Consider the following 144,179-nt stretch of genomic DNA (forward strand, 5'->3'; position numbering starts at 1 on the left):
GTGTGATCTTTGTTGGTCGACCACTCCAGGAGGGTAATAATGGTTGGTCAACCACTCCAGGTTCTGGAATGTCCTCCATTTGTACACAATCTGTCTGACTGTGATTTGGTGTCCAAACTCTTTATTTTTGTAACCCTTTTACAGCGTAATGAGCATCAACAGCTCTTCTGAGGTCCTCAGAAATCGCTTTTGTTTGCGGCATTATACATTTCCACCAACGTGTTGTGAACATCAGACTGATAGATCCATGTTCTTTTAAAAAGATAGGATGTCCACTCACACCTGATTATCATCCCATAGATTGAAATGCCTGACTAAATTTCACCTTCAAAACATCTGCTAAGCCTAAAAGGTTCACATAGTATTGACACTCACTGATATTGGATAATTTTCCTAAAAAAAAAAAAATTTAAAGAAAATAATGAACACTTTTTTTGTCTTTTATTTGATTTGGTTCTCTTTACATACTTTTAGAATTTGTGTGAAAATCTGAGGAAGTTTTAGGCCAAATTTCAGCAGAAATATAGAAAATTCTTAAGGGTTCACAAACGTCCAGGCACTACTGTATATGTAATGTCTTTGCCACAGCATAAAAATTCCAAAAAAAGCATACAATGTTGCATGGCTATATTTATTAAGCTTGGTATACATTAGACGATGTGCAAACGATGCGATATAGTCAAATATTTCCCTTGAACTCTCGGACAAACTATATACTGCATACACACTGTGCAATCTTACAAACAACGGAAAGTTTTATCGTGCATCGTTTAGTGCTTAGATAATTACCTATACAACATATCGCCTGGTCGTTCAACATACACACTGCATGATGTGGTAAAAATCGTTAATGGCATCCTCAGACTGGGCAGTATGTAGGACCAACCAAAAGACATCCCGGTCAACTCATGTGAGCGATAGTGTGTCCACACTGGACGATTTGTCGTTCTGACCATCGGAAATAGCCAAATCATCCAAAATATCGTCTAGTGTGTACCCGGGTTTACATTTTTTAAACATGATGAAACATTCAAGCTCCTCTTCCACTTTATGACAACATATATTAACCTAAATAGAATACCAGAAACTAAAGAATTATTAAATGTTAACATGCAAACAAGACAAGTCCTGCTTTATCAGACCTTAAAATAAAAAGTCCTATGTTCAGTTAAATAAGATACCAGGGTTGTTGAAAAAGTAATGCCTAAATGTTCACAGCTCAAATTGTATTATAGATACAGATTGAACATTTTAAGTAAAATACTTTGAAGTCTTAGTAACAGAATGACTCTACTCAAAAAATTCACAATCTGCCCTCAAACACTTTTTCCACCTCTCAACCCAAGCTGTGAATCCACTTTGGTGTTTGACCCAGGTGTTTTTAACAACCTCTATGTCTTCAAAATGTTGAGCACGGAGACAGTATTTGACAGGGCCAAACAGATGAAAGTCAGAAGGGGCCAAATCAGGACTGTATGGTGGATGTGGCATTATTGCCCACCCCATTTTGGCAATGGCCGCAAATGTTGCCATAGAAGTGTGAGGTCTGGCATTGTTGTGGTGTAAGATTACATTTGACAGTCCGAATTGTTGTCTTTTTTTGCAGATGGCTTCTTTCAACTTCTTAAGTGTAATAATGTATCGATCACTGTTGATTGATTGGTTTTGTTCCAAGTAATCGATGAGAATAACACCTCGGCAATCCCAGAAGAATGTGGCCATGACTGTTTACGGATCGCTGTGATTTAAACTTTTTTGGCCTAGGTGAACTTAGGTGTTTCCATTGCTTTGATTGGGCCTTTGTTTCTGGGTCATAAAGGAATACCCAGGTCTCATCTCCTGTAATGACATTTTCCGAAACATCTCAGGGTTGGCTTCAAAGTTGGTCTAAAGGTCATTGCACACTTCCACCCTCTGGGCCTTATTATCCCTGGTTAATTGCTTTGGAACCCATTTAGCACACACTTTACGATATCCCAAATCATTGATTAGTGTTTCTACAGTGCCATGGCTCCATTCAAGTTCATCATCGATATCTGTGATGGTCACATAATGGTCTTTCCGAATCATGGCATCGACTTTGTGTCGGTTCTCTGCCTGTCACTGCAGTTGGTCTGCCACCACGAGGTTTGTAGCACACGGACGATTCTCCCAATTGAAAACGCTTCATCCACATACTGACATTGCTATAGTCAATTGTACACTCACCATACACTTTTTTCAGTCTTCTGTGGATTTCAGTAGCACTGACGCCTTCTTTTTCCAGAAATTCAATGACGGCTCTTTGCTTCATCTTGGATTCCATGGTATTTATTGGACTACCTATATAGTTAGCAGATATATTAAACTACAAACTGACAAAGAGTTATGAGCATTTAGGCATTACTTTTTGAACAATCCTCATAAAATGTACAATATAAAGCAAAAAAATAAAAACAAAAACTCAAAAACAGAATATTTATCCTGGAAAGGTATTACAAAACAAATTTGTGAATGAATGTACAGCCGTGGCCAAAAGTTTTGAGAATTGCACAAGTATTGGTTTTCACAAAAGTTTGCTGCTTCAGTGTTTTTAGACCTTTTTGTCAGATGTTACTAAGGTATACTAAAGTAAAATTACAAGCATTTCATAAGTGTCAATGGCTTTTATTGACAATTACATTAAGTTTATGCAAAGAGTCAATATTTGCATTGATGATTTTCAAGACCTCTGCAATTCGCCCTGGCATGCTGTCAATCAACTTCTGGGCCTATTCTTGCCTAATCAATGCTTGGAGTTTGTAAGAATATGTGGGTTTCTGTTTGTCCACCCGCCTCTTGAGGATTGACCACAAGTTCTGAATGGGCTTAAGGTCTGGGGAGATTCCTGGCCATGGACAATTTCGATGTTTTGTTCCCCGAGCCACTTGGTTATCACTTTTGCCTTATGGCAAGGTGCTCCATCATGCTGGAAAAGGCATTGTTCGTCCACGAACTGTTTTTGGATGGTTGGGAGAAGTTGTTCTTGGAGGATGTTTTGATACGAATCTTTATTCATAGCTGTGTTCTTAGGCAAAATTGTGAGTGATCCCACTCCATTGGCCTTTCAAAATCATGTCCAAACAACTGAATTTACCACAAGTAGACTCCAATTAAGCTTTAGGAACATCAAGGATGATCAGTGGAAACAGGATGCACCTGAGCTCAATTTTGTACATGTGATTTCTTAGGGTTTTTTAAAATAAAATTAGCAAAAAACTCAAAACTTTTTACATGTTGTCATTATGGGGTATTGTGTGTAGAATTTTGAGGACAAAAATGAATTTATTCCATTTTGGAATAAGGCTGTAACATAACAAATTGTGGAAAAAGTGAAGCGCTGTGAATACCTTCCGGTTGCACTGTAGAAGCTGATTGGTTAGTACTTTAGCTCTCGCAATTTTCTCTCTCTCCAAGCTTTAATAAGCACCCCCTTTAATCTTTACTAAATCAACTCCATTACAGTCTTAGTTGATGGGGATCCTCCAACATTTGTTGTGCTGAGGGGGATCGTTGTGCTCACACACAGTCAGAATGTATGTAACTCAAATGTAAAAGATCTTTAAGAGTGTCCAGATCAGGAGAGCGCCGATGCAGTGGCTGCAAACAGGTCAGTTGTTGACTGGAGTGCCTATAACAGCAGCCCACTTTCACTTAAAGCCACTGTATAGGCCCTCTCCAGCTCTACAGAGATCCAATTAAGATGGTCAACAAACAAACAACTTCATAAAAAAAGACCGAAAAAAAAAAATAAAACTTTAAAATTGCGGTAGTGGTATTTGTTTGAAAGACAACACTGGAACTGAGTGAGTGTCCCATAAATCTAAGTACATTTTTCCCTATTACAATGTTGAACAAAGGTTTGTCATTTTTATATTAAATATGTTTTCAGTCTGCTTGCTATACAGTCCACTGCTTTCCTGTAACAAGAGATAGTTGAATCTGGTACTCTGGCTAATGTTCGTGGTTAGGTCATTATTGCGGCTAGCAAACAAGGACTAGTACAGTGGTTCTCAAACTCTGTCCTCATGACCCCACACAGTTCACATTTACCAGGTCACCCAGCAGGTGCACAGGTGTGTTCATTACTGGCTGACACATTTTAAAAGATCTATAGGTGAAGCTTATTATTTCCCTTATGATTCTGGAAAATAAGCACTGTTTGGGGTTCTTTGGACAGAGTTTGAGAACCTGTGGACTAGTAGATAGAAGCTAAGTCCTCTTTCATGCCTCTCAGTGTAATTAAAGGAGAGTGTATGCTGTGGACTGCTTTGCAAACATGATTAGCTTACTGTGCACAGCATAGATGTGAACAGACATGGACTCTACATACACATACGTTGTCCTCATCAGCCTTTATCAGGGTGACGCTTACTTGTGCTGTGGATCTCAACCCCTGAGCTCAATACTGCTGCATCAGTAATCACTAAAGTAAGCACATTCAGCATTCAGATCACCTCTTGTCACGGACTATTAGGAGCTCTGGTATTCTCTCAAGTAAGCAGTTAGAAGTCAGAGGAATGGACATACCAACTACAATGGGCCTGTAATGGTTTGCAGCAATTACATCAGGCAGAATTTTGTACACTTAGCAATTGCCACCATGCAAAATGGACAATAAGAGCCAACTAGGGGGGTCAATCAAATTGTTTGCCAAGGGTGCCATGTACCGTTGCCACCGCGAAAACACCGGCAACAGCACCGCATCTTGCACCCCTCGTGGCCCACTCAGCCAAAATTCGCATAATTTTGCTTAGAGCCCTACGGGGCTGCGAGCACTTTTATGCAAATTCAGAAGTGCGGCTGTTGTCACGATGATTCGCACCCATGAGATCATCGCAGACAATTGGATTGATCCCTAGGAATTAAACTATTAGTTACTGAAGGTTCTGATAGCAAAAAAAAAAAATCTATAAATATAATTAGAGAGAGAGAGAATGCTCTGTGTAGTGTAGGTATATTATCTGTATGACAATCTAAGTAACCGCTATGTGATATTGTACAGTGATAATTCCAAAATTATTTGTATAATGTTTTAATTTAAAAATAATATGCAAGTCTTAATCTCATATGTTTTTTTTCCAGTATATTAAAACCAGTATAAAAGATAGGTCCTAAATGGTAAGAACTGGCTTCCGCTTATAAAACGTCAGGTGGGAGTAGACTTTGGCGAAATACTGTAACTTACAAGTGTAACATTTACATACTTCCTCTATATAGCATTACAAACATCATTTCATTGGTTTAGTTCTCCTTTAGTTGAACAATATATAATCTCTAAATATAATTTAAAATAACTAGTAACCAAGATGACATGTAGAAGAGAAGTAAAATGAAAACCTATATTGAGGGACATTTATCTTAAAACAAAAGGATTGTTTCCAGTGCCATGAGTAAAAAGGAAATTGGTACAATTCTAATCACATTATTTTGACAAAGAACCAAAAATATTTTTTTTAATAAATACTTCCTAACTTTAAACAAAACCACAAAAAAACCCCACAATGGTCTGTACCCAAATATGTTTTGCTGGTTGGTATTGACGTTTGTCTTTATGATGATTTATAAATACTTGCAATTACATAAATAAGATTGATATATATAACTGGTTTAAGACTTTAATGCTACCTTTTAAAATAAATGTCCCTCATTGTCTTGCAAAAATTGTACCTTTATAGTTTAAAATTAAAATCCCCAGTCCATTCATAAGAACTAGATTATGTGCCCAAAAAACTTATAACAACAAAAAGTTTAAAAAAAAGAAAAAAAGGTGCTGCTGTAAGAGAAATGTCCTTTTCTATTTTAAAGTCAGTTGGGTGCATTCCAGCATAGTTCTAGAACATTTATCAGTGACCACTGCTGCGTAAAATTAACTCTCTCATTAAGATTTATCTTTACCAATAGTGCAGAAGCGATAGCGGCTGCACATAAAAAGGACTAATTTCTGTTTGTTTTCAGGTTTCCTATGTAGCAGAAACAAACTTTCACTTCAATCATTCTGCAATGATTTCATGAATCCATGCGTATGCCTTCTTTTATACATAAACTAAATCCCTGTTTGGAGGTCTCTTTCCAACATGATCACACTCTTCTAGATTAGGCGGTTGGTGACCAGTGTCCTGTCTTTCATCATAGTCATATTCAATGGGTTTGGGGTGATTGTATGGGTGCCCATTATCATCAAAGAACCTCCTGAAAGTGAACTCATAGAATGCATGCTCAGGGTGTTTGCCATTCTTGTACCACCCATTCAGGGTGTCATTTTTATTTCCATCCTTGTCTTCATCATTCCAGAGTTTGTCTGGATCTACTGGGTCAAAGTTGGAAGTGTCTGTAGAGTGAGTGATGGTGGGAATATAAAGGGCAGGTTGCTGTCGCAAGTCACTAGAAAAGTCGATATTTTTCAAAAAAGGGTGAGCTTTAATCTCATCAACGCCATTCTTGCCTAAACGATCTTCAGGGCCCCGACACAGCTTCACAATTAGATCAGAAGCTCCTGGGGAAAGATTGGCTTGGGGAGGGATGTGGAGCGTTGTTTGCCATTTGATCACCTAAAGAAAAAAGAAAAGTAAAACAAAAACATACCTGAAGACTCCGTATGGAAACATTATGTCAGGCATATATTAAATTCAGAGACTTGAGAGGTTTTCAAAATTATGTAACTTTTTTTTTTTTAAATTTGAATAAATTATTCCAGCAAGGTGCCTATACCATTTAACACAGAAAAAAGAAAATTGCCCTCCAGCACACTGCAGATAAATCAAATATACTTGAATCCTACATGATAATAGAAATTCAGAGGTATTGGTTTACATACATTTGCAAATATATGAATAAGCGCTGGGCCGTCGTCAAGGCTCCTCTATACCAGCGTCCCTAAAATTAAGGGGCTCACGTCCGAGAAGCAAGGCACCCCAAAAAATTCCAGCCAAGGACCACCCCCCAGGGCATCTCACGAAAAGGGGAAAAAAGGTGATAGTGAAGTGTTAAAGGATAGGTGTGTAAAGATAAATCAATGTGTTAATGAGATGTAAAAGAATTAAAATGACAAATAATACACAAACTCATAGAAAAGTGAAAAAATATTCTATGTGAATTAAGTGGTGATGCCATGAGCAAGGTCCAGCCAGAACAATCCCGGGGGCCCCACTCCCAAACGCTCACCCCAAAATAATTATTGCTACATAATAATAATTTTTTTGCCTATACCATTTATTCAAGACATAAAACAAGTTTGTACCTCAAAAGATACTAAACAACTTTAGTATGAAGCACTGGAGGGAGGGGGAGAATACAAAATAGCAGAGATGTGTTTAATTATCTTAATAGAACTTATTTTCCAACACTACATTTAGGTTAAAAATGTGCACTGGACCACAGGAACTAGCTTTGTAGAAGTCTATTGCAATCTAGACAATGAAAGAAAGCGTCCAATTAATAGATTAAGTTTAGTGCACATTTTCCTAATACATGCAATGTCTGGAGCGTTAAACACAGACTTAGCTGGACGTATCTGTTTTCTGGAATACAAAAAACATTACATAAATGTCTCACATTTAAATAAATCTAAATAAGATTTAGAAAATGATTAGACTTAATACTTGGACAAACAAATGAAGCACTCTAGACTTACTTTCATTTGTGTTTCCATTGGTGACCCTGCATGGAAAGGAGCCTTTCCAACAAGCATTTCATAAAGAATGACTCCAACACTCCACCAGTCACAAAGCTGCGTATATCCTACAATGTGGATGGAAAGATTTGTTAGACTCATGTTTTAGCAAAAATAAAAACCCCAACACTTATTTTCATAAAGGGGAGAAAGCATGTGTGGAGGAGGGGGGGCGATTGGCTTCCACAATGTGAGGTGTTAGGTGTAGATAGTGTCACACATGCTAACACTGATTACACCAGAAAAGCAAACAATCAGCTACATGAAAAAATGAATAGGGAGAGAGGAACATGATGTGCTGGAGACACCCAGAAATTGAAATATATGCATGTTGAGAGATGTTACAAAATGGCTGTGGATATAAGAACTAAAATGGCATATGGATTTAATGACTCATTCATACAGCATTTGATACATCTATACATATTACATACCTGTACGCAATAGGACCTCTGGTGCAATGTAGTTGGGGGTGCCAACCAGAGAATGCGCCAAGCACCGCTGATGCTGTCTTGCTGCTCGCCACTCAAGAGGTTTAAGTCGGTCAGCACAGTGGCAATTTGCTGGATCACTCCATTCATTGCTAAAATCCATGCTGTCTTGTCGCAGGTGCTCGCCTATGTCAGAACAAAGGGTACAAGTAGTCATTTACCTATATTAGATTTACTTAAACCAACGGACACATATTACATTTATTTACCCAATGTACATGTAATAACTGCATAAGCATGAAATTGCTACATTTTAACCAATGCTAGAATTCATACTGGTTCACTGAGGGTATGTTCAAGATGCATTGGTGACGGTTCTAATTTGTACAAATAAGGTACACTAATCTAATTATTATTATTAACAAACAAGCAGTTCAAAAAAAAAAAAAAAGGATTTCTGGGTGTCAAGGCAGGCAATTGCATCATTGTCAGCAATCTTTGTGAACATTTCACAAGTTTAGTGGCACCATACTTTACCTTTGGAAGGACAATAAAAGTAAAAATACTACATGTCTTATGATAGAAAATTAGGATGTAATGTTATAATTTGTATTTCCTAAGAGTGGGAATGGCTCCTTTAATTCTTATTTGCCCTTTGTTAATATACTTTTATTGCTATAACTTGTGAAACACGCATACAAAGTAGATGGGTATGACCAAACTCCTCAGTCACAATACTCATAATTACCAGACCTCCATTTATCTGCTAGATGCATGTTAAACAGACACAAGGTAAGCTGTAGGCTATATACATAATGGAACAGTGTAAAAAACCAGCACCTAGTAATCACACACTGCAGTAGAAGCCACTATGTTGGAGTCAACAACATGATTACACATAGCATGAGTAAATTAAAGGCCCCTGCACAGGAATCAGTATGTATTACCGCTGGCCGCACGGCATTTCGACCGTCGGCTTCCTGACTGCATTCCCCTGCACATGGTACAATGTGCTCAATGATGCAATATCATGAGCAATTCTCCCCGGCAATCCAAGATACAATGTGACACTATCTATCGTGCACAATCTAATGATTTGCATATAATTAGATTGTGCACGACAGTAGACAAATGCTTGCACGGATCAAAGAGATCCGTGATGCAAACATGTCACAGATGCACGCACGGATCAGTGCGATCCGTGCTACAAGCATTTTTGTAAAAAAAATTAATAATCAATAAGACACCGATGCAGGGATGGATCAGTGAAATGTAAAGCAGTATATAAAACAAGAGATATGGTAAGAACTTACCTTTGTTATCTCTGTTTCTACGAAGTCCATAGGGTCCACAGGGTTGACCTTGGGGTATAGGTTGGGAACCAAATCCGGGCACCACGCAGTTAAAGCTTTTAGCTCCCAGGATGCACTGGGTCCACTCTCCCTATAACCCCACCCCCAAGCCAGAGGCACCTCAGTTTGTAAGTAGCCAAAGGCCGGAGGAGGAGAGAAAAAGAGAGAGAAAACTGGAACACTCAATAACCATACTCACCGAAATGGGAGACGGAAAACCGGTGACCAGCCACACAGCCCATATGAAGCCAGGTGCGTCAGGGCGGGCGCCCTGTGGACCCTATGGACTTCGTAGAAACAGAGATAACAAAGGTAAGTTCTTACCATATCTCTTGTTTTCTACTTCAGGGTCCATAGGGGGTCCACAGGGTTGACCTTGGGGATGTCCCAAAGCAGTTCAACCAAGGGTGGGGACGCTCCTGTGCTGAGAGGAGAATCCGTCGCCAAAAAGGAAGCATCCTGAGAGGCAAAGGAAACCAATGCCTAGAACCTTAAAAAGGTGTGGACAGAAGACCACGTGGCCACCTAGTAAGGTAAAACAGCCGAGGCGCCACAGCGAGCCGCACACATGGCCCGAGAAAAAACAAGCATCAACAACAGGAAGGCCTACCCATGGGTAGGCCCCTGAGGAAGACCTACGAGGCCATCCAGCCAACATTTGGTTATAGGCCGGCCATCCTTTCCTGTGAAAACCAGAAATCTCAGACCACCAATAAGGAGTCCGATTTCCGTAAGGAACCTGAACGGATCACAAAAATCCAAAGAGGCCAGACCACAGTCAATGAGGCCACACCAGCCGAGAGGACTGGGGACAGAATGGCCGTACCATAAGTTCCAGAATAATATGGAACCTGAAAACCACTAAGAAGCAACACAGGGCGAGAGCAACTCCCACCCTGACATGATGCCCTCCAGAAGAGGGAGCCACATGAGAACGCTCCCAATTCAGACACTCTCCTGGTTGATATAAACACCCTGAGAGAAAGAGAGAGCCTAAGCAATAGACCATGTAATGGCTATCACAACCAGCGGTTCCATTGACTGTCCCCGGAGGTAACGAAGAACCACTACTTACTCCCCAGGAGTCCCTAGGGAGGACAAATGGAGGCATAATCAAGAAAACACTCCAAAGGATGAACTGGATACCAGAGTGGAGCAATTCCATATCTTAACCATACTGACAGTGTAGAGATCCGCACTGTCAGGAAGACCAGGCCAAGTGTGAAACCCAAGCCAGCCGGAAGGAATGCCAGAATATCTGGAAATCCTGGACACCGGAGGATTGTATCGACAGGTACAATACCATAAGATTTATGGCTGCCACAGTTTGTGGTAGGTCCCAGCAAAAGCTGATCCATGTGCTCTAATCATTCCAACGATGACAAAGCCAGGGAAGCCGTAAGACCACTGTAAGGACACAGTCAAAGACAAACGACCCAGGTCCAAGGCAAAACCAAAGACCCTGAGACAACAGGTCCGGGCAGTGAAGCATCAGGGATGGAGTATCGATGTAGAGACTCCGAAGATCCAAGTACCCCTGACATCTGGGGCAATCAGGAGCCACCAGCAGGAAAGCATCTCCGTCTCGATTGAAAACACTTCCAAAGACCTTGAGGAAGAAGGGAGACCGGAGAACACAGGTACACAAAGTGGAAGGACCACTTCACCGACAAAGAGTCGCTGAAGGTTGCTTCAGAATCCCCAAAGCTGAACTGTAACACCATAGTGTGATAAAGTCAGAAGGCCATGAGGGTCACCTCAGGGGGGCCCCCCCTGCTCACCAGGAGATGAAACCTCTCTTGGGGAAGAGACTAGTCCCCGGGATGCACGTCGTGACGGCTGAGGACTCCCGCTTCCCAATGGAGAGCTCCTGAAATGAACGCTGCCGAGATGGTCGGGAGGAGACCCTCGGACTATGTCCGAATATGTGACATACCTGTCATTGCCACCCAACGAACAGTGTTGCTAAAAAGGAAGCCACTGTCCTGACCCTGTCGGACTGAACCTTTTCAGGTTCACCGGGAAACAAGAGTTATGCCAGAGTAAGTTAATTGACAGGGTGGAATCGACAGACGTCCAACTGCACTGAAAAGGATTCGATCCAGACACTGTCCATAGCAAAGAAAACCCTGGACGAGATGGCCATAGCCACCCGGACAGGGACCGACTTGCCTCCGGAGAGAGCATCATCGTTTGAACAGTTATCCGACAGAAAAAACTCATTCCATCTGGAGATGAGCCAATTATGGAAAGGCCTGGAATGGAACTGAGCCCATTCCACCATGCATCCCAGAGTGTAAAGACATCTGTCGACTGCGCAGACAACCATGTACTCCTAATGGAAGAGAGGAGATTCCGTCTTACGCCAGAAGAATTCTCAGATTCTGAGAATCCAGCAGGGATCCTAGATGAAGAATACCCAGAGAGGGATGCAGGGAGGACTTTTTCCCCGTTGATTAAACGTCTGCACCCTGAAGAAGCCACAGTCATCCTGACCTGGCCGTAAAGTACCCCGGTGATCCCGCTAAGAGCAGGAGGCCGTCCAGGTACAGGAGCATTGGGATATACTGAACAGAAGAACTGTCAGAAAATCCAGAACGCTGGTAAACCCCTGTGGGGCTGAGGACAGTCCCAACAGGCAGAGCCCGAAAAATTGTAAGTGTTGCTGTGATACAGCAAACCTCAGCCCATGCTGAGGAAAGGTCTCTGTAAGTACCCGTAGGCACGCGTCCTGTATATCCAGTGATACCATAAAGTCCCCAGGTTCCAAACATCGTATGATGGAGCATAGGGATTTCCTCCTGAGCCCAGGTAGCTTTAGGAACTGGTTCAGGGAATTGAGACAGAGAATAGGCCAAAGAGGACCATTCAGCCACCGCACCAGAAAGAAAGCAGAACAACCAGTCCCTCACTGAGATAGTGGGGATGGCCTAATTAGCTCCGCTTACCGCAACAACTGCATAGCTTTCTGGATCTGTAAGGCCCTTGTAAAGAGGGCGTACCCTCCTACCCACGTAGCCGCGGCAACTTGACACTAATACCGGGCGAACTGAGAAAATCGGTATCTCCCAGTTGTAGGCCTGTCCCGTCAGGCTGAAGAGATATCCGTAGGTTCAGAAGCAGGATCGGCTGGCAGTCCAGGCCTGCTCGGTACTGGATATGTCGGCCCTTGTAGATGCCGACAGTCTACGAAGAAACAGACCTTTAGGCTGACCCAGAGGACAAAAAAGACTTAACAGACTTAGTCTGAGGCCTTGTAGTGGGCATAGCTGAAAGCGGTAAACTTGTCGTTAGTAATACTGCCAATGTTACTACAATCTTGTCAAGGTCAGGACCAAACAATATCAACCCTAAAGATGGTATCTGCACCTCTGCATTCCCAGAGCGCAGCCATAGGGTATTACGGAGGATACAGTCGCAGCCGGAACTCTGAAAGTTAGGAGACTGGTATCCAATATAGGCATTTCCACCTATGACAACAGCATATATTACGTGAGCGACCAAATACATTTGAACCCCCGACGTGTTGGAGGGGAAAAAACGTTACAAATGCATCAACCCAATATGCAATAGTATTAACCAACCATGCTATAGCCATGGTAGGATGGATAACAACTCCTGAAAGCAAGTATACTGATTTCAGGCAGAGTTACCACCTACGGATCCGAAGAATCCGACCACGCAGGAATGGGAGGCGTAGTAACGTCTGTAATCAGACGAGTAACACGCCCATCCCCCCCAGGAGGGGCTCGTGATGACCCTCAGGGAATTTGGGACAGGAGGCCAAACACTGTTGTAACACCTCCTATCTGGCAACAGCCAGAGTCCCGCTATGCGATCCACCCGCTAGTCAGCAACAGGGAACCCGAAGGCACGCAATACTGAGGGTGTATGATACAGGTGCAGGTCAACATTCACTCTAACCAGAATGGACCTGTTACCAGCCCTAAAGCAGGGATAATAATACCTGAAATAGGCTTCCCCCCGTGTAAGAGGGAAAGAGCCCCGAACAGTACCCAGTTCACGGCAGAGCCAACTGGGAAGTAACCACAGGGCGTCAACCACGCCAATTAGCGTTTCGTAGAAAACGACATCCACCCAGGGTGGCTGTTGTGGTAATCCCTGCAAGGGGAATGACAGACTATTGTGGCACCAGGGGGAATTCATATACTGCGAAAAAACCCTGCAGGGAGCGGTAGTCTGTGTCACAGGGGAAGAGAGCAAGAAGCTGCGAGATACCCTGAGATGAAAAGGGCAGTATGGTGAAGTAACCCCAAGTGAGGTACAACAATGGGGCCCGCCCGGCGATCCGCAATTGAGAGGATCCCGAGAAAACAAACCGCCCAAGGGGGTCGTGAAAGAGGCCGGCACCAGATGACGCCACATACAGAACCCTTTATGAGTCAAATCCTCCGCACTAACACCTGCAGCACATGACTTGCAGGATAGTAAAAATGGGTGCAGTATAACGCTCTATCTCCTGGTCAGACATATCTGACCAATCTTGGCGGAAATATTAAGCAGCGCTATACTGGTCCTGACTGATGCCAAAAATTAGCTGCAGGGACCCATTTTCAGCGTATGCAACACACAGTTCCATCTAAAATATGGCAACGTGCAGCACGCAACAGTATGTGACAAACCACACAAATATTAACAAGTATATAAATGTGAGGTCTCAGAACCACCCTAAGTACAGCTGTATTAGGGCAGATAAAGAAAAGGGATAGATATACACTGACAGGTGAGAGAATAAAGTACAGTCAGCACTAGCATAAGTCACATACAATGCAGATATATACATATATACATAAACATGACATATAATATACTGCACTATTACACTGCATTCAACTGCCCAGATTCAGTGTCTGGGAAGGCTACAGTGCTGTGTACACTGACCTGATGGTGAGGTACGCAGGGGGACTGGACTCACTGCCATCTCCAGAGATTTCTGCTGCACCACAGAGATAAAATGGCCGCTGGAGACCTCAGAAGAAGCGTGGCCCGCGGAGGAAGCAGCTCAGCGACGCCAGACTATGGATACTGAAAGGCGCGCTGAGCTGAGGGGAGGAGCCGCTGTAACAGGGAAGGCTGCCTCCCCTGGCCGGCTATTAACCCCCGGGACGCCGGCTCCCTGCACCGATCGTTAAGTCCCTGGTGGTCTAGTGGACACACGGGGTATGGGGGGCCCGCCGCCACTGCCGGCGCCTCCGGTCTGTCCCCTGAGACCGGAGGCACAGGACTGCATTTGAAATGCGCGGATCACCGCAAGCGGTGATCCGCGACCTTACCTGCTCCCCGTGGATCCGGCAGCAGTCCTGGGCGCCCACAGAGTCCGGCTAGTACAGACTCTGGGGTCCCGCTGAGATCCCCAGATCTGTACTGGCGTCTCAGCGCCAGCGGGGTGACGGAGCGGCAGCTTAGACGTCCTATGGACAGTCCGACGCTGCCGCTCTGAAGAGTCCAAAGTCCATGGAAAAAACTTTGTCCCTAAAAAAATAAAATAAGCTTAGGGGCTGCTAATCAGCTCCCCCTGCGCTAACGGTGACCCGACTCCGGCCGGGCACCAACTTAAACTGAGGTGCCTCTGGCTTGGGGGTGGGGTTATAGGGAGAGTGGACCCAGTGCATCCTGGGAGCTAAAAGCTTTAACTGCGTGGTGCCCGGATTTGGTTCCCAACCTATACCCCAAGGTCAACCCTGTGGACCCCCTATGGACCCTGAAGTAGAAATAAAAATAAATAAAAAAAAAACAGCACCCCCCCCACCCCAAAGCACAACCAACCCCAGGCTTTTCACAGCCGTCCCTGGTTGTGCTGAATACAGAGGACAAAAAAATGTAGGGGTCCCCTGTATTTAGCACCACCAGCATTGGGCTCTGTGCCGGTCCTGGTTTTGGAAATACAAAAAGCATATTATCCATAACCAGCATTGAAAGTTTTCTAGCGGGGGTGTAATGCTACAGCTATGGTAACCCTTTCACTGGGATCCCCAACCAAAGCATTACCCCTGACAGTTAGTTGGCCCAGACCGGGGATCCCTGAGGAGTTAGGAACCCTCCCCCAATAAAGGGGTCCTCCTCTCCAGGGCACCCCAGACTGATAGCCCGGGGCACCGTGGGTGCCGGGTTGATAGTGTAGTGTATAGTGTGGTGCAATTGACTGTATGCTGGTACTTGGAGACCCACAAGTATCAGAATGCTGGACATTACGGGACCGCAGGTACCTGTAGTTCCACTGCAATATAAATATTTAAAAAAATGAGAGTTCTGGTAAAACTTACCTTTGTTAACTCTCTTTCTTCGACGCCCATAGGGTCTACAGGGAGATCTTGGGGTGTAGGTGGTGGATAAGGACCGGACACCAAATAGTTAAGCTTTTAACTGCCAGGATGCAACGGTCCTTTCCCCCTATACCCCGCCCTGATCCAAATCAGCTTGCTTGGTGTCAGACAGGAAATAAAGCCCAAAGGTTTATTTTTAGGCGTTACTTTATTTCTCTTTTTTTTTTTACTACCAAGTGCGCAGCATCAGACTGTCAGCGGGACGTCTGAGCTGCTGCTCCATCACCACTCCTGGCGCCGCAAAACACCAGCTGCGACTGGTGCTCTCTGCAGGGACCTTGCTAGCCGGCCCCGCGGGAAGACCCAGACTGCAACCCGGACTCCAGGGGAAGGTAACGCGGGTCACCGCTCGCAGTGGCCCACGGCTGGGCAGTCTTACCTCTGGTCTCAGGTGGCAGACCGGAGGTGCTGAGTGTGAACGACAGCTCCATCTGCGTGACGAGGTCAGCTTTCCCTATTACAGCAGCCAGTCAGCTCAGGGAGCCATTCCTCTGAGGTCTAGCTTCTCTAAGTTGCTCTCCTCCTCCGCCCCCTCAGAGGTCTCCAGCGACCATCTTTTACAGGCCCAGCTACAGCTCTCTCTGGGAAACGCTGGGTCTGGTCCCCCTACATACCTCTCCTTGGTGCCAGGTTAGGTAACACTATAGCCTACCAGACACGGAGTATAAGTAATTGATTGTAGTGCCCTTTGTAGTTGCACTGTTTTCTGCACTGTATGTGACGTCTGCTAGTGCCGTCTGTCTATAATTTTTCTATACTGTTAGCTTATGCCTCTCCCTTTTCTCTCTCTTACCCTTATTATACAGGTGTATTTAGAGTTTTCTGTACCTCACATTTCTTGTATTTGTGAAGGTTGTCACATACTGTTGGTCACTGCACTGTGCCATACTCGGTGTTGTGCTCTCCTGCAGCTTATCCAAGTATAGACAGGATCACTACACTGCATACATACTTGTATTTAGAACACTTTCCTATATTTTGTGGTTGCATACTGCTCAGTGCCATATTGTGAGCCATGTCTAGCAAAGGCAAGAGTAGCAAGCAAGCAGTTGCTCCCATACCGCTCTCATGCAAAGTATGTGCTGCAGGCTTAAATGAGGAGGATTTAATGCAGGATGGACTATGTGCAAGGTGTTATTCCTAATCAGGCCAATTAGACCCTCCAGCCCCTGCCCTGGAGCTTCCTTTTCTCAGGTGTTTGTTACTACTGCGGACCGCCAAGCAGTTCCGGCAGTAATTCCCCCTATGGGGTTGCCACAACAGGTACAAGCAATATCTGTTGTTGCAAGGTGAGAAGCCACTACCCAGTAAGATTACTAAGCATCCTGTGCTATCTTCACAGTCTATGCAGCTCTCAGATTCTGGAGGTGTCATCTGGGGAGGCAGATGAGGCTGGTCTCTAACACAGAGTCCCCCTTGGGGGAGGAAGAGATTCAGTCTAAGATTAATATACCTGCTTTGGTCAGATCTATCCTACAGATAGAAGACAACGAGCCTGCCCCCAAATCAAAGTACCCACTGTTTAAACGTCAAAAAGTGGCCTTGGCAGAGTTTCCGCTCTCGGATCAACTAGCTGAACACATGGCCACAGCTTAGCAAGAGGTTTCAGCTTAAAAAATTCCTGACCTCTTGTTATCCCTTTCCTACAGCTTATTGTGCAGAGGTTCTTCAACACCATCTTCAGGTAACCATTGCCTTCCTACAAAGGCACAGTTGCTTAATCAACTGGAAAAAGTCCTCCCTGAACCCTTCACAAAAGGATGGTCCATCTGGGAGCTCCATTAGATTCTCAGGATCAGGGAATCCTCCTGACAGCAGACAAGATCACCGCACTTCAATTACGTGTGCGCCGATTCGGGGCTGGGGTGCAGTGACTGGTCAACGCTCCTTCCAGGGCCGTTGGTCGTGTCGACCCTGCCAATCAAAGTATTGGAACTCTGAGTTATCTACAGGGCCCTTACTCTGGCTCAGGACATCCTTCAGGCAAAACCTCTGCAAGTGCAGTCCGACAACGCAACAGCAGTGGCCTTCATAAATCACCAAGGCGGCACTCGAAGTCCGTCAGCAACGGCAGAAGTGTCATGTATTTACACATGGGCCGAAGGCCACCTCCAAGCCATCTCAGCAGTATTCATTCTTGGAGTTCTCAATTCGAAAGCGGACTTCATCAGTCGTCACAATGTGTATTCCGGGGAATGGTCTCTCCACCCAGAAGTCTTTCAACTCCTAGTGAGCAAATGGACCTTATCAGAGGTGGACCTCATGGCCTCCAGACACAATCCCAAGCTGCCGCTAAACGGGTCCAGAAAAAGGGATACTGAAGCAGCCTTCGTAGACGCCTGTAGAGCAGGGCTTGACAAATTTTTCTAAAATCAGGATGAAAGTGTAGGAGCCAGACCCCCATCCTCCCAAAAAATTACAGGAGTGAGGAGCACAGCTCGTGTGTTATGCAACTGTTATACACACTATACTTAGTCCACAAAATGGTCACAGTTGAATGGATACAGTAAATGGAGGCCCCCTCACTGCTCTGCACAGCTCCCTTGCTCCATCCCCCACCCTCCAGTAATAAAGGACCACATTTCACATAAAATAATGGTGCCAGAAAGTACAACAAAACCACCCTCCTCCCCTCCTGATCACACCCACAGACCATACTACCGGAGAGCTCTATGCAGCCGGAGATAGGAGACCGTAGGCAGCCGGGATGTACAGGAGGATCAGTATAGATTGGGACAGACAGCAGGGATCAGAGCAGGCCAGGATGCAGAGGAGTAGTCAGCGCAGGCCGGGAAGGACAGAGGCACAGCAGTCACCGCAGGCGACACTCAGCACATGCACTCCTGTGTATGATAGGAACACCGCAATACTATAGGCACAAATGTCCGCCAGAGCCAATGAGGATCTGCTTCCTCCCTCACTACAAAATCTAGTAGCCAGGCAGCAAAATCTGGTAGCCATGGCAACCTGGCCCCCAGAATTTGTCGAGCCCTGCTGTAGAGTGTGGCATACATACTTCCAATGGTGTTATACCAAGAGCTATGACCCTCAGGTATTTCAGGTTGCTAGAGTCCTGGTTTCCCTCCAAGCTGGATTGGACCTCGGACTCCGCCTTACCTCGCTGAAAGTGTATGTCTCACCTCTGTCCATCTGGTTCCAGCGTAGATTTGCTTCACTGCCGGATGTCCACACCTTCCTTCAGGGTGTCCTCTGTATACAACCCCCCTTTGTCCCTCCTGTGGCTCCGTGAGATTTGTCAGTGGTTCTCCAGGCCATGCTAAGCACTCCGTTTGAACTCTTGGAATCTGTGGAGCTCAAGTGACTCACAGCAAAGACTCTTTTCCGCCTAGCTATGGCATCCGCCTGTAGGGTGCCAGAGTTAGGGGCGCTTTCCGGTCGCTCACCATTTCTGATCTTTCACCAGGACAGGGCTGTTCTTTGGACTCACCCTGGTTTCCTTGCCAAAGTTGTTACTCGCTTCCATATTAAATGAGGAAATTGTAGTCTCAGCCTTCAAATCACCAGACCTCGCGGCTAGTAAGGCCTCCTTAGATGTGGTCAGTGCTCTAAGGATCTACGTGGATCGTACCAGTTCTCTTCTGAAAACAGACTCCCTATTTGTGCTATATGGATTTCACAAGAAGGGATGGCCAGTCAATAAACAGCCATGCAAAGCCATCTGGCCAATGTCTATCTCAAAGGCTTACACACAGGCAAACATTCTTGTACCACCGGCTACTGTCACTGTTCATTCCACTCGCTCTGTGGGTCCCTCGTGGGCAGCCCGCTGTGGCGCCTCAGCTAAACAGCTTTGTAAGGCGGCCATGTGGTCTTTGGTCCACAACTATCGTAGGTTCTATTCCTTCGATACATTTGCCTCTCAGAGATTCTTCGTTTAGATGCAGGATTCTCCTCTCAGCTCAGGAGCGTCCCCACCCTTGAATAACTGCTTTGGGATGTCCCCAAGGTCCCTGTGGAGCCCTATGGACTCTGAAGAAGAAAATGAGAGATGGTAAAATTTACCTTTGTTAACATTCTGTCTTCAAAGTCCATAGGGTGAACAGGGCACCCGTCCTGACACACCTGGCTTCACATGGGCTAACTTTCCTGGTCATCGGTTTCTGTCCTTGTAAGAGAGATTCTTGTGTGTACCAGTCTTCCTTCTCTCCTTTGCTCCTCCTTCGGTGGGCTTGTTAACAAACTGACACACACACTGCGAAAGTACAAGTTTATTAACACATACATGCACACACACATTCACAATCACTCATACTCACCTAGTATCCCTGTAGCCATTCACGTCCGCGTGTACCTGTAAAAAAAAAAATAGAAAAAATTTCCACACTCACCTCCTCCTATGCGTGGATCACGTCCTCTTCTTTCCATGTAGGTATACACAGGCTTGGCCAAACAAACCAAAAACAACCCGGACCAGCAGACATTAGTACCGTCTTCTAAGGATAGTACTACCCGAATGACGGCTCAGCGGAGGGATTTCACTATAGAATTCCCGATGCAGAGTGCTCATTGGCTGAGAGAGGCGAGCCTTCGGCCTCTCAGCCAATGAGCGGTACCCACCATTGACTTCAATGGGTAGTACTGTCCTTATAGCGTGATACTAATGTCCGCTGGTCCAGGTTTATTCGTTATTTTGTTTTGCCAAGCCCGTGGATGCCTAGAAGGAACAAAAATGGATGTGATCCACGTGTATAGGAGTAGAGTATGGAAATTTTTTTTTTTTTTTTTTTTTACAGTACACGTGGATTATCTACTTGGAGAAGTGGGCGTGAATGGAAATAGGGATACTAAGAGTATGAATTATTGTGAATGTGTGTGCGCATGTGTGTGTGTTAATAAACTTGTACTTTCACGTTGTGTGTGTGTAATGTCATTTTTTTTTAAATATTTCTTTTGCAGTGGAACTACAGGTACTAGCAGGCCTGTAATGCCCCTCATGCTAGTACTTGTGACTAGCGATCAGGGGTAAAACTTTGGCCAGGGGACCTGCTGAAAGGGTTCCCCTGTCTGTGGTAATACTCCCCCGCTAGAAAAAGTTCAGTGCTGGTTATGGATAATACAAGGGACCCGCTACGCTTTTGTCCCCTGTATTTCCAAAACCAGAACCCGGAGCCCAGTGCTGGTTGTGCTAAATACAGGGGACCCTTACATCGTTTGTTCCTGTATTTTGCACAACCAGTACTGGGTCTCCAAAGTCAGGGGCTGGTTGAGCTTTGTGAGGGGGAAGGGGCGTCTTTTTTTTTTTTTACACAGATGCACGGACGGATCACACTGATCCGTCCAGCATCCGTGTCTTTTATCACAGGTGCTTGCCGCACAGATCGCACTGCATCTGTGTCTTCCATGACATTCTTAATTGTGCGTACACACGAAACGATGTGTGACAAAATGTGAAAGACAGGTCATGATCTTTCTGCATGTTGAAGAGATCACCGACCACGACCAGCAAACAGCGGCAGAGCGCATCGGCATCATGCCTACACATGGCACTTTTTAAACGATTTGTCGTTCCTATCGGTCGAAAAACGGCAATATCATTTAAAAAAATCGTACAGTGTGTAGGCACGTTAACAGACTACATCCAAAACAATGTGGCAAGAACTGCATATTAAGTAATTGTCCAATCAAACTAACAATCTATATAACTAGTTTGCTCAGTCGTGGGAGAAAATTAAATTTACCCAGGAGGGTATGATCTAAAACCAGGTAGATTTTCTTACATTGTGCACAGCCACACATCGCATGAGGGTACAATGTAACATCGCACTGAATTGAATCTGTCCCTTAATATGCATTTCTTATGTATACCTTGCTATAGTATATTGATGTTCAGATTTCTTTTAAAATAGGATTTTGGTACTTACCAATAAATCCTTTTCTCCGATTACACAGGGGACACTGGAGGCTTAAAAACAGTGGGGTATAGACGGTGTAAAGTGGAGCTGGCACTTTAAATTTTTAAGAAGTGTGACTAGCTCCTCTCCCTCTATACCCCCCTCCAGCCCGTGTCTTAGCAAACTGTGCCCGAGGGGAGCTGAGAAAAAACAATCAGAAGAGGAGGAGGCGAAGCAAGAACACAGAACATATGAAAAGGTTGAAAAACAGTAACACAACCAGAGATATCAAACCATTCTCTAACAGTTATAACATAAAATTACCCCAACCCTGGCAGGAAGGAACAGAGCAGGGCAAGCGTCCAGTGTCCCCTGTGGAATCGGAGAAAGGGATTTATCCGTAAGTACCAAAATCCTATTTTCTCTTTCATCCACTAGAGGACACTGGAGGCTTCAAGACAGTGGGGACGTCCCAGAGCTCCCATCACGGGCGGGTGAGCGCTGAGAAGCCTGCAAGACAAACCGGCCATACTGCACTGCAAAGGCCGCAAACGTGTCAAATCTTTAAAAAACGTACAAAAGTATGCCAGCCAGACAAAGTGGACAGAGACCAACGATGTCGAAGGACCATCCTCACCATCTCCTGAATGGATTTTACCTTTTCCAGAGGGAGGAACACTCGCTGACATAAGGTGTCCCTGATCATTCCCAGAAACTCCATCTTGAAAATCCTTAGGTAAGGATTGAGATCCTTCAAGTTCAGAATAGGTCTGACCGAACAGTCTGGCTTCGGAACCACGGAGAGACTGGAGTAAAAAACTTTTCCGGTCTGATGTCCGGGAACGTTGACCACCACTCTGGTGTATAGAAGCTTGTCTATATTTTGCTGTAAAACGACACTCCTGTAGTTGGAAACTGGCAAACCTGTGGTAAAAAACCGAGGTGGGGGTTGAAACTGAAAGTTGAGCTTGTATCTCTGAGTGATGTGATCCCGGACCCAAGCATCCATACAAGATTCCATCCATACTTCTCTGAAGTCCCGAAGACGCACTCCCACTCTGGGGTCCCCCGGGAGAGAGGGAAGCCAGTAATGCACTAGACTTGGTAGTGGATTTAATCTCAGATTGATGAGATGTAGATGTGGCTCTGCCCCGTCCTCTGGAACCACGGGAAGTAGATGGTCCTCCTCTGAAACGACCACGTGAATGTCCCGGAGTACGAAAGGACCGAGATGATGGTCCCGAGTAAGATCTTCTAAGGGGGGAGGAGCCGCAGATGGAATATAAGTGGATTTACCTCCAGTAGCTTGAGAAATCCATTTATCTAGTTCCTCTCCAAACAATACACTTCCCCGAATGGAAGTGCTTCCACAGCTTTTAGATTCTGCATCTGCCTGCCATTGTTTAAGCCACAGCACCCTATGTGCTGAAAATCGCCAGAGCTGAAGTCCTAGATGCGATATTGCAAAGGTCTTTGTACGCCTCTCCCAAGTAAGTTGCAGCTTCACCTATATGCTCTGCTAACGGAATAAGCTCCTCCACCGGCAGCTGTTCTCTCATTCCATCAGCCAATTGTTTTGCCCAAAGCTCAGAAGCTTTGTTAGACCAGCAGCTTACAATCGCAGAGCGTAGTGTCACCCCTGCAGCTGTGTAAATGGATTTGAGAGTATTCTCCAATCTCTTGTCCGATGTGCCTTTCAGAGACGTGGCCCCAGGAACTGGCAGCGTAGTCTTCTTAGACAGTCGCAATACTGATGGATCTACGGTAGAGGGAGTCCCACAAGATTTCCTGCTGCTATCTGCTGGAAAAGGGTAAAAGGATAATAACCACCTGGACATCTGAATTTTTTATCTGGATGTTCCCAAGCTGACACCAGAAGAGAATCCAGCTCTTCCGATACCAGAAAAGCAACAGTCTGTCTTTGTTTCTTTAGAAAGTAAGACTGTCGTGCAGGAGTTGAGTGCTCCTCCTGAATCTGCATTACCTGGCGGATTGCAAAAATTAAAGCCTCTATACCCTAGGACACCGGCCAAGACTCCTCCTGGAGTTTTTTAGGCATATCTGGAGCATATTCTCCTTCTTATAAAACTGGCATACCCTCATCCTCCGAATTGTCCGACTGAGGGCAACAGTCTTTTTTGAGACCTGATGATCCCGTAGTGGTACAGGAAATAACCATGGCTTTGGAAATACCCTCCATGTATTTCACTAAGGTCCTCGCCCATGATGCCTATTCCAGCACTGCTGATCTGGAAGCCTCTCTTTCTTTCCGAGAAGCCTCCAGCTCAGCAGAGAGAGATAAAGGATGTAACCTGCGCCATCCATGGCGGTGGTTCGGACATCCCTGCAGAGTAAGATGACTGCCCCTGTGTAAATTAAACCGCACATTTTTTTGCAAGTAAATAGTTTCTGAGATGCCTTCAGAGCCTCTGCCAGTCATGCTACATACAGACCCCACACAAGCAACATAAAAGTTTAGTGAAAAAGGTCAAAAGAAGAAACAGAGTCAGGAGAGAGTCACACTTGCCCAAATAGCGCTCCTAGCAGTGCCAGAAACCACTAGGCATAGGAGGAAATAATCAATGATATATGAGTAGTTACTGACCTGCCTTAAATGCTCTCCGGACCTGCCTAAATACCACTGTCTTACTTTCAGTCCAGGTAGGCTATCAGTTTCCTGTAGCACCCATGGAGCAAATAGGCAGTGGCAGATGCTTCCTGTTTGTCCACAACTTCAGCGCAGCAGCGCTATGATAAAATCCTAACACCCATAGGAGAACCTAGTATACACAACCAGCTCCACTTGGGCACAAGCTAAAACTGGGGCTTGGAGGTGGGTATAGATGGGGAGGAGCTAGTCTCACTTATTAAAAATTTGAAGTGCCATCTCCACTTCGCACAGTCTATACCCTACTGCTTGAAGCCTCCAGTGTTCCCTAGTGGATGAAGGAGAAATATGTAATGTTTTACTGATCATGGTCCAACAACTTGTCTGAACAATCAAGGCAATTGCCTTATTTTAGTCAAACACTGCTTGGCCTTCTCTAGAAATGTGTATTTTCATATATCTTGATGTTACTACATTATCTTAAAATGTATTAATACTTGCCACTCTGATAATATTTTGAGTCATGTGTCCACCGAAAACCAGTGCACAGCCCGAAATCTGTGAGCTTTATGTGGCCATCACGGTCAATAAGGATATTGTCAGGCTTGATGTCACGGTGAATGAAGCCCATTTTATGAACACTCTCAACAGCACAGGTAAGCTCTCCTATATAGAATTGGGCCAAGTCCTCAGGGAAAACTTCCTTGCGAATCAGGAGGCTCATCATATCACCACCTGGAATGTAATCCATGACAAAGTATAGGTTGTCCTTGTCCTGGAAAGAATAGTACAGTCGTACTACCCATTCATTGTCTGCCTCAGCCAAGATGTCTCGTTCAGCCTTGACATGGGCTACTTGGTTGCGTAATAAAACATCCTTCTTCCGTAAAGTTTTCATTGCATACAAAGCATTGGTATCAGTCTTTCTGGCTAAACACACTTCTCCAAAAGCACCGATTCCAAGAGTCTTGATTTTAACAAACATGGATTTATCCATTTTGGCTCTCTTAAGCCGGATGTAGTTCGATTCCTTCTGACACAGCATTCTCCTCATTTGGTCTTGGGCATTTGCTGACAGTCCAACCTAGTAAATAAAAAAGTCAATTATTACATGAAAACATGTTTGATAAAGAGCCTATCTACATAATTTGTTTAGGTCTGGATATCTTTTTTAATTTATTGTGTGGCCAATGCCAGTACAGAAAGGTCAGTTTATTTTAGTATTGTAACGCTCTTTAATGCTTTTAATTAAAGAGCACAGTCTATGATGATGTAGAATGACTATCTTAACAGCTTTATTAAAGGCTAATTAAATTTAAACTAAGTTTACTAATTTTCTAATCAGTTAAAATACAGATGTTAAGGCCATGGGTTAAGAATTGACCAAAATAATTATCCATTCAACAATACCCAATAGCATTAAAAGTTATTTTGAAGAGGAGAGCATAAAATATTTCAAATTTGCTGTCCTATAGGAAAATATGGGAAGAGCATCAGCCCTCAAAAGAAGACGGACTTTCAGGCTGATGTACCAGTCATGCATGGCATCACAATAGATTATAGCTTTCCCAGCATCGCAAAAATCTCAAGCACTGTGGCCCGTTCATATAATGCAAATTCAAAAATAAAATTATTAAAATGGGGATAAGTGGAAAACAACATAAAATAACCATTTCAAATAGTTTAGACATGTACGGCATACAGAATGAGTAGTTGTTACATGGTTGTGCACAATAAATGTGGAACTGCAAGCTTAGACATATTGAGTCTTATTATTTGTGAAAGTTAATTGTGCAGGACTTTGTGGGACAGTCAACCCCATGCTTACGCTCATCACGTAGGATACACATGCAGCGGCCAAGAAAGATCATGCCATTGTTAACACAGCACCACGGCGCTGAGATTTACTTGCCTACCCAGTAATGGAGGCTTGAAGAGCTCAGCCAAGCTCCAACCTTAACTGTTTAAACCATCTGTTAGTGAGTGGGGAAAAAGGGAGAGAGATAGAAAAGCTAAGAGAAGACACAGATTGAGGAGAAAACGTGGTGAAATCAGCAAATAAAGAGAATGATTTTTTTATAAAAAATTTTTACTAACTTTTCTCAAGGCCTTTGTTTAAAACACAATCTGTTACTTAATGGGGTATTCATGAAAGCTTGGAGAAGATAGAATTGTGAGAGATGCTGGGGTCTATGTACTAAGGGGGTACCCAATTAGCCCTGAACATTGTTATTTATTATAATTTATTGTTCAAAAACGAATAGATAGCCGGGATCAGTGAAAAACGGGGATTTTTCACCTATTATCCCCAGTTGTTGCCAATTATTTTTTTCACCCTATCCTATTATTTTGGTCAAAATAATAGGATAGTTCTCCCGAAAACACATAGTACCCGCGATAAGTTTGCAAACCTGTGTGTTTTTTTTCATTTAGATGGTGAAAAATACGATTTTTACTCACCGTAAAAGCTCTTCCTTGTAGTCCGTCTAGGGTATGCCAGTACTTTTGGGCTAAGCGTAGTTAGGTGTGTAGTCGGACACTAGCTGATTGAAAACTGGCTCCCACCCCCTATATAACCCCTCCTCTTCCATCCTAAGCTCAGTCTATGCTTAAAGTGGGAGAAAGATCCGCAGAAGAACTGAGAAACCAGAGACCAAACAGGTATCTAGTATGAAACCAAACAAGAAAGGGATCCCGGCATCCCCCAGATGGACTCCAAAGAAGAGATTTTACGGGGAGTAAAAATTGTATATCCTTTATCATCCATCTGGGGGATGCCATTACTTCTGGGATATAACAAAGCAAGCCACTTTAGGGTAGGGAGCGTTGGAAACGACTGCTCTAAGAATTCCCCCCCCCCCCAACACTGGCATTCCTTGCGCCAAATGTGTGGAAGCGGTAAAATTTTGTAAAAGTGTGTACGGATGACCAGGTAGCTGCTTTGCACAGCTGCTCAACTGAGGCACCATGCCATACAGCCCAAGAAGCCCCGACAGCACAAGTAGAGTGTGCCCGAATTGAGGCCGGAACAGTCACATTCAAGGACAAATATGCCTGCTGAATGGCAGAAGTGACGCATCTAGCGATGGATCCTTTTGAGACAGGCCAGCCTCTTTTTGGTGCATCAATCAACACCAACAGGGAATCCGTACACCTCAAAGACGCAGTAAGGTCCAAGTAAATCCGTAACGTACGTAACATATCCAACAGTGCTAAGGGAGAAGCTTCACTAGTCACTGAATACTGGCAAAAAGCTGGAAGGACAATATCCTAGTTAATGTGGAAAGCTGATACTACCTTCTGCAGAAAGGAAGGTTTAGTGTGTAACACTACCCTATCTTCATGAAAAATGAGAAGCAGAGATTTACAATAAAGAGACGCTAACTGAGATACTCCTCTGGCCGAGGCAACGGACAAAAGGAGAACCTTCAAAGTGAGATATTGCTACGGATTCCAAAGGCTCAAACAGTGCCTTTTGAAGTGCCTCCAAAACTAAATTCAAGTCCCAAGGAGGAACCGGTGGGACATAAGGTGGCTGTATGCGAAGAACCCCCCTGCAAGAAGGTCTGAACTTCAGGAATGGAGGCCAATTTTCTTTGAAACAGGATCGATAGGGCCAAAATGTGTCCCTTAAGAGGAGGATAATCTAAAGGCAGGGCTTGACAAATTTTTCTAAAATCTAGGAGCCAGGATGAAAGTGTAGGAGCCATACCACCGCCCCCCCCCAAAAAATTACAGGAGTGAATGAAGAGCACAGCTCTGTGTGTTATGCAACTGTTATACACACTATACTTTTCCACAAAATGGTCACAGTTGAATGGATACAGTAAAATGGAGGCCCCCTCAATGCTCTGCATAGCTCCCCTGCTTCACACCCCACCAATGGCGACGCGGCCAGTCTGGAGCCATCATAATGACCGCCCACACCACTGATCGAATTCGCCGAATTACCTTTGGTAACATTACCAGAGGAGGAAAGATGTATGCCAGCTGGAACACCCAAAGGTGCTGTCATGGAATCCACCAGCGATGCCCATGAGATCCCAAGACCGAGATCCGTATCTTGGAAGCTTCTTGTTGAGTAGAGAAGCCATTAGATCTATATCCGGAGATCCCCATCTGGAAACTATTTCCGCAAACACCACCTGATGCAATTCCCATTCCCCTGGATGCACACTGCGGCGACTTAAGAAGTCCGCCTCCCAGTTGTCCACCCCTGGAATGTAAATTGGCGAAATAGCTGGAACCCAATATTCTGCCCACTGAAGGAACCCAATATTCTGCCCAATGAAGGATGTAAGAAACCTTCCTCACTGCTTGCCACCCTGCTTGTTTATGTAAGCAACTGCTGTGGCAATGTCTGATTGGATTCGCACTGGTAAATTCCTTAGATGGCATGGAGCCTGAATGAATGCACATCGAATTGCCCTTAATTCCAGTATATTGATGGAAAGAGAGGCTTCCCATACAGACCAAAGACCCTGTAAGTGCCTGTCTAGAATCACCGCCCCCAGCCTGTTAGGCTGGCATTTGTGGTGACAACAGTCCAATTTATTACTGACAATTGGCAAGCCCTGTTCAGATTTGCATCCTGATTGCCACCATCTGAGAGACTGCCGGGTCTGCAGAGATAATCTCAACATCTGCCAGTTTAATCGAGGGTTTTACTTTACCCATCGATGAAGCAATTTTTTGTAGTGGATGGGCATGCAATCTGGCGAAAGGAACAGCTTCGAATTACGCCACCATTTTTCCCTGTATCTGCATAGCCCTGAGAACTGAGATATGAGACATCTGTAAAATTGTCCTTATTCTAGATTGCAGATCCTGATTTTTTGCCTGTGGAAGAAACAAACACTCTGTGACACGGTGTTGGAGAAGACCCAAAAATATCATCCTCTGAGATGGAAATAAATTTGATTTGGGAAAATTGATGATCCAGCCGAATCTCTGGAGCATGCCTAAGGTAATCTGAAGATGATGTTGTAATATGGCTATTGAAAGTGCCCTTAGCAACAAATCTTCCAGATAAGCCAACACATTTATCCTTAGAAGGGAGATCGTGTGTGCCATAACCTTTGTAAAGACTCTGGGCGCGGTGGCCAAACCGAATGGCAAAGCCTGAAACTGAAAATGCTGATGTCCCACTACAAACCGCAGATGTTGATGACCCCTCCATACAGGAATATGGAGGTAGGCATCCTTGATAGCTATGGAGGCCAGAAATTCCTGTTCCTCCATGGAACAAATGACTGACCTTATCGACTCTATCTTGAAATTTTCCAAATGGAGGTAAGTATTTAACCCCCTGAGGTTGAGAATGGGACGAAACGACCAGTCTTGTTTGTCTACCGAGAAAAGACTGGAGTAGGACCCCAGGCCTTGCTGTAGTACCAAAACCGGAATAACTCAGAAATCGGAAAGCACAGAAATTTGCCCGTATGAGAGCCGCCTTTCTGCAACCATCCACAGGGAGAGGGGTGGAAAAGAATCTTTTTGGAACAGGACCCTCCAAATAAAATATGTAAACCCTGGTTACTATTTGGCTTACCCAAAAATCCGGATTGGATTGAATCAAAGTTTCCCGGAATTTGAGTAAGCGGTCTCCCACCAGAGGACGGGTCCCAGTCCCGTGACAGTCATGTGGACTGACCTGCTGGCTTAGCTGCAGGGTGACCGGTGTAGGCGACAGCACATCCCCTAAAAGTCCCTCTTTGGTGACCCCTAGGTACACCATGGAAGGCCTGAAAGCTTCCCCTGTTTTGAGTCAAAAAGGAACGAAACCTAGGCGATTTTGTTTTTGGTGTTGTTTTCACCTGTGACCTGAGAAATAATTTTAGTTAGTTTTGGACTAAACAAAGATCCTCCTTCAAAAGGCAACGTCTCAAAAGCATGCTTGGATTCTATGTCTGCCTTCCATATTTGAAGCCATAGCGAACGCCTGGGGGAAATTACCAAAGCCAAAATATGAGACTGTATCTGAGTAGTATCTATTAAAGCATCATATATATAGAGCCTCCAAAATCTGATCAGCTACAGAGCTAGCTTCAGACAAATCCCGATTGAAAAACAGTAATTATCTGGTTCATCCAGGGACTGATCGCCTTTATCACCAAGATGCTTGCCAGAATTGGGCGCAGCGAGACTCCTGACAAAGTACAGTCTCATTCTTCCTATCCATAGGATCTTTAGGAGTTACATACTGTGTTGTGGGAATAACAGTATTCTTGACCAACCTAGCAATAGGAGCATCCACCGTGGGTGGAATTTCCCAAAGCTTGGTATCCTCTTCCGAAAAAGGATAAAGATACTTACATTTTTTCGAATAAGAAATTTGTAATCAGGTTTTAATCAGGCTTTTTTTTATTATTTTTTTTTATATAGTTCCTAAAAATTTGAAAACTCTGGAAAAAGGATACATGTTTCTTCTTAAGTTTAAAGAAAGAAACTGAACTAGTCACTGGAAGTCTAACCAAAAGAGACAGCTACCTAAATTCCCATGGAAAAAGTGTAGCACTGATTGACTAGCAAAAACTAAGGAGAGGCTAATTAACTCTAATTCACCCATCTGCTAAATTAAAAAAAACACCTTGACTCCTAAAAGTCAAAATTCTTTGCAAAAACCAAAAAGTAAACAAATCTTATATACCCCTGTATGTTACTGCCTAAATTTCTGAGAAAAAGTGCAGTAAAAAAGGTGCTTATATATACTTCACAATACTATAAGCTCAGAAATCACCAAGTTATCACTCATAAGTAATAAACATATTAACTGCTTATCTTGTTAGCACACAGCCATCCCCCTGTATTTGCTGCGAGCTCCTCCAAACAGAACTTCAGCCACTCTCATCAGCTATGTTGCGAGGCTTTGAAGCCGCGTGAGCAACTGCCATTGAAATACCTGGGATAGGCCTGGTTGGGTGCAGCTACACCCATGGCCCAGAATGATGACGTCACCCACGGCGCGCCCACATGTGCAGCGGGACCGCATCCTTGAACCAATCAAGCCTCTCTTTCCCCAAAAGCCAGCAGCATGTTGCTGCTCTAAATTCCCTCCGGCGGTCCAGTAAGGAAACAGTCGGGGACCTGAAAGTGGCGGGTGCTGTGGAAAAGTCAGGGAGGTGTGAGACATGCTGGCTCTACAGTGCAGTCATGTGAGTAATAACATACCTGGCCGATCTGCTCAAAAGCAGCGTGCCGGGAAGCAGTACATAAAGGCAACAAGGTATTTTACACATCTGTAAAAAGCTTAGCTTCTCTTTGCTAGCGGCCCCCTCAGATGTGTGTCTGACATGGAGAGAGACCCAGGCACTATGTAGTTTGGTGAATCTCTCAGGGGCAGTCTTTAGAGTGGGATACAGAGTTCACACAAACTATTCCATCTACTCCCACTCTGATGGTATAGTGCTGGTCACCTGTTGCCAGGAATGAAGCACCCAAATAAAACAATAAAATAAAGAAATTAAACCTAACTAAAAGCTAGAATCTAGCCAGTGCCTTACTCATAGGCACTAAAAACAAGACTGAGTTTAGGATGGAAGGGGAGGGGTTATATAGGGGGTGTGGGACAGTTTTCCATTAGCTAGTGTCCGACTCCACACCTCAATATGCATGTACCATATGGATACCCCCATAAGCCTTGGAAAGATAAAGTAGAGAGATATAAAGTAGCAATCAGCTCCTGTCATTTTTCAAACACAGCCTGTAAAGTGAAAGTTAGGAGCCAATTTTGGTACCATATCCCCCGTCCACTTTATCTCTCTCCAAGTCTTAGAACATAGACCAAAAAGTACCAACCACTCTCCAAGCTTTTATGAATATCCTCCTAAATCATAAAAGATCTAACAATACAAGTTGTATAAAAATCATCAAATACTGGTTATTTTTGCCAAAATGACAAATTTAAATATATTTTAAACAGGTGCCATAAAAATGGACTTTTAAATGAAATGGAATGCAAATGTATAGGGCAGCAATTCCCAATGTTGGCCCTCAAGGCACACTAACTGTCCTGGTTTTAGTGATATCCATGACACTGCACAGATGGTTATATCAAAATAACAGGTACTAATTAAGTCACTTGTGCTCAAGTTTGGCTATACCTAAACCTGGACTGTTAGTGTGCCATAAGGACCGTGGTTGGGAACCCCTGGTATAGGGCATGTGTGTCCCTTAAGAGGACACACTATAGTGCTATATACTGTATATTACATATTTATTTTTGCAAAACTTTGCTATTACAGTATAAGTATATCCACGAACGAGTCATTTCTGTAAGTGCACAATGCACCGGACTATATTTGGGCAAGACTATATTAATATAAAGTCAGACTTAACCTTATTGATAGTAAGACACTGCCTACAACACTTCAGTGAAATCTTCTTGATAGTAAAGCAAAGTAAACCTTAATAAAATACGGTCGAGTACCAGTTAGGGTTAACGATTTGCAGGGGGGCTAGATCAGAGGTTCCCAAACTAGGTTCTCAAGGCATCATAACGGTCCAGGTTTTAAGGATGACCATGTTTGAGCACAGGTGACTTAATTAGTAACTCTGACTTTTGGTACCTCAGACTTTTGATTTAACCATCTGTGCTCAACAATGGATATCCCCAGAACCTGGAAAGTTAATGGTGCCTTGAAGACAGAGTTTTGGAACCTCTGGGCTAAATATTAAAAGCCTATTTATAATTTAAATTACGCATGTTGTCATAGTATTAGAACGTGTGATAAGTTTACTGTCAGTTGCTTCATAGGAAAGGCACACCTATAGCCGTGGTGTACATCATTTCAATGTGTTGGTGCTGGGATAACGGTCAAATTTGACCATTTATAACTTACACACTAAAACCATTTCTTAATTTCGGTCATTAACCTACATTTAAATCTAAGGCCTTTTTATAGCACAGAAAAAAAAATAAAACGAGTAGAGAAAGTAGCATTCTTACTCGCATCATCTCGTTTTCCAGCTGCTTCTTGCGGTGTAGTCTTTGATGGTGAGATTTTAGTATATTTTCCACATGCTGTTCCATGAAGAACTTAAAAGCCTGAGGTGAGTAGCTCTGGATACGAGACTCCCTTCTCTCTTCATCTCGCTTATTCTTTCTGACTGGCACAGGTGATGTAGTGATCTGTTTCTTTTCTTTCTCTGTAGTTTCCACAGTGGTCTCATTGTTCTTATCGCAGTCTTCCTGGGTACTGGAAGACAAAGGTGTATCTTCTTTGCTAGATTTTAGACCTGCCTCATACCCAGGAGTGTTTTGCTGTATTAAGTGCTTTGGATAAGGTGGTGGTGGACCTTGGTAATTTGGTGCTTCTGTTTGTGCGGGCAGCAAGCCATTGATAGGAACTCCTTCGGAGTAAAGTCCTGGCTGTATACTCTGAGTCATCCAAGAGGGATGTGCTGGGGCCAGTGCGGTTTGAAGCTCTGGCTTCAACACCCTCATGCTCTTTACTGGCTGCTGTATATGAGCAGGAGTGATTGCAGTCACAGTTGTGGCAGAAGGCTGGGAGTTAGCAGGATGCACCTGACGAACTGCCATTGGGTTATTGAAAGAATTGGACCTTACAGGGATATTATTTTGCCAAGGTGGCATCTCATGACTTCCTGGAGGCGATTGTGTTGACGAGGACTGAGGCCATGAAGTTGGGTGACTCGGCATGCCCAAGTTGTATAGCTCCATATTGTGGCTATTTCGATTTGGTGCTAGCACAGATGACGGCAAATTACCATTACTATAAGCAGAAGGTGACATGGGTCCATTACCCCCTTGCATCTGCAATGATGCATTGTTTGGACCATTTGAAATAGTATATGATGGAGGTTGGGACCTAACCATACCACTTCCCCCTTGGTGTGTTATGAATTCAGTTTGTCCATTACCATTCTGGATGCCAGGCCTCACCGAGTAACCGAACTTGCTGTTGCCAGAGGTTTGCATGATGATGGGCTGCCTTCCCACTGGAACAGAATTTATAGATCTCTGTCCTTGGGTTTGTGGGTTAAGCATCTGCACAGAGTTAATATTTGGAGGAGGATATCCCTCTTGCCAACCTCCAGATGGAACTGGGGAAATACGGGAAATAAGGAATTCCATGTTGCCAGAGTAACGCTTTGTCTGTGAGTTGGGTTCCCAGGATTGTGGCGACTGAGGTGTACCTCTAGGAGGCGGCTGTGGTGGTGGTGTAACACTTCTTACTTGTGGCGGGGGTGGAGGATTCACTCTCTGGCCATTTACTGGAATTTGTTGGGCAAAGGTGGGGAGGCCTGATCCAGACAACGGTCTTCCCATCTCCGATTGGGAACCGGGCATTTCTGATCCACCATATACAACGCTGTCAGACAATGGTGATATGTGTCTCTGTGGGACTAGAGACTCCTTTGAACCTTTCCAGCTCTGTCTGCGATTCACAGAATGTTGGATGCTACCTGCAAAAGGGAAATGCCAAATAAATTAAAGTTTAAAAGAATAAAAAATAAAATACAATGCCTTACCATTATCATTAGTAGTACATAAGTAAACTGAACAGTTTACAACTGAACAGAACAGGGATGAAACTGAGCGATTTTAAGCAACAAATAGCGGGGTATTCAATTAGTGGCAATGGGCAGCTGTGCACATCACTGCTACTTACAGTAGCACGATATAGCAGATTTCCTGCACATTGCTTCATGGTAGAAACAAAAAAGGCATCCCCCAGCACTCAGAATGATATCAGCAATAAGACTTGAAAAACTACATGGTGGTAGATAAATCAGAGATCTTAGTTGTGTATATTTGCAAAGATATGTGTAAGCCTTCAGGCCACGTCACGGCGCCTCTGATACTGGAGGTTTCTACTTCTAGGTAGAAGCCTGGGGCGCAGAACCCCAAAAAGCCAGCAAAGGCCAGCCACCCCAGGGCAGCACACTAGAGTTAAACTAAACTAAAGGTGGTAGTAAGTTTTAATAATATTATTAATAAATCAAAAGCGATGTGTTAGGGGATGATACACAGGTGAAGTGTGTAATTAAAATGCTAAATAACGTAGTATTAGTAGAAAACACATAATATTATTAATAAATCAAAAGCTAACACTTACTATATGTTTTCTACTAATACTACTTTATTTAGCATTTTAAATATACCCTTCACCTGTGTATTACCCCCTAACACATCGCTTTTGATTTATTAATAATATTAACACTTACTAACACCTTTAGTTTAGTTTTGCCCAAGCTGCAATAGAAGTGTAGGTGAAGTATTCAGATTGTGCCAACTAGATTCTACTTTGGCAGCTTCATTGCACGCACTAGTCTCCTTAAATGAGGTTAGGAAAGCGATTAAAAATTTGAAACAATCTAAATCCCCTTGACCCAGATGGACTCACTGGGGAGTATTATAAAATCTTCTCAGACAGAATTTTAAATACTCTCAAGGGAGATAAAATAATTTTGCCAGATTATTTTACTTCTGCTATACTTACAGGGAATTACAACTACCTGGGCTCATATATCTTTTCTAGATGTGGCCCAGAAAATTCACCGATTACCCGGGTACGTCTCTAAACTTATCGTTAGATGAAGTAAAATCTTTTGAGAGTTTCCTGGGAACATTTACAGGAGTCCTTGACATGTGTTGGGTTCTCAGAGGGTTTATAACCATTTTACAGGCCGGGCCCTCTACACATATCCTACAACTGAGGTTGCATGCAATTGTTTTCTCTCATTCATTTTTGATTAACTGATGGACTCTATCTCCATTTCTCTATTGCAGTAGCACTGGAAGAATTGGCTATTGTTCAACCAATCTTATTTACTGGGATTACGTTAGGTTCCATTGCACTAAAAAAAAGGGTTATATATAATGAATTGGCTACATTAGAAATGAAAGCAAATTACGATCTGAAAACATTATCTCCATGGGGTTTGAACAATGATTTTGAAATCAAATGGCTTTTATACATTTTTACTTTTTAGCCACTGTCCATTTAATGATGGATTTGCTTTTTAAAACAAAAACCTCTGGATATTTTTTTTTTTTTTTAATATATTATATTATATATATATATATATATATATATATATATATATATATATATATATATAAATATATATTACTGTTCTAGATATTGAGGATACTGGGGATCTCTGTAGAATATGGTATGAATTAATATGTTTTTTCAGATCAATATGGTGATTATATTCTAGTTTGTATGTACACTATGTGCACACAATTTTTTTTATAAGCACTTTATCAAATTATTCTTTCCTATAAATTGGATCAAATTATGAATATTAGTTTTGACCATCATTCATCATGGCAATTACGGTGGGTTCCAAAAGGAGGAACGCATACTTCCGGGATAGAACCCGAAGACAGAAGTGGGCGGACCAGTTACACACGTGGGTTTGCGTTCCATGGTATGGAACGCATGAACCCAGGAGAGGTCCCGACACATCAACGGGAGCCAGCGAGACGAGACCGCCCACTTAGTGACTTTACTAGATAGGACGTAGCCATCAGCAAGGGGGACGCTCCAGGAACGATTTACCCCGATCATGTGAGCGACCACAGAGAATTAGATAGGACAGATACATCCATAAGATTCAGGGTGCGTTCCAGAACGCCAATACTGGAAGTAAATACAGACTTCCATGATCAGTAGGATTCAGAGACTTTTAAAAGGTATTTATACCATATGGATTACAATCAAATGTGCTCATAATTAAAGTTTATGTGCTGAGGGAAGTATGAACAATGTCTGTAATTGTTATCCCCACCCCCTGACAATTGACCAATGAGAGGAAGGGTAGCGGGATAAATAGGTTTGAAATTCACCTAATGTTCACACCTTGAGAAAGACAGAGTAAAAACGCGTTGGTGGATGGTGGGAGCTGACTGTATCCAGATAGGAACATCTGAAGGGATTATCTGCACTTGTGTTAGTGTACTGATTACACCCTTGTTTTTGGTACGCAGGATAGCCCCACTCATGGTGGACATATGCTTTTTTTCAATTATTCTCTATTTGGAATAAAAATTGTACTTCACTATTGGTGATCTCATTCTTTTCCCCTATGTGCTGAAAACGAGGATCGTTGAGAGGAACTGCATAGGATGACTATGACTGATGAAGATCTTGCTGAGAATTGAAGTTTCACAAGTAGATGGATAAATGAGACAGAATTGGATAAAGTGAATAATTGAACTTTATTGACTTATGTGATCAAGAGGAGACCCATTTGAAAGCGCCTGACCCAGTGTTTTTTTGTGTATATCTGTATTTTAGGAGATAGTGATCTCCTTTGAAGTTAACTGGCAGCATTCACTATGAAGTGCAATTGTTTTCCTGTTTGAGTTGTATATCCATTGCACTAAAGTTGGCACTTTTCACAGATAATATGCTGTTTGTTTTGAACATTATTTCTGGATTTGAATGCATTGCAGGTGTAACCAGTACTGGCTAATGAGAGTGGTTTCATACCCTTGCCCCACATTCATCAGCTGTGCAAGCTTTATACATGTCATTGTCTGTAGAACAAAACATTCTGTTTGTAGAACAGAAGTGGCAAATATGTTCAGGTCAAGCATTTAATGTGTGCAGAAAGAGGTTATTGGGGGTAAGAATGCTTAGTGTGTAGAAAACTGAGTTATTAACAGTATCTACTAAAGGAAATAAATGGTGAAAAAATTAAACACATTAGCATCGTATTCCTGGAACTTCCTGCTGACGTCTCTAGACATAGACAAAAGAAATCATTTAATGATGCCCATGACAATTACTACTTACATTTGTTTTGGCTACTTTTCATTATGCCCACAGTTTACAAGAGTGGATTAGGATATACCAAAATTTACCAAAAGCTTAACCGGTGTAGCAGCAAACTGTATCCTCGGAAGCAAGAGGAAAAAAAAAAAGTCGTGGGTTGTTTTGTGTTAGACTGTAACCTCCAATTCGGCATGGATGGATGTGAATGATTACATATTGTCTGTACAGTGCTGCATTGCAAAAATGATTGGTGCTATACAAGTAATAATTCACCACCTACCTGGAGGCTTCATTGCAGCGTTGAGAGGCCTTGATGCAGGAGAGACTTGTGGTTCCCGATAGGACTCTTGGTAACTCATTCGGCTAATATACGCAATTGCTGCTTCTATGCTGCGACTGTTTGTCTGTTGTAAAGCTTGGACCACCATGTCCTACGTTTCATAGAGAAGATGGGGGAAAAGAATATATAGTAATTGAAATAATACATACGGTAGTCTCTCAGAAGGTGTCAGTTACGTCACAGTCAGCTATAGGCACCATAAGGAACAACTTGTATAACATGAACACTGGTGGTGTAAATGACCAATGTTCACATGTGAAGTATGTTTCATAGAGGATCAAGTTGCTATGAAGAAAAAATAATAAATTGCATAAGGCAATGGTTATAATGTCAATATGTAACATGTCAACACTAAAATGTCCACAATTTTTTTGGGTTAGACTAAAACAAGAAAAAAAAACTATGTCGACATTCCAGTGTTGTAGTGTTGAAGTGTTAAATGTCGACATTATGAGCATGTGAACGTTTCTGACCTAAAGTCCATACATTCTGAACCTATCTACTTTTCATACCGCACCCATTTTCTCTACGTTATCTGCATTCATATTCATACATACAGGTGATCGATGCTAGTGTCAAATAGCGCATTTCACAATTACATCTCCCCCTATATCATCTAGATTTAAGTTTTTAATAATCAAGTATTTATTAACAAATTCTCATCAATATTTGGGAAGTCTTGTGGACCACATTATTTTACTAACATTTGAAGGTTTCAAATATATATTTGAAGCAAAGTATTAGTTGTTGTAATAATTAAAAAAAGTACTGTCCAAGATCTACAAACTAAATAGTTTAAAACCCACAAACAATACAATGAGTTTGCAACAAAATGTAGGACCATCAGTGTGACACACCTTGGCTCACGTGTAAATAATAGTATATTTACCTATTTAAATACAAACCAATTTACTGGAAAATTTGTATTTAAAAGAAAAAATGTTTTTTTTGCAGTAAACAGTATGTAAAAAGGATAGTACAAAAGAACTTCACATCACAGACCGCAACAGTGTACACAGATAGGCTGATGGTGCGTACTACGCATGCATCGCAGTGTGAATGTGCCGTCCAGTTCTGCAATCGACAAAGCCATCGCAAAGGGAGTGACGGGATGTCAGTGTTTGGGGGTGGTGATGGGAGTGGTTGGATAAATGCAGCCGTGCCTGTCCATAAGAACGCTGCTTCCTGGTGGTGCATAAATTAGCCACTGCCACGGCATTTGCAGCTTGAGAACTCACTGCGTGCGATGAGAGTTGCAATTTCCGAGACAGGTCAGACCTGCCATAATTTTGCGTAGTGGTCCGATGTTACCGGTGTATGCGCAGGATTGCGAGGTCTTACGGATGTGCGATAGTGGGCGTCTCTATGCCAAGTAAGCAGTTGCAGACATTAGCAGCAGATCTGCGTGCTTAATAGTAGCTGCGATCCATAGTGAATCAGGACCAGTGTCTATATATACTGCCATATGAAACAACACCTTTTCCAATTATAATAAAGTTATCGCATTCAAATAACTGAAAAACAGCAGAATAAGCTTCATATTGTTAGTTTCTTAAACAGCACAGAATAATTTAGAACTATTAAAACAGAAATTGAAATATTTATTAGTAAATAATTGCGATACAGGTTAAGTCTCCCATATACAAATATTCCGAAATACGGAATATTTTTAGCATGACTGTGAAACCTTTGCTGTTTGATGGTTCAATGTGCACAAACTTTGTTTAAGGCACAAAATTATTGAAAGTGTTGTAAAAAATTTCCTGAAAGCTGTGTGTATAAGATATATAAAACATAAATGCATTCCGTGTATAGGTTTGGGTCCCTTTCCCAATATCTCATTATGGTATGCAAATATTCCAAATGACGGAATATTCCGATATCCAAAATACAACAAAACAGCACAACCAGGCGCTCCAGAATGAAAAATAAGTAAGAACAATAAATGTATGTAATTTATCTCACAGCTGCTACCCAATATTAGCCTCTAATTAAGACAATGAGTTATATAGAAATGGAAAAAGGTGAATCAATATATGGTTCACCTCTAAGGAGCGCTAAATGTGGACTACAAAATCAGGTATATTCAATATCACAATTTATTAAAATAAAATTAAGATACATATAAAAACAATTATGAGGCTAAATAAATTGTCTCACACAATACATTACACTTATGACATATAAACATAATAATAAATCACTTCATTTGGATGTCAGCTCAGAGAGATATTGTATCCAGAAAGGGGGTTAAAAACCTCAGAATCAGTATACCAACACTGGCATAAATGAAGTCATAATAGCTCCTCCTGAGAAAATACTAAATCAATGTTCCACTCCAGTGGTAGTAATTCATACGAGCCACAGTCTATGCTGAAGCAGCAATCAGTAGCAGCAAATAGGAAAGATGATATTTATGCAGACAATAGATCCCGATGTAATTACCTATCTCACTCTTGATTTAAAAGATGTTTAAGAGAAAAGTGCCGGTCCGGAGATAGCGTGGGTCCAGCTTGTGGGATGTTATCTTATGAGCGTATATCTTTCCAACCAGACCAGTAATGTTCAGTGCAGTCTCACTGCGCGCTGAAGAAGCTCTTGGACAAAAGCCGGAAAGGTCTCACTGTCTGCTGCAGCGGCTTGACTTCAAAGCAGGAGGTGTAGCAAAGGAACACTGATACTTTGAATCCAGTCCATGCAACTACCTTACTGATTGCTAAACCTTACTGATTGCTACACAAGAAAAGAGACCCGCTGCACAGTGGATAAAAGACTGACTGTGAGGAGGTGACAGTACAGTGTGTGACCAGCTGGACGTGTGGTATGAGCACATATATCCGGGCCTGTTGGGACATATTTTAATATGTCATGTTTAAACCCAGAAAACACTAAAGCAGACCTGGAGACTATGGATATTTTCTGGAAAGTAGACAGAGGGGTTCTGACAACACAGGATGAGGCCTTCAAAACTATAAAGCCCAAGAGTTACATGATGGAGTTTACAAACATACAGGAGAAAAACGCTGGGACATACAGATGCGATGAGCATAGTAAACAAGACCGCAGGTTAGAAAAATAGGAGTTATGGTATGACATACCTTTGTTAACTCCTTTCTTCGAGGTCCATGGGGTCCACAGCCATCACATTGGGGTTTATGGATTCATCCAGGCACCAAACAGCTAATCCAAGCTCTCAGCTCCCAGGATGCACTAGGTCCTCCCCCATATACCCCGCCCCTGGTCACAGGGTGTCAGTCTGTCACAAAGCCCAACAAGATAAGGCAAAAAGAGGTAAGCAGGAAGGACATATGTTCTCTAGACATTCTCTCCATGAGGGAAACACTCAAGAGATACAACAAAACTACCCATTAACACTGGGTGCGTTAGGGTGGGTGTCCTGTGGACCCCATGGACCTCAAAGAAAAGGAGTTAACAAAGGTATGTAATACCATAAATCCTATTTTCTTCTTCGGGGTACCTGGGGTCCACAGCCATCACATTGGGGATATATCCAAGCAGTAACCCCTAAGGGCGGGAACGCTCCTGTGTCTCGGAAGAAAGGAGGATCCTGCGCCCAAAGGAGGCATCCTGAGAGGCAAAGGTGTCAAATGCATAATGTTTTATAAAGGTGTGGACAGACGACCACGTGGCTGCCTTACACAATTGTTCCGCAGACGCGCCCCAGCGGGCTGACCACGAAGGACCCACAGACCGCGTAGAGTGTGCCCTGATCGAGTCTGGCACCCTACGAACCACCTGAGTATATGCCTGTGATATGGTCATACGAAGCCATCTTGCTAAAGTCTGAGTCTGCTTATTGGCTGGCCATCCCCGCTTATGGCAGCCATAAAGAACAAAAAGAGAATCAGACTTCCTCAACTTGCTGGTGCGCTCCACGTAAATATGTAAAACACGTACAACATCCAGGGAAGCCTCACCTAAGGACAGACCTGACTCATGAAAAGCTGGGACCACAATTTCTTCGTTTATATGAAATCGTGATACCACCTTAGGGAGATATCCTGCTTGGGTCCGCAGCACCGCTCTATCCTAGTGGAAAACCAGAAAAGGAGAGCGAACTGACAAGGCCGCCAAGTCGGACACTCTAAGAGCAGAAGCAATGGCCAAAAGAAAAACTGTTTTTGCTGTTAACCATTTGAGATCTACCGACTCTAATGGCTCAAAGGGGGAAGCCTGTAAAGCCTTAAGAACTAAAGACAGGTCCCATGGTGCTACCGGAGGAACAAATGGAGGCTGCACCCTCAAAACTCCCTGAAAAAAGGTTTTAACATCAGGCAACGAAGCAACGCTACGCTGGAACCAAACTCCAAGCGCAGAAGCCTGCACTCTTAGGGAGGTTAGACGAAGACCCTGCTCTAACCCTGACTGGAAAACAGCGAGTACACGGGAGATCCTAAACACACTAGGATCATATTTTCTCAGTTTACACCACTGAAAAAAAGCACGCCAAACCCTATAGTAAACCTGGGCCGAAGAAGGCTTTCGTGCCCTCATCATGGTCTTTATTACTGGCTCTGACAACCCTTTGGCTCTTAACATGGAGGCCTCAAGAGCCATGCCGTCAAAGCTAACCGAGGGAGATCCCGCCTGAGAGGAAGCGGCCAAGGCGTGTCCACTGAGAGGTTTTGTAGATCGGTAAACCAATGGCGCCTGGTCCAAGCAGGGGCTATCAATATCACCATGGTGTCTTCTTGTTTGAGTTTTCTGACCACCCTGGGAAGAAGAGCTAGAGGCGGAAAAAGATATGCCAGCCCGAACTTCCACCTTACTGACAACGCATCCGTGAAGTCTGCCCGTGGGTCCCTGGTCCTGGACCCGTACCTGGGGACCTTATGGTTGCGATTTGAGGCCATAAGGTCCATCTCTGGAAGACCCCATATGTCCACTAAGACCTGGAATACCTACCGGTGGAGAGCCCACTCCCCCGTGTCTATGTCCTGCCGACTTAGATAGTCTGCCTCCACATTTTGAACTCCTGGTACAAAAACTGCCATTATTGCAGGAAGATGACGTTCTGCCCATAATAGGATCCTTAACATTTCTGCCATGGTTCCCCGACTTCAGGTGCCTCCCTGCCGATTTAGGTAAGCTACTGTGGTAACAGTGTCGGACTGTACTTGCAACGACTTGCGGTGCACAAGAACCTGGGCTTGTACCAATGCCCTGAAAACTGCCCTCAGTTCCAGTACATTTATGGGTAGACAACTTTCTGCCCTTGTCCATCTTCCCTGGAAGACATGCGGGCCTAACACTGCTCCCCAACCCCGAAGACTGGCATCGGTGGAGAGGAGGGTCCAATCAGATATCCAAAACGGCTGACCCTGGTTGAGGTGGTCCGTCCGTAGCCACCAGGACAGGGACAACCTGACCTCTGGGGAGAGGTAGATCCTCTGAGATTTTATCGACCGATAATCCCTGTTCCAGCGTGAGAGAACCCACCGTTGCAATGGCCGGGAGTGGAATTGTGCAAATTGCACCATGCTGAAGGTGAATACCATTGACCCCAGCACTCGCATGGCCGCATGCACTGATACCTGCCTGTTGTGTAAAAGATTGCGTATGCGCCCCTGTAGGACCGCAATCTTCTCTTCCGGTAAATACAATCTCTGTTTTTACCAAGTCCACTCGTGCTCCTAAGTGCACCAACTGTTGTGCTGGTTGAAGGAAGGATTTCTTCCAGTTCACAATCAAACCGTGCCTCTGCAAACAAGAGACTATCATCTCGAGATGCCTCATCAACTCCTGCGGAGACTGCCCTAGCAGAAGGAGATCGTCTAAGTAAGGCAAAACCCTGATGCCCTGGCGCCTGAGGTCTACCATTATCACCGCCATGACTCTGGTAAATACCCGGGGGGCTGTGGACAGGCCGAACGGTAATGCCTGAAACTGAAAATGGTCCTGCCCTACTGCAAACCGCAGAAACTGTTGATGGGATACCACAATGGGCACATGTAAATAAGCGTCTTGAATATCGAGGGATACCATGAAGTCCCCTGGTTCCAAGGCTAATACTATTGACTTCAGTGTCTCCATATGAAACCTGTGTACCCGTATGAACGTATTGAGGTCCCTCAAATTTAGAATTGGTGGAAAGACCCATTTGGCTTCCGAACCAGAAATGAGTTGTAATAAAACCCTTTTTGAACCTGTTCCTGTGGCACTCGGACAATCACCCCTGTCCTCAACAAGGAGTGAACAGCTTGCTGTATAGCCAACGCTTTCACCGACCCCACAGGCAGGGGTACGGAAAAAAACTTTGGGGCGGACTTCTCCAAAACGTTAGGGCATAACCCTGGGAAACTATTTCTCGAACCCAGGCATCTGTTGTTGTGAGACGCCAGATGTTCGAAAACCGAAGAAGTCGGCCTCCTACCCTGGGATCCCCCAGGGAGAGGCCCGTCCTATCAGGCCACAGGTTTATCCTGTGGCTTGGAACCCGGGCGTTTGGTTTGCCAGGGCTTTTTAGGTGATGGCTTTCTACCAACACATGCTCTACCAAAAGGCTGCCCTCTGATCTTCCCCTGAGGCCGAAAGGTACGAAAGGAAGAAGACCTTTGTCTAGACCCTGATGCTGAGGGTAACCCTGCAGCCTTAGAGGCTGCCACCGAGGCTACAATTTTGTCCAATTCCGAACCGAAAAGGACTCCACCTGTGAAGGGTAGAGACTCTAAGGCCCTCTTGGACCCTGAATCAGCCTTCCAATCTCTTAACCATAATGGTCTACGAACGACTACAGAGGCTGCTGAAGCTCTGGCGGACAATATCCATGCATCTTGAGCTGCCTCTCCAAGGTAAGAAGAAGCCTCCTTCACATAGGAAACTATATCCTGCTGTTCTTTGGACAACTCAGGCAAGGACTCGGCCAAAGCCTTCATCCATTCTTCTATGGCTCTAGCCACTCAGGCTGTAGCCATTGCCGGCTGGGTAGCTGCCCCTGAGATTGAAAAAATCGTCTTAAGGCAACCCTCCAGCCTCTTATCAGTAGGATGTTTAAGGGAACAGGCTGAAGGTACTGGCAAAGTGGAAGACTTCATTAAATGTACCACATGCATATCCACTGATGGTGGAACCTCCCATTTAGAACACTGCTGAGAAGAAAACGGATATAAAGCCGAAATCTTTTTAGCCACATGGAACCTCTTCTCCGGAGCCTTCCAAGCTTCGCCCAAAAGTTCCGATAAATGCTCCGACCCGGGAAACTCCGCTTTGACCACCCTCTGGCGCTTAAACACCGGAGCCTTCTTATGTATAGGCTCTGCCTCCTCGATATTTAAAACCACTTTGACCGCTCTAATTAAGAATGGGACATCAGCCACTGGGAAAAGATCCCCCTCTTCTGTGGAGAGAGATCCCTGAGAGGACATTTCATCCTCCTCAGAAGACAAATCAGAATCTGTGTCCTGACTTGCCTGTGTAGCCAAACGCCTTCTAGGTTTTGGGCGTACAGGTTTGGCTATCTGAGGCGGCTGCTGAAAAGTCAAAGACGACGAAGGGCCTGCTTGCCCAAGCGCATACATATCCATCCAAGATGGCAACATAAGAGGCATAAATACAGCTGGCTGCAATTGCTGCTGAACTTTCATCCCCGAAGTAGCTGGAACTGCCAATCTCTCGGCCACTTGGGCCATGATCTGGGAAAAAGCAGCCCAAGGGGGTTCCTGACCCGAAGGGAGCAAATTTGATTGCTGTGAAGACTCTCTAAAACAGCGAACACATAAGCCATTTTGCACAAAGTCCTGAGAGGACAAACCTGCCTTACAGGCTACACATGATATCAAAAGAGGGGCCTCAGCCACCTGCCTTTCAGAATCTTTTCACATATTTAAAAGTCTAAATTCTATAATATATATATGTATGTGACCCCACCCCACACACTGGCTGCAGGGAGAGAAACAGTAATGAAATGTAAGCAATACAAGCAATACATACACACAGTTTCACAGGTCACAAACAATGCAAATATACTTAACAGAGTCTATGCAATTTGTTTAGGCTCCCATGCACTATAATCAGCAAAGCCTAGTAGCATATATGAAGCTTCTGTATAAATGATCCCAAAGGAGAAGTATACAGGGAGACTGACCCAATGCTTCCTGAGCAACAGCCATAGAGAGCACTGAGTGTGGTCTGTAGCTGACTCAAATAGGAAGCTGGGTGGAGCAACCCAAAAGCGGAACCTCAGGAGGGCCGTAGTTCGGGTTGGGGGGAGGGGCCGCCGGGGAAGCGTGCCTCCCCTATGCTGTATGGACCACCCAGCAACTGACATGGCCGCCGCCACCCCCCCCCCCCCGGCTGTCAGACATATCCCGGTGGTCTGTGAAAGCAGACCCAGTGACTGGCTTCCCACACAGCAATCCTCCGGCCCATCTCTAAGCCGGAGGACGGACCGCTTATGACCGCGGCGTCACCGGCCGCCCACGGTCCACCTACCTGCACCCTGCTCGGTCACGGTCCAGAGCCCTCTTGTCCGGAGAGCCCCTGCCGAAATCACTAGCCGCGACTAGCGTTGCGGTTTGCTGAAGCAGGGACCCGTGCGTCTGCTAGACGCGTGGTTCCTATGTGGGAACACGTGCCCCTGCCTTCCTGTAGCTTGAACTTCGGGACTGCAAGCAGTCCCACTGCTAGTACGGTGCCTTCTCGCACCAAACAGTACACTGACGCCCTGTGACCAGGGGCGGGGTATATGGGGGAGGACCTAGTGCATCCTGGGAGCTGAGAGCTTGGATTAACAGTTTGGTGCCTGGATGAATCCATAAAATCCCAATGTGATGGCTGTGGATCCCATGGACCCCGAAGAAGAAAACGTGTTTATTTTGGGTTGAAGGTGCGGAATCCTAAGATTACCAGTCTCAGCACTGACAAGTTACTTGCTAGGAGCCAGAAGGTGATGGCTGACTTACCTCAAAAACCCAGAGGTTAACCCTATTAAATTACAAAACACGAGTGTTTATCATGATGGGGGCTGGCATCAGTGCTGGGATACTGGCAGGCATAGTTTATTCATGGGTACGTTGTTATGTGTCTAGATGGAAAAAGAGGGATATCGAGGAAGGAAATGTTGAAGCTTCCTAAATTCCACTCTAGACACTGCTGCATGGACTCCACCCAGAGACCACTGCCTGGCCTTCACCCAGATCCAAAGACCACTAGCCAGCCTCAAGCCCACTCTAGAAACTGCACCAAAGACTGCTGACCAGTCTCCAGCTTGCCTCAAAGGCCACAAGCCTACCCCCAGCTCACTCAAGAGAACGCTAGCTGGAAACCAGCTCACTTCAGAGACTGCTGGACAGCCTCCGGCTCTCCCCAGATACTGCAGGCCTACATCCATTCCACACCAGACTGATGGCTGGCTTTCAGCCCACTCCAGAGACTGCTGCCTGGCCTTCATCCAGCGCCAGAGACCGCTGGGCCAACATCTAGCTTGCTCCAGACACCACACCAGAGACCACTGTCCAGCCTCCATCCCATGCCTGAAACTTGCTGGCTAGCCTCCAGCCCATTGCAGAGACTACTTGTCACTCTCCAGCTTGCTCCAGAGACCACTGGCCAGTCTCCAGAAGCACCAAAGGGAGGTGGTCTTCCTCCAGGTCACCCCAAAGACCAAGGGCCTGCCTCCAGACTGTTCAAGTGACCACTCCAAAGACTACTGGTTAGCTCCAAACTCCAAAGACTGAAACAGTCTTTGAAGGAGACTAGTAGCCAGCAAAGGCTTCTCATGGACCTCCATCTCACTCCAAAGACCACTGGCTATACTCCAGCCCACTCCAGAGACGGTGTCATGGCCTCCAACCCAGCTCCCACTACAGGGACTGCTGGCCAACCTCCAACTCTTCCCAGGGACTGCAGGCCTGCGTCCATCCCACATAAACAAACTGAAGGAGGGCCTGCAGCCAACTCCAGAGACCACTGCCTGGCCTCCATCCATTTCCAAAGACCATTGGCAAACGTCTAGCCCACCCAGCAACCACACCAGAGACCGATGTCCAGCCTGCATACCACTCCAGAAACTTGCGTGCCATAGTCCAGCCCATTACAGAGACTGCTGGCTAGCCTCCAGCTCTCTCCAGAGACTACTGACCAGACTCCAAAGGCACCACATGTGGTTTTCCCCCAGGTCACCCCAGAGGCCATGGGCCTGCCTCCAGGCTGTTCAAATGACCACTCCAGGGACCACTTGTCAGCCTCCAGCCCACTCCTGAGACCACTGACTGGCTTTCAGCTCGCACAAGAGACTGGTGACTAGGCTCCAGCTTGACAAGTGACCATAGGCCTGCCTCCTGGTGGCTCAAGAGACTACTCCATAGACTGCGAATTGGCTTCCAGACCACTCTTGGGAGCATTGTTCAGCCTCCAGACTGCTCACCCAAGTCAGACTGTTGGCCTGCCTCCAGCCTACTGGTTGTCCCCGGTGCACTCCTGAGATCCCTTGCTGCCTTACCGCCCAATCAAGAAATTTCTTGCCAGCCTCCAGCTTGCCTCACTTCCTCCAGGTGACTCAAAAGAACGCTCCAGAAACTGCTAGTTGGTCTCAGCCTCAAGCCTTCTCCAAAGACTACTTCAGCCTGCTTCAGAGACCTCTGCCCAGCCTCCGGAGAGTGCTGGCTGCTCTCCAGCTGACTCCTGATACCTCTAGCTGGCCTCCAGACCACTTTCAAAGACCACTGGCTGGTATGGATTCCAGTCCCATAAAAGGACTGCTGCTTATTGGCCTCCAGTCCAGTCTAGAGACTGCTGGCCAGCCTCCAGTCTGCTCCAAACACTGCTGGCTGGCCTCTAACCCACTTCAGAGACGCTACATGGCCTCCACCCAGCTACAGAGACCACTGGGCAGCCTCTGTCCTACTCCAGTGACCATTGGCTGACCTCCAACCTGTTCCAGAGGCCACTGGTTGGCCTCCAGCTGTTCGGCATCCAGCCGACTTGCTGATTTCCAGTCGGTTCCAGAGACTGTTGACCTACCTCCAGCCTGCTGCAGAGAGCACTGCCTGGCCTCCAGCTCATTGCACAGATCAATGGACAGCCTCCATCCCACTCCAGAGACTGCTGGCCAGCCTACAGGCCTCACAAAAGACAAAGGGTCTTTCTTCATCCCACTCCAAAGACTTCAAGCCTCCACTTCAGAGTCTGCTGCTTGATTTCCATCCAGTTCCTTTAACTACTAGCCAGCCTATAGTCCACTTCAGAGACCGCTGCTTGGCCTCCACTCAGCTCCAGCTCGGAATCAGTTACCTTTACACTGTAAATTTTTATCCACTGTATACAGTCAGGTGCATAAATATTGGGACATTGACAGAATTTTCATATTTTTGCCACTATTCACCACCACAATGGCTTTGAAATAAAGCAAACAAGATGCGCTTTAACTGCAGACTTTCAGAATTAATTTGAGGGTAATTACATCCAAATTAAGTGAACGGCGTAGGAATTACAATGGTTTCTATATGTGCCTCCCACTTTGTAAGTGGCCAAAAGTAATGGGACTATCAACTCAAAAGCTATTTCATGGACAGGTGTAGGCTATTCCCTCGTTATTTCATTATCAATTAAGCAGGTAAAAGGTCTGGAGTTGATTCTAGGTATGACATTTGCATTTGGAATTAGTTGCTGTCAACTCTCAATATGAGATCCAAAGAGCTGTCTCTATCAGTGAAGCAAGCAATCATTAGGTTGAAAAATCAAAACAAACCCATCAGAGAGATAGCAAAAACATTAGGTGTGGCCAAATCAACTGTTTGGAACATTCTTAAAAAGAAAGAACGCACCGGAGAGCTCAGCAACACCAAAAGACCCGGAAGACGACGGAAAACAACTGTGGTGGATGACAGAAGAATTATTTCCCTGGTGAATAAAAACCCCTTCACAACAGTTGGCCAAATGAAGAACACTCTCCAGGAGGTAGGTGTATATGTGTCAAAGTCAACAATCAAGAGAAGACTTCACAAGAGTGATTATAGAGGGTTCACCACAAGATGTAAACCATTGGTGAGCCTCAAAAACAGGAAGACCAGATTAGAGTTTGCCAAACATCATCTAAAAATGGGATTTTGGTACCTACCGGTAAATCCTTTTTTCTGATTCCACAGGGGACACTGGAGGTGCTTACGCTGGGGTATAGAGCCATGGATAACTGGAGCCGGCACTTTAAATAATTTAGAAGTGTGAAGCTCCTCCCCCTCTATGCCCCATCAGCCCTCAGTTTAGAAAATGAAGACCGGAGAGGAGATGGAGAACAAGCGGAGTAAAAAGGGAGAGAACACACAATAATCAAAACATACAACAACATATGGAACAAATCGAACAGGCAGGCTAAGAGCGCAGAGGTGGGCGTCCAGTGTCCCCTGTGGAATCAGAGAAAGGGATTTACCGGCAGGAACCAAAATCCCATTTTCTCTTTCATCCACTACGGGACACTGTAGGTGCTTACGCTGGGGACGTTCCAAAGTCTTCCCCACGGGCAGGAGCGCTCTGTGGGGCCTGCAGAACAAGACGGCCAAAACGGGATGCCGAAACCGCGAACGTATCAAATTTGTAAAACTTGACAAACGTGTGAACTGAAGACCAAGTGGCCGCATGGCACAACTGTGACGTGGAGGCTCCCCTACCAGCCGCCCAGGACGCACCCACAGAACGTGTGGAATGAGCCGAAATGGACGCAGGAGGCCGGCGGCCGGCACAGTCATAAGCCTGATGAATAGTCAGTCGGATCCAACGTGCCAAAGTCTGCTTAGACGCTGGCCAACCCCTCTGAACCGCATCATAGAGGACAAAAAGTGACTCAGACTTACGGAGGGAAGCAGTCCTGTCAACATAGATGCGGAGAGCTCTAACCACATCCAAGGTAGAAGAACCACCAGAGTCCTCCACCAAAGACGGTACCACAATAGGCTGATTAATATGAAAAGCCGACACTACCTTGGGAAGGAAGGCGGCTACCGTCCAGAGTTCCGCCCTATCAGCATGAAACACAAGGTAAGGTGGCTTATAGGACAGAGCACCCAACTCCGAAACTCTACGAGCCGAAGCTAGAGCCAAGAGAAGGACCGTCTTCCAAGATAAGTACTTAATATCAACCTCTTCCAAAGGTTCAAACATGGACGACTGAAGAAACAAAAGCACTAAGTTCAAGTCCCAGGGAGCAATCGGAGTTACAAAAGGAGGCTGCACCCGCAAGACCCCCTGAAGAAACGTCTGCACCTCAGGAATGAGGGCCAATTTCCGTTGAAAGAAAATGGAAAGGGCAGAAACCTGCACCTTTAAAGTTCCAAGACGAAGGCCAGAATCCAGACCAGTCTGAAGAAAAACAGAAACCTAGACAACCGAAAAGTCCTAGACGGAAGATCCCGACTGGAACACCACGAGATACTAGAACGCCAGATGCGATGATAATGTGCAGCCGAAACTGGTTTCCTGGCGCGTAGCATGGTGGGAATGACAGAGTCTGGGATTCCTCTGCGTCTTAAGATATCGGTTTCAAGAGCCACCCCGTTAAACGCAGTTGCGCTAGGTTGGGGTGTACTAAAGGACCTTGCTGTAGCAGATCCAGGCGCAGAGGAAGGGGCCACGGATCATCTGACAATAGGGACCGAAGGTCCGAGACCCAACTACTCCAAGGTCAGTTCGGAGCCACGAGAATGACAGAGGCTGACTCATGTTTTATCATATTTAGCAGTCGAGGAAGAAGTGGAATCGGAGGAAAGAGGTAAACCAAGTCGTAGTTCCATGGAACTGTCAGAGCGTCTACTGCCACTGCCTGCGGATCTCGAGTTCTTGACACGTATACCGGGAGCTGACGATTCAATTGTGACGCCATGACGTCCACCTGAGGACATCCCCATAGACGTATCAGCGCGTTGAACACGTCTGGATGAAGCATCCATTCCCCGGGGTGGATATCCTGTCGGCTTAGGTAATCTGCTTCCCAGTAGTCCACACCCGGGATGAATACCGACGACAGGATTACCGACTGGCTCTCGGCCCACCTGAGAATCTGAGTTACTTCTCGCATGGCCATGCGACCAAGAGTCCCTCCTTGGCGGTTGATGTACGCGACGGCCGTCGCGTTGTCGGACTGGATTCTTACCGGACGAGTTCTTAGAAACTCTGTTGTTTCTATCAGAGCATTGTAGATCGCTCTGAGTTCCAACACATTTATGGGCCACTTTTGTTCTAGAGGGGACCATCGACCCTGTAAATGATAATCGAGGACTACAGCACCCCATCCTCGAAGGCTGGCATCCGTTGTTACGATGATCCAGTCCCACACTCCGAATCTCCGGCCTGCAAGAAGATTGTTGGATTGTGTCCACCAGAGAAGGGCCACTCTGGTAGCTGGGCTCAGACGGATCTGGCGATGTAGGAGCAGATGAGACCCTGACCCCTGTGTTAGTAGGTCCAGCTGAAACACTCTGGAGTGGAACCGCCCAAACTGTATTGCCTCGAAGGCCGCTACCATCTTCCCCAGGAGACACAGACAAAGAAGGAGGGACACCCTCTTTGGTCTGAGGACCAGCTGAACTAACAACCGGATATCCCGGGCCTTGTCTACTGGAAGGAAGATCCTCTCTGATGCCGTATCGAAGATCATGCCCAAAAACAGGAGCTTCTGGGACGGATTGAGGTTTGACTTCTTGAAGTTGATTATCCAACCGTGTTGGGTTAGAGTCTAATATGTCAGTAAGGCATGACTTGTAAGAAGAGATACCGACTGCGCCTTGAGTAACAGATCGTCCAAATAAGGGATTATGTTCACTCCCGATGACCGAAGGAGAGCAATCATGACTGACATGAGTTTGGTGAAGATGCGGGGAGCAGAGGATGACCCGAACGGCAATGCCCAAAACTGATAATGATCCTTCAATATGGCGAAACGCAGAAAGGCTTGGTGTGGTTCCCAAATGGGAACGTGGAGATAAGCATCCTTGATATCCATGAATAATAGGAACTCTCCTGGTTCCAACCTCGCAATAACGGACTGCAGAGACTCCATTTTGAATCGATACATCTTCAGATACAGGTTCAATGACTTGAGGTTCAAGATGGGCCTGACCGATCCATCCGGTTTGGGTACTGCAAACAGGTTTGAGTAAAACCCCATACCTCGTTGATGTTCTGGAACTGGGACTAGCACAGATACTACTAGAGACTGGATAGCCTCCTGTAGAACCCTGGCCTTGTCTGCAGGTATGGGCAGACTTGTAGTGAAGAACCGAGGTGGAGGGGGGACCTCGAAGTCTATTCGGTACCCCAGGGAAATTAGTCTGCGGATCCACGCCTTTGGAGATGTCTGGTTCCAAACTTGTTGAAATCTTTGCAGGCGGCCTTCCACTGTAGGTGGTCCCAGGTGGGACGGAAGACCGTCATGCCACCTGTTTTTCAGCTGGCTTAGGCACCTGTCTACGTGCAACAGAGTGTGGGCGACCTCTACCTCTGCCGCCTCTTGCTTGGGAGGGAGCACCTCTGGCTCTACTACGAAAGGAATGTGGCACATGAAAGGAATGAAAGGAAGGTCCTCTATAAGTTCGTCTGGGAGCCGGTGCATTTGACGGGAGGAAGGAAGACTTACCCACTCAATTTGTCTAATTCCGGGCCAAACAGCATGTCGCCATTGAATGGTAAATCCTCCACCGCACGCTTGGATTGGGCGTCCGCAAGCCAGGCGCGCAACCAGAGGGCTCTGCGGCCGGAAATAGCAGAAGCAGATATGCGAGCACTAATCTGACTGATATCTTTTGACGCTTCTCCCAGGAAAACTGCAGACTCGCGGATGTGTTCAGCTAGTAAGCGGAACTCTGCTCTAGAAGTACCAGAGTCCAAACCTGTAATCAACTTGTCAGCCCAGCAAACCAAGCAGTAACAAGGATGGGCCTAAGTTGAGTACCCGCTGCGGTATAAATAGATCTTAGCGTTGTCTCCAATTTACGATCCGAAGGATCTTTTAGTACTGTAGCTCCCGGTACTGGGAGTGCTGTTTTTTTAGAAAGACGGGAGACGGACGCATCTACTGGAGGGGGTGTTTCCCACTTGTCCATCATGGATGATAGAAAAGGGTAGCTAGAAGGAAACCGGCGCGGAATTTGGAACAGTTTATCCAGTTGCTTCCAGGCCACTGAGAGCTGCTGTTGAAGATGCAGTGAGAACGGAAGAAGCCGAACTCTTTGGTTGTTCATGAAATAATTCTCACTCCTGGGATGCAGGAATAATATCCTCATGAAGTTAAGGATTTTTCTGACCGCCAAAAATATGAGATATGGTTTAGATTCTAAAATGTACCCACTACAGAGTTTATCATAAATAATTATTGCCCATCATTGGTGGTTTTATCAGATACGGACATTTTCATGGGACCAGATAATATGAGATATGGTAAGAACTTACCCTTGTTATCTCTATTTCTACGAAGTCCATAGGGTTCCACAGGATACCTTGGGGTATAGGTGTGATGTCAGTCATCGGGCACCATAGAGTTAAGCTTTCAGCCTCCCAGGATGCACTAGGGTCCCCCTCCTATACCCCGCCCCCGAGCCAAGGCACCTCAGTTAGTTACCAAGCCATAGGCCGGAGGAGGAGAAGGAAGAGAGAGAAAAAAGATCTGGACACACACAAGAATCACATTCTCACCAGAGGGAGAAGCAAAGCCCATCTGCAGCACAGGTGCGACAGGGCGGGAGTCCTGTGGAACCCTATGGACTTCGTAGAAATAGAGATAACAAGGGTAAGTTCTTACCATATCTCATATTTTCTACTTCAGGGTCCATAGGGTATCCACAGGATACCTTGGGGATGTCCCAAAGCAGTATCCTTTAAGGGTGGGGACGCTCATGTGCAGAAAGGAGAATCCGCCGCCCGAAGGAAGCATCCTGAGAGGCGAAGGTGTCAAACCTGTAATACCTCACGAAGGTATGGACAGAGGACCACGTAGCAGCCTTGCAGATCTGGACTGCAGAGGCACCACGTCGAGCTGCCCACGAAGGACCCACAGACCTAGTGGAATGAGCCTTCACAGAAGGAGGAACTGGCAGGCCTTCATGAAGATAAGCTTCAGAAATAGCCATACTGATCCAGGCTGCCAAAGTTTGCTTTGAAGCAGGCCAACCCTTTTTACGGAAGCCATAGAGGACAAACAAGGCGTCCGACTTCCTAAACGAAGAAGTGCGGTCAACATAAGTCCTTAAGGCCCGCACAACATCCAAAGAGGCCTCACCCACGGAAAGACCAGGTGAGTTAAAGGCCGAACAACGATTTCCTCGTTAACATGAAACTGGGAAACAACTTTGGGAAGAAACTCGGGCCGAGTGCGGAGCACTGCCCTGTTCCCATGAAAAACCAAGAAAGGGGGTCTACAAGAAAGAGCCCCTAAATCAGAAACACGTCTGGCCGAAGCAATAGCCATTTAAGATCCACTGAGCCCAGTGGTTCAAACGGCGGTCCCTGGAGAGCCCTCAGGACCACAGCCAAATCCCAAGGCGCCACAGGTGGAACAATGGGCGGCTGAATGCGGAGAACACCTTGCATAAAGGTGCGCACATCCGGGATTGTAGCAATCCTACGGTGAAACCAGACAGACAGGGCCGAAACCTGTACCTTCAAAGAAGCAAGGCGAAGCCCATGATCTAGTCCCGCTTGTAGGAAGGCGAGTATCCGAGACAGACGAAACTCCCGCGGTGCATAACCTCTCGGTCGACACCACTGGAAGAACGTATGCCACACGCGATGGTATATCCTCGCGGAAGACGGTTTCCGAGCTCGTAACATGGTACGCACTACAGAACTGGAAAACCCCCTGGACCTCAGCATGGCTGTCTCAACAGCCACGCCGTCAAAGACAGCCGAGTCAGGTCCGGGTGAAGACAAGGACCCTGTGACAGAAGGTCCGGTCGTAGCGGCAACCGCAGAGGACTGTCCACGGACAGACCCTGAAGGTCTGAGAACCAGTGCCGCCGGAGCCATGCGGGAGCTATCAACAGGAGCGTCCCTCCTTCCTGTTTGAATTTCCGGATTACCCGTGGAAGAAGGGAGACCGGAGGGAACAGGTATGCGAACCGGAACGTCCACCGGACGGACAGAGCATCCACCAGAGACGCCCCTTCGTCTCTTGTGCGAGACCCGTACACCGGCAACTTGTTGTTGTGCCGGGACACCATGAGGTCGATCTCTGGAAGACCCCATCTGTCCACCAGCAGTTGAAAAACGTCCGGGTGCAGGGACCATTCCCCCGGATGAACGTCCTGGCGACTTAGAAAGTCCGCCTCCCAATTTAGCACTCCCGGGATGAAGACCGCTGATATGGCCGGAAGATTGCGCTCCGCCCATACCAGGATCCGAGAGACCTCCACGAGAGCTGCTCGACTTCGGGTTCCTCCTTGCCTGTTTATGTAGGCCACGGTGGTAGCGTTGTCCGACTGGACCTGTACCGGACGACCCTGGAGAACCCGATGTGCCTGCTGGAGAGCATTGAAGACCGCACGGAGTTCCAAGATATTGATTGGAAGCTCAGCTTCTGTCGGCGTCCACCTGCCCTGGAACAAGTGTGGACCCGAAACTGCTCCCCAGCCCCGAAGACTGGCGTCCGTTGTCAACAGGACCCAATTTGGAACCCAGAACGGACGTCCCTTGCTGAGATGGGTCGTCTGTAACCACCAGGCAAGGGACAGGCGAACCTCCGGGGTGAGCACAATCGTCTGGGACTTCAGAGACTGAGGCAGCCCGTTCCACTTGGACAGGATCAGGTGCTGCAGAGGTCTGGAGTGAAACTGGGCATATTCCACCATGTCGAACACCGACACCATGGAGCCCAGTAACATCATCGCCGAGTGTAGAGACACCCAGCGGCTGTGCAGACAACTGCGCACCCTCGACTGTAAAGCAGAGATCTTTTCCCCCGTCACAAAGATCCTTTGCTGTTCCGAGTCCAATAAGGCTCCGAGGTGCAGAATCCGCCGAGACGGGATTAGAGTGGACTTCTGCCAGTTGATTAGCCAGCCATGCCGTTGCAGTAGCGCAATGGTCAGGTCCAAGTGGCGTAGAAGGAGCTCTGGAGATCCTGCTACCAATAAAAGGTCATCCAAGTACGGCAACATGCGGACTCCCTGCAGCCGCAGAGAAGCCGCCATCACCTTGGTGAACACACGTGGTGCTGTCGCCAGGCCAAAAGGTAACGCCCGAAACTGGAAGTGGTCGCTGCGGATTGCAAACCTGAGGAACTGTTGATGGCGCAAAAGAATAGGGACATGCAGGTAAGCGTCCTGTATGTCCAATGACACCATGTAGTCCCCAGGTTCCAGCGCCAGAATGATGGACCGTAGGGTCTCCATCCGAAACTTCGTTACCCGCAAAGACTTATTGAGAGCTTTGAGGTTGAGAATCGGACGATACGACCCATTGGGTTTCTGTACCAAAAAAATATTTGAATAGAAACCCTGGCCCCTCTGGGAGAATGGAACAGGCACTATAACTCTAGCCTGGAGCATAGTGTGCAATACCTTCAGCAGCTCCGTAGCCTTGTTCCGGTCTGATGGTAGACCCGTGGTGAAGAATCGAACCGGGGGTCTGTGCCGGAAAGAGAGGGCGTACCCGTGGGAGACCACCTCGAGAACCCAAGTGTCTGTCGTAGTGACCGACCAACACTGGGCGAACTGCAGCAGGCGGCCTCCCACTTTGGGATCCCCCAAAGGGAGGCCCGGACCGTCAGGCCGCAGGCTTGTCACCTGGCTTGGGGGCCGGACGTCTGGTACTCCATGCCTGCTTCCGGGGCTTGGCCGATTTCTTAGGGCCAGCCTGTCGAGGAAAAGACTGTGGTTTGGGCCTGCCCTGGGCCCTATAAGACCGAAAGGACGATGGTCCAGAACCAGAAGGAGCAGCGGCCGACGGGAGACAAGCCGATTTGGCTGCCACCAGCGTGGCCGCAATCTTGTCCAGATCCAGACCGAAGAGAACTTCTCCGGTAAATGGCAACGCCTCCAAACCCTTTTTGGAATCTGCGTCCGCCTTCCAGGATTGCAGCCACAAGGTGCGATGAGCAGCCACCGCTGCTGAAGAAATTCTAGACACCAGAGTACTAATGTCTAAGGCCGCCTCGTTGATATAAGTGGCCGAATCACGGAGATTACCAATCAACTCCGCCAGTTCGGCCGGACAGTCGGAATCAAAAGACGCCTCTAATGAATCCGCCCAGCGCTCCATCGCTCTGGCAACCCAGCAAATGGCCATAGCCGGCCGTCCTGCCCCCCCTGCAAGGGAATAAGCGGACTTCAGGCAGATCTCCACCTTGCGGTCCGTAGCATCCTTAAGGGAGGACATGGATGGCATCGGCAATGTGGCACTACGGACAAGACGGGTCACGTGAGAATCCACCTGTGGAGGGGATTCCCACTTTGCAAAATAATGATCCGCGAACGGATAAGCCACTGCCAGGCGCCTCTGCGGCTGGTATCTTTTCCCAGGCTGTTTCCACGCCTCCTCTAAATGGTCCACTAACTGACCCGAAAGAGGAAAGACTGTGGCATCGCCCTTCACATCTTTAAAAAAGGCATACTTGGATTTAGCCGCTGGGGGAACTTCGTCCTCAATCACCAAGGCTGTGCGGACTGCCCGAATAAGTCCAGGAATATATACCTTGGACTTAGCGTCAGTGTCCTTAGTATGGAGAGGTTCCTGATCGTAAGGATCCAGAATCTCCCCATCATCAGACGTCCCCTCGTCATCCTCATAAGGAGCCGACAGAGACGCCACCGGCCGTTTATGTGGCCGCATCACAGACTCCCCTTGCAACACATCCGACAAGTGCTGTACAGAACTCGTCAGGGAGTTAACCCACGCCGGCTCCTGAGAAACCGGGAGCGGGGAAATAGGGAGACTGTGGGGTACCACCAATTGTCGTGGGAAACCCTGCATGGGTGACGACACCACTGACTGCTGGGACAAACCCATCTGCGTAAACGCGGGCTGCGGAGCTAACTGGCCCACTAAGGTTGTAAGCGCCTGTGCGAAACAAGCCCGGGGCGGCTCCTGTACCGGTGCTGTAACCGTAATAGGCCACGCCATAGACAAACACTGCCGGCAGAGGCCCTCCGCGCTACCCTCCCCCTCCGCTAACGGTACTTTACACGTAGTACACTGTAGCCGGAGAGGAAAATCACTTTCAGACATGATGGCACCAAGTATGTGACCCCTCTCACCAATTATATATTAAATAGGCGAGAGACCACCCTGCAGCACCGCACCGCACCGGCTTAGCAGAAAGGACAGGGACAGTAATAAAGCTTAGAAGAAAAGTTACAGGCAGCAGCGCTAACCCAGTCACATACAATGCAAAGAAATATCAATTCCTGCACTAACAGCGCTGATCAATCAACTACGCAGACGCAGGGCCTGGTAGGACACAGAGCAGCATACACAGACCTGACCCAAATCGGAGGAGAGGTATGCGGGGGGACCCAGACCACGATGCTTCCGTCCAGTGCTTCCAGCAGCGTTCACCATGCGCTCCCCTTGCTTGGAAAGATGGCCGCCGAGGAGCAGAGAGGAGGCTGGCCTGGGGGAGCAGCGCTGCCACAGGACCAGTCGGCAGTGTACAGAGAGGGCTGTGTGCAGCGGGGGAGGCACCGGCTGTGAGACAGGGAAGGCGTGCTCCCCTTGCATGCATTTAACCCCCGGGATGCCGCAGCGCTACCGTTCTGCTGCGGTCCGCTGTCCCAGGGGGTAGTGGAAGCGCAGGTTCATACCTGGCTCCACGCTGCAGCCAGTCCCCAGGGAGCCCCCTGCCTGGGGACTCAGGACCATGTAACAGCGGGGACCCACCTTGCTGTCCCCCTTGAATCCGGCCATGGTCCGGAACATTTGGGGTCACCGCTAGCTGTGACCCCAGATGCTCACCAGCATCCCCGGATCGGTACCGGCGTTCTGGTACCGGCGGGGGTGTAGGGAAGACAGCATGGACGTCAGGACTGACTGTCCATGCTGTTCATCCAGATGTGCAGCCACAGCTGCATGAAGAAAAAGCTTCAGGGGCTCTTCTAGCCCCCACTCCAACAGGTGCACCCGACTCCGGCCGGGCACCAAACGAAACTGAGGTGCCTTGGCTCGGGGGCGGGGTATAGGAGGGAGACCCTAGTGCATCCTGGGAGGCTGAAAGCTTAACTCTATGGTGCCCGATGACTGACGTCACACCTATACCTCAAGGTATCCTGTGGATACCCTATGGACCCTGAAGTAGAAATTAAAGATTCCACCCCGGGAGAGGTGGACTCTAACTCTAGAGGGGTATCGTCCTGTAATGCTTTCTCCAATTCCCCTTCCTCAGTATCCTCCGTAGCGAGGAATTCCTCGTCAGACTCTTTTGACTGGAGAATAGCCGATAAAGGACGCTTTTGTGTCGGTCCTTGTAAGGAAGTGGAGGGAGCGGACACAGTTGTACCCATTACCTGTACCAGGGTGTCAAGAGACTTGGTTAGCCCAGCAACCCAGGGAGGCTGAGACTTGCGTGCCTCAGCTAACTCAGACGTTTAGTCAGTCATTACTCCTACCATGTCAGCGGCCCATGTAGGCGCAGGTAAGACAGTATTAGCCACAGGTGGATCAATTGCTATACAAGCATCACATAACGCGGACCCAACCGCATGCGGCTTGGATAGTTTGTTGTTACACCTAGAACAAACAAACATCTTTTGAGATGCTTTTGTTCTGTTTGACATGGATACACACAGTCACCACACACAGAGGGACAGAGTATATACAGAAGTAAAGAAAAAACAGAAGGCTGGCTTGGGACACAGAGGAGGAGCACACCCCACTCCCTTCCCACAGATCAGATTCCCTGCACCCCCAGTGTATTATGCACAGCCTCTGCTTAACTTGTAGCTGCTGTAGCCAGGAATGTGGAGCCAAAGAATCCAGCCTTCAGTTATGTTGCACTTCTCCTGTATAAAGGAGAGATGCAGGCAGTTAAGAGTTAATAAACGGCAGCCACGCTGTTATCTACAGCCGCTTGCCGAATATAGAGAGCCCACGTTAATTAGGCCCCGCCCCATTCTTCATGTCCTAAGGGCTCCAATATGGCTGCTATGTCCATCCCCCCCTCCCCTCCATGCTACCCGCGTGTATCAGCGGGGAGAGGGGAGAAGCAGGGAGCCGCGTGTAGCGCTGTGTATTTCTAACAGCGCAGGGCAGCGTTGACAGCCGGACCTTGTAGCGCTGTCTAACAGCGCTATGTTCACAGCAACACAGCGCAGCCTGCTGTTTCAGCGCGGGATGCGCAGCTTGTTACTCACTGCGTGTCCCCGGAGAGTCTTCTCTCAGCAGGTCAGCAGAGTCTTCTCTTCCTGTGTGAAGACCTGCTGTGGCGGTAAGGAGCTGTCAGGAGCTCTTGTAATAAGCCCTGCGCACTCCTTCCTGGTGTTTGCTAAAACACCAGGGCGCCAGGTACCCGGACCCCACCTTTTAGATAGGTGGCGAAGTGTACCTATAGGTGTGTAAAAGATGTTTAAAATAAAATAAATGTATTTGCTGGAGCACAGCATAATGTGACCAGCTCCTAGAGGAACATTTTCTAAACTGAGGGCTGATGGGGCATAGAGGGGGAGGAGCTTCACACTTCTAAATTATTTAAAGTGCCGGCTCCAGTTACCCCAGCGTAAGCACCTCCAGTGTCCCCTAGTGGATGAAAGAGAAAAAGCCATTACAGTGCTGGAACAAAGATCAACTTGTACCAGAGTGATGGGAAGAGAAGAGTATGGAGAAGGAAAGGAACTGCTCATGATCCAAAACATACCACCTCATCAGTGAAGCATGGTGGTAGTAGTGTCATGGCGTGGGCATGTATGGCTGCCAATGGAACTGGTTCCCTTGTATTTATTGATGATGTGACTGCTGACAAAAGCAGCAGAATGAATTCTGAAGTGTTTCGGGCAATATTATATACTCATATTCAGTTAAATGCTTCAGAACTCATTGGACGGCGCTTCACAGTGCAGATGGACAATGACCCGAAGCATACTGCAAAAGCAACCAAAGAGTTTTTTAAGGCTAAAAAGTGGAATGTTATGCAATGGCCAAGTCAATCCCCTGACCTGAATCCGATTGAGCATGCATTTCACTTGATGAAGTCAAAACTGAAAGGAAAATGCCCCAAGAACAAGCAGGAACTGAAGGCATTTGCAGTAGAGGTCTGGCAGAGCATCACCAGGGATGAAACCCAGCTTCTGGTGATGTCTATGCGGTCCAGACTTCAGGCTGTAATTGCCTGCAAAGGATTTGCAACAAAGTATTATAAAGTGAAAGTTAGATTTAGGATTGTTTAGTTTGTCCCATTACTTTTGGCCCCTTAAAAAGTGGGAGGCACATATAGAAACCGTTGTAATTCCTACACCGTTCAACTGATTTGGATGTAATTACCCTCAAATTAAATCTGAAAGTCTGCAGTTAAAGCACATCTTGTTTGTTTCATGTCAAAGCCATTGTGGTGGTGAACAGAGGCCAAAATATGAAAATTCTGTCAATGTCCCAATATTTATGCACCGGACTGTATATAAAAGGTATTTTCTGTACCTACTCAGATCCTTTTATTCCATGTTGTTACAGCTGCGGTCTTGGTATTGTTATTCAAGCACTGGTGGCCTTGGCCCATAACCTAGTGCCAGGACCTTCAGTGTGTTGATATGAGTCACCCATGTTTAATGGAGGCTCATTCACCCAATGAATAGCGTAACCAGGGATTGGTTTATTAACCAGGTAGAACAGCTGAATGTAAGACAATACAGGGTTAATGCAGCACAATGCAGGGACATGCAATATAAGACCTATCCAGTTGGGTGTAGGTTAATGAGGGTGGTGTGGGTTGGATGGCGCATACAACTACAGATACATGCAGTGGAGGTAGTGAAATACACCTTGCGAGGGTTTCACACATATATTTGAAGCAAATTATTAGTTGTTGTAATAATTAAAAAAGTACTGTGCAATATCTACAAACTAAATAATTAAAAACCCACAAACAAGCAATACAATGAATTTACAACAAAATGTAGGACCATCAGTTTGACACACCCTAGCTCACGTGTAAATAGTATATTTACCTATTTAAATACAGTGAACCAATTTACTGGAAAATTTTTATATTTTCTCGTAAAAAAGGATAGTCTAAAGACCTGCCTTTGTAAGTGAACAGTGTGTGTATATATATATATATATATATATATATATATATATATATATATAAAACATATATATATACATACATACATACATACACACACATATACATACATAGTGACATACATACATACATACACACACTGTCATATGAAACAACTCCTTTTCAAATTAGACAAAAAAGTCGTTGCATGTAAATAACCGAAAAAACACCAGACTAAACTTCATATCGTGTTAAAGTTTCATAAACAGCACCGAATAAATTATAACCATTAAAACAGAGATTGATATATACATTAGTAAAGAATCTCATATTTAATTTAGATACTTGTGTTTGTCATCACAATATGCAACAGTTACATTTTGATGGTTCTGTAATGCTCTGCTGATATTGTAAACTTTGTCCAGGAGGTCAATAAACAGGGAGGAAAAGCACCTTCACTATTACTGTGCTGTGAATATTTGCCACATAGCAGGAATAAAATGAGACTGTATGGGTAGTAAGGGGCAGCCTAAACACTTAAAAAAAACATCGGATTACACTTACCGATAATTCAGTTTCTTCAAAAGACTCCATGGCAGCCCACACATTGGGGAATAGGACCAGTATCCTCCAGTATAGACAGGGACCGCCCCCCCCCCCCCCCCACCTTATATAGGCAAAGCCCCTTTCTCTTGTCCCTTGTCTTTTTGAGTGTCTCCCTGTAATCGGTTTCTAGAAAAAATACTTTAGGGAGGGTAACTATGGGCTGCCATGGAGTCTCTCGAAAAAACTGAATTATCGGTAAGTATAATCCGATGTTTTCTTCTTCGTTCCTCCATGGCAGCCTACACCTTGGGACATACCAAAGTGAATATACAGGGGAGGGGGAACAATAACCAAATCTCATGATTTCTGCATATCAATAATTTTATTTAAGTGCTTCCTGAAGCACCTCATCTCCAAAGCAAGACGTTGGCAAATCCAATGCATAATGAGAGGTAAATGTGTGCACCATGTTGCTGGTTTACAAATCTCTTCTACCGAAGCCTTCGCCTTCTTTGCCCAAGAAGTAGCTACAGCCCTATTTGAGTGTGCTCTAATGCTGCGTATCCACTAGAGGGACATTACTGAGCGATTGCACGATGACATCGTAATCGTATAATGGCTCAGTAATGGCACAAATCGTGCACATTAATGTCGAAAACGACCAGCGATGCGCTCTTTCACTGGTCATTTCCGACATCAATCATCACCCATGCTGGTTAATCTGTCAATAACGACAGATGGACCATGGTCGGGGACGATTGAGATGCCTACACTGAACGACTGACACCTTACGTAAAAATTTTTGAACGTAAGGTATGTGTTGAACTTATTCAATTTGTTGCTAGGGGCAAATTTAAGCCCTTTAGTTAGGATGGAATGTTCTTCTTTCGTGAGTTTATGTTTACTCAAATTGAATATTTTAGTATCCTTTTGATGTTTTGTATCTACATCGTTCCTGGCACAGGGTTGTATTTTTGGTTTATTTTTATGCGATTTGCTGTTTTTCCCCCCTCGACACTCCCTTGGGGATCTTTTAGTGTAAGGTTCCTTCTTTAATTCCAATTGTTTCTCCTCCTGCTCATACCGAAACAATTATTCTCATTCATTGATTGAAATCTATTTCTGATTGGCAGGGGGCTTCCTCTTCTTTCGTCGTTGAAATGCCATTTATGGAGGGATTCCTATGACGGTATCTATTGTAGTTCTGTGGTCTAGAAAACTTTCTCTCTCAATATATGTTCTATTTTGTCCATTATACCTTGTCCAGGGTTTCTTGGGGAATTCCCCATCATGATTTTGGAAACTCACTCTTCTTGTTTGTACTTATCAGAACGATCTCTATTGTAATTTCTCTTTTCTATCTGATAGTGTTCTGTCTCTACTTGGTCAAAATCATCACAATCACAAGACAGGTCTTCTTCGTAAGAAGTTGATCTGTTATTAGGGGTTTTAGTTAATCTTTTATGTCTAAGTGGAGGGGTTTTATTTTTCGTAGGGGTTTTTATAGTCTCCTCATATTCTTTTACATCTCTCCTGAACTTTCTCTGTTTGCGGAGAATGATTTCCTTTTCTTTTCTTAATATTCTACTCTCCATATCTTTTTCTCTTAAAATGTATTCCTCTACCTCTGTATGGGGGATTAGTAACGTGGTTAAATGGTTGATTTGTTCCTCTAGGTTAGTTAACTCCTTTTTTTCTATGTTGTACAATTAGTTCCATAAGGGCAATGGAGCAATTGTCCAGAATGTTATTCCATCTATCATCAAAATCTATATCTTCTTCTTTTGATGTAGATCTTTTCTGAATTTGTAAACCTCTAGGGATAATATGCTGGGAAATGTATTTTTCAAGAGTGACCACTTCCCACCAGGTCTTACTCTTTTTAAGTAATATATTTTACAGCTTTCTCATTGTGTGGCCTATATCTTCTTCCCTAAGGTCTGTACTCTTATCCCGAGAGTTACGTTCATCAATAATAAATACTGAATCAATCAGTAACTTACGCTGATCTCTATACCCTAGCATGATGCAGAAGATTCCTATATAGATATATAAACGTGTATAAAAAGAGTGTTTTTAGGAACCATTAGCTTCACTGTATGCAGCTATACGTGTCTGGGGGTTTCTCTATAAAGCTCCCAATGGAAATGTAAACAAAAACAAAAGGAGAAGACAAACAAGCGTAAAATGTGCTATAGCGCTTATTTTCTGATGACCATCATACTTTACTATTGTTTAGTACAAATATACTGATACAAATTTGAAATACACAATCATTAAAAACACAAGACTGCAACCCAGGATAGTTAATAAAACATAATAATGGCATCATGCATATGGGATACATTCAGTATCCAGACAAAGGGGATTGCTGGCGGTCAGAATACCGATGCTGGAATCCGAACACTCGTCAGAATCCTGGCGCCAGCATCCGGAAAGTAAGCAGCGGGGTTAGAATTAGGCAGTAGGGGGAGGGTTAGGATTAGGCACTAGTAGGGGGTTAGTGGTAGGGAGAGGGGGAGAATTAGGATACCGACAACAGGTGTTGGTATCTTAACCCTGCCAGGATGCCAGTGTATGGATTTTGACCACCGGCATCCTGTACCCATCCCCAACTATATAAATACAAAATGGCACAACCACCATTTTACCAATGCTGCACAATAAGTTTCCGCCTTATGTGCTCCGACAGTTGCGGAAATAGGGCCTACTGACAGAATATTACTTGTGTGCAGCTTCCTATGTCACACTAAGAGAATATTACATCAGTGTGACATAGGAAGCTGCACACATGTAATATTATGTCACTTTGACATAGGAAGCTACACATGTAATATTCAAAATAAGATGTTGTTGCATGTATGTAGCTTCCCATGTCACATCGACAGAATAATACATTTGTGTAGTTTTATGTTACTCACTGACAGGGTTGTGACAACCTGTGGGAGGAAGGAGGAGGCAGCATGATACGATCCCATGTCATGTAAAATTACAGACCTGTCGCTCTGACATGCGATGTAACCCAGTACATACATGACATCAGGAGGTAGCATGCTGAAAGTAATTAGCATGTGTGGCGGTGTATAGAAGCAGCCAGTGCCTCTGCCGACTGAGAAACTACAAATGCCAGCGTGATCTTGTAGTTCTGCAGCAGCTGAGGGGAGTCATAGGCAGTATAGTGATACTGTACATTACATCACAGCCTGACCACGCTGGGCACGGTCAGGCTGAGCACCGCAATGCTTCCTCTCCCAATCAAGATCGCGTTGGCTGCAGGCACTAAGCTCCTGACTGAGACGGAGTACAGGCGCTTCCAAGTTCCAGCCCACACAGACTCAAGAAAGCGGCAGCCCCCAACCGGCACTTGGCTCCACACCTCCGGTGCTTCCAGCCCATGTGGACTCTGTCGGGCAGCCATGAAGCTTCAGAGTCAGGACGGAGTGCAGGTGCTTCCAGCCTACACAAACTCAAGACAGCCCCCAGCAGTCACATGTAGTTCTTTCGCTGTCATTTTTTTGGTTTAGGGAAAAAAAGCTGGTAATAATATATCTTGATTGAGGTGAATAGACAAAACCACTTTTGGCACAAACTCCAGTTTTGTCCTCGGTCTGGCCTCATATTCAAATATGGCTCCTCTGTCCATAGGCCTTTAATTTACTCGCTTTTCTTGCTGATGTTATCGCAATTAGAAAAAATTACTTTAAAGTTAGAGGTTCAAATGGAGTCATCATTAATGTTCTCAGGACTAATTCATGTCCCACAGAGCTGTGACAGATTTAACTTGTGGATGGATTCTCTTAATTGCTTGACAGAATCTCTTTACTAGTTCATCTTCTACTAAGGTCTTATCCAGATGTACACGGAGAGCTGATATTTGTACTTTGACTGTTGAGACTGCCAAACCTTTAATAAACCCTTCATGTAAAGATTGCAATATTTGTGATATCTGCGCCTTCATGGCCTCAGCTTCATTTCCCATAAATTAGATAAATGTTTTCCAAATCCTAGAATACATCTGTTAGGAATTCTTCTTTCTTCCCTGTAATAGGATGTGTATCACTTGTTTGGAAAGCTCTTTTTGCTTTAATATCTTCCTCTAAATCTCCAGTCCGCTAAATTGAGTACTGCCGTGTTCTGATGTAATAACGGACCCTGATTTAACATATGCGTCTGGCTGGTAACAGCAATGGTTCTTCCAGTGTCATCTTTAATACAGTTGAAAACCAGGCTCTTCTGCGCCAATAAGGTAAGATCGCCATTACATCTACTTATTCCCGTTTGATCCTTTTCAATATCTGATATATCAGTGGGAAAGGCGGAAGACATATGCCAGGTGAAAATTAAATTTTTGCGAGAAGACCTCTATCTCTATTGTCACCATTAGATCTGCTTCTGGACCTCCAAATCTTCCTATTATTTCTTGGAATATATCCATATTCAATTCCCATTCTCCAGGAAGAATTTGTTTCTTGCTAAGGAAGTCTGCTACCACATTTTCCTCACCTGCCAAACGGAGTGCTAAAAGGGAGAGTAAGTACTTCTCCACCCAATTCACGATTTTTGAACCTTTTCATGAGAACCTAACTCCTGATACCACCTTGATTATTTATGTATGTTATCACTCTCATGTTATCTGAGAATTCCTCTTAGGTGGTCTTGGCAGTACTGTATTGCCTTCCATAACACTCGCTTCTATCTTTGATTTGAAGAAAATAAACTTTCCCTGTGGCGTCCATGGACCTTGTGTCACCTGTAGTGATACATGTCCCATCCTGACTGACTTGCATCTGTCATCAAAACTAGGTATTATGGTTGAAGCAATAACGTTGATCTGGTTTTAGATTCACATACCAGTCTAGGGATTCTTTTGTGTCTTATCTCAATCATATATGATAATAAAGAGGCATTTTGTTTTCTCTGAATTAATTTAGAATGTCCCACTGTAGACTTCTCATTTGCCACCTTGCCCAAGGAACTACATCTGTGTTTGACCAGATCCTTCCAAGCTGTCTTAATCCTGTACAGAGTTGAAACCTGCTGTGGTTCTGTCTGAGATTGACCATATTCTGTGTCCATCTGTCTTCTGAGAGACTGACAGTGTACCTCTGGGTATTTATTATAAACCCTAGAAATTTAATTGTCTGGACTGGATTCTGACAACTCTTGTCCCAATGTATAACTCAGCCCAACATCTGCAGACATTGTAGAGCTTGTCTTACATAGTCTTGTACTATATTTTCCATCCTCCCAGAGATCAATATGCCATCTAGATAAGACCAGATCATAATCCCCTGGGCACTTATGTAAGCTATCACAGTCACTAACACCTTGGTTAATACCCCTGGTGAAGTCGATAAACAGAAGGGAAGACATGTGAACTGGGAATGTCTTCCCGCTACACAGAATCTTCAGAAATCTCCGATAATTTTTGTTCAATGGGATGTGAAAGTAAGTATCTTTTAAGTGTTTCAATGACTGCTAGAATAGATTAACGTTTCCATATGAAACTGTTTGAATATATTTGTTTAGTTGTCTCAGATCCAGAATGGTCCTGAATTCTCCTGATGCGGTTTTTTATAATCTGAAAAAGAGGTGAATAGAAACCGGTTTTCCTTTATATAATTAGCACTGTTTTACTGCTTGAAGACTGAGTAATTTAGTTAAACTGGTTTCCATAGCCATCTTTCCCACTTTGTAACTGGCATTCTTGATAGACAAAATTGTACTATTTCTGGTTCCTTTTTGAACTCTATTCAATATCTGTTGGATACCACATCCAATACCAACCTGTCCTGAATACAGTGAATCAATTGAGTTGTGAACTGTATTAATCCTACTCCTACTGCTATTTTTAATAGACCTTGTACAGTAGTCATTACAGTTTTTAATAGACCTTGTACAGTAGTCATTAGGATTGAATCCTCCGAATTCTGCCGAAAGGATTGTCTGGTAACTCCTGAAGAAACCTTTGTACCGAGACCGGGACTGTATGTACTGGGTGCATCTATGCCGCTTAACTTGAGGTAATCAATCTGATTTACCTCCCATCACTTTATGTATTAAGTGAATCCAATTTATTTCCCAATAGAAAGGAACCATTATAACTCTATGACCTATGAGAGGTCGGGTGCATGTGCTGTGCAGCTCCTCACAGGCTTCTGATCCAGCGCTTCTTTGGTCATAACACGCGCCTGTGCATAAACAATGTATGAGCCGCCAACCTCTGGAGACTTCCCCCGGCAAAAGCGCTGGCGTCACCATTCCTCTGGTCTCCTGCCGGCCTTGCTGCATACCAACCTTCATGCTGTCCATCTGGGGAACCCATCCAGCCTCAGGCTGTTGTGCTAAGAACACACTGGGCAAATATATAAGAGAGTTCCATACTAATATAAAATAACAAACGTCCCTATCCTGCTTGGAGACAGGAAAAATAGAAAAGGGACCAGAGGAAGGGGCTGGACTATATAGGGTGAGGGGGTAATCCCTTTGTCTATACTAGGGGGAACAGGTCCTATTCCTCAAGGTGTAGGCTGCCATGGAGGAACGAAGAAGAAAATAAGAGATATGGTAAGAACTTACCCTTGTTATCGCTATTTCTACGAAGTCCATAGGGTTCCACAGGATACCTTGGGGTATTGGTGATTACGTCAGGCATCGGACACCACAGAGTTACATTTGCATCCTCCCAGGATGCACTGGGGTCCCCTCTCCTATACCCCGCCCCCGAGCCCAAGCATTTCAGTTTCGTAACAAGTCAAAGGCCGGAGGAGGAGAACAAAGAGAGAGAAGAAAGTCTGGAACACACAAGAATCACATTCTCACCAGAAGGAGACGGAAAAACCGGTGACCAGATCAAAGCCCATCTGCATTACAGGTGCGACAGGGCGGGAGTCCTGTGGAACCCTATGGACTTTGTAGAAATAGAGATGACAAGGGTAAGTTCTTACCATATCTCTTATTTTCTACATCAGGGTACATAAGGTATCCACAGGATACCTTGGGGATGTCCCAAAGCAGTATCCTTTAAAGATACCGTGGGGACGCCCTTGTGCTGGAAGGAGAATCCGCCGCCCGAAGGAAACATCCTGAGAGGCGAAGGTATGAAATGCATAATACCTCACAAAAGGTATGGACAGAAGACCACGTGGCTGCCTTGCACAGCTGAACTGCAGAGGCACCATGGCGAGCTGCCCATGAAGGACCCACAGACCAAGTAGAGTGAGCTTTAAGAGAAGATGGTACAGACAGGCCCTCATGAATGTAAGGATCAGAAATCGCCATGCGAATCCATTCTGCCAAGGTTTGCTTAGTGGCAGGCCAACCCTTCTTATGGAAACCATAGAGGACAGAGTCCGATTTCCTAAATGAACTAGTACGGTCAACATAAATCCTAAGAGCCCGTACCACATCCAAGGAGGCCTCACCAGCAGATAGGTCTGGGGAATTAAAGGCCGGTACTATAATTTCCTCATTGATGTGGAAACTAGATACCACCTTAGGTAGGAACCCAGGGCGAGTGCGCAGCACTGCCCTGTCCCTATGAAAAATTAGGAATGGGGGGTGACATAAAAGAGACCCCAAATCTGACACTCTTCTGGCCGAAGCAATGGCCAGTAGAAACACAGCCTTAGCTGTGAGCCATTTTAAATAAACTGAGCCCAGTGGTTCAAATGGCGGTCCTTGAAGAGCCTTAAGGACCACAGCCAAGTCCCAAGGAGCCACAGGTGGAACAAAGGGAGGCTGTATGCGAAGTTCACCTTGCATAAAAGTGTGGACATCAGGAAGTGTAGCAATCCTACGCTGAAACCACACTGAGGGGGCGGAAATCTGAACCTTCAGTGAAGCAAGGCGAAGACCATCATCTAAGCCCTCTTGTAGGAAAGCCAAAAACCTGGATATCCTAAAAACCTGAGGATCATAGCCTCTAGGTCGACACCATTCAAAGAAAGTATGCCACAATAGGTGGTAAGTTCTTGCAGAAGCCGACTTCCGAGCATAGAGCTGGAAAAACCCCTGGCCCTCAAGAGGGCAGTCAACAGCCACGCCGTCAAAGACAGAGGGCCCAGGTCCGGGTGATGGCAAGGATCTTGAGACAACAGGTCCGGACGTAGAGGCAACCGCATCGGAACGTCTATGGATAGGCTCCTGAGATCTGAGTACCAGTGCCGTCTGGGCCACGTTGGAGCTATCAGAAGGAGCATGCCGCCTTCTTGCTTGAATTTGCAAATCACTCGAGGAAGAAGGGAGAACGGAGGGAAGAGGTACACAAACTGGAAGGTCCTCCGGACCGACAGAGCGTCTACCAGAAGTGCCTCTGTGTCTCTTGTTCTTGACCCGTACACAGGATAGTAAAATGGCTGACAGTCAGATGTGAAAGTACAGGCAAATAGCGCTAGCATTAAGTCACATACAATGCTGAAATAAATCCCTGCACTATCAGCACTGAGATCAATTACGCAGACACAGAGCCTGGTAGGAAACAGTGCAGCATACTCTGACCTTATTCTGGAAAGGTATGCGAGGGACCCAGACCACGATGCCACCTGTATCAGCTTCCAGCAGCGTTTGCACACTTCATTAGAAAATTGCCGCCAAGGAGCAGAGAGGAGGCAGGCCCGGGGGAGGAGGAGCTGACACAGCCCACCAGACCGCTGTGGAGAGGCACTGTGCAGCGGGGGAGGCGCCGGCTGTTAGACAGGGAAAGCGCGCTCCCCTGGCATGCTATTAACTCCCGGGACTCCGCGCTGTCCCTGGTGGTCTAGTGGAAGGACAGGTTAATACCTGGCTCCACGCGCAGCCTGCCCCTAGGGAGCCCCCTGCCTGGAGACCTACAGGACTGTGTTACCGGAGGATAACCTCCGCGGGAACCCGCCGCTTCCCTGCCCCCTTGAATCCGGCCACAGTCCAGGTAATCTGGGGTCACCGCTAGCTGTGACCCCAGATACCTACCAGCATCCCCGGATCAGTACAGGCATTCTAGTCCAGCAGGGTGTAGGAGCGACAGCATGGACGTCAGTACTGAGTGTCCATGCTGTACAGCTCATTTGTGCAGCCACAGCTGCTTGTAGAAAACTTCAGGGGCCATTATAGCCCCACTCTGCTTGCAAGTGATCCGACTCCTGGCCGGACACAAACGAAACTGAGATGCCATGGCTCAGGTCGGGGTATAGGAGAGGGACCCCAGTGCATCCTGGGAGGATGAAAATTGAACTCTGTAGTGTCCGATGCCTGACGTCATCACCAATACTCCAAGGTATCCTGTGGATACCCTATGGACCCTGATGTAGAAATATTAGCTATGCTACAACCCTGTTCTGATATCCAGCACTTCAAAGTTGGGAAATAGGATACAGTAACGTTGCAAAACATAGTAAACAATGATTACAAACATTTTGCATTAGAAAAGTAATTAAATATTAATGCTTCTGCAAACTTAACCACTGAATGAAAACCCACACAAACCCCTCAGTGTGCAATTTTACACCACCATGAAAGACACCACCACAATACAGTTTGTCTTGAAAAGAGAACACTGGGACAAATGGGGTGCAAAGTGATGTGTAGGAGCTTGGGCACTTTTAAAACTCCCTCCAAAAAGCAAACTCATCCGGCTCTATAACCCCATTGGCTTCCAGGTACTCAGTAATTGTTCCAACAAAGTCCAAAAGAACAGAACCAGGAGAACATAAGGAGAAAGAGGAGAGCACAAGGTTCTGCAAGAAATAAAAAAAAGAAACAAGAACTTCACCATTTGCATATAGTGAACCTATTGGATTTACGGAAAAATATTTAATGCACTGGGTATGTCCCAAAGTGGTCCCTAAGGGAGGGTAGGCTCAGAAGTTGCAGAGCCCAGCACCTTAAGACTAAAACCTGGCCACCTCACACAGCTGTTCACCCCTGACCAAATATGCTGCTCTGCCCAGGAGGTATTGAACGTCAGTAGAAAGTGCAGACACATTGTAGGGAACACATTTACCTGTCCAACGGGTATACGTCTATAAAGCCGGCGGACGGCATACCGACTGCCGGCTTCTAGACTACTTAATCCTGGGGAGGGTTAAATGACAGGCGTCTACTTCTAGACGCCTGTCAATTTACCGACGCCGGGAGACCGGCATCCCGATCGAAGGCCTTGACTTGTTCAAAAGGTGAATAAAGCACTCTTCAATTGGAGGCCTATCTAGGTAGAAAGTTGGTATTACAATTCTTCAGATGGAACTTGGAGACCACTTTGGTTTGAAAAGAAGGCTTAGTTCAGGTCTTCATGAAATAAGAAAAACAGGAGACTTGCAAGACAGAACCCCAGCTTTGAAACGCTCCTTGTTGTGAAAATAGCCAAGGAGGTAGCTAGTCTTATAATGAAGGATCTTCACATGCCCCAAAACCAAAGGTTCAAAAAGAGGGTGCTGCAAGGATGTCAGGACTAAGCTGAGATCCCAAGGAACTACTGGTTTCATGTATGGAAGCGACACATGCATCACTCCCTGTAAGTCTGCACTTACGGTTAAAGCCAACTGATGTAAATGTTGGTGAAAAAAAGCGCACCCACTTAGTAAACCATACTGAGAGTGAACCATGATCTTCTAAACCAGGGATAGGCAATAAGCAGCCCTACAGCTGCTGTTTAACTACAAATCCCAGCATGCAGTGCAACATTTTTAGCATGGCCACATATCAAAATTGTGGCAGGGCATTCTGGGATGTGTAGTTTTACAACATCTGGGGGACCGCTTATTGCCCACCCCTATTCTAAACCAATCTGGAGCCAAACCCCTTGTTTTACCTTTTATTTGCACTTGCTAAAACATTGCTACAGAAGGAAAGACAAACCAGATGGAAGTCTACCTACTCCATCAATAACACATGTGAATCCCTTGTTGTGTACAGCTCCATCTTGTGGTTCAACCAAGTCTCTACATGTCAATGGCTGGCTGACCCTACTTATCCAGAAGTTGCTGCAAGATATACATTGTGATGGAAACATTCGCTTGGGATGTTTTTTTTTAGCAACTGATGTGAACCCAATGCCTGTCACTGTCAAGAGAAGCCTTACCTCATCAAACCCAGCACTCTGTAGGTCATGAAGCATTTTTCTGTTGACTTCACTCCCTCCTCTCTGGGATGAACTTGTCACATTGGCAAAAGGCTGCAAGGAGTTGCGAATCTCAGCCAAAGCTTTGTGATATGTGACAAATTTCGGAGGATTACGACCCTGCCTCAGATCCTCAGCCTTGGTTGGCCCTTGCTCAGTCTTCACCACATCAGATGGTTTGGGAAGATGACGGAGACTTTCACGAATTTCCAGCAGCATCTGCCTGCTATTGCCAGGATAATTGCTTGCTGGGAATGTTTTGGGCCTCATTTGCCTGTATCCCTCGGGTTTCTCCCCCCTCTTCATGAAAACACATGTATCTGTGCAACTTCTTCCAGAGACAATGCTAAAATTGCAGTTAGGACTTTTCTTTTGCCTGCTGTTAGCTTGTAGAGAAATCCACCCTCACAATGAACCTGTAATATTAAATAGAACAAAATTAATTAGAATGGCAAAGTTACATGTTAATGCTGTTCACAAATAAAGTGCATCCAGTAATCACTAGGAAATTATTTTTCTATCATGGTACACATCATTTGAAATAATGTTGTGGAACAGATTATGAAAACTAGAGAAAACATATAAAATGAAAAGACTTGATAGACCATTATTTTTTTTCACTAAACTGTACTAACTAATTACAGTAGCTGACTTGTTGGGATGCGTAAAAGTTTTGTGATCATGTGAAACTCACGTAGTGGCCTAGCCCCCTCCCCAGAGGCGTCCCACTGACGAGACAGGCTGCCAGTGTATTAAAAATGTTTGTGGTAACAGCCCACACTTGTAGGTGGTGCTTTTTTCAAAATAATTAAAAATAAATATACAATAAAAAAAAATGCTGCTGAGGCAGCTCAGAAAGAGCACCAGGCTCATTTGGGCACTGATGAAAAACATAATATAGCTCATCAGCCAATCAGGGTAGAGAGGAGAAGGAGGAACCTGAGTTAGAGCGGTTATTTGGAAAGTGCCCAGACTCCTCCCAGCACCAGCTATGCCCAGTGTTCCCATAAGGAAAAAGAAATTATTTAGGGTGATGCAGAGTTATTTATGCCATTTATGTTTTAAGCATCACTTCCTGAATAAGTGGGCAACTCGCAGAGGCCCAAAAAAATAAATAAAATTATATATATATATATATATATATATATATATATATATATACATACATACACACACACATATATATATATATATATATATATATATATATATATATATATATATATATGCACACACACACATACATATACATACATACATACATACATATATATACACACACATATATATATACACACACACACCTTTATGCCAGGTACACACCAGACGACATATCGTCTGATCCGGCATTTCGGCAACATCCTCTAGTGTGTACCCTCAATGTCACTGACGATGTGCGCTTCCACACATAGTCAGCGACATCGCCCATCGGACCTGCATGCAGGTCCAACTGGCGACATAGCTCAAATAGGCGTGATGCTCAAGTGCTCACATATTTAGCCATGTTGTTTATAAAGACAGTACAAGTACAATATTAATAACCATAAAGAGATCTAAAACTGGGTACACACTAGACGACGTGTGTACCCGGCCGTACAGTCCGTACACACCAGTCTCTACATGTCAATGGCTGGCTGACCCTACTTATCCAGAAGTTGCTGCAAGATATACATGGTGAAAGAACCATTCGCTTTTTTTTTTTAGAAACTGTTGTGAACCCAATGCCCTGTTCCCCCACCGCAGCCAAATGCATGGGGTCGTCATTCAGATCCTCAGATTGAGCAGCATGTACAGCAGATTTGGGGATGCGACGGTCGACCCTGCATGAGTGCACACATACTGCGTACACACTGGATAATTTGAACAACTTGTCATTCCAAACAGTTGGAAAGCAACAAATCGTTCCAAAAAAAGTGTGTGTAACTAGCTTAAGTTTTAAAGCAATGGGCATAATCACAAACCGCTTGTTACAAATCTACACTGGGCAGCAGATACAGCTCTGTCCATCTTGTGAGTATAATCTGCATAGGATTTATTTTTTATGTCTACAAAATGTTTTATTCTTATGCCGGGTACACACTAGGACGACATATCGGGCACATCGGCCAGTGTGTACCCGCTATGTCACTGACTATGTGCGCTCCCGAGATACATCGCCTATCGGACCTGCATATGTATTCAGCAGCATTGCAGTCGCTGCTGGAAAGTGTGTATGCACTTGCCGATGCTGGCACCCCTGCCAGGTCCCGCCACTCGCGATATCGCGCCGGTACACATCGTTTAGTGTGTACCCAGCTTTGCTTCAAACCCACGGAAATTCATTAATCAACAACTTTTTAATGTCTATTTCTGTGGTAGTAGCAATAGTACATTCATCGTTGCTCATACTGTGGCAGCACTAACATCAACCATGCCGCCCACATTACATGACTGAGGGCCTGATTCAGACCCGCAAGCTGGTCGATGTTGGCCCAGTGCGCATGCGCACGACGGAGGCTGCGCGTGGCTGCCCAGACGGAGGCGTTCCCATGGGAACGCCTGCCGTCTGGGGTCGGCCCCACTGACATCACAAGTGATGTCAGTGGGAGTGCTTTCGGCTCTGTTAGAGCCGAAAGCACTCTAGGGCTTGCGACAACGAGACCCTACCACAAGGGTACTCACTGGACAGAGAACTCATTGGACAGCGCTTCACAGTGCAGATGGACAATGACCCGAAGCATACTGCAAAAGCAACCAAAGAGTTTTTTTAAGGCTAAAAAGTGGAATGTTATGCAATGGCATGCATTTCACTTGATGAAGACAAAACTGAAGGGAAAATGCCCCAAGAACAAGCAGCAACTAAAGACATTTGCAGTAGAGGCCTGGCACAGCATCACCAGGGATATGAAACCCAGCGTCTGGTGATGTCTATGCGTTCCAGACTTCAGGCTGTAATTGCCTGCAAAGGATTTGCAACAAAGTATTATAAAGTGAAAGTTAGATTTAGGATTGTTTAGTTTGTCCCATTACTTTTGGCCCCTTAAAAAGTGGGAGGCACATACAGAAACCGTTGTAATTCCTACACCGTTCACCTGATTTGGATATAATTACCCTCAAATTAAATCTGAAAGTCTGCAGTTAAAGCACATCTTGTTTGTTTCATTTCAAAGCCATTGTGGTGGTGAATAGAGGGAAAAATATGAAAATTCTGTCAATGTCCCAATATTTATGCACCTGACTATGGCCCTGATTCAGAGCCGGATGCTCATCCTGGACGCTCGTATAGCTGTGGGTCACCACCCACAGCCTATACGAGCGTGCAGGATGATGGTCGCGATGGTCTTGACCATCGCGACCATCGCCAGTGCGAGCAGAAGCCTGCGGTTGAGTTTCTCAACCGCAAGGCCAGGAGTGATTTTGGCTCTATAAGAGCCCAAATCACTCCCACTGACATCACTAGTGATGTCAGTGGGGCCGGCTTCTGACGGTAGGCGTTCCCTTGGGAACGCCTCCGTCTGGCAGGCACGCCCCCGGCACGCCCACCAAAGGGGGCGTGCTGTCAATCAACATCGACAGCACGCCCCCTTTGATCAGACACAATGAGCGAAGGACAGTCCTTCGCTCGTCGCGTCTCGCGCATGCGCACGACGGAGCTCCCTCCGTCGTGCGCATGCGCAGTGCACACCATCGACCCACTTGCGAGCGGACAGCCGCTCGCGAGTGGGTCTGAATCAGGCCCTATATATCAAGTATGTGTGGGATAGTACCTTTTTTAGCCCCTAGTGGTCAGAACCTGCATATAAAGGGAACTAAGCTTCAGTTTACACATTGTTTCTCACATAAAAAAGGACTAGGTTAAACAATATTTTTCAACCATGGTTCTCTCACTAGGGGGTATATTTACTAAAGGTGAGTTTTTAGAAGTGGAGAGTTTGCCCAAAGCAACCAGATTCTATTATCTTCTAGAAGATAATAGATATGCTGCATACACACGGGACGATTTTCCTGAACGATATCGTTCACTGCATAAAAATGAACGATTTATCATTGAACGATCGACCAAAGATGCGCTATAAATAATGATATCTTTCATCGTCCATGCATGCAGGCCAATTTGGACGATATCGCCAACTTTGCCTGTTCAGAGATGTGGCAGTATGACTCACTGAAAGATATCTTTGAACGATATCTTTGTTGACAGATATCTTTCAAGTCGTTGGTGGTACAGGAAGTACCGTATGTATGCAGCTTTAAATGTTAAGTAGAATCTGATTGCTTGCTATGGGTAACATCTCCACGTCTAAAAACTTGAAACCTTAGTCACAAGCTCACACGGACTACCTCCATTTCAAACTCATGCTATCCTCCTACAGCTCTGCCCTATCTCACGTTCAACAACATTACTTTAAATCTCTTACCTCTTCCCACACCTTTGCCATCTTCAATATTCTCTTCTGCCCCTCTACTCCTCCATTAAACTCTTCCCTGTCTGCCCTTTAGCTTGCTATCTACTTTATTACCAGATCAACGCAATCCTCCATCTCCAACAGTCTTTTCTGCCTTCCCCATGGCGTGGGTAAAGTCCGCATTTTCTCATCTCCTGCCCTCATTCTCTCTCACCTCTGCTGTGCTCGCTCTCTCTCTCTCTCTCTCCTGATGCTTGCTCCCATCACTTCAAACTATCCCCTTCTTCCGGCTCGGTATCCTCTTCTTTCAAACCTGACTGTCTCAACCATCCTGACTTTTTAGCTGCTGCCCTCTCTCCTCCTCTATACCTTCAAGCTCTGAGATGATTTTCTATCTCTCACCTTTTTCCTCACCTAGTAATCACTTCTTGACCCTCAATTTGATCTCCGCCATCTCTGATGGTTACCTTCTTATGGCCAAATTCTCATACCCCTTGATCTGTCTTCCACCTTTGATTCCCTCTTCTCCACATACTCAACTCCATTGGCTAATGCTGGGTATACATTATACAATTATCTGTCAGATATCTGTCCAATCTGGCCGGTTGGAATGAAAATCTGGTAGTGTATGGGATCAAATGATAATTGACCATTTGCTTATGAACACAAATTAGTTAAATCAAACATATTGAACCAATTTGGACAATCATTTTTTTGTTAATTTTCATGTGTTTGGGACCATATGGTGAAATCTCATTTGCTCCCATACTTTACCAGGTTTTCATTACAACCAGCCAGATTGGACAGATAATTGTATAGTGTATGCCCAGCATTACTATAATGGATCCACTCCTACCTATCCAAACGCTTTTTCATTCGCCATCTCCCCCCTCACTTCCACTATTAGAAGGTGTCCTCCAACAAAACATTGTTGGCTCCTTTTCTTCTTCTACACCTCAACCCTTGAAAATGTCAGCAGCTCCTTCAGCCTCCATTACCATCACTGACTTTTCAACCTTTATCCTCTTATACCAGCGCACTCTAAAATTTAACAGGACCAAGACTGAACTCATTGTTCCCCTCTTCCAGGGCCCTTCTCTCCTCTCTCTGTTGAGAACATCACCCTCATCTCCCCTCAAGTCCACTACCTCAGAATCAAGTCATCCTCTTATTCACTCTCCACATCCTGGTGATCTCTAGAATCCATGCCTTCCCTCACCCCAATGCATCCTAAACTCTCATTCGATCATTTCCAGCTAACCTCCTCTTCAGTGGCTCCCCACTCCCTTCTCATCTGTTCTCACATCAATATATACTGATGCTCGCCTCATTTCCCTCTCTTGACGTACAACATTTGCCTCCATCATATGCAACCTGCTTCACTGATTCCCAATCCTCCTACTTAAAAATCCTTAAACCACTCCTCCCCCGACATATCAATCCAAGCTCATCTCAGTCCACTCTCTCTCCCATTCTCACCACTCCTCTGACTGCCACCACATTGTCAGACTGTCTACTAGTCTCAACACTGCAACTTACACAGAGAGACTGATCTACTCATAGATTTCCTGTTTTAAAGATCATCATATTCATAGTTCCTATTTTACAATTATTATTTTGATGAACGTAGTTAATCTGCGGAAGTGCTACCTTGGCAGGCAATGTAATTCAGACAAAAAAAGGTAGAGACAGCAGATGACGTCATGGAATATTCAATAGAGCTGGTAATACAGAATCTTTAATCATTTGCAACTTAGGAAGTCACTGAATATTGTAGTTTATACACAGAATACTGTTAAGGATTCTACATCCTATTATACACAGGACTTCTATTCCTTAATGGACTGGGCATGAAGATTTTTAGTGCCCTGTGTGACCAGACATTGCTGGGCCATTTATAATGCAGCCGTGAATCAAATAGACAGTCCCCTCAGGAAGACTGCTTACTGGAGAGAGGCAGCAGTACAAACAATCACAAGCGGCAGCCTGCAATAATATCCTAGTGGCTGCCGGGGTGGGAGGGGGGTTGGGCAGAGTGGAGACTGAGTAGGCTGGCCAGTGCCCTGGACCCCGGGGCTGTTGCCGGCGGCTGGGGGGGGGGTGTCATCACACGTCAATTGCCCAGATGCGGTCACACCGGAACGGCCCTTGAACCGGCTCTGCGTGACCAGATACTGCAGGGCCTATTACAATGCAGTCCAGATCATACAGGCAGTCCCCCGCCAGAGTTAGCTTACCTGAGAGGAGAGAGTCAGCAGTCCCCAGCGGTAGCCCGCGATAACCTCTTAGCAGCCGTCGGTAGAGGGGTAGGAGGCAGAGGAAGGTGGTCGGCAGGGCTCGAGTGGCGATTGGATGAGAAAACTACCGGCTGTGATTGGTTGGGGAGACTTTGAGGACTTATTGACTAGCAGCGATAGCGTGTCCTGTGGGACCCTCACTGTTTTAAAAACTGAGTCCCACAGTGCCTGTAGCGTGCAAAAACACACTATAGCGTGTATTTTGCGAACCCTGGTTACCATGTATGGCATTGTGACATCTTATAAATAAAAAACGAATTGCATCATCTGTGATGAGGCCTAGCCACAGCAAACAACCATACAGGGATTATCTATTCAGCATAATACATTGCACATACATGAAGTTTAAATAGGAGATTTACTGCACATAGGTGTTGCTGATGGACCATTTGTATTTCTAGTTGACTGAATATATAGCATGTGTGTTTACTGGTTTTTCCAAATAAATATCTGCTTTCAGATATAGCGCAATACACATTTGTACAACCATACCAAGGCTTATCCCTAGGACAATACCGGTCCCTAATTAATTACTAGTGGCTCATCCTCGTATTATTATTGGCTTCAGAGCATAGTAGACAGGCTTTAGGGTAGATTTATTAAGGGACAGTTTGGGAAATCTGTTGATAACTAATCGGCTACGACTGATCATTTAAAAACAGAATAAATGTTAAACTGGGCATGTATAGACACTGAAGGTCGACGACTGACAACCTGCTCCAAAATACTCCTTGAAGCCTTCACACCCAAGGATTTGCATAGCTGGCAAGAATATTTGCAGCTTGGAGAAGCATCAATCAGGGAAGAGGAGTGTATGCACAAATACTTGGAACACCGCAGGAATCAAACTTTTCCTTAAAAAGGGAGCTTCATTGGCAGCAGCGGGGCATTAACCAAATGGTAATTACTATGTAAGATTGTCCTTGAAGCTGCAGTTTATGTCAGTGAGGTACAATCTGTCCCTGGAAGACTGTCCAAAGCAGCGATGGTCAAGTTCTGTAGTCAAGGACCCCTAATGGTCCATTTTTTCCAGATGACCTGTGGATCTTTTACATTTGTCAATTAGTAATGAATAACCTGTGCACCAACTAGGAGATCTGGAAAACATGAATGGTTAGGGAACCTTGAGGACGGAACTTGGCCATCCCTGGTTCAAAGGAATTACCCAACATGGACCTGCAGTACTGCCGTTGTCCTGAACTTTCTCCAGGTCTTGTGAAGCAGTGACCATCTAAAGAGTGCAGAACAGATCTCCTCTGACTTCCCAGAGTACCTGCAGTGATGAGGCAGTCTGCCACAGGGATCTTTTACCACTAGGAGGGTGGGGGTTGATCATGCTGGGAATCTTTTGCCACTGATACAGCCAAAGGAGATTATCTAATGTTCTGATTCAACTAAAACAGAGACACCACTTTTAAGACCAAAATAAAACTGTTTGGTTCTAGCATAGCCCAGTCAGAATGGAAATTAGGAAAGGACCAAGACAGAGGGCCCAATTCATCATGAATCGCAATTGCAACTGCATGCACAAATCGGTTGATGGTGCGTACTGCGAAAGCACCACAGTATTCGTGCGTGAGTTAGAATTGCGATCACCTACAGATACAAAGCCATCACAGAGTGAGCAACGTCAGGTAAGCGTTTGGGGGATGGTGACAGGGGAGTGGTCAGAGAAACGTAGATGCACCTGTACGTTTGAACGCTGTTACTGAGACGTGCATAAAATAGCCACTGCTATGGCATACGCAGCTTGTGTACTCACTGCGTGTGACGAAGTTAGCAATTTCTGAGTAAGGTCAGACATGCTGTAATTGTGCATGAGGGGACGAAGTTACTCAATGTTCCCAAAGTATACGCAGGATTGCAAGGAATGACGAATGTGTGAAAGTGGTAGTGGGCGCGTCTATGCTGGCTTTGGGAGTCATTAGCATATTTTCACAGCATACCTGCGTGCATAAACGCAGCTGCAATCGCAATAGCGATCTGTAGTGAATCAGGCCCAGAGTTCCTAACTCTGAACCTCTTCTAGTTGAAGACCTAGCTAACAGGAAAACAACCTCCTAGGAAACTAATGTAAACTCCACTGAATCAGACAGTTAGAAAGGAGGGTGCTGCAGAGACATCAGCATCAGGATGAGGTATCAATGATTTGTCGGTCCACGAGGAGGGGGTGGGGCTAAATGACACAAATAGCACCATTTAGTCCTGCCCCTCCTCGCAGACCCGCAAATGCCCCATTAAATCTACCCATCCTGCCTGCTTCAGTAGGAAGTGGGGAGGATGCGGGAGATTTACCTACACTTCCATGGGTGCGAGGGGCTACCCGAAAAATAGCGAGCCTCCCGCAACTTTCGTGAGTGCAGGCAAGTATGATTCAGGCAATAGACTTCGTTTTCTGTGAAATAAAAACCCAGAAAGGGCTGAGGGGGAGTAGAGCGTTACCTCCCTTCCATACCCTTTCATTTGGAGCAGCAACTGCTGGAGAGCGGTATAATAATGAGTGTTTGCAGGCAACAGTTGAAGGTTCCTTGCAAGTTTGGGGCTGCATTTCAGCAAATGGAGTGGGGGATTTGGTTAGGATGGAATGGGTATGAAATCCCAGCAGTCACGATTCTGCTGGTCAGAATACCAAAAGCGGCATCCTGACAACCAGAATCCAGACACGCAGAGAGGACAATGGTAAGTATTTTTCTAACCCCTCCCTCCCTCCTTCCCCGATGCCTAACCCTAACATACCCCCCTAGTGCCTAAGCTTAACCTCCCCCTCCCAGCACCTTCATACTAACCCTCCCCCTAGTGCCTAACCACGCTACCTAATGCTAACCTCCCTCTAACACCCAGAAACTTACCTTCGGGATCCCGGCGGTCGTGAAACTGGTGGTGGGATCCTGACCTGTCAGGATTTCAGCGCCGGTATTCAGACAGTCAGCATCCCGCACACTGGGATGCCGACTGCTTCCAGTTAAGATTAATGGTGTCCTCAAAGCTGAGAAATAGAGGCAGGTACCCATCATGCAATACCATCAGGGAGAAGTCTAATTGGCTCCAAATTTATTCTGCAGCAGGACAACGATCACAAATATACAGCCAATGTCATTAAGAACTATCTTCAGAGTAAAAAACAACAGGGAGTCCTGGAAGAGAAGATATGGCCCCCACAGAGCCCTGATCTCACAGTATGGGATTACATGAAGAGACAGAAGGATTTGAGCAAGCCTACATCCACAGAAGATCAGAGGTCAGTTCTCCAAGATGTTTGGAACAACCTCCCTGCCGAGTTCCTTCAAAAACTGTGTGCAAGTGGACCTAGAAGAATTGAAAAAATTATGCAGTTTTGAAGGCAAAGGGTGGTCACACCAAATAATGATTTGACTTAAATTTCCCTTCTGTTCATTCACATGCATTTTGTTAATTTGGCTCCCACATCCTAAATTCAGTTATTAGAAATATTCAGAAAATCTGAATATTTCAGATCTGCCGTGACATCATGACATTACTGTGTTACTGTCTAGTGACTGCCGGCGTGACAGCCACTCTCTCAGCAGCTACTTCTTCACAGCGCCCCGCCGAAAGCCTCTTCATCCCGCCTCGAAGGTCACCGCACCCCTGCCGTGGACATAGCCTGATCCCCGAAATGCAAGCCAGACTCCTCACGGACGACGCCAGACCGCAGGTAGTCTAAAAACAAACAAAAAAAATCCCAAATCCGAAATGCAGGAGCATTTCATATATGAGAAGTGTGTGTGTGTATATTATATCTATCTATATCTATAGAATAAGTGAAAAAGTGTGTCTGTCTGTGAATAGCCAGGCTGATTTCTAGATCACTTGTTATACTTGCGGTAGTCTTGACCACATGCTCTGGTACGCACTCTGTTGTGGAGTGCTTTTAAGACTGCAATAAATTGTTTTGATGCACGATGTGGCGCCCCTGTTTGTGTTTTCATTTCAGACATATACTGCCTAAAACAAAAGTTTTAGGCAGGTGTGGAGAAAATAAGAATGCTGTCAAAAATAGAAGTGTTAATAGTTTATTTTTATCAGAGAGTGAGTGAGTATAATCGGGGAGAAAATGCATCTGTCTGTCCGAGTTTTTCTCCTTTATGCACGGTCAGAGTTTTGGTTCTGGCTCCACCAAATTTGGCATGGTGGTGTAGTTTGAACAGGAATTTGCCTAGGTTTAAACTTCGTCAGAGCCACAATAGGGATACCCTTCAATTACACAGATTCCAGGGCTAGCTCCAGTGGAAATTGGCAGTCTGCCGAAAACCTATGAGACTGCAACAAAAGTATCCTTTTCACCTCTGAGCAAATAAGACTCATTGAAGTTCATATTAAAATCGGGATGTAGTCAGCATCCCGACGTGTGGGATGCCGACAGTCTGTACACCGGCGAAAAAATCCTTACAGTTCCGGATCCAGACACCAGTATCCCGAAAGTAAGTATCGGGGTGTTACGTAGCGGGTTTAGGCATTAGGGGGCAGGGTTAGGATTAGAGTATGGGGAAAGGGAGGTTAGGATTAGCCACTGGGAGGGGGGGTGGGGAAGAGTTAGGTTTAGGCACTCGGGAGGGCGGGCTAGGGTAGGGGGTGGAAAAATACTTGGGTGCGTTCCTATGGGTTCAGAATGCCGCTGTCAAGTATTCTGACCAGCAGCATCCCGACAGCTAGGATTTCATACCCAACCCATTCATTCCAGAGCCACTGTGTTTGCATGCAAGGGTGTAACCATGGGAGGAGAGAGCCAGGCAAGGAGGTGTGGCCTAACTGCAGGAGGCGTGGCCATGCCCGCTTAGAGAAAAAAAAGTTTTTGCAGTGGTGCTGTACACTGGGGAGGGGAGCAATATGAGTCACTAAGCATGGCGCAAATCCTGGAGGGCACTATCAGTGTGATTTCCCCCACCCACAGGCAGAGAAGACAAGCAGTAGGCTGCTGATAGGTAAGGTATCGGGGAGCGGCGGCCCCTCCAACACAAGCCCAGGTAATTAGTACCCAGTCCCCCTCCTTATTGGCACTCGGGCTCCCCTCGACCGGCTCACTTTGTGTATATGACTGGATGCAGGAGGAGCAGCAGGCCAGTTAGGGCACGATATCAGCCGCACCCCTTGCACTCCCGGTAGTTACATTACTGTTTGCAAACAGTGGGGTTCTTTTCAGGATCAATAGAATGGGGTTATAGGCGACAACAATGTAAACAAATTAAGGCTGCAGGTGTACTTCAGGGTTCAGTCTTCAAGCTGGGCAACGCCAAGTATCCCAGCCAATAAATATATTTTAGATATAATGACAGGCGCTCAATATACCAGTTTGTGGTCACAAGTGAGTGCTGTAACAGCTCACCTCACTATACAACTAAGTGTAAAGCACTAATATCCATATGTATCAGACCACTGCTCCCCTTCTTTGGTCCAGAATCCCCCCCCCAGGAGCCATCGAATCTACAAGAAAAAAAAAAAAAGACAGATGGGGCGCTCCATAGTGCATAAAAGTTTTATTTTGAAATCCCGGCTAAGAGCAAAGTGGACTCGTACCAATAAAAAGTCAGCTGTTAACTATGGACCGGATTTAGACCCATTCGCAAGCAGCCGCTTGCTCCTTTCTGGCCAATGTTATGCAATAGCGCATGCATCGCAGTGCGTGTGGACGAACTAGTCCGAGCGATTCGGAAGTGCTCGCTTGTCCAGCAAAGACAGCCCAGTGGAATGAGTGACAGGAGAGGCCGTTTGTGGGTGGTAACAGGGGCAGGGCAGTAGTAACGGGGGAGTGGAGTTGAGAACGCAGGCGTGCCTGAGTGTTTCAACGCCGTTTCAGAGGCGTGCATAATTAACAGGCAGCGTCATAGTACACATCACCTGGTTGAATTATACACTGAAATGCTCGCAGTGCTTGCGGCAGGGTACAATCAACTGCAAACGCTGCGGTCCGATGGAACCTGATGTACCGATGGTTGTATATACTTCCTGGAGATGACGTTCGCTAGTGGGCGGCTAAAGACAGGATGGTGGGCGTCTGTAAACACAAAGTGATCGCACGCCAAGACATAGTGGGCGTGCTTTTGCCTTGCCGTGCGATCGCCTGCCTTGACGTCACTTAGCTGAATTTGCATACGTGTATACATGAACACTTAATAATATTGGTGCCTACAGTTACCTACCATCCACTGTGCAAATGAATATTGGGCACACTTACCAACCGTCTACTGTGAATATGTGTACAGAAACACTTATCCCCCACGAAGCCAATGAGAATATACCAGTCAACCTACTAAGCACACTCCCTACCACACACACACTGTGCATGCACCTACTGGGTACACAGACATGTGTCTAAGGAACATGTTCACCATCCATCATACATGGTCATGTACCCATTCCCCTAATGCGCCAGTCACATTTACCCCATGTATATGCGTAACGAACACACAAACAAACATCCGACCTACTGGGCACAGTTATCAGCAGTACTTATCTTGCACCACCATACCCCACCTTACTGGGCACAGAACCAGCAAACCCCACCCTTCTACTAGGCACACTTAGCATCAGCAACCCTTCCCCCTGTTAATGAGCACACTTAAGCATCCACCTCTTAATGGGCACTTTGCATTCCCACTCTTACTGGACACACATGGCACAGCAACACTCCTCCCACACACAAACACACTGGACACACTTAGCGCACACCCTCCCTGGGCACACATGGCACCCCTTCCTGAGCACACCTTGCAACCCTCCGCCCTTGCCAAGCTGACTTAGCACTATCCTCCCTTACTAGGCACACTTCGAACCCTTCAATACAGGGCACACCTTACAGTCCTCACCCTGTTGTCAAGCAGACTTTGCAACCACATCCTCTCCTCACCCCCTTACTGGGCACATGCAACTGATGACCGCATCTCTTGGGGTCCCTCTGCCACCTGCCAGCCACACAGGACCACCACACAGCACTGGCGCCCGGAGCACCTTGGACTCTGTCCACTCCAGTCACCATCATTGGCACTCCAAACTCTCGCTGCTGCCTGTGGCCCCACCCCTGGCTCTGCAAAGTGCCGGATGTCAAGAAGGTCCTTCGGAAAAGGGTATCTAGCGACAACCCAGTGCGTAGTGTGCACTGTGTCACTAACAGGAATCTGTTGCGTATAAGCTTATTATTGGTTGAGGTTATCACAGATGGAGGTCTAATCTTTAGGCCCTAAAGGAATGTCTACTAAATATGATAATTTAAATTTCTGTATGTATTGCAAGAAATATCACCCCTCTTAATTGTATTTTCCCTAATGCTGAAATACTCTGTTCATTCTTACACAGTATGATGGCAGATTTATTGTGTACTAATGACCCGCTCTGGCTTCGCACAGGAGCAAGTTCATCTCGCCACAGCCAACTGCATCTCATAACAACTTACGCCATGTCAACACAGCCCCCTGCTTCTCACTACTGTCCCCTGCATTTCACCACAGCATTCTATATTTACAACATACCTCTGCATATCACCACAACCCCCTGCATCTCACCAGTGTCACCACAACTCCCACTGCTGCTGCCAGGCCACTGGGATGTGCTGGGAAGGGCAGGAAGATCAAGGATGAGAGATTTGTAAGCATTACCAGCAGCATGTCCCCGGGGCTGGGGCACCTGTGCATATTTCTGCAGCCTCCATGCGCACCCCTCCTCAGCTGCAGAACATGGCGATGAGCAATATCCTTACAAATTTATATAGAAAAATAAAGGGAATTCCTTCATAACACCAAGTTTATATAGTGGAGGGAAAGAGAAAACCACTGATGAAATAATATAAACTAGTACCACGTTCTGAACTGAAATCAAGGGAACCCTGTCCATGTTGGTTATCTTACAATACAGTTTTTTGCTATACGGCATGTACCATTTCCTTTTACCTGGGTCCCAAGATGGTCGACAAAATACACCTCAATCCAAATGGATAAAATGTAACAATTTATTAGGACAATAAAGCCCATAAAAACATACAGGGAAAAAAAATTAATGTAATCCTAAACACTCATTCCATCTAGCATGAACAGAGTACAAATAAAGAAGGACACAGCGCAAAAACCTATGTATTAACAAATCAGGTTAAAATAAAAATAGTTTTAATATCACACACTAAAGTAGTAATTACACACATTTAAGGGACAATAAAAAGCAGAAAGAAGTTACCAGATCTTGCTGCCTGGCTACCAGATTTTGCAGTGAGGGAGGAAGCAGATCCTCAACAGCACCCGAGGAGATTTGTGCCTATAGAATTGCTGCGTTCATTTCATGCACAGGAGTGCATGTGCTGAGTGTCGTTTGCGGTGACTGCTGCGCCTGTGTCCGTCCTGATCTGCGCTGACTGCTCCTGTCCGTCCCATCCTGTGCTGTGCTGACTCCTCCTATCCTGCTCTGACCCATGCTGTCTATCTCAGTCTACTCTGATCCTCCTGTATGTCCCGTCTGTCTAATGTCGCCCATCTCTGGCTGCATAGAGCTCCCTGGTAATAGGGTCTATGTGTGGCCAGGGATTGTGGAGCGTCTTCAGAGGGATAGTGGTGTGACCACGAGGGGATAGAGGTTCTATTGTACTTTCTGGCACCATTGTTGGGGTGGGGGATGGAGAGGGGGAGCTGTGCAGAGCAGGGAGGGGGCCTCCATGTTACTATATCCATTCAACTGCGACCATTTTGTGGGCTAGTATAGAGCGTATAACAGTTGCATAACACACACACACACACACACACACAGCTGTGCTCCTCATTCATTCCTGTTATTTATTTATTTTTATTTTTTTTGGGGGGGGGGGGGGTGTTTCATGATCTGGCTCCTACACTTTCATCCTGGCTCCTAGATTTTAGAAAAATTTTCAAGCCCTGCACTAATACCAGCATATCCATATCAAATGATGGAAGAGCCATAAAGAAGGTCAAAACATAGATATAATCAGTGGTTTACCAACAAACGATGAGTCCACATAAGCTAGAGGCCTGCAGTTCTGCCCTCCGTAGGAGGTCTCCTATCAAGCTTATTTAATGGTAGGAAGATATCCCGATTGGTTTACATATAAAAACAGCTCTAACCTATGTGCCATTTTGCTGGAAGTCAAAAAAAGTGAGAGCTATAAAAGCATAATCAGCTCTCACCATGTGCAAGTTGGTCCAGTCAAGGGGTATAACATTGGGACCTCTGTTCATAGTACAGCAGCTTTGAGCGGCTATGTACGCTTCTGATGGTCCAAGCTCACATGTGATCAAGAGCCAGAACCTGCTGTGCAGTCTGGCTGGTGGAGAGCACTGTGGAAAGGTCCCGCTCCTGCTGGAAGACACGGCTGAATAGAAGACTAGCAACAGGCGCGAAAATGTTGCTGAACAGTCAATAAGTGTGGCTATAGCTGGTTCAGTGACAAACTTTTCTGCAGGAACGGATGCAAAAGACGGTCCCTGGCACGTTGCCCCGTGGAGGAGCCACAGTTAGCATGTCGACAGTGACCTTGTCGAAATTCATCATGACTACATGCTGACATGATAGAATGTCATCCTAATTTCCCTGGTGGCCCAGCAGTCACCTGGTTCCTATGGCTGCAGTGACTCCAGCTGCAGCAGTCAGTACACTCTGACTGCCACAGACACCACATGACCTACTGTTAACTCTAGCCTATGTGACTAACTTTAATCCCCCCTACGCCTAACCTCCCCCTAGAGTCTAAACCTCCCAGTGGTGCCTAACCATGTCGACATTCAGAGGATATTGACATGTTGGACCAGATCAACATTCTAGTGTCAACATTATTAGAATTGACATGGTAACTATCAACAAGTTACATTTATATGTGCTTAAATGTGTGTGTGTGTGTGTGTGTGTGTGTAGGGGTAAACTGCATTTAGTTATTTAAAGGGCCGGTACAAGAAATTTCACCCTATTACCCCTGGCTCCTCCCAACAGAGTCCCATCAGGAGGGGACTGCTGGGACTGTAATAGCAGTGCAGATCTGCGCCAGGCCGCCAGCTGATTGCTGCTGGTGCACCAGCAGCCCAAACATGGAGAAAGTGACAGTCAGGGACAGATGCATTTCAAATATGGCACCGGCCGCTAGCCAATCAGAGCTCGCAATACAGCAGCCAATCAGGAGCGGCCACGAGCTCCAACTGGCTCGCAGCCATTGCCATATTGGAAATACCACAGCTGTTTCTTTAGGTAGTGTTCACTCTAGGTCCGGCGGCAGGCAGAACGCCGGACCTAGAGAAAGGGAAATTCTACGCGCGTCGAAGGCGTATGCGCGGCCAATGAAAATGGGGCGTTTCTGTAGGACACGTCCTTTTTTCGTCACTCTTGGGGGCATGCCGGGCAGCCCCCCAAGCGCTGTGGTCACTGAATTGATGCCGGGCGCATTCCATTCACCAGTGGTGACCACTGCACCACTGTTTTCCCCACCCGCGGTAAACTGCAACTCCCGGGAGGTGACAGATATAGGGCAGGGCACCCTGCTGAAACAGCCTAGCGGGAATGCTATGTAGGTCTGGACTGCTGATGCACCAGGTGCATTCATGTACATGGAGTTCCTGAGCCTGCCCTGAGCCCCCCACTCCAGGAAAGTCATGCTGGTAGAAATGGGGCACTTAACTGTGTGGGTGCCGACTTATCCTGAGAGAGCTGCACATCTCATCCTCCAAACTGAACACACCCTGCCTCTCACCCTGGGGACCCAAATCAACTTCACCTTGGAGGTGACAGAAGGGTGTTACAAGTGGTGAGTGACCTCATCTCCCTTATGGGCGCAGTTAAGCCCACCTCACACCTGTGGTGTGCTTTGATTGCTGATATATTCATTTTTCCCCACATCAGCTGACACAAATGGTGCTACATATGGGGGTAGAGAGTCACTTTGCTAACCAGAAGTGAGCAACTGAGAGTGATTAGGGTTGGATTAAGGTGTGGGGGTCCCTCCAGGGCAAATAATTTGTGGTGGACTCACTCCTAATAAAACCGCTCTGCATCCAACCCACCTTCACGCATCTACCTTACAACAAACCCTATAGATGTCTAGCCATCCCTGTTCCCACAGGTCCAGCGCTCCTTCCCTTGCATCTCCCCTTGGATCAGCCCCCCAGTGTTCCCGGTGCTTCGATCTTCCAGTTGCAGCAATCCCATATCCAGATATCACTGGTGAATATCCTATATATTGCCCCCATCACCCACCTTTCCCCTGTGCCCTTGACAAACCGCTTTTCCGCTCTGGCTTTTCCAGTGTATTTTATGTGGAAAATATATTACACATATACATACACATACACACACACAAGATGACGGCGGCACTCGGTGCAGAATGAAACACACTTGCAACAGTGATAAGAGAAACCGACGAAAATGCTACTGGCATTGAAACGTTGGGTTTCTTTAATCACTGTTGCAAGTGTGTTTCTTTCTGCGCCGATTGCCGCCGTCATGTTGTCTTATTTATGCAGCTCTTCATTGATGGTCAAGTAGGAGGGCACCGGTATAGTCATTTGTTCCGATTTTGAGGAGTGCTGCCTGCTACTGGACTAATATGTGTATATATATATATATATATATATATATATATATATATGTGTATATCTATATCTATATATCTATATATACACATATACACACACACACAGTCAGGTCCATAAATATTGGGACATTGACAGAATTTTCAGGTTTTGGCCTCTATTCACCACCACAATGGTTTTGAAATGAAACAAACAAGATGTGCTTTAACTGCAGACTTTCAGATTTAATTTGAGGGTAATTACATCCAAATCGGGTGAACGGTGTAGGAATTACAACAGTTTCAATATGTGCCTCCCACTTTTTAAGGGGCCAAAAGTAATGGGACTATCAACTCAAAAGCTATTTAATGGATAGGTGTGGGCTATTCCCTAGTTATTTCATTATCAATTAAGCAGGTAAAAGGTCTGGAGTTGATTCTAGGTGTGACATTTGCATTTGGAATCCGTTGCTGTCGACTCTCAATATGAGATCCAAAGAGCTGTCACTATCAGTGAAGCAAGCCATCATTAGGCTGAAAAATCAAAACAAACCCATCAGAGAGATAGCAAAAACAGTAGGTGTGGCCAAATCAACTGTTTGGAACATTCTTAAAAAGAAAGAACGCACCGGAGAGCTCAGCAACACCAAAAGACCCGGAAGACCACGGAAAACAACTGTGGTGGATGACAAAAGAATTATTTCCCTTAAAAACCTCTTCACAACAGTTGGCCAAATCAAGAACACTCTCCAGGAGGTAGGTGTATGTGTGTAAAAGTCAACAATCAAGAGAAGACTTCACAAGAGTGAATATAGAGGGTTCACCACAAGATGCAAACCATTGGTGAGCCACAAAAACAGGAAGACCAGATTAGAGTTTGCCAAACAACATCTAAAAAAGCCATTACAGTTCTGGAACAACATCCTATGGACAGATGAGACAAAAATCAACTTGTACCAGAGTGATGGGAAGAGAAGAGAAGGAAAGGAACTGCTCATGATCCAAAACATACCACCTCATCAGTGAAGCATGGTGGTGGTAGTGTCATGGCGTGGGCATGTATGGCTGCCAATGGAACTGGTTCCCTTGTATTAATTGATGATGTGACTGCTGACAAAAGCAGCAGAATGAATTCTGAAGTGTTTTGGCCAATATTATATGCTCATATTCAGTCAAATGCTTCAGAACTCATTGGACGGCGCTTCACAGTGCAGATGGACAATGACCCGAAGCATACTGCAAAAGCAACCAAAGAGTTTTTTAAGGCTAAAAAGTGGAATGATATGCAATGGCCAAGTCAATCCCCTGACCTGAATCCGACTGAGCATGCATTTCACTTGATGAAGACAAAACTGAAGGGAAAATGCCCCAAGAACAAGCAGGAACTGAAGACATTTGCAGTAGAGGCCTGGCAGAGCATCACCAGGGATGAAACCCAGCGTCTGGTGATGTCTATGCGTTACAGACTTCAGGCTGTAATTGCCTGCAAAGGATTTGCAACAAAGTATTAAAAAGTGAAAGTTAGATTTAGGATTGTTTAGTTTGTCACATTACTTTTGGCCCCTTAAAAAGTGGGAGGCACATATAGAAACCGTTGTAATTCCTACACCGTTCACCTGATTTGGATGTAATTACCCTCAAATTAAATCTGAAAGTCTGCAGTTAAATCACATCTTGTTTGTTTCATTTCAAAGCCATTGTGGTGGTGAATAGAGGCCAAAATCTGAAAATTCTGTCAATGTCCCAATATTTATGGACCTGACTGTGTGTGTGTGTGTGTGTGTGTGTGTATGTATATATATATATATATATATATATATATATATATAGTGTTCCCGCTAGGCTGTTTTAGCGGGGCGCGGCGCCCTGCCCTCCTTCTGGAGGGCAGAAAGCAACCTACCCTCCAGGAGGAGGGCAAAAAGCGCCCTGCCCTAACAGCCTGCGGGAGCCGTTCTCACCCGTGACCCGGTCACCGCCGCATGCGCCCGGCGTCTATTCTCCCTTTCTGCAGCGCTTGGGGGCTGCCCGGCATGTCCGTAAGCGCCGGGCACGCCCCCAAGTATGACGAAAAGGGGGACGCGTCTTATAGACACGCCCCCTTTTCGTAACCACGCGCACAACATTGCCCTCTCTAGCTCCGGCGCCCTGCCTGCCGCCGGAGCTAGAGGAAACACATATATATATATATATATATATATATACACATACATACATACATACATATACATACACACACACACACACACACACACACACACAGTGGGGCAAAAAGTATTTGGACAGCCACCGATTGTGCAAGTTGTTGCACTTTAAAAGATGAGGAGAGGTCTGTAATTTCCATCATAGGTACACTTTAACCGTGAGAGGCAGAATTAAAACAAAAAATTCCAGAAATCACATTGTATGATTTTTAAACAATTTATTTGTATATTCTTGCGGAAAATAAATATTTGGACACCTACCAACCAGCAAGAATTCTGGCTTTCACAGACATGTTACTTTAGGAAGCTCATCTATCCTCCACTCGTTACCTGTATTAATGGCATCTGTTTGAAATAGTTAACTGTATAAAAAACACCTGTAAACACCCTCAAACAGTCAGACTGCAACCTCTCCACCATGGCCAAGACCAGAGAGCTGTCTAAGGACACCAGGGACAAAATTGTAGACCTGCACAAGGCAGGGATGAGCTACTCGACAATAGGCAAGCAGCTTGGTGAGAAGAGATCAACTGTTGGCGCAATTATTAAAACATTGAAGAAATACAAGATCACTGACAATCTCCCTCGACCAGGGGCTCCATGCACGATCTCACCTCGTGGGGTATCAATGATCTTGACAACGGTGAGGGATCAGCCCAGAACTACATGGGGGGACCTGGTCAATGACCTCAACAGAGCTGGGACCACAGTCACAAAGGTTACAATTAGTAATACACTACATCATCATGGATTAAAATCCTGCAGTGCCCGAATGGTCCCCCTGCTTAAGCCAATACATGTCTAGGCCTGTCTAAAGATTGCCCGTGACCATCTGGATGATACAGAGGAGGTTTGGGAGAATGTCATGTGGTCAGGTGAGACCAAAATAGAACTTTTTGGTATAAACTCCACACGCCGTGTTTGGAGGGAGAAGAATGATGAGTGGCGTCCCAAAAACACCATACCCACTGTGAAGCATGGGGGTGGAAATATCATGCTTTGGGGATGCTTTTCTGCAAAGGGGACAGGACGACTGATCCGTATTACGGAGAGGATGAATGGGGTCATGCATCGTGATATTTTGGGGAAAAACCTCCTTCCCTCAGTAAGAGCATTGAAGATGCAACATGGCTCGGTCTTCCAGCATGACAAGGACCCCAAACACACCGCCCGGGCAACTAAGGAGTGGCTCCGTAAACAGGATTTTGGTACTTACCGATAAATCCCTTTCTCCGATTCCACAGGGGACACTGGAGGATTTCAAGACAGTGGGGGTATAGACGGTGCTGAGTGGAGCTAGGCACTTTAAATTTAAATGAAGTGTGACTAGCTCCACCCCTCTATACCCCCTATAGGCCAGTATTAGAACCGAGCCCGAGGGGAGCAGAATAAAAAAAAAGAATGACAGAAGAGGAGGCAAAAAGTAAACAAAACAACTGAAAGTTGAAAACAAAGCAAAATAGAATGAAACAAGAGACGACAAACATGTCTCTAACATTCATAACATCACCCTAGACAACAAACATGTCGCCAACAGGCATAACAGGTGTGGCAGGAAGAACAGCGCCGGGTGGGCGTCCAGTGTCCCCTGTGGAATCAGATAAAGGGATTTATCGGTAAGTACCAAAATCCTGTTTTCTCTTTCATTCACTAGGGGACATTGGAGGACTTCAAGACAGTGGGGACGTCCCAGAGCTCCCATCACGGGTGGGAAAGCGCAGAGAACCTGCAAAACAGACCGACCGTATTGCGCTGCAGAAGTCGCAAAGGTGTCAAATCTGTAAAACCGAACAAAAGTATGCCGCCCTTACCAAGTAGCTGCCCGGCATAGAGATTCCATAGAAACGCCTCGAGCTGCCAACCCATGAGGCACCCACTGAGCGAGTGGAATGTGCGGTAATGGAAGATGGAGGAGGTTCTCTAGACGAGGCCATATACGCCTGTCGTATGGTCAGACGAATCCATCAAGCCAGTGTCTGTTTGGAAGCTGGCCAACCCGGACGAGCAGCATCATACAAAACAAAGAGTATCTGTCTTGCGAACAGCTGCCGTCCTGTCTACATATATGCGAAGAGCTCTAACCACATCTAAGGATCTAGAAGAAGGAGAATCCTGTGTAAGAATCAGAACCACAATAGGTTGATTGATGTGGAAGGCCGAAACAACCTTAAGCAGAAAATCCATTCTGGTGCGTAGCTCAGCTCTATCCTCATGAAATACAAAATATGGTGGATGACATGATAAAGCTCCCAGCTCCGACAGCCTCCTGGCGGAAGCTAGAGCCAGCAGAAGTATCATTTCTCTTTCATCCACTAGGGGACACTGGAGGTGCTTACGCTGGGGTATAGAGGAGTGGATAATTGGAGCCGGCACTTAAAATAATTTATAAGTGTGAAGCTCCTCCCCCTCTATGCCCCATCAGCCCCCAGTTTAGAAAATGTGCCCTAGGAGCTGGTCACAATTTGCTGTGATCCAGCAATACATTTATTTATTATACTTTTTTTTTATTTTATACATCTTTTTACATACTGTAGGTACCCTTCGTCACCTCTTCAAAGGTGGGGTTCGGGTACCTGGCATCCTGTCTTATTAGAAGCAGGAAGGAGTGCACAGTGCTTACATCAAAAGCACTGACAGCTCCTTATTGCCACGGCACAGGAAGAAGTGCTGAAGCCGATTGCAGAGAGAGACCTCAGCGGGGACACACAGTGGGTATCAGCGCTGCACATCCCCCGGCTCCTGCCCTGCTACCCAGCGCTATCTCTGCACTTAGTAAGAAGTGCCTGCGCTGGGTTAGGAAGAGTAGCGCTACAGCGCGGCTTCCTGCTTTTTCCTCTCTCCACTGACAACACGCGCGGAGGGGGAGGAAATGACATGCAGCCATCTTTGAGGCATAAAAGGGGGGCGGTGCTTAGGCAGCGCGGGCTCTCTCTCTTCTAAGCGGCAAGCAGCTGTGTGAAACAGCGTGGCTGCCGTTTATTTATTATTACTAATGCTGCATCTCTCCTTCAAACAGGAAGTGTGCAGTTTTTAACAGGATCCTTGGCAAAGGAATACACAGATGGCTGACCTGACTACATCCCTGGTACAGAGGCTGTGTGTATCACTGGGGTGTCAGCAGGGAATCTGATCTGTGGGAATGGAGTGGGGTTTACTCCTCCTCTGTGTCCCAAACCAGCCTGCTGTTTATTCTGTTATTCTGTCTATACTCTGTCCTTCTGTGTGGAGTGACTGTTGTATATCCATGTCAAACAGAACTAAAGCTTCTCAGAAAATGTTTGTCTGTTCAAAGTGTAACAACAAACTAACCAAGCCGCATGCCGCTGGGTCCACGTTATGTGATGCTTGTATAGCAATAGATCCATCTATGGCTATTACTGCCTCACCTGCTCCTCCATGGGCCGCTGACATGGTAGGAGTTATGTCAGACTTAGCGTCAGAGTTAGCTGAGGTACGTAAGTCTCAACATCCCTGGGTGGCGGGGCTAACAGTCTCTAGACACCTTGGTACAGGTTATGGGCACAGCGGCAACCGCACACTCCACTTCCTACCAGAGACCGACACAGAAGCGTACTCTCACGACTGTTCTCCAGTCGGAGGAAGAATTCCTTACTATGGAGGATACCGAAGAAGGGGAAATGGAGGAAGCGTTACAAGACGATACCCCTCAGGAGTTAGAGTCCACCTCTCCCGGGGTGGACTCTCTAATTTTGGCGGTCAGAAGGACCCTGAATTTACCTGAGGATATAATTCCTGCACACAGACAAAAAAAAAAAAAAAAGAGATTTGCCCCCCAGCACACTGCAGCAAAAACAATACTTAAATCCTACATGATAATAGCGATTCAGAGGTATTAGTTACATACATTTGCAAATATATGAATAAGCGCCAGGCCAATCATCAAGGCTCCTCTATACTGGCATCCCTAACATTAAGGGGTTCACGCCTGAGAAGCAAGGCACCCCCAAAAAATTCCAGCCAAGGGCCATCCCCAGGGCATCACACGAAAAAGGGAAAAAGGTGATAGTGAAGTGTAAAGGAAAGATGTGTAAGAATAAATCAATATCACCTTTTTCGTGTGATGCCCTGGGCTGGAATTTTTTGGGGGTGCCTTGCTTCTCCGACGTGAACCCCTTAATGTTAGTAGCATTCCCGCTAGGCTGTTTTAGCGGGGCACGGCGCCCTGCCCTCCTTCTGGAGGGCAAAAAGCACCCTGCCCTCCAGGAGGAGGGCAAAAAGCGCCCTGCCCTAACAGTCTGCGGGAGCTGTTCCCACCCGCGGGACGCAGTGTCCCGCAGGTGGACAAACATGCGGTGACCCGGTCACCGCCGGAGAATAGACGCCGGGCGCATGCGCCCGGCATCTATTCTCCCTTTCTGCAGCGCTTGGGGGCTGCCCGGCATGTCCATAAGCGCCGGGCACGCCCCCAAGTATGACGAAAAGGGGACGCGTCTTATAGACACGGCCCCTTTTCATAACCACGCCCCTTTTCAGCGGCGCACGCACAAGATTGCCCTCTCTAGCTCCGGCGCCCTGCCTGCCGCCGGAGCTAGAGGGAACACTAGTTAGGGACACCAGTATAGAGGAGCCTTGATGATTGGCCTGGCGCTTATTCATATATTTGCAAATGTATGTAACTAATACCTCTGAATCGCTATTATCATGTAGGATTTAAGTATTGTTTTTGCTGCAGTTTGCTGGGGGGCAAATCTCTTTTTTTCTGTGTTCAGTGTAAACCCCGCCCTTTACAAGCACCTGTATTATGCAATTAAGCTGATTTGAGCAACTACCATATGTTTTTGCGATATAATTCCTGCACCACAGGAGCTTGAATTATTTCAAGAACAACCTAAGAGCTCAGCGGTTTTTCCGTTCTCACAGCAACTTCAGCAACAGCTCTCGGTGGCCTGGAAACAGCCGGATAAGCGGTTCCAGATTCCGCAACGGTTTTCATCTAGCTACCCTTTTCCATCAACCATGATGGAGAAGTGAGAAACACCTCTCCTCCAGTAGATGCGTCTGTCTCCCATCTCTCAAAGAAAACAGCACTCCCAGTTCCAAAAGATCCGTGGGATCGTAAGTTGGAGACAACGCTAAGATCTATTTATACTGCAGCAGGTGCTCAACTTAGGCCCACCCTTGTTACTGCTTGTGTTAAAGCGGTGGTTTGCTGGGTTGACCAGTTGATTACAGGTTTGGACTCTGGTACTTCCAGAGCAGAGTTACGTCTACTAGCAGAACACATCCGTGAGTCTGCAGTTTACATGGGAGAAGCTTCTAAAGATATCAGTCAGATTAGTGCTCGCATATCTGCTTCGGCGATTTCGGGCTGCAGAGCCCTCTGGATGCACGCTTGGCAAGCTGACGCAGAATCCAAGCGTGCTGTGGAGGGTTTACCATTCAATGGCGATATGCCGTTTGGCCCGGAATTAGACAAATGAATATCCCAGGCCACGGGGGGTAAGTCTTCCTTCCTCCCGTCAACTACACCGGCTCCAAGAAAAGCTTACACTGGGCCTTCGTTTCATTCCGTTCGTGCGCCACATTCCTTTCGTGGTAGAGCCAGAGGGGCTCCCTCCCAAGCAAGAGGCGGCAGAGGTAAAGGCCGCCCACACACGATTGCACGCAGACAGGAGCCTAAGCCAGCTGAAAAACAGGTGGCATGACGGTCTTCCGTCCCACCTGGGACCACCAACAGTGGGTGCCCGCCTGCAAAGATTTCAACATGTTTGGAACCAGACGTCTCCAGACCCGTGGATCCCAGACTAATTTCCCTGGGGTACCGAATAGACTTCGAGGTCCCCCCTCCACCTCGGTTCTTCACTACAAGTCTGCCCATACCTGCAGACAAGGCCAGAGTTCTACAGGATGCTATTCAGTCTCTAGTAGTATCATCTGTGCTAGTTCCAGAACATCAACGAGGTATGGGGTTATACTCAAACCTGTTTGTAGTACCCAAACCGGATAGATCGGCCAGGCCCATCTCGAACCTCAAGTCATTGAACCTGTATCTGAAGATGTATCAGTTCAAAATGGAGTCTCTGCAGTCCATTATTGCGAGCTTGGAACCAGTAGAGTTCCTATTATCCCTGGATATCAAGGATGCCTATCTCCATGTTCCCATCTGGGAACCACACCAAGCCTTTCTGCGTTTCGCCATATTGAAGGATCATTATCAGTTTCGGCCATTGCCGTTCGGGTTATCCTCGGCTCCCCGCATCTTCACCAAACTCATGTAAGTCATGATTGCTCTCCTTCGGTCATCGGGAGTGAACATAATCCCTTATTTGGACGATCTGTTACTCAAAGCGCAATCGGTATCTCTTCTTACAAGTCATGCCTTACTGACATATCAGACTCTAACCCAACACGGTTGGATAATCAACTTCAAGAAATCAAACCTCAATCCGTCCCAGAAGCTCCTGTTTCTGGGCATGATCTTCGATACGGCATCACAGAGGATCTTTCTTCCACTAGACAAAGCCCGGGATATCCGGTTGTTAGTTCAGCTGGTCCTCAGACCAAAGAAGGTGTCCCTCCTTCTTTGTCTGAGTCTCCTGGGGAAGATGGTAGCTGCTTTCGAGGCACTACAGTTCGGCTGGTTCCACTCCAGGGTGTTTCAGCTGGACCTACTGACACAGGGGTCAGGGTCTCATCTGCTTCTACATCGATAGATCCGTCTGAGCCCAGCTACAAGAGTGGCCCTTCTCTGGTGGACACAATCCAACAATCTTTTAGCGGGCCGGAGATTCGGAGTGTGGGACTGGATCATCGTAACAACGGATGCCAGCCTTCGAGGATGGGAAGCAGTAGTCCTCGATTATCACTTTCAGGGTCGATGGTCCCCTCTAGAACAAAAGTGGCCCATAAATGTGTTGGAACTCAGAGCGATCTACAATGCTCTGATAGAAGCAACAGAGTTTCCAAGGACTCGTCCGGTAAGAGTTCAGTCCGACAACACGACGGCCGTCGCATACATCAACCGCCAAGGAGGGACTCGGAGTCGCATGGCCATGCGAGAAGTAACTCAGGTGCTCAGGTGGGCCGAGAGCCAGTCAGTAATCCTGTCGGCGGTATTCGGAGAACTTGGTTCGCGGACCTTCGATCCCTATTGGCAGACGATCCGTGGCCACTTCCTCTGTGTCCGGATCTGCTACAGCAGGGTCCTTTCGTACACCCCAACCTAGCGCAACTGCGTTTAACGGGGTGGCTCTTGAAACCGATATCCTAAGATGCAGAGGAATCCCAGACTCTGTCATTCCCACCATGCTACGCGCCAGGAAGCCAGTTTCGGCTGCGCGTTATCATCGCATCTGGCGTTCTAGTATCTCGTGGTGTTCCAGTCAGGATCTTCCATCTAGGACTTTTCGGTTGTCCCGGTTTCTGCTTTTTCTTCAGACTGGTCTGGATTCTGGCCTTCGGCTTGGAACTTTAGAAGTGCAGGTTTCTGCCCTTTCCATTTTCTTTCAACGGAAATTGGCCCTCATTCCTGAGGTGCAGATGTTTCTTCAGGGGGTTTTGCGTGTGCAGCCTCCTTTTGTACCTCCGATAGCTCCCTGGGACTTGAACTTAGTGCTTTTGTTTCTTCAGTCGTCCATGTTTGAACCTTTGGAAGAGGTTGATATTAAGTATTTGTCTTGGAAAACGGTCCTCCTCCTGGCTCTAGCTTCGGCTCGTAGAGTTTCGGAATGGAGTGCTCTGTCCTATAAGCCACCTTACCTTGTGTTTCATGCTGATGGGGCGGAATGCCAGACGGTAGCCACCTTCCTTCCCAAGGTAGTGTCGGCTTTTCATATTAATCAGCCTATTGTAGTACAGTCTTTGGTGGAGGACTCTGGTGGTTCTTCTACCTTGGTTGTGGTTAGAGCTCTCTGCATCTATGTTGACAGGGCTGCTTCCGTCCGTAAGTCTGAGTCGCTTTTTGTCCTCTATGATGCGATTTGGAGTGGTTGGCCAGCGTCTAAGCAGACTCTGGCATGTTGGAGCCGGCTGACTATTCATCAGGCTTATGTTGGTGCCGACCGCCGGCCTCCTTCGTCCATTTCGGCTCATTGGCTCATTCCACACGTTCAGTTGGTGCGTCATGGGCGGTCGGTAGAGGAGCCTCCACGTCACAATTGTGCTGTGCGGCCACTTGGTCTTCAGTTCACACGTTTGTCAAGTTTTACAAATTTGATACGTTTGCTACTTCGGCATCCCGTTTTGGCTGTCTTGTTCTGCAGGTGCCGCAGAGCACTCCCGTCCGAGGGGAAAACTTTGGAACGTCCCCAGCGTAAGCACCTCCAGTGTCCCCTAGTGGATGAAAGAGAAAATGGGATTTTGGTACCTACCGGTAAATCCTTTTCTCTGATTCCACAGGGGACACTGGACGCCCACCTCTGCGCTCTTAGCCTGCCTGTTTGGTTTGTTACATATGTTGTATGTTTTGATTGTGTGTTCTCTCCCTTTTACTCCTCTTGTTCTCCATCTCCTCTCGGTCTCCATTTTCTAAACGGGGGGCTGATGGGGCATAGAGGAGGAGGAGCTTCACACTTCTAAATTATTTAAAGTGCCGGCTCCAATTATCCACGCCTCTATACCCCAGCGTAAGCACCTCCAGTGTCCCTTGTGGAATCAGAGAAAACGATTTACCGGTAGGTACCAAAATCCCATTTTTCCATGAAAGATACTTCATTTCCACCGACTCCAAAGGCTCGAACAGCGAAGACTGCAAGAAAGACAGGACAAAGTCCAAGTCCCATGGAGCTGTAGGAGGAATAAAGGGTGGTTGTAATCTAACCACACCCTGCTGAAAAGTTTGCACATCCGGTACTAAGGCCAATTTCCTTTGGAAGAAAACAGAGAGTGCTAAAATTTGTACCTTCAGAGATCCCAACCGAAGGCCTGCTGAGAGACCTGCTTGCAGAAAAAGCAGAAATCTGGGAAGACTGAACTCCGTAGAAGGCAGAACTCTACGTTCGCACCAGGTTACATATGCCTTCCAAATACGATGGTAATGCTTGGAAGTAACTTCCTTCCTGGCTCTAAGCATCGTAGGAATCACCTTGGAAGGTATCCTATTACGTCTTAACATGGCCCTTTCAACAACCAGGCCGTCATACGTAGCTGATTTAAGTTTGGATAGAGTAAAGGACCCTGAATGAGCAGATCCTCTCTGAGTGGTAAGGGCCACGGATTGTCTACCAACAGGAGCTGAATGTTGGAGTACCAAGCTCTGCGAGGCCAGTCCGAAGCTATCAGCAGGACCTTGGCCTGTTCCCTTTTGATGCGTTGAAGGATTCGAGGGAGAAGGGAAAATGGAGGAAACAAATAAATGAATTGGAACCGCCATGGTGTTGACAGTGCATCCACAGCCACCGCTTGTGGATCCCTTGTTCGAGAGCAGTAACGGGGCAGTTGATGGTTCTGCCTGGATGCCATGAGGTCGACCTGCTGAAGACCCAACCGTTGGACCAGCTGCTGAAACACCTGTGGATGTAGAGTCCATTCTCCTGGATGTACATCCTGACGACTGAGGTAATCTGCCTCTCAATTTTCGACGCATGGAATGAAGATTGCCGAAATCGACCTTGCGTAGCTTTCCGCCCAGATCAGAATCCTGCTGACTTCCTTCATGGCCGCACGAGTTCTGGTGCCTTCTTGTTTGTTTATGTATGCCACTGCTGTGGCATTGTCGGACTGGACCCTGACTGTTCGGCCCCTCAGAAAGTGAGCTGCTGTCTGTAATGCATAGAAAACTGCTCTTAGCTCCAATATGTTGATTGGAAGACTCGATTCCTGTGCTGTCCAGCGTCCCTGGAAGTGATGCTTCAGAATTACTGCCCCCCAGCCTCTTAAACTCGCATCCGTGGTAAGAAGCGTCCAATCCCACTCTCCGAATCTCTTTCCCTCCACAAGGTGAACTGAGTTTAGCCACCACAGTAGCGAAATCCGAGACTTGGGTTGTAACCTGACTCTTTTGTGAAGAAACAGGTGGGATCCCGACCATTGTGATTGGAGATCTAGCTGAGATCTAGGTCTGGAGTGAAAACGACCGTACTGAACAGCCTCGAAGGCTGCCACCATCTTCCCCAGAAGGCGGATACATGCATGAACCGAAACCTGCCGACGTCGAAGGACCAACCTCACCATCTCCTGAATGGAAGTTATTTTGTCCTGGGGAAGGAACACCAGTTGAGACACTGTCCATGATCATTCCTAGAAACTGCAATCTCTGTGTCGGTTGTAGATGCGATTTGGGAAAATTCAGGATCCATCCATGACGAATGAGGAGGTTGTGCGTCACAGTGATGTCCTGTAATAGTTGATCCTTGGAATTCGCCTTCAGGAGTAGGTCGTCCAGGTATGGAATAATAGTGATTCCTTGTTTCCGAAGGAGACTCATCATCACAGCCATAACCTTTGTGAATACCCGTGGGGCCGAAGATAAGCCGAAGGGCAAGGCCTGAAACTGGAGACCGAACTGCGAATCTCAGGAAAGCCTGGTGAGGTGGCCTAATGGGAATGTGCAGGTAGGCGTCCTTGATATCTAGAGATACCATGAACTCGCCCTCCTCCAAGCCTGCAATTACCGACTGAAGAGTCCATCTTCAACCTGAAGATCCGTCCGTAAGTTTTATTCCTTTAAGTTTAGAATGGGTCTGACCAAGCCGTCCGGCTTCGGAACGACAAAAAGACTGGAGTAAAATCCTTTTCCCTTCTGATGACTGGGGACTTGGATTTCCACTTTCATGGACAGAAGCCTGTCTATTGCTTTCTGTAAGACCACACTTCTGTCGTTGGAAACTGGCAAACCTGTGGTAAAAAAACGAGTCGGGGGTTGCAGTTGGAAATCTAGCTTGTAGCCCCAAATTATTAGATCTCGGACCCAAGCATCCGCACAGGTTTCCGTCCAGACCTCGCTGAAGTCCCGAAGACGCGCTCCCACTCTGGGGTCCCCCAGGTGAGAGGGAAGCCCGTCATGCACTGGGTTTAGAAGTGGACTTAACTTCCTGTAGACTCGAGCCTCTGGTGGCTGCGGTTCAACGCCTCTGGTACCACGGGACGTTAATGATCCTCTGAAACGACCACGTGAACGACTCGGGGCCCGAAAGGACCGAAACGAAGGTCCTGAGTAAGATCATCTAGGTGGAGGAGCTGCAGATGGTAGAAAAGTGGATTTACCTGCAGTAGCCTGAGATATCCATTTATCTAGTTGTGCCCCGAATAGTACATGTCCAGTGAAAGGAAGTGCTTCCACAGCCTTTTTGGATTCCGCGTCAGCCTGCCAAGTTTTGAGCCACAGCGCCCGCCGTGCTGAAATTGCCAGAGCTAAAGTTCTGGAAGCAATAGAACAAACATCCTTAGACGCTTCTCAAAAGGTAAGCTGCCGCTTCACCTATATGTTCTGCTAATGGAATGAGTTCCTCCATAGCTAGTTGATCTTTCATTCCGTCCGCCAATTGCTTAGCCCAAATTTCGATAGCCTTGTTAGTCCAGCAGCTATCGCTGGACAAAGAGTCACCCCTGCAGCGGTGTAAATGGACTTAAGAGTGCTCTCCAGTCTCCGATCGGAAGTGTCCTTTAAAGACGTGACTCCAGGAACAGGGAGGGTAGTTTTTTTAGACAATCGCGATACAGATGAATCTACCGTAGGGGGGATTTTCACAAGTCTTTCTATTATCTGCTGGAAAAGGGTAAAAAGATAATAAACCCCGGGACATCTGAAACTTTTTATCTGGATGTTCCCAGGCTGTCGTTAGAAGGGAATCCAGCTCTTCCGATATAGGGAAAGCCGTAGCTTGTCTTTGTTGCTTAAGAAAGAAAAACTGTTTTGCAGGACCCGAGTCCTCTTCCTGTATGTGCAATACCTGTCGTATTGCAGCAATCAAGGCTTCTATTCCCTCTGATACCTGTTCAGGATCAGACTCCAGAGGCTCTTTAGGCGAATCTGGGGCATATTCACCCTCTTCTAATTCGGGCATATCCTCCTCCTCTGGGTCATCCCAATGGAGGACTGAGGGTAACAGTCTCTTTTTAGAGACCTGCGGAGCGGACGCCATTGTCATGGCTTTGGAAATCCCCTCCATAGAAACAGCTAGGGATCTCGCCCATGCTGGTTCCTCTGTAGTAGCTGACCTGTAAGCCTCTTTCTCTGCGAGAAGCCTCCAGTTCAGCCGAGAGAGAGGACATAACAGATGTAACCTGCGTCCAAGACGGTGGTTCTGACATCTCTGCAGATTGCTGATCCGTATAACAAACGTCACAAGATCTGGAGGTAGATGACTGTCCCTGTGTAAATTTTACTCCACACGCTTTGCAGGTAAATAACTTTTGCGAAGCCTTAGACCTGCCAGTCATGCTACATACAAACCCCACACAAACCACAAAGAGGTTAAGTGACATGGTAAGAAAAACAGAATATACTAGGGTACAGAGAGATTGGAGACAGTCACACTTGCCCACCACAGTGCTCCTAGCAGTGCCAAAACGCCAGGCAAAGACTAATTATTATTATCCTCTCTGTCTACATCAGCCTAAACCCCTGATGTGATACATACAGGTCCGTGTAGGCTGTCCAATGCTGTCGCTCCCTGTAATGGCCGCCAGAAAACTGCATGCAGTGACACGCTGGGGCTGATGGGAGGCAGGAGGAGGAAGTCGGAGCTAAGCTCCACCCCCCCGCATTATAGCGCCGTTATTATAAACTGGCGCGTGTACCCAGTATAACTGTTGTGTGTGTATATATACTGCCTGTGTGCAGTATTGCTGAGCCGCCTAATGCCGGGAAAACACCGGCTACCCTGCTTGTCAGGGAGCCGATGCATACAGGAAGCCACCTGTGTAGCGCTAATCTGGCTCCCTGCTAATCAGGGAGCCAGCTGTCCTGATAGAGACGCGCTGAGGCTGTACCGCCGTCAGCGCGCTCTGTGGGGGGGGTCTGTGAAGTCACCTCTGATAGAGCTAAGCCGGCTTCCCTGCTAATCAGGGAGCCAGCTGTACTGACACACAGACGCAATGGTGGCTGCGCTGCCGTCGGCGCATCTCTGTGTATGAGAAGCCGCCTCTGATCCCGCTAAGCTGGCTTCCCTGCCAATCAGGGAGCCAGCTATACTATCATCGCGCTGGTGGCTGAGCCGCCGGCGCGGATCGCTGTGGGGCCGCCTATTGAAGCACTGAGCTGGCTGCCCTGCTAATCAGGGACCCAGCTGAACTAATACCTCTCGCCGGTGTCTGAGCCGCCGGCGCAGTATAGGGGCCACCTACAGTAGCAATAAGCTGGCTGCCCTGCTAATCAGGGAGCCAGCTGTACTCACAGGGAGACGTGCTTCCTGCTGCTGCCGGCGGCTGGCTCTGACTGAGGTCTCTGACTGAGGTCTCAGGTGTCGGGGATCCCAGGCGAAGGGCATGCACTTGCGAGTGGGTCCCCTCCGGCAGCGTCCCACGTAGCAGACAGGCAGTTTCAGCTACTGCCTGTTTGTCCTCAGATTTTTACACCTATCCTAGCCCTAAGAGCAGGAGAGATCTTTTTTGTGACCTGCTCCCACTCGGGCACAAACTAATACTGGCCTATAGGGGGGTATAGAGGGGAGGAGCTAGTCACGCTTCATTTAAATTTAAAGTGCCTAGCTCCACTCAGCACCGTCTATACCCCCACTGTCTTGAAGTCATCCAGTGTCCCCTAGTGGATGAAGGAGAAAGAAGCATTTCAAGGTCCTGGATTGGCCTAGCCAGTCTCCAGACCTCAACCCAATAGAAAATCTGTGGTGGAAGTTGAAAGTCCGTGTTGCCCGGCAACAGCCCCACACATGACACATCTAGAGAAGATCTGCATTGAAGAGTGGGCCAAAATACCTCCTGCAGTGTGTGCAAACCTGGTCAAGAACTACAGGAAACGTTTGACCTCTGTAATTGCCAACCGAGGTTACTTTACAAAGTATTGAGTTAAACTTTTTCCAAATTTTTTTTTCAGAAAGAATATACAAATAAATTGTTTAAAAATCATACAATGTGATTTCCGGAATTTTTTGTTCTGATTCTGTCTCTCACAGTTGAAGTGTACCTATGATGGAAATTACAGACCTCTCTCATCTTTTAAAGTGCCACAACTTGCACAATCGGTGGCTGTCCAAATACTTTTTTGCATATGAGAGAAAAAAAAAAAAAAAAAAATAATAATAATAATAAATATATATATGTGCGGTGACCCGGTCACCGCTGGAGAATAGACTCTTAGGGGCTGCCCGGCGGGTCCGTAAGTGCCGGGCACGCCCCCGAGAGTGACAAAAAGGGGACGCGCCTTATAGACACTTCCCCTTTTCAGTGGCGCACACAAAGCTGCTCTCTCTGGTGCCCTGCCTGCCGCCGGAGCTAGAGTGAACATATATATATATATATATATATATATATATTCCACCTAATATACACTGAAAGCCAATATTATTTACATCACCACCCACCTCTGTCCTCATTCTCCCACGAGGGCCCTGCCTATTTTGTCAGTACCGGACCCCACAATTTCTAAAGGCAGCTCTGCCTCCCAATGCCGACTTCCCAAACACACACACACACACACCACACACACTTGCCTTTTTAAAATATTATTAGTGTTATTCTAACACGGATTAACAAAAATTATATTAGATTAAGCATTAAGTGATATTGAGAAACCAAATTAATAGTTAAAATATTTCTTATATTCATTCGGAAAAAGGGGGGCCAGACTGCACCCTAAATATAAAAACGGGTTGGGTAAGGGATACCGGTGCTCAGGATCCCAGCAGTCAGTACCCCGACAATGTTGGGATACAGACACCTGTCTGTAAGTATCCTAAACCTAACCCTACCTCCCCACACACACCAAACCTAAACCTCCCCCTAGTGCCTAACTCCCAACCCTCCCCCTAACCCCACATTTTACCATCAGGTAATGCTGAGACTTGGAATTTCATGCAAAAAAAATAAAAAATAAGAAGAAAATGTAGGTGCACATTCTAAGCACAAAAAACACTGATAATCAAAACTTTTAAATTAAACTCTAACAATTAATATGGTTTTTAAATAAAGGTTCTTAATACATCATGACAGGTTCTCTTTAGAAGAGCAGCAGTTTACATCTATCATTGTGTTTGCATCACTCCCATAAAACATGCATGAACAGGATCAGGGAAGCATCTATACAGGATGTTTACAAGAAAGACCAGAGCTGCCTATATTGGAGTAGAGGTTCTCACATAAAGCAACCCACAAAGCAAATGCAAGTGTTGATGAAAATGATTGCCTCATGCTGCACAAACATTCCTTTGTTCACAGTCTCTTACTGGGTTTTAAGTCTAATCCTACATGTACCTAATGAAAGGTCACTCAGACAACAAACCAAACCAGAAATTAATGTACAAAACATGATTCCTTTTTATGTTTTAATGAACTTGCTTACAAGGGGGCATAACAGAGGGTATCTATAGAGATGCTGCAGTAAAGTTAAGTACTACTCACAGGACAAGACATACACAATAATCTATCTAGAGACAGCCCACCATGTCATCACATTTTGCAAATACTAATTGGGCTACAATTAGAGGACACTGATGACATTGAGTTGAGTTGATGTGGATCACCAATAACCAAAATATTGCATTTACCAGCCCCTCTTCTTGCTAAAAGGTCATCTCTAGAAACATACAGAGTTGCACATCCTGTTAAGCAGAACACCAATGTTTCACTCCAAATTATATCTATATATAATGTGACATATATACAGTCATGTGACCCTTGTAATCTCTCGATTAGAAGCCTGTCAGATGAGAAAGGCTCTACCCTCCATTATTATGGTGATGCTCAGTGGTCGAGTGCTCCTGCCTTATGGCTGAACGCAGCTCCACTTATCTAAATAAAAAAATAATAACGTTAAATTGTGGGTTTTACTTCATAGCATTTGTGTCTACTCTTTAGGTTAGTGGTTTTGTGTTCTCATTGACTTTTTCAATCTGTGAGGATTTTTTTTTTTTTTTTTATTAAAAGCAGATTATCTCACATTATATAGTCATGTAATGCCTCAGTTACATATAATACCCTTATAATTTATAGTAGGGGGATGCAACATCCCTCCCAGTCATATGTAAACATGCTCTCAGATTACAACAGCTCAAAAATGCAGCCTAGTGAGATGGGGCAAGCCTGACCTCACTGGAGGAAGATGGCAATTTTTCTGGTTCAGTTGCAATTTTAAGATCTTTTGTTTAAAAAGTGTTACAATAAATTGCAAATCCTCTGCAAAAAGCTGCAGGGATATTAGAATTAGTTATCTTGCTTTTCTGCAATGGAACATATTCAATCTGTTACACAATGGCAGGTAGGTTGTTTGTTTTGTTTTTTACTCCGTTTTCATAATCAATTAGCGAAGAAAAGCCGTTTTTTTCCGAAAAAATTCCCACCGGTAACGTCATTTTGCCGGTGGAAACTTATTCCCGTATTCAACTGTGGCGACTTTTCGCTGGTGCGAAAACACAATGGGAATGTACCTGGCGGAAAAGTTTTGCCTCTGAATGAATAACTGACGAAAAAAGTGCAGAATTGAGGTTTTGGGGTGCAAAGGTGGGGAACCACCCTACACCCTTAGGACAGGTCCCCAAAAGGTAAACTGAGTAAAAAAAGAAAAGAAAAATTAAAAGAGCACCCCAAAAATTGACTTTGAATAAGGGGTCGAAAAAGATCAAAGTTGGGGTACAAACTCAAAAACTAGCGAAATAGACTTTGGGGGGGGGGGGGGGGTCTGCAAGTATGGTGGATGTTTTTTTTTTATATAATTGCAGGTGTTTGCTGAAGGTGCATTTTTTGCGCTTTATAAACCATGACTTTAGCGATTTTTAACTATGGTTACACCCATTTTCAAGTACCCCAAATTTGACAGGACTACTTATTTTCACCCCCCCCCCCAAAAAAAAAATGCTTAATGCTATTCTTCACCACTTCTGCAAAGATGCTATTATGGAGAAAAATACAGCACTTAAGTACCCCAAATAACTTCAGTAGGGCTAATCGGGGACATCTACATTGGTCCCCAATGTTAGTGTATCTTTTTCGGGGACGTCAGCCTGATTTCTCCAATCCTGCCAACACTTTTCGCCTGTTTGAGTTTCACCGAGACGTGTTTTCACGTCCTTTGGAAAGGAATACGGGGATAAGCGGGGAACCGCACGATACTTTTCCGCAGGCAAAACCAGCAATTGCAGAGAAAAGTCCGGCATGCGAAAAGCACGGGACTTTTCGCACCTGATTGAATATGCCCCTATGAGTGCATTAACCCATGTGACATTCCCAGCTAATATCGAAATCAACTAAACCATTAATTCAGGTTTTATATCCACAGTTTGAGTTAAATACAGGTTGAGTCTCAGATATCCAAAATGCTTGGGACCAGGGATATTTTGGATAACAAAATATTCCGTATTTTTGAATATTTGCAAATCATAATGAAATATCTTGGGAATGGGACCCAAATATATACACAGAATGCATTTATGTGTTATATACACCTTATACACACAACCTGCAGGTAATTTTATACAATATTTGTAATAATTTGTGCCTTAGACAAAGTTTGTGTACATTGAACCATCAAAAATCAAAAGGTTTTATTTTCTCAGTCAAGCCAAAAAACTTTCAGATTTCGGAATATTTGCATATGGGAGACTCAACCTGTACTAATCTATCTTTTTATTGCTGCAAATTACTATTTTATTTAAGGGTCCATATCGGAGTGGTTTTCAAGGTCATATGTATGCACATAACAGCAGATTATATAGATGAACAAAATACAATAAATATAGCACTTATGGTTCAAGTGAAAGTAAAGAGCATCCAACAAAAGGGATGATGTAACTTTGGATGCATCTTGACTCAAAAACACAGGTGTAATATGTGCTCTAAAAACACCTTGTACAGTTTGCGGAGCTGGTCAAATCTCACAATACATCCAGCTCCATAAGGGTAGCATATGTGCCAGTTTTACGCAAGGAGAGAATAATAATAAACGCACTAGATTGACGGCAAGTTCATCGCAGTATATGCGCCTGGCTCTTGCCAGATGTAGCTTGACAGTCTTAATAGTAAATTTATAGAACAGACAATATTTGACTTTAAAGGAAGTACATATAAAAAAAAAGAAACAGTATTTTATAAAAGCACTAAGTTCAAATAAAAACAAACATACACTGTCTTCCCTGCTTTTTTGCCACAAACCAATTGTAAATATCAAATAAATAATACAAATAAATTGCAACAGCACACGAACAATAGGAATAGTATCAGTGGGACAGATCAAGAGCCACACAGCCAATCAGAACCAGCAGCGAATCGCCATATTCATCAGTGTGTATTTTATATCAATGTTCAAGACCCGCGAGAAATACACTTCCTTACAGGTACATATGCCTTAACACAAAGGACTTTATTCAGACCCGGTCGCAAGCGCTGAGCGCTCGCAACCGGGTCGATGCTTTGGTCCTGCGCACGCACAAATAGTTAAAACAATACATGACTAAGTAGTTATCTGCACAATTTCATATCTCTAGATTATGTATCTCACACCTATCCTTAACATTGCAAAAGACATTTCAGGATTTATACAAATATGTATATTTCCATATATGAAGGTTGATATACAGTTTTCACAAAATGCAGAATCTTACTTTACAATGTTTGAGAAGGCATCCAATTGTAAAATAGTACTATAATGATGTATTATCATGTACCAGCTACAAATGCACTTGTTATTAACAAAGTTGAATTGAAGCACCAAATAAAATGGAGACTTGGGGTACCAGAACTGCATACCTCTGACAAGACAGCCAGCCAGAACCGCACACCCCTGACAAAACAGCCAGAACCGCATATCCCCCACAGCCAGCCAGAGCCGCATACGCCCTCACAGCCAGCCAGAGCCGCATACGCCCTCACAGCCAGCCAGAACCGCATACGCCCTCACAGCCAGCCAGAACCGCATACGCCCTCACAGCCAGCCAGAACCGCATACGCCCTCACAGCCAGCCAGAACCGCATACGCCCTCACAGCCAGCCAGAACCGCTTACGCCCTCACAGCCAGCCAGAACCGCTTACGCCCTCACAGCCAGCCAGAACCGCTTACGCCCTCACAGCCAGCCAGAACCACACACACCCCTGACAAAACAGCCAGAACCGCATATCCCCCACAGCCAGCCAGAACCGCACACCCTTGACAAAACAGCCAGAACCGCATACGCCCTCACAGCCAGCCGGAACCGCATACGTCCTCACAGCCAGCCAGAACGGCATACGCCCTCACAGCCAGCCAGAACCGCTTACGCCCTCACAGCCAGCCAGAACCGCTTACGCCCTCACAGCCAGCCAGAACCGCATACGCCCTCACAGCCAGCCAGAACCGCATACGCCCTCACAGCCAGCCAGAACCGCATACGCCCTCACAGCCAGCCAGAACCGCATACGCCCTCACAGCCAGCCAGAACCGCTTACGCCCTCACAGCCAGCCAGAACCACACACCCTTGACAAAACAGCCAGAACCGCATACGCCCTCACAGCCAGCCGGAACCGCATACGTCCTCACAGCCAGCCAGAACGGCATACGCCCTCACAGCCAGCCAGAACGGCATACGCCCTCACAGCCAGCCAGAACGGCATACGCCCTCACAGCCAGCCAGAACCGCATACGCCCTCACAGCCAGCCAGAACCGCATACGCCCTCACAGCCAGCCAGAACCGCATACGCCCTCACAGCCAGCCAGAACCGCATGCCCCTGACAAAACAGACAGCTTGAACCACATGCGCCGTGACAGCCAGCCAGAACCGTATACGCCCTCACAGCCAGCCAGAACCGCATACACCTCACAGCCAGCCAGGACCACATACCCATCAGGACATATGAAAAGTTTCTACATTCAGACTTCACAAAAAAAATACTAAACTAATCAGTCCTGACATGACTGCACTGTTGGATAAATATAAAATATGTTGCATTACTCATGAAGTCTACTCCTATATTAATCCACATCAGGCTACCACAGGTGAAAGTCCCCAGACCACTGAAAGCATAATTTGGTAGAAACATAGATAATGTGGCACAGACAGCATCTTTTTTTTTCCTTCACAAACACGGTACGTAAGATGAAAATACAGAATGCCAACTGGAGGTAAATTCCCTATATACTGTATACACAGCGCATACGTGATCTTAACAAGACAGAGGGACAACACATAGGAGTAATTGAACAGCACAGGGCAGATATTGAGGTGTCAGTGACAATAGGGATCACCTATAGCAGCAGCTACAGCTCGTCCGGTTCCTCTCCGGTCCACCCGGGCTTCTGAGTGCTGCTGTAAACGGAACCAGCGATCCTGCTGCCTGAAGTGCCGAGCCGCAAACGTCACTTCCGCCCGGACCTGTCCCACTCAGCTCCCCACTTGTATTGTATTTCCTCTTCGTGAAACAGGCCCATCTACGTCAGCTATGACGGCGAACAGGGGACGTGGCTTGCAGTGTGACGTTTGAATCGGGGCGTGGCTTGCCAGGGCGGGAATGATTCGAACTCCGGGAAGCGCCCACCGATGAGAGCGGAGACTCCGGGGCTATACAGGGCCAGGTCTAATGGGCCGGAGAGCTGAGAGAAGGGCGGCTGCCGCACCCCGCCAGGGGCCACAGGATCCCAGCACCCCCAGCTGAGTGATCCGGGAGCGCCACCCACAGTGGACCCTTTATTCAGGGAGAGAGCAGGAAGTAGAGCTCGGCTTCCCGCTCCCACAGTTTGCCGGGGTGTCCTCTGATAACTCGGCCGTGCGCCCGACCCCTTACACTTCGGACATTAACGGCCGGGCGGCGCCATGGGTCTGCGTGGCGGGCCTCACCCCACCGACACCCTGCAGCTCACCCCGGGGTGGATCGGAGCACAGAGCGGTGATTACCCGGGAAGCCCTGTACCCCCTGCGTGTGTGTGATACCCTGTACCCCCCTGCCCCTGTGTGGGGGCCACCCTGTACCCCCTGTGTGTGTGTCACCCCCCGCGCCCGGGACACCCCATACCCCCTTAGTAAATAGACCCCTTGTTCATCAGGACACCCAGTGTCTTAACTAGGGGTGGTCATCCAGGGGTAGAGCCCTGGGCACCATCGGACCGATGAAACGTGTGGGCACCGTCAGTAGCGGTCCAGGTCCACTTCAGTTACTTTTGTGCAGACTGCAGTGAGTGTGGTCCACACTACACAGTAACAAACACCATCGCCGGGATGTACATACGTATTACATGGCAGCAGTGTGTTTGTTTTATGAGTCAATGGGAGTCGGACAGACTTTCATTGGCTGCTGCACCCACGGTTGTAACTATTTTCCCTTTGTGGAACAGACTCACGTCAGATATGACAGCGGACATGGGGGCGTGGCTTTGAGTGTGCCATTTGAATCGGGGCGTGGCTTGCCAGGGCGGGAATGATTTAGACAGTCTCTAGACAACAGCGTCAGTGTGCCTTGGAAAGAGCACTGAAATGGCAAAAACCAGCAACGTGTTCAGTGCTGTCTACTCCCGACTCATGGTGTTTGGTGGCACTTTCTGATTTCACCCCATGTGCAGTGCCTCTTTTCTTTCAAGGTATAGAAGTTTAAAAAGTTGAGCACATAACTTAAATCTTAGGGTTCCGTAGGGTCCACAGGAATTACCTTGGGATATATAGTTGAACATCATCCACTGCACCAAACCGCAAAGCTTTGGAGCTCCCAGCATGCACTGGTCCTCCCTACATACCCTAGCCACAGGCATTCATTTTTTTTGTTTGGTGTGCGGCAAGACGCACCTGTTCTAACAGCGGGACTGCTAGGCAGGTTTTCTTTTAATGTTTTACCCTAACTTTGTATGACTTGAGTTTAGTGGAACCAGCAGCAAAAATTACACTAGACTGTGGGTCCGCCGACTCTGAAACACCAGTATTACTTTATACCCTGAGGTTCTCGGCAGGTCTCAACGTGGCTTAGCTGGCAGCCAAAAGACGCTGAGGTCCGGGACTGCGATCGGGTAAACGGAGATGTCGTCAGGTAAGGATTCCCTTTGTGGAATAGGGCGCAAGTAGTCCCTTTCCTCTGGTGTTGAGATGCATCAGAGGCCGCTGCGAGTGAGTCTAGTCTAACGTTTCCTCACTAAGGAAGCCGGGACCATATTGTTGCTGGGGATCGGTGGCAAGACGTACTAGTCAACGTCTTATTACCTTGTGGTTAAGCGTACCTGGCTGTCAAAATCGCAGCCTAGGAGAGCTAAGGTGCTCCCCCGTCCGCCTCTCCCCCCATACGCAAACTTCCGGGTAAGTATTCCTGCGTCTGGTATAAATGACCACCTCGTGTGTGAGACTCATGCAGTTTAGTGGCTGCCGCAGTTGGTCTCAGAGGTTTGGTCTGTCTCTCTATATACAGCTCCCTTGGGTTTGGCATATAGTGTACTAGTGTTCACTCTAGCTCCGGTGGCAGGCAGGGCGCCGGAGCTAGAGAGGGCAACCTCATGCGTGCAACTGAAAAAGGGGCATGTCTATAAGACGCGTCCCCTTTTCGTCATACTTGGGGGCGTGCCCAGCGCTTATGGACATGCCGGGCAGCCCCAAAGCGTTGCAGAAAGGGAGATTAGATGCCGGGCGCATGCGCCCGGCGGCTATTCTCCGGCGGTGACTGGGACACCGCATGTTTCTCCACCCACGGGACACTGCGTCCCGCGGGTGAGAACGGCACCCACAGGCTGTGAGGGCAGGGTGCTTTTTGCCCTCCAGAATGAGGGCAGGGCGCCGCGCCCTGCTAAAACAGCCTAGCGAGAACGCTAGTGTACTTTATCCTACCATCTCCCTCCGGGGGCCGGTCAGTTGATTGAGTCCATATTGCTGTAGCAATTTCGCGTCTTTTTGCATTGTATGTGACTATGCCAGCTGCTGAATGTACACTGCCTATGTTTACATAAACTGTCAGGTACTTCTATCACTGTGTTTCTCCTTATCCCTCTAATGGTGGGGTGTGTCATTGATAGTGTCATATTGCATTTAGACTTGCATATTTTATACCATCTGTACATTTTGAAATTATGTCTGAAGGTAATGATGACGATGGGAGTTCTCTGGTGCTTATATACTGTAATTCCTGTGCTGCAGGCCTGTCTGAGCAGAATACTAATCTCAATGGGTTCGTTAAGAACTGTAGCCGACAACTACCTAATACATCTGTTTGCCCTCCATGAATCCCTGTTGGGCTAATGCGACTGTTCACTCTAGCCAGAGTATACTACTGTCTTCAGCCTCTCCGCAGGTGGAAAGACCAGTGGTAGTAAATAAGCAGGGGCATATAAGGGGCTCTCGTTATGTATTGCCGCAAGAGTCTGACTCAACCTTCTCGACAGACGATGGTTCTCAGACTTCTGGGTCAGTCTCTGTGAAGGAGGACCATGAATACCTGGTGGATGTTCCCTCTTTGGGAAGTGAGGTGAGGTCTGTCCTCAATATTGCGGAGGAGGTTGTTAGACGTCAGGTGGTGACTATTTCCCACAATTTCATGTCTGATGCATGGGAAGCTCCTAGCAAGCATTTTCTGGCCACTAGGAAGGTGACCGCTCTGTACCCATTGGCACCAGGAGCGTGTAACAAATGGGAAGTTCCCCCCCACAATAGACGCTCATATCACTAGATTAATTAGGAGCACTAAATTGCACATTCCTGCAGCATCCTCCTTTAAAGGAGGGTACAGATAGAAAGCTTGATGCTTAACTCAAGTCAATGTTTTCTCTATTTGGGGCCATCAACAGCAGCATCGGCTGTAGCTTGGGTGGCCAAGGCTATGGAACATTGGACGAAGTCTCTAGGGGAGACTAGTCGATACAACAAAGGGACAGTGGTTCCTTATGGAACAGATGCAGGAAGCGGCTATGCATTTGGGGGAAGAAGGTATTGTGGGCATCATGGCGTCTAGGGTCTCGGCTAACTGTGGCAGCCCGGAGAAGCCTTTGGTTAAAGATATGGAAAGCAGATCCAGGGTCTAAAAAGGCTTTAGAATTGTTGCCTTTCACAGGCAAGGTGCTGTTTGGAATAGGATTAGATGATATGACTTCGTTGGCAACGACAAAGTCTGCTGAGTTCCCATCTACTTCTAGAAAACAGTTGTCATCCCGGTCCTTTCATAGAGGACCACCCAAGAAGTATTTTCCTCAACCAAGCACTCGGCTTCCAAGCCAGACGGTAAGCCTGCTGTCTGATGGGGCGGGCCTCCCCCTTGAGGATGTCAGGGTTGGAGGCCAACTATTACAGGTTTCCCAGGCCTGGCAGCAGGCAACTATGGATGCCTGGGTACAAGAGCTGGTTGCTCAGGGTTATGCCGAAACATTCCGAAGGCAAACCTCTCAGGTTTGTTACAAACCTTCCTGCGGACCCAGTCCGTATCGGCCTACAGGGAATCTGGGGGCTCTCCTAGACTCAGGAGTTATAATCCCAGTTATTGTGATGCAACAGGGAAAGGGTCAAATTTATTTTTGATCCTAAAACCCAATGGGTCGCACTGCCCAATCCTGAATTTAAGATCTTTCAACAGATTTGTCAGGGTGCCGAAGTTCCGTATGCAGACTCTACGGTCAATTGTGCTGGCAATGGAGCCGGGAGGCTTTCATGGTCTTGCTGGACATTCAGGATGCATATCTTCATGTCCCAATCGCTCAATCCCACCAGGCCTTTCTCAAGTTTGCGGTGGATCGGCAACATTTTCAATATCAGGCTCTTGTGTGGCCTTCGGTCTGGCCACAGCCCCACAGGTGTTTACAAAGAAAATGGCAGTAATGATGGCCCCAGACGACAAGGAGTCAGGATACTGCCATATCTAGACAACCTCCTGACATTGGCCCAGTCGCAGGAGATTTTACAATATCATTTGCTTACAGGAGCACAGCTGAGTGATCAACTGGAAGAAGTCTTCTTTCACCTTCTCAGCGGATGTTGCACCTGGGGGCACTACTGGACTCTCTACAACAGGATCTTTCTACCGGAAGACAAGATTGTGCACTCGAGACTATAGTGCTACAATCTACTGTGCAAGCGACCAGTGTCGGTTCACTTTGCTATGCAGATACTGGGCTCCATGGTAGCCACATTCGACATGGTGGCTTACACCCAGTTCCACTCCAGGCCCCTACAGCTGTGATTCCTGGCCCAATGGGATGGTCAGCATCATCGGATAAAGCATCAGATGATTTGTATCTCATCAGAGGTTCGGCTCTTCCTGACTTTGTGGCTGAGATGACTCACTTAGACAAGGGTCGTCCGAATGGGTACTCTTCACCAGGGACGCAAGTCTACGAGGATGAGGAGCAGTGATGGGTCAGCATGCCTTTCAGGGAAGGTGGACAGACCAAAAAAGCCATCTACCAATAAATATATTGGGGCTTTGGGCAGTGCACAGGGCACTTCTGGCGCAGGACCTTCAGAGCAGGCCTGTCCAGGTTCAGTGCGACAACAGTGGCCTACATAAACCATCAGGGAAGCACACAAAGTCCGGCAGCCATGAAGAACCATCCTGCGATTTCGGCATTTTTCATCCCAGGGGTGCTCAACTGGGAGGCGGACTTCCTAAGTCGCCAGGACATACACGCCAGAGAATGGCTCATCATCTGAAGGTGTTTCAAATCCTGGTGGACAGGTGGGGGTTACCAGACATAGACCTCATTGCGTCATGTCACAACCCCAGGACAAGGGACCCCTTAGCAGCCTTTGTAGACGCCTTGGTGGTGAGATGGAACTTCAGGTTTTACATACCTGTTTCCTCCAATCTCCTTCCTCCCAAGTGTCGTCAGAAAATTCAAACAAGAAGGTGGCAGAATGATTCTAATAGCTCCTGCCTGGCCCAGGAGGCATTGGTTTTCAGATCTGACACATCTAACAGTAGACAGTCCGTTTCCATTGCCTCTGTGACAGGACCTGTTAATGCAGGTCCGTGTCTTTACCAGGATTTACCTCTGCTGTCTTTTTGACGGCTTGGCTCTTGAGTCTTCCGTTTTAAAGGCCAGGGGGTTTCTCCTTCAGTGATGAAGACAATGCTTAGAGCAAGGAAGCCTGCTTCTGCTCTCATCTATCTCAGTATTTGGTGGTAATTTTTTCTGTGGTGTTACAGCAGGAAATATGGCCCTTAGATATTCAAGGTATCGCCTGGCTACTTAGTCCAATTTTCTGCTTTGACTGTTTGGTTTCAGGGCAAGATTGCTCCTCTGCCAGATGTTAGAACATTGATGCAGGTGGTACTGTGACCTCAATTTCTCCCACTGGTGGCACCGTGAAATTTGTCTTTGGTTCTCAGGGCACTGCAGGTGCATCCCTTTGAACCCTTGGATAAGGTGGACTTCAGATAGCAGACGGTGAATAACTCTCTCCTGGCTATCTCTTCACACAGTGTCTGATCTGGTAGCTCTGTCCTGTAGTATCTAATTCCCCTTCACCGGCGCTGGGCGGAGCTTAGGGTGGGGCCAAATCCAGCGGCTTCGGCAGTAGTCTAAGTGACAGAGCATCTAAGCGGTACTCCATCAGGGGAGTAGTAGTGGGACCCCAGAGAGGAGGATGTGGCAGCAGTCGTGGGACCCCAGAGAGGGGGATGCGGCAGCGGGAACCAAGGCGTGGATGCAGCCAGTGACACTGGCTGACAGTGAGGAGCTTGGGCTCCCTGGCATTGGGATGCTAGGACTGGCAAGGGGGTAGAGGGGTATTGTATCTGCCTGGCAGTGGGGTGGAAGGTTTTAGATCTTGGCAAGGGGGTTCTAAATGTGCCAAGTTTGCATAGTAAGGGAGTGAGTGGTGCCAAGTGTGTACAGTAAGGGAGAAGGGAGTGTGCCAACTGTGTCCCGTAAGGGGGGTTTTGCTGGTGCCAAGTGTGACCATGAAGAGGTGGGGTCCTGTAAAAGAGTGCCCATTATGAGAGGGTTGCTGATGCTGTGTGCCCAGTAAGGAAAGGGGGAGGGGAGTTGCTTGTGCTGTGTGGCAAGTAAGGGAGGAAGGGCTGTTACACGGTGTGTGTATATAGAACACGGAGGGCTTGTCACACAGTGTGTGTGTGTATATATATATATATATAGAACGCTGGGGGGGCTGTCACGCGGTGTGTATATATAAAACGCAGGGGGCTGTCACGTATGTGTAGAACGTTTGGCGCTGACACTCTAGTGTTCCTGCTAGCATTCCCTATCCAATCATGGTAGCTATTCAAGACCTTGGGGGAAGTCGAGCACCTCCGTAAGTGCTGGGCACGCCCCATGTGTGACATTTTTGAGTCATGCTCCAAGGATATGCCCCCTCCCTGGCCGAACATGCCCCCTTTTCAGGAGTGCGCGCTGAAGGCTGGCATACTGCCCTTCTCTTAAGGCTGCATCTAAAAAAACAAATTTCTCCATAGAGAATTTCAGAGGGGGGAGGCAGGGTGTTCAAGGGGCTACACCTCAAAAGCTATTAGAGGTATGGATTTGAAATTTGGTATGGCTGGGTAGAACTGTCACTGGGTGCTGCATGCCAAATTTGAGGGCAAAAACAGAAAAAAATAGGATTTGGGAGTAATCAAGCTCCAACTGTCACTTTTTCCTGACATTCTCAATTAGGACAACTTTTCTGCTATAGTCTATGGGGGATTTTTGGGAAGACAAAACTGAGGGTAGGGGTGGAATTTAGACTTTGGGTTTGTTATATTAGGTAGCTATTGTGCCAGGGTATGTGCTTTTGGGTTTCAGGGAAATTAGAAAGTTAGTTTTTAAACCATTACCTCAAGAATGTGCCATTGTAGAGGTAGGATTTTTCAACTTGGTGCGGGCGGATCTTGTAGATGCATGATGCCTGCTTCTGTGTTTAATAAAAAAAAAAAATGGCGTGGCCCCTCTCCCCAGAAAACAACCAGCATCGGGCTTTGGAGCCCCAGTACTGGTTGTACTAAATACAGGGGACAAATGACATAGGGGTCCCCCGTATTAAGCACAACCAGCACCAGGCTTTTCAGAACCTGATACACAGAGAATTACCTCACCAAGGCGCTAGGGTGTTTCAAAATATCTTGCTAATTAAGTATGTGATACCAAAAAAATTGGTTGCTGCTGCTAAATATAAGGAGCTGACCTTATGTAGAAAATACAACAGAAACAATTTCAAAAAGAAGTGCTAACCAACAAGTAGTATCCCATTTATATCAGTATAAAACATATATTAAAAAATAGATATAAGATAAATTAAACATAAAATGATTTCAGCTGATTCCAAAGGACAATATTAGCATGAGTAAATATTTTAACGATACTGGATTTAAACCTCTATACGCTCCTGCCTATACCTTGTTGAATTGACGCTATTTGCGTAAGCAGTCATACAGTAAATAAATGCCTTCAGACTTTGAGAAATGTTTCCAACACACAAAGGTTATTATTCAACATAAAAACAGTAGGTTACACGCTGTGATCTAAAGATAATTTAGCGCAAAGAAATCATACAGACCCAAGGTACAGTTATACATACGCACGCGCACTGGGACCAGTTACCGGCATCAACAAGAAACCTCCATCAACAGCATTAGCAAGAAGACTCCAAATTGGAGTCGGTACGCACATTTATACCCTTACAGGGATAAGCAATACCATAGGCAAGTTTGGCATGGTTCCATTGGTTCCCAGTGTGCGTGCATCTGTTACAGGACATTTAACAGGTTGATTCAAATGGACACAGGTCAGCCACAGACAGCCTTTTGTCTCCTTTTTCCTGCCGCATGCAAATCTAAGCTGCTAACATTACAAAGTACATTTTAGTGTTTTAACTCTACAGTGCATAAGTTGAGAATGCATGTTGCAATCTTCTCACCAATGATACTGGAAAGCTGTTGAGACAGAGTAGATCAGTACAACACTAAACACAGTTTGCTTATCATGTACCAAACCTTAGATATCAAAATAGTCTTTATTTCACATCATTAGTAATAAATGAATAACGCTTGAATATTACACTTTGAAGCTATGGAACCTTTTATGTGAGTGTGCAGTGTGTAAGTATGAGGAGTTTGGGAAAAGACGCTAGTTAACTTGGGGCAGATGCATATGCAGGAAGCTAATAAACAGCCTTCACATGCAGGATATTATGTATTCGCTAATGTGCGTTGTGTTAACAGCGCAACTGTGTGTATGGGGTATGGTGAAATATGTGATCGCTTGATGCTAATAATAGCATCGCCATATGTACTTAAGTGTGTTTCTCTAAAATGGCGCTGGGTGGCCACTTGCAAAATTGAGTCATGCAGATCACATTTTTAAGATGGTGTCTTGTGACCATTCGCAAGATGGCATAGTTCCAATGTAATTTTAAACTGATTCAGTCTTAGCCAATTATCCAGCTTTGACAATTACAATCATAGAAGTTTGAAAAGACAATAATACATTCTTTCAACCATTCAAATAGTCAACTCTGAGACCAATATAGTAGAAGGAAATCTGCCACAACTCTTAGATGTTGTAATATGGAAGGCCTCCAGTTCCTAAAGTGATAAAAAATCCCTTAGTAGTATGTGCACACAATTATATTTGTAGGAACATCCCATGATAGATACATTTGTGCTGTTTCCTTTCCCTTGAGGTCTTACAGCACTGTATTTGTAACAATGCAGATACGATTTAGAAACAAAGCACCTTTAATGTTTCAAACTGCTGGCAACAGAACCTATTAGTGTGTTTTATTCCTGCAGCTGTCTGTCAAGCCTCTGTCTGTAATAAACACTGATGTAGATAAAAAAATCTTGGTGTAAAATAGATTCACCTAAAATAAAAGTTCCAAGCCTTCATAAACGGACTGGCAGTGAGACATGTATAAAGTTAATCATGTAGTAGCTACTGACAATGTTCAGTGTGTCCTCCGTGCGCTGCTAAACTCCATTATACTATGGAACAGACCGTTAATTGCGGCTGGGACCAGGTAATGTTTGTAAATACAATGCTTACCGCTGCCCTTGACGGGACCTTTGGAGGTCTGTGATGCTGCCGATGATTAATCCGGTTATACTCAACTGACGGTATACGATGTGCACCGAATATCAAGGCACGCTGATGCAGTCCAGAAGGCTGTTCCCAGCTCAGATGGGAGAGGGCCGTATTACAGGTATCATCCTCAGTAAAGCAGAGAGGGTGGAACTTGACACGTTTCTCAGCCATTGGCAAGGAGCTGTTTCCTCAGAAGTCCTCTGAGGAAACTACCCCTTGTCCGTGGCTGAGAAACGCCAATACAGCCAGCGCGAGGCCCCGTCCACTCAGTCGACGGCCGGGGAGCTGGAGAGACCAGCTGAAGCATGAAGATGTCGGGTACACCTGGATGGGCGGCCGCACAAAAGAGCTTAATGGCCGCCGCGCTCCAGGTGAAGACTCCGTAGAAGTCCTGGGGGAGCGGCAGCCATGTAAAAGAGCTTAAAGGCTGCCATCCCCTAGGTGATGGTGCGGCATAATAAAATACTTTTAAAAACTTTTATTATATTTATTTTGCAGGGGTACTACAGATGCCAGTGGGGCATTAAGGGCCCACCTGCTGGTACTTGTGGTTCTCCAAGTACCAGTATGTGGGGTTGCCTGCTGGGACCTGTAGTCTTACTGCAAAAGATAATATATTTTCATATGCAGAACACAATCCACCGCCCAGGTGTGCTGGGAATAGCCCCGGGCTTTCAGCCTGGGGTGCCCAGAGGAGGGGGGACACCTTTATTGTGGGGGGTCCTCAGGGATCCCCGGCCTGGGCTGACTAGTCATGCTTTGGCTGGGGGGCTCGGTGAAAGGGCTCCCCTGGCTGTGGCATCACCCCCACCCCGCTAGAAAGGTTCCGGTGATGGTTCTGGGAAATTTTCCCCCTGTATTTCCAGGATTGGGTAAGAGCATTGTGTTGCTTGCGCTAAATATTGGGGACCCCTATGTCATTTGGTCATTTGTCCCCTGTATTTTGGCAACCAGGACTGGTTCTGAAAAGCCTGGTGCTGGTTGTGCTTAATACGGAGGACTACTACGTCATTTGTTCCCTGTATTTAGCACAACCAGTACTGGGGCTCCAAAGCCCAGTGCTGGTTGTTTTCTAGGGGATGGGGCTACACTTTTTCCACATTCAATTTTTAACATGCATATATCTCACTACTGCATTCGCCATGTGTGACATTGATTTGATTTTCTCCGGTGCATACAGACTACCAGTGAGCCCTTCTGTCACCCACTGATGCCCCTTTTGCACTGCACCGCTGCCATTGCTCTGCACCACCGCTGCTGCTACCCCACACGCCAACAGCCGGCTCGCACTCTGCACCTCCCAAACCAACCTCCTGTGTGCTGTCCCCTCTTCCACCTCCTTTAGTGTACCATTTTGTTGCCCTTCTCCCCTGCAGGTGGCCCGGTTTGCTCATCCAAACCCTGATAGTTAATACATTTGAAAAAGCTATGAAATTCCATAGACAAAAAACCTTACGGTTTCACATGTCCCATTAAGGCTGCTTAGACATGATCTGAAAATTCACAAAACCTATTGATTTTCTGCCACTCAAACTTCAAAAAGCAATGGAATTACAACCATTAAGGCTGATGCCTTAATGGAAGTGTTCCTTGTGCAATACAGATATGGTATGCCATCACACCCTGTGGTTAACTGCAGACTCAGCACTCACCGAATGAGATTGCTGTCACTCACAAAATGGTGGAGCTGCTAATTCACAGAATTGTGTGCTCATTGGAATACACACATGCAGTCTATGTAACTGAGGTCAAAGCAGAAAAATGAGAGTTGTGCAGATGGGATAAAAGTGTGGAGGGGGGGAGGAGACACAGCAGCATGGATAGGTGAGACACAAAGTCGTGTTGAGGAGGGAAGGTTAAGCAGTACAGAGGGGGGGTAGCCAAAGTAATGCAGATGGGTGGAAAACTGGTGCGGATGGGGGAAACAGAGTGGCACGGTTTGGGGGGACAGCAATGTGGATGGGGGAAGAGAGTGGCATGGACATGGGAAGACAGAGCAGTGCAGATGGGCAAAGATAGATTGGTGTGGATAAGGGAATACAGACTAGCACAAATAGGAGAACACACAACAGTAGGGGTTGGGGAAGATAGATTATTGTGGATGGGTAGGAAGACAGTAGTGTGGGGGGAGGAGACAGTTGCACAGTTGGGGGGACAGTGGTGCAGGTGGAGAATGAAAGAGTGCCACAGAGGAAAGGAAGACAGCGGCGTGGCTTAGGGGAAGGCAGTGGTGCAGAAGAAAACAATGGCACGGATGCAGGGCAGTGCAGATGGAGAAAAACAGATTGGTGCAGATGAGAGAACACAGACTACCATAGTCTGAGGCCAAACAGCAGTCCAGGGATTGGGGAAGACAGATTGTGGAAGGGGAGGAAAACTGGTTCAGGTGGTGGGGGGAGACAGTTGCATGGTTGGGGGGCCAGAGTAGTGCAGATGGAGGAAGAAAGAGTGCCACAGATGAGAGAAAGACAGCAACGTGGTTGTGGAGAAGGCATGGATGCAGGGCGGTGCGGCTGTGGAAAAACATTGGTGCGGATGAGGGAACACAGACTACCATAGTCTGAGGCCAAACAGCAGTCCAGGGATTGGGGAAGACAGATTGGTGTGGATGGGGAGGAAAACTGGTTCAGGTGGTGGGGGGAGACAGTTGCATGGTTGGGGGACCAGAGTAGTGCAGATGGAGGAAGAAAGAGTGCCACAGATGAGAGAAAGACAGCAACGTGGCTGTGGAGAAGGCACAGATGCAGGTTGGTGCGGTTGTGGAAAAACATTGGTGCGGATGAGGGAACATAGACTATCACAGTTGGGAGACCGCACAGCAGTAGGGATTGGGGAATATATAGCAGCATGGAGGCATATAGGGGAAGAAAGTACGTGCATAGACCATATGATATTTTTAAAAATAAGGGAGCTGAATGTGTATTTTAAATGAGATAAATGTATGCAGTGAGAAGAATGTTGGAAGCCAGTGAGATTGTTTTGGTGATCAAATGGGAAGATTGTGGGCACTGAGTGGGATGTGGGAGCCACATAACTGCTCAAACCTCAGTTGCATAGACTGCATGTGTGTCTTCCAATGAGCACACAATTCTGTGAATTAGCAGCTCCACCATTTTGTGAGTGACAGCAATCTCATTCGGTGAGAGTGCTGAATCTGCAGTTAACCACAGGGTGTGATGGCATACCATATCTGTATAGCGTAAGGAACACGTCCATTAAGACATCAGCCTTAGTGATCGTAATTTCATTGCTTTTTGAAGTTTGAGTGGCAGAAAATCAATAGGTTTTGTGAATTTTCAGATCATGTCTAAGCAGCCTTAATGGGACATGTGAAACAGTAAGGTTTTATTGTCTATGGCAGGGGTCAGGGAACTTTTTTACCTTTTACCCCAAAATATATTTAGATACGCTGACATTACCCCCTTGATTTGAAGGGAAGAAAATCATATAGTAGTGCCCCCATAGTTATGCCCCTGTAGTAGTGCCCCCGTAGTTATGACCCTGTAGTAGTGCCCTCACATAGGGCCCCTGTAGCAGTGCCCCCATATAATGCCCCAGTATCACTGCCCCATATAATGCCCCTGTACCAGTGCCCCATATAATGCCCCTTTAGTAGTGCCCCCATATAGTGCCACTTGTACAAAGAAAAAAAAAACACCTTAATTCCTGCTCCTGCATCCGCCGCTATCCTGTTCGCCCGGCTGCTCCTCGGAACTATGGGAGAAACGTCATGACGTCTCTCCCATAGTGCGCATGGGGAGAGCCAGAAGCTGGAGTTCAGAAGAGAACTCCAGCTAACGCAATGCTGCATGGAAGGCGCTGGGCGCCGGCTGATAATAGCATCTCAGCGGGCGTCCGGCTTAGAGCCTTCCTGCGGCGCCAGGCTGGAGGACACTGTCGCTGCACCCGGCACCAGTGACCTCCATTCCTGGGGGTAATGAACGGACAGCCGGGCATGCAATGATTAATATGCATGCCCGGTTGTCCGTCCATTACCCCCAGGAATTTAATTTTTACCCCATTTCCCCGACCAGTGGTCTATGGAATATATCTATATCAAACAAACACTGGGGGCTGGCCCACTATGTATAGAACACTGGGTGTTCAGTGTGCCCAGTAAGGAGAGGGGGGGTTTGCTTAGAAAGGTGGATATATGCTTGTGCCCAGTAAGGGAGGAGGGAGTGCGCCAATAGTGCCCAGGGAAGGGGTGCGCTAAATGTGCCCAAATGTGGGGTAGGGGCAGGTTGCTGGTGCCAAGTGTGTCCAGTAAGGTAGGGGTGTACCAAGTAAGAGAGGGGTGCATAGTGAGCACATGAATATGGTGGAGGGGTTGCTGGTAGTGTGTACACAGTAAGGGGGAGAGGGTTTACTGGCACTAAGTGTGCCCATTATCAGTAGGGGGGAGTTTGCTTGTGCTACGTATACCCAGTTAGGTGTGGGGGGCGGATTTGCTGGTGCTGATTCCACAGTAAGGTGGGGGGGGTTGATGGTACCAAGTATGCCCATTAAGGGAGCTGGATGTGCTTGGTAAGGGAGGAAGGGGTACGCCACCTGTGCTTAGGAAGGCAGATCTTTGGTGCCAAGTGTGCCCAGTAAGAGAGGAGGGCATGCACCAATTGTGCCCAAGGAAGGGGTGTGCTAAATGTGCCAAGGAGGCAGGGGCGGTTTGCTGGTGCCAAATGTTCCCATTAAGAGTGTGTGCCCAGTAAGACGGGGTATGCAGAGTGCCCATTAAGAGAGAGGTGCAAAGTGAGCACACGAATATGGGGGAGGGAGATCGCTAGTGCTGTGTGCCCAGTAAGGGGTGGAGTTTGCTGGCGTGTGCCCAGGAACAAGGATGGGGGGGTTTGCTGGTGCTGTGTGACCAGTAAGGAGGGAAGGGTTGGTGGGGGCATTACTGGTGTTATCTGTGCCCATTAGGAACATACATGGGAGTAAGTTTGGTGCAGTAGGGGAATGGGTATATGACCCTGCAAAATGGATGGTGGATGCGTTTATTAGGCACATGTTTATGTTTGCTCAGTAGGTGTATGGAAATTGGTGGGGGGGCGGGCTGTGTCTAGTAGGTATACTGGTATATTCCCTGTGGGCACTTGGGGGATAAGTGTGTCCATACAAATGCACTGTAGAGGGCTAGTAAGGGTGCCCAATAGGCATATGAACAGTGGATGGTGGGTAACTAATTTTAGTAGGCACTGATATGAGTAAGTGTTCATGTATGTATAGTGGTGGGTGATGTGCTCAGTAGGTTAAGGCATGTATTCCTATTAGGACATTTTCCTGTCGACCTTCGTACCTGTCGACCTATTGTCTGTCTATCTAATTACTGTCTCTTATACCACACCCGGTCTGTATGCTATTTGTTATGTACCAACATACCAGCCACTGTCCAGGAGTCACAAACCAAAAAGATTGGGCAACCCTAAAACTCTGCGCACTCCTTATAAAGTAGCACACATCATACAGCAAAGAAACCGATACAATACTATAAATATAGTCTTACAGCCCAAAGGGAATGTTCAATATGAATGATGCAGTTGTAGTTCTTCTTGTATGGAATCTTGCCAAAAATGGAAAAAAGAGAACAAACAAGAAGAAAATAATATAGTGTAATAATTCGTAAAAAGTCTCTCAAATAACACAAATAAGTGGTGATTTCTTCCTCTGAATATGAACAGAAAGGATGATCGTACCGCACTCACGTTCAAATACTATGACTTCCACATATAAAGGTATCTTTAAATCAGATGGCTTCGTCACCACTGTGCAGCATACCAATAGTGAAGTTCACCCATGCAGATGGTGTGGTATAAAAAAGGCGGGCGTACCCCAACTCACACTGATCATAATTTCATAAGCCAATAAAGGTATCTTTGAGCTTCGACACTTCTATTTGTTGTGGTTGATAACTTATCCTCTTACTCCAAACTTATGGATATGGAATGGGATAAAGTGGAAACCAACCATCAAATGTCAGTTTAAAAAGTTTAATGGTTCTTCATATAATACAAGTTAAAAAACGGGTAACCAAGTGAAAATAAAACAGATGGAAAAAATAAAAACAATGACCTGAGTGGATAAAAGGTCCGGACTTTTTCACCACGGGTCACTGCTGCAGAAATCCACATGGTCGCCTTGTATACCACACCATCTGCATAAGGAGTGCGCAGAGTTTTAGGGTTGCCCAATCTTTTTGGTTTGTGACTTATCTATTGGGGGTTGGTGATCCCCCCACTGTCAATCCTTCTTTGCAGCCCCCTTGTGCGCAGTTGTCCACTGTACCTTTCTTTTCACACTGTCCAGGAGTCACCTTGGATGTCCTCCTTATCCAAGTTTATGACATAGCTAGTGGACCACGTATCAGCTCCCACGCTGCTTCCCACAATGGGGTACCCACAGCTGTTACAGTCTATTATGTCGGTACCCCCTATGCATTCTCCTTGGATGGATGCTTATTCCCACTCAGATCAGAATATGGCTAAAATGTCTGCCAAATGGTAAAGGCCGACAGACCGTTAGCCACCAAAGCATATAGTTGAACTATATCATTTGAGCCCATCAAGCTTTCAGATTCTGATGCATCATCCGATGCACAAGGTTCTCTCTCCGGGTCACACTCGGGCAAGGAGAACCGTCATTCAACAGTTGATAGCCCTTCTTTAGTGAGGTTATAGATGATGATGAACCGGCCCCTAAGCCTAAAGCTGCAATGTTTAAACGTCAAAAGGTGGTTAAGACTGAATTCCCTCAATCGGACCAGCTCACTGAGCTCATGGGGGAAGCTTGCGGTAGTCCTGGCAAATAGTTCCTGGTCCCAAAACGACTAGCGTCTTTTTACCCTCTCCCTAATAGTGAGTGCACTAAGTGGGAAGTCCCTTCTACTGTTGATTCACATGTAGCACGCTTAGTCAGAAGCTCTACGCTGCCTTTACCATCTACTTCCTCCCTTTAGGATGCCACGGATAGAAAACTGGAAACTTGCCTCAAGTCAGTCTACTCGCTTTCTGGTGCTATCACTAGACCAGCTATGGCTGTGGAATCATGGCTCCTGTGGCAGCCTCAAAAACTGCCTTTCTGCCATCAGCAGCTGCCCCTAAGCCTACGCTGTCCTCTTTTTGGTCCTTTTGCCCCCAGGGTAAGGCAAGAAGACAGTCCTGTCCCAGGCAGTCTAGTTCTCACAAGACCGCCAAGCCGCTATCCAAGCAGTCTTTGTCAACCAGACGTCCAGCTTCCAAGTCTGATGACAAACACTCCACCTCATGGGGCGGGCCTTCTGGGGGATCCCAGGATGGGAGGCCGACTTCAATTTTTCAACTCTTGGTGTCAAACAGACGCCTGGGTCAGAGAAGTGGTCTCTTGGGGGTTCGCCCTCACCTTCGAGAGGTGTCTTCCCCAGCAAGTTTTTTGTACTGGTTCCCCATCAGATCCCATCAAGGCCCTGGCCCTCCAGGAAGCCATTCACTCCCTACTGCGTTCCGGTGTGATAATACTGGTTCCTTCTGCTCAGTGAGGAACTGGTTTTATTCCACTTTTTTTTTTATTCGAAAGCCAAATGGGTCCCATCGACCTATTCTGAATCTCAAATCCCTCAACAAATTTATCCGTGCCCAAGTTCTGCATGGAAACGCTACAATCAATTGACCTGGCACTGGAGCCTGGGGATTTCATGGTTTCTCTGGACATTCAGGATGCATAAAAGCATGTGCCTATTACTCCAGACCACCAACTGTTCCTACGGTTTGCTGTCCTTCAGCAACATTATCAGTTTGGGGCGCTGCCCTTAGGTCTTTTAACAGCCCCACAGGTCTTTAACAAAATAATGGCAGTAATGGTGGACTACCTCAGGCGCCTGGGAGTCCGAATCTTGCTATACCTAGATGACCTCTGAATCTTGGCACATTCATCGATTGTGTTACAACACCATCTCCAGTTGACCGTGGACTGCCTGCAAGCACAGGACTGGGTCATCGTTTGGAAAAAATCTTCCATATATCCGACATAGCGGATGGTACATCTGGGGTCACTCCTGGATTCTCGAATACAAAGGATCTTTCTGCCAGCGGACAAAATTTTTGGCACTGCACTTGCGTGTGCCAAAGGGTATCCATTCACTCAGCAATGCAGATCCTGGGGTCCATGGTATCAACCTTCGATATAGTGGAATACACCCAGTCCGCTCCAGGCCCCTTCAACAACTGATTCTCTACTAGTGGAATAGGCAGTATCATCTGATCCGGTCCCAGACGACCCTCCTGTCTCCAGAGGTTCGGCTTTCCCTCTCATGGTGGCTATTGTCCATCTGGACAATGGTCGCATCTTCTGGATTCCAAATTGGGAGCTTCTCACTACAGATGCCAGTGTTCGTGGATGGGGTGCGTTAATTGGTCATCATACCTTTCAGGTGGACAACCCAGGAAAATTGCCTGCCCATAAACACTCTGGAGCTCCCAGCAGTGTACAGAGCACTCACTTGGGCAAAAGACCTTCTCCGGGGCAGGCCGGTACAAATCCAGTCCAATAACACAACTGTAGTAGCCTACCTCAACTGTCAGGGAGGAACGCAAAGTCAGGATGGCATGTGGGAAGTGGAAATCATCCTGGTCTGAGCCGAATGTCCTCTCCCAGCAATCTCTGTACTGTTCATTCATCCCTGGAGTCCTCAACTGGGAAGCGGACTTCCTAAGTCATCAGGACATACACGCCGGAGAGTGGACTCCCCACCCGGATGTCTTTCAACTCCTGGTGGACAAATGGGGCCTGCCAGATGTAATCTTCATGGCATCACATCACAACCACAAGGTCCAAGGTACAGTTCCAGGACCAGAGACTTCTCAGCCTCCTTCGTGGACACTCTGGCATTGAGGTGGGACTTCAATCTCGCATACTTCTTTCCTCTGATCTCCCACCTCCCGAGGGTTCTTCAAAAGTTCAAGCAAGAAGGCAGCACGGTGATACTAATAGCCCAGCCTGGCCCAGGTGACATTGGTTCACTAACCTATGGAGTATCCCCATAGATGCTCCTTTTGAACTTCCTCTATGGAAGCATCTACTATCACAGTGTCCTTGCCTGTACTCTCGTCCTCATCTCTCTTTGATGGCGTGGCTCTTAAATCATCCCTCTTAAGAGCCAAGGGTTTCTCTTGCTCTGTGGGCCACAGACAATGCTCAGGGCACATAAGCCTTTCTCAAGCTGCATCTATTACAGAGTTTGGCACTCTTACTTTCAATGGTGCTCCCCCAGAGGCTATGACCCTACAGTTTTTAGGGTCTCCCGTGTGCTTGCCTTTCTCCAGGCTGGGTTAGATTTCTTCCTCCGCCTGGCCTCCCTTAGAGTTCAGGTTTCTGCTCTGTCAATCTGGTTTCAGCAAAGGATCGCTCCCCTGCCTGATGTTAGAACATTCTTTAATGGTGTTCTCCGCCTTCAACCTCCCTTTGTCCCTCCCGTGGCATTTGTTCTTGGTTCTCCGGGCTCTACAGGCTCCTCCGTTTCAACCTCTGGACTCAGTAGACCTCAAGTGGCTGACAGCAAACACGCTCTTTCTCCTTGCTGTTTCCTCTGCCCGCAGGGTATCTGATTTGGCAGCGCTCTCCTGTCGCTCCCCATTGTTGATCTTTCATCCAGACAGAGCAACCAAGGTGACGCCCATACGTGAACAATGCACCTACTCTAGCTAGTGAGTGATAACAGCTAGTGATTGAGTCAATCGTTGTCAGTCACTGTATGTTAATTTTCTTCTGATAGTTGCGGCCACTTGTGTTGTGTGCAAATTACATAAAAAATTACCAAAAAAACGCATAGAATAAGCCATCCCCATGAAATATATTTATTCTTATTATTCTCTAATGCAAACGCAACTGAATCAATTACAAGCCAATTAGCAGTGTTATTAGCAACAACAAACGATTATTAGCTGCTTGCATTGTGTGGCACAAAATAGAAACATCAAGCATAACATCAGTCACATTCGATAGTATCGATTGTACTTTGGTGCTTGAGAGAGCACATACCCAACCTCAAGCTGTACGATCAGCCAGGCGTCTAACCTGCTCGCAGAGTGACGTTTTACTACTTCCGGCCTTCTATGTCGGTCGTAGCAGGAAATTTATGTACGTACCTAAAACGCCCTGAAAACGGTGAGGAATGCCTGCGTTTTTAGACCACCACCCCCGTAAACACCCACAAACGGCCGTTCATGTCAATCAACTCCTGGAAGCCACTTCCTGCTCGTAAGCCGTACGATCGACAGCATTTTGGGTCGCAAGGTCTCATACGCACATGCGCACAACTAACCGTACGCATGCGTGGTTTGGAAACACCGGATGCGTACGACCGAGCGGCCGCTTACGACCGACTCTGAATGAGGTCCAGGGTGTGGCTACCCCTGGAGCCGGCCCTACTTACCAGAAAAACCATTACTGACACACTAACCATGCTGACATTCTCATGTTTACCTGGTCATCGTCACCCTAACATACTGAACCTGTCATCTGGACAGGGCTGAGTTACAGAGAAATGTTATATACATTACAACAAAGAAGAGAGCTGTCTGCCTTACATGTACAGGATCTGTTAGTAAATGAAAGATTTTAGTAAACGATTTTCGTTCATTTTTTCAAGGGAAAAATTTATGAAAATCGTTTACTAAAATTGTTCATTTACTAAATGTAATGAACGATTTTTGGATATTCACTTGCCGAAAATCGTTGAGTTGGTCAGTCTGACTGAACTACAAATGTGAATGCGCATGAACGATAATCGTTCATCATTTTAACTCAGAAAGTGAACAATTTTTTGAACGATAAACGATACAGTTATCGATAATCATTCAAAAAATCGTTGTGTGTGTATGCACCTTTAATGGTCATACAATGGGTACATATAAGGTGTCTTACGATATTACAAAACTGAGCAACATCATTGCCATGACTGAGTGACCTGTACAATGGGAGAAACTCCTTCTGTGAAGGATGCCTTATATCGTTGCATAACTACATGGTAACCACAGGTTTTGGTGTATCTGGTCAAAAGTTATTATGTAGACCAGAAGTTCCCAACTCAGGGGGTCATTCAGACCCACTCGCAAGCGGCAGTACGCTCGCAAGTGGGTCGATGTTCCCCACTGCGCATGCGCACGACGGAGGGAGCTCCGTCGTGCGCATGCGCGAGACCCGGACTGCGACAGCCAAGCTGTCACTCCGGGTCTCGCACCAAAGGGGGCGTGCTGTCGATGGTGACTGACAGCACGCCCCCTTTGGTGGGTGTGCCTGCCAGACGGAGGCATTCCCATGGGAACGCCTACTGTCTGAAGCCGGCCCCACTGACATCACTAGGCCAAAATCACTCCAGGGCTTGCGGCAGGGAGTCCCTACCGCAGGGTCTCCATCGCAAGTCCGATGGTCAAGATCATCGCGACCATCTTTTTGGACGCTCATATATGCTGAGGGTGGTGACCCACAGCTATATGAGCGTCCAGGAGGACGCTCCATTTTAATGGAGGAGGGCCCTGATTCAGAGCGAGCGCTCTGGTAAGAGCATCCGGCTCTGAATCAGGCCCTCAGTCCTCAGGACATCCTAACAGTCCAAGTTTTAAGGATATCCAATTAGTACCTCAGTCAATTTGATTTAATCACCTGTGGTCAACCATAGATAGCTCTGAGACCTGAACTGTTGAGGTGCCTTGAGGACTGCATTTGGAAACCTCTGATGTAGACACAATAATGTCAGCAGATTCAACATGTTGACATCTGGAACGCCAACTTTCACAATGTGGTCAATTAAAATGTCGACAGCTAATTTTAACCTTAAACCATAACATTTTGTTTACACTCTCAGTATGTCAGCATTTCATGTGTTGCCATTTTTGCAGGTGTCAACATGTTGGTTATTGAAATTTTAACATTCAACATAATGGTGTCATCGTTTTGACTGTTGACTTAATGACCACATACCAGGCCTCCAAAAATGAGAATGACACCACTTGTCAGAGCTTACATTCTAGAGAGAATACCCAGTACCCACCTATTGGCATATGAGCAGTTGGTTTGTTAAACATCACGGTTACACCACACAGTATTAGGAAGGTTTGTAAATGAGCTATACACACAATAATTATACAGGACTTAATGTAAATTCCTCAACAGTCTCTTCGCCACTCTGATGGGATGTCCTTTCAAGCTTATCTAGAGACACAATTGCACTTTCCCTTCATGGCTGTCTGCAAGACAGTGTTCTGCCACTCTGCTTTTGATGGTCACAGCTCCATAAGACCAGGAGAGATTTTAGGACAAAGGCAGTACTGCAGGTCCATGATGGATATATCCTGAACGGGTTCCTTGACGACCAGACCTGGCCTGGCCAATCTTACACAGCCATTACTATCTGGTTATTGCCCTCTTGATGCTGTGGAAGCTCCCTTTTTAAAGGCAAAGTTTGTGCCCTGCAGTGTTCCAGGTCTTTGCAGATTGTAGCTGTTTGGCATGTGACCCTCCTAGGTTAGAAGTAGGGGTATGCACCGGTCACTTTTCGTGTTTTGGTTTTGGATCTGGATCTTTCTTAGCATTTTGCATCTGGATTGCCAAAACCACCCTTCCGTGTTTTGAGTTCTGGATCTGTATTTTTTTTTAAAAAAGCATAAAAACAGCTAAAATCACAGAATTTGTGGGTTTTTCTGCTCCTATGCTATTATTAACCTCAATAACATTAATTTCCACTCATTTCTGGTCTATTCTGAACACCTCACAATATTGTGTTTAGGCCAAAAAAGGTTGCACCGAAGTAGCTGGATGACTATGCTAAGCACAAACACGTGGCCCATCTAGGAGTGACACTGCAGTGGCAGACAGGAAGGCAGTTTGAAAAACTAGGCCCCAAACAGTACATAATGCAAAGAAAAAAAAAGGGGTTCAAGATGGAATTGTCCTTGGGCCCTCCCACCCACCCACCCTTATATTGTATAAGCAGGACATGCACACTTTAACAAACCAATCATTTCAGCACCAGGGTCTGCCACACGACTGTGGCTGAAATTATTGGTTTGTTTGGGCCCCCACAAAACAAGCTGGCAATTAATCTGTCCCTGCACAAACTGGCTCTATGGAGGCAAGTTGTCGTCCTCATCCACCGATTCCTCACCCTCTTCAGTGTTGTGTACATCCTCATCAAGTATTAATTCGTCCCTGCTGGAATCCACCACCACAGGTCCCTCTGTACGTTCTGGAGGCTGGTCTCCCTGAAAGAGTTGACAATTCTTTTTGATGAACATCATCTTCTCCACATTTTGTGGAAGCAACCTCCTACGCCTTTCGCTGACAAGGTTCCCGGCTGCACTAAACACTCTTTCGGAGTACACACTGGAGGGGGGGGCAACTCAGTAAAAAGAGGCAATTTGGAGGCCCCTGTACAAACTGGCTCTATTTTTCCTGCCAGTACAGGTACGGACTGTCTGACATGCCTACTTGGATGCTGTCTCCGATGTAATCCTCCACCATTCTATCAATGGTGACAGTATCATATGCAGTTACAGTAGACATGTCAGAAATTGTTGCCAGGTCCTTCAGTCCAGACCAGATGTCCAAACTTGGTCCTGCCTGCCCTGCATCACTGCCAGCGAGTTGCTTAGGATACCTAAGTTGTTTCTTGGCAGCCCCAGTTGCGGGAGAAAATGAAGAAGGAGCTGTTGACGTGTCACGTTCCGCTTCAGCTGACAGTGTTTTCATCAGCAGGTCTTTGCACCTCTGCAGGCTTGTGTCGGCCAGAAAGAGAGACAGCATGTAGGCTTTAAACCTAGGATCGAGCACGGTGGCCAAGATGTAGTGGTCTGATTTCATAAGATTGACCACCCTGGAATCCTGGCAAAGCAAATGAAGGGCTTCATCCACAAGTCCCACATGCCAAGCGGAATCGCTGTCTTAGCTCCTCCTTCACTTTCTCCAGCTGCTTCTGCAAAAGCCTGCTGAGGGGAATGACCTGACTCAAGCTGGCAGCGTCTAAACTGACTTTACGTGTGGCAAGTTTGAAGGGCTGGAGAACCTTGCACAACACGGAAATCATTCTCCACTGCGCTTGAGTCAGGGGCATACCCCCTCCTTTGCCTATGTCATAGGTGGATGTATAGGCTTGAATGGCCATTTGATGCTCCTCCATCCTCTGAAGCATATAGAGGGTTCAGGTGATGGTGGGGCAGGTTCAAGAGTGGTTGCTGGCGCTCCAGTCTTCGGCACGCAGTCACTGAATGGCGAAAGTGGGCAGAAATTTTTTGAGCAACCCAAAGCGTCTCCTGCATGCCCCTGTCATTATTCAGAAAATTCTGCACCACCAAATTTATTGTGTGAGCAAAACATGGGACGTGCTGGAATTTGCCCAGATGTAATGCCCGCACAATATTGGTGGCGTTGTCAGATATCACAAATCCCCAGGAGAGTCTAAGTGGGGTAAGCCACTGGGCGATGAGTTCCCTCAGTTTCTCTAAGAGGTTGTTGGCGGTGTGCCTCTTACTGAAACCGGTGATACACAGCATAGCCTGCCTTGGAACGAGCTGGCGTTTCTGAGATGCTGCTACTGGTGACGCTGCTGTTGTTGCTGTGTAAGGTGATACATCTACCAAGTGGGCTGTCACAGTCATATAGTCCTTAGTCTGCCCTGTTCCACTTGTCCATGGTTAAGTGGACATTGGGTACAACAGCATTTTTTAGGACACCGAGGAAAAAGGACACCGAGGACACTTTTTCTGATGTTTTTGTACAGTCTCGGTATCGCCTGCCTAGTGAAGTGGAATCTAGACTGGATTTGGTACCGGGGATACACTACCTCCATCAATTGTTTAAATCCCACTGCACTAATGGCGTATACCGGACGCACGTCTAACACCAACATAGCAGTCAAGGCCTCAGTTATCCGTTTTGCTTCAGGATGACTGCTGTCACACTTCATCCTCCTCGCTAAGGACTGTTGGAGGGTCAATTGTTTAGTAAAAGTAGTGGTGTTCCTACTTCCTCTCTGGGATGATGAACGACTCCCAGCTGCAGCAGCAGCGACAGCAGTAGGCATAGCAATGCAGGATCCTCCAGAGGAATCCCGGATCGGAGAGTTAGTCATGTCAGGGACATGTCCTGCAGGACTACTTCCGATCCTGACTAAGGAGGAAATTGACGAGGAGGGAGATGACGATGTGGTTTGCAGGCGCTTGGATACAATAGGACAAAGGGATTTAGGTGTCCCTGGACTGCTTATGGTCTTAGCCAAAGTTTCAGAACTTGACAGTAACTTTTTATGAACGCGCTGCAGGTGACGTATAAGGGAGGATATTCCTAGGTGGTTAACATCCCTACCCCAACTTATTTCACCTTTACATATGGTACATATGGCAAGTTGTTGTCCGGATTTGGATAGAAATATTGCCAGACCAAAGAGGTGGAATGTTTGGTCTTCTGCCCAGGCATGACCGTGATGGGCTTTTTCATCCCACAGACAACAACTGTCTCCCCCAGAGCCTGATTTAAATAAACCACATCACCATCAGAATCCTCCTCGCCAACTTCCTCCTCAGCGCCAGCTACAAGAGTATCCTCATCCTGTTGTACTTCAACAGTGACATCTTCAATTTGCATATCAGCAAGTGGACTGTGGGTGCTCCTTCCAGCACTTGCAGAGGGCATGCAAATGGTGGAAAGAGCCACCTCTTCCCGTCCAGTGTTGGGAAGGTCAGGCATCGCAACCACCGCCACACTTGGACTCTCCTTGGGGATTTGTGATATCTTCTTAGAATGCACAGCTCTTCACTGTGCCTTTGCCAGCTTAACTCATTTGATTTTTGTAGCAGGAGGAGGGCTTCCATCGTCATGTGAAGCTGAACCACTAGTCATGAACATAGGGAAAGACCTTAGCCGTTCCTTGCCACTCCGTGTCGTAAATGGCATATTGGCAAGTTTACGTTTCTCCTCAGATGATTTAAATGTTTTTTTTAAGGTAATTTTCCTGAACTTTGTCATTTGGGATTTTATATGCCCTCTACTATGACATTGGGCATCGACCTTGGTAGACGACTTTGATGGCATTTTATCGTCTATGTCATGACTAGTGGCAGCAGCTTCAGCACTAGGAGGAAGTGGTTTTTGATCTTTCCCTATTTATTTTTATCGGACAAAGTTTTGTCCTCCATTTATGTTATATTGATGTATACGTGCGGCTAAGGCTCACACAAACACAGAAAGAAGAATTTGTCATTTTTTTTGGAGTGCACTTTGGGGGTTACACCACCCTTTAACAGTTGAACCAGCTGCCCCTTTACTTATGACACAGGCACACGCTTGGCGCTGCTCCTTTGTTGATGCACGTGCGGCTACTGCGCCTACATTTCACACACAAACACAGAAAAAAAGAATTGTTTATTTTTTGTGGAGCACACTTTGGGGGTTACACCACCCTTTAACAGACTTATGACACAGGCGCACGCTTGGCACTGCTCCTTTGTTGATGCACGTGCAGCTACAGCGCACACAATTCACAACACAGAAAAGAAGAATTTTTTATTTTTTTTGGAGTGCACTTTGGGGGTTACACCACCCTTTAACAGACTTATGACACAGGCGCATGCTTGGTGCTGCTCCTTTGTTGATGCACGTGCAGCTACTGTGCACACATTTCACACACAAACACTGAAAAAAAGAAGAATTTATTTTATTTTTTGTGGGGCACACTTTGGGGGTTACACCACCCTTTAACAGATGAGCCAGCCAGCCCTTGATTTATGACACAGGCGCAAGCTTGGCGCTGCTCCTTTGTTGATGCACGTGCAGCTACAGCGCACACACTTCACAACAAAGAAAAGAAGAATTTTAAATATTTTTTGGAGTGCACTTTGGGGGTTACACCACCCTTTAACAGACTTATGACACAGGCGCACACTTGGCGCTGCTCCTTTGTTGATGCACGTGCAGCTACAGCGCACACAATTCACAACACAGAAAAGAAGAATTTTGAATTTTTTTAGGAGTGCACTTTGGGGTTACACCACCCTTTAACAGACTTATGACACAGGGGCACGCTTGGCGCTGCTCCTTTGTTGATGCACGTGTGGCTACAGCGCACTCAGGGCCTGATTCAGAGCCAGACGCTCTGACCAGAGCGCTCGCTCTGAATCAGGGCCCTCCTACCTAAAAATGGAGCGGCCTCCTGGCCGCTCGCATAGCTGTGGGTGACCACCCACAGCTATAGCGAGCGGCCAAAAAGATGATCGCGATGGTCAAGACCATCGTGACCATCGGGCTTGCGATGAGACCCTGCGGTAGGGTCTCGCTGCCGCAAGCCCAAGAGTGCTTTTGGCTCTATCAGAGCCAAAAGCACTCCCACTGACATCACTAGTGATGTCAGTGGGGCCGGACCCAGACGGTAGTGATGTCAGTGGGGCCGGACCCAGACGGTAGGCGTTACCATGGGAACACCTCCGTCTGGGCAGCAATGCCCCCGGCACGCCCACCAAAGGGGGCGTGCTGTCAGTCACCATCGACAGCACGCCCCCTTTGGGGCGAGACCCATAGCGACAGGTTGGCTGTCGCTATGCGGGTCTCGCGCATGCGCACGACGGAGCACCCTCTGTCGTGCCCATGCGCATTAGGGCACCATCGACCAGCTTGCGAGCGCTCACGGGTCTGAATCAGGCCCTCAATTCACAACACAGAAAAGAAGATTTTTTTTTTTTAAGTGCACTTTGGGGGGTTACACCCTTTAAGAGATGAGCCAGCCGTCCCTTTACTTATGACACAGGCACACGCTTGGCGCTGCTCCTTTGTTGATGCACGCACAGCTACAGTGCACACAATTCACAAACACAGAAATAAATGTTTTTTTTGCACTTGGGTGGAGCACCCTGATGGACAGATCACCCCCTGGACAACACTTCAGCACCCCTTTAGGACTATAGCCTTTATAGGACACTGCACAACACAGCCCAGCCAGCCCCTATAGACTTTTGGAGTGGACACAGCCCCTATGGACAACCGACTGCACAACACAGCCCAGCCAGCCCCTATGGACAACAGCAGCACAACACAGTCCAGCCAGCGCCTATGGACAACAGCAGCACAACACAGCCCAGCCAGCCTCTATGGACTTTGGAGGAGTGGACACAGGGGGTCATTCAGACCCGCTCGCGAGGGAAGTTCGCTTGCAAGCAGGTCGATGTTTGGCGAATATGCCCATACGGAGGGAGCTCCGTCATGCGCATGCGCGAGACCCGACGAGCGACGAGAAATATGTCGCTCGGGGTCTCACACCAAAGGGGGCTTGCTGTCGATGGTGACTGACAGCACGCCCCCTTTGGTGGGCGTGCCGGGGGCGCGGCGGCCAGACGGAGGCGTTCCCATGGGAACGCCTACCGTCTGAGTCCGGCCCCACTGACATCAGTAATGATGTCAGTGGGAGTGACTTTGGCTCTGATAGAGCCAAAATCACTCCTGGGCTTGCGGCAGCGAGACCCTACCGCAGGGTCTCGTCGAAAGCCCGATGGTCTTTGACCATCGTGACCATCATCATGGACGCTCGCATAAGCTGTGGGTGGTAACCCACAGCTATAAGAGCGTCCATGGGGACGCTCCAAAAACAGGTAGGAGGGCCCTGATTCAGAGCG

At 46.4% G+C, this 144,179-nt stretch overlaps 1 protein-coding gene across 1 annotated transcript; it reads right to left on the minus strand.

The window, feature by feature from the left end:
- Positions 1-538: 538 nt before the first annotated feature.
- On the minus strand, positions 539-115,934 carry LATS1 (large tumor suppressor kinase 1). The gene is made up of 8 exons (XM_088456203.1): positions 115,831-115,934; positions 75,118-75,572; positions 38,305-38,459; positions 33,225-34,701; positions 24,779-25,361; positions 8,125-8,307; positions 7,652-7,758; positions 539-6,569 (listed from the first exon to the last, which is right to left on the minus strand). The coding sequence occupies exons 2-8, from the start codon at positions 75,460-75,462 to the stop codon at positions 6,054-6,056; spliced, it is 3,366 nt and encodes a 1,121-aa protein (XP_088312329.1). The 5' UTR covers positions 75,463-75,572; positions 115,831-115,934; the 3' UTR covers positions 539-6,053.
- Positions 115,935-144,179: the final 28,245 nt, after the last annotated feature.

Source organism: Taudactylus pleione, unplaced genomic scaffold, assembly GCF_031769625.1.
Source record: "Taudactylus pleione unplaced genomic scaffold, aTauple2 ptg000006l, whole genome shotgun sequence".
In the NCBI taxonomy this organism is placed as follows: Eukaryota; Metazoa; Chordata; class Amphibia; order Anura; family Myobatrachidae; genus Taudactylus; species Taudactylus pleione.

Excerpts from the sequence above, each read along its gene's own strand:
- LATS1 (XM_088456203.1), bottom strand. The coding sequence starts at position 75,462 with ATGAAGAGGGGGGAGAAACCCGAGGGATACAGGCAAATGAGGCCCAAA. Across the intron at positions 38,460-75,117 it reads AGAGTGCTGGGTTTGATGAG|GACATGGTGGTCCAAGCTTT; the intron begins GTAAGGCTTCTC and ends TATGAAACGTAG. Across the intron at positions 7,759-8,124 it reads AGAGGTCCTATTGCGTACAG|GATATACGCAGCTTTGTGAC; the intron begins GTATGTAATATG and ends TCCACATTGTAG.